General features: G+C 40.1%; 5 protein-coding genes across 15 annotated transcripts; 3 read left to right on the forward strand and 2 right to left on the reverse strand.

Annotated features, from left to right (window-relative positions):
- Positions 1-5,739: 5,739 nt before the first annotated feature.
- POGLUT2 (protein O-glucosyltransferase 2) lies at positions 5,740-18,117 on the reverse strand. Of its 2 annotated transcripts, none has more exons than XM_055335616.1 (10): positions 17,630-18,117; positions 15,663-15,868; positions 15,336-15,541; positions 14,824-14,901; positions 12,436-12,608; positions 12,093-12,330; positions 10,164-10,373; positions 9,373-9,462; positions 8,112-8,219; positions 5,740-5,977 (listed from the first exon to the last, which is right to left on the reverse strand). In XM_055335616.1, the coding sequence occupies exons 1-10, from the start codon at positions 17,809-17,811 to the stop codon at positions 5,960-5,962; spliced, it is 1,509 nt and encodes a 502-aa protein (XP_055191591.1). In that variant the 5' UTR covers positions 17,812-18,117; the 3' UTR covers positions 5,740-5,959. The 2 variants fall into 2 exon arrangements, with proteins under 2 accessions (XP_055191591.1, XP_055191592.1); XM_055335617.1 differs by having other exon boundaries at positions 15,663-15,851; positions 17,630-17,787.
- Positions 18,118-18,202: 85 nt separating this feature from the next.
- BIVM (basic, immunoglobulin-like variable motif containing) lies at positions 18,203-54,981 on the forward strand. 6 transcript variants are annotated; one of them, XM_055335614.1, is made up of 10 exons: positions 18,203-18,281; positions 24,140-24,739; positions 27,986-28,112; positions 35,950-36,045; positions 37,352-37,456; positions 37,676-37,770; positions 47,595-47,727; positions 49,080-49,166; positions 52,209-52,305; positions 53,322-54,981. In XM_055335614.1, exons 2-10 carry the CDS (start codon positions 24,262-24,264, stop codon positions 53,613-53,615), a joined length of 1,512 nt encoding a protein of 503 aa, XP_055191589.1. In that variant the 5' UTR covers positions 18,203-18,281; positions 24,140-24,261; the 3' UTR covers positions 53,616-54,981. The 6 variants fall into 6 exon arrangements, with proteins under 6 accessions (XP_055191589.1, XP_055191587.1, XP_055191584.1 ...); XM_055335612.1 differs by lacking the exon at positions 18,203-18,281 and adding an exon at positions 18,380-18,434; XM_055335609.1 differs by lacking the exon at positions 18,203-18,281 and adding an exon at positions 18,548-18,647.
- A 2,329-nt stretch (positions 54,982-57,310) lies between these two features.
- LOC129516487 (uncharacterized) lies at positions 57,311-58,778 on the reverse strand. The gene is made up of 3 exons (XM_055335882.1): positions 58,489-58,778; positions 58,140-58,428; positions 57,311-57,790 (listed from the first exon to the last, which is right to left on the reverse strand). The coding sequence occupies exons 1-3, from the start codon at positions 58,776-58,778 to the stop codon at positions 57,605-57,607; spliced, it is 765 nt and encodes a 254-aa protein (XP_055191857.1). The 3' UTR covers positions 57,311-57,604.
- On the forward strand, positions 58,460-92,274 carry ERCC5 (ERCC excision repair 5, endonuclease). 2 transcript variants are annotated; one of them, XM_055335608.1, is made up of 15 exons: positions 58,460-58,864; positions 65,414-65,589; positions 67,319-67,434; positions 67,929-68,015; positions 69,483-69,543; positions 71,628-71,771; positions 74,310-74,517; positions 75,237-76,313; positions 79,113-79,357; positions 82,604-82,723; positions 82,890-83,103; positions 84,132-84,276; positions 88,230-88,430; positions 89,544-89,628; positions 91,589-92,274. In XM_055335608.1, the coding sequence occupies exons 1-15, from the start codon at positions 58,777-58,779 to the stop codon at positions 92,177-92,179; spliced, it is 3,558 nt and encodes a 1,185-aa protein (XP_055191583.1). In that variant the 5' UTR covers positions 58,460-58,776; the 3' UTR covers positions 92,180-92,274. The 2 variants fall into 2 exon arrangements, with proteins under 2 accessions (XP_055191583.1, XP_055191582.1); XM_055335607.1 differs by having other exon boundaries at positions 89,554-89,628; positions 91,589-91,725.
- A 3,778-nt stretch (positions 92,275-96,052) lies between these two features.
- LOC129516308 (putative methyltransferase-like protein 21E) lies at positions 96,053-112,271 on the forward strand. 4 transcript variants are annotated; one of them, XM_055335629.1, is made up of 6 exons: positions 96,053-96,673; positions 96,810-97,013; positions 97,601-97,680; positions 107,883-108,046; positions 108,804-108,921; positions 111,639-112,271. In XM_055335629.1, the coding sequence occupies exons 3-6, from the start codon at positions 97,611-97,613 to the stop codon at positions 112,040-112,042; spliced, it is 756 nt and encodes a 251-aa protein (XP_055191604.1). In that variant the 5' UTR covers positions 96,053-96,673; positions 96,810-97,013; positions 97,601-97,610; the 3' UTR covers positions 112,043-112,271. The 4 variants fall into 4 exon arrangements, with proteins under 4 accessions (XP_055191604.1, XP_055191601.1, XP_055191603.1 ...); XM_055335626.1 differs by having other exon boundaries at positions 96,810-96,926; XM_055335628.1 differs by having other exon boundaries at positions 96,053-96,569; positions 96,810-96,926.
- Positions 112,272-143,672: the final 31,401 nt, after the last annotated feature.

The raw sequence follows: 143,672 nt of genomic DNA on the forward strand, positions 1-143,672 counted from the left end.
TATAAGACAAGCAGAGATGTATTATGAATGCCATCCTGTCAGCACCTACTTTTCACCTATATTTACTAGTAGACATGGTGTTCAGAAAAGGAATTCCTGCTATGCTAGCAGGTCATTTGAGGCCCAGGGAACATGCACAGGCCGTCAGTGGCAATGCCATTGTGATAGATTGAAATGGCAACCTTCTCAGGCTGAGGCGAAAAATACTTGTGCAATGAGGGACACATGTTCTGGAAACTTCTAGAGGTTTTGGTAGTAACTCCTAGGACTTTATTTATCAGAGCCACAGAGTAAAGGAAATAATAGTTCTTCAGCCATTTCAGCTGCTGAAGTTTATACTACTAGCATAAGATAGAGACAGCCTCTTTGCTGCTTAAAAATAGTATGTTTTGCGTTTTTGTCTAATCCTCCTGGAATTGATCTTTAGATATACTGTGTACTAGGGATTGAATTGCTTTTCTTCCATATATGGATACCTGTGATATTGTGATTTATAATAAGGAATATATATTTGGTCTTTATCCCCATTTCTGGCACCTATCTCATAAAACCCTTAGAATTCCCTGAGAGTGATAAATGCGTCTTTTGTCATGGCAATGAGATGACTTGTAAAGTAGCTAGGAATGGGAGATGGTTACCAAGGGAACCAACCAGGTGGCTAGTGGGTTACCCTAGGAGGTGAGAGGGGTTTGAGGTTGAGTCAATCACTTATGGCCAATGATTCCATCAGTCATGTCTCTATAATAAAACATCCATAAAACCCCAAAAGGATGGGGCTCAGAGAGTTTCCAGGGTGGTGAGCCAGAACCATGTGCCACTGGGCCCCAAAACAAAAGCTCCTTAGTTGAAGACCTCATTCTGAGTATTTCTTTATCTGGCTCTTGATTCATACCCTTTGATATCCTTTGTAACAAACCAGTAATCTAGCAAGTACACTGATTTCCCGGTTTCTGTGAACCATTGTAGCCAATTAATTGAAACCAAAGAAGGGGTCATAGTAATCTATGATTTACAGCCAGTTGGTCTGAACAACCTGGATTTGGGATTGCAGTCTGAAGTGGATTGCAGTCTGAAGTGGCAGTCTCATGGGGCTCAGCTCATAACCTGTGGAATCTGATGCCATCTCCATGTAGACAGTGTCAGAGTGGAGTTGAATTCTAGGATACGCTGCTGGTGTCTGAGAATTGCTTGGTAGTGTAGGGAACGCCCCCCCCCCCCACACACACAATGATTCTGGAATTGGAACCAGAATCATTAAACCCAACTCCTTGCACCGCACTGTGCAACCTTTCTCCAAACCTTCCTGTAGTTCTGAGTGTAGACTGATTTTCCACATATGCACAGCTCTGCGTCTGTTTATGCAGCACTATTGTTATTGTTTTATATTTTGTATCCCTGCACTAATATCATGGTCTTAAATATTATAGGATTATAAAAAGTCTTGCTTCATAGTAGGGAAACTTCTCCCAATTCATCCTTCCTCTAGAGAGTTTAATTTTTCTCGTACTTTACAGGCCTGTACATTTTTATTTTATTTTAAATTTTATTTATTTATTCGAGAGAGAGAGAGAAAGAGTGCACAAGCCAGAGGAGCAGCAGAGGTAGAGGCAGAAGCAGGCTCCCCGCTGAGCAGGGAGCCCTATGTGGGGCTTGATCCCAGGACCCTGAGATCATGACCTGAGCTGAAGGCAGACAGACACTTATCTAACTGAGCCACCCAGGTGCCCCTGGGCCTGTACTTTTTTAAAGAAGAAGTTCACTAAGTTCCACATAAAAAGAGGCAGGGCATATTTTGGTTGATATTACTTTGACTCTATATACCATGTGGGGAGAAATAACATCTTTCACATCGATTTAGCCAATCCATGAACATGTAATATTTTTCAATTTCATTAGTTCTTTTTAGGTTTTCTTAATTTTCTCTGTGAAGGTCTTGTCCATTTTTGTTAGAGTCAGTTCCTTAAATATGTACTTCAGAGTCTTCAAAGCTATTGTAAGTGCTATCTTAAACATTTTTATTTCATTTTCTGTTACTAATTGGTATGTTGAAATGCAATTGAACTTTTTATGTTGGTCTTATATTTAGCAAATGCAAAATTCTCTTGTAAATTACAACAATTTATCTGTAGATTCTTTTGGGTTTTCTGTATACTGAGGCTGGTTATCTGCTTTTATTTGTTTTAATTTCTTTTTTTTTAAAAGATTTTATTTATTTATTCATGAGAGACATAGAGAGGCAAAGACATAGGCAAAGGGAGAAGCAGGCTCCATGAAAGGAGCCCGATGTGGAACTTGATCCCAGGACTCCAGGATCATGCCCTGAGCCGAAGACAGATACTCAACTGCTGAGGCACCCAGGTGTGCTATCTTTTTTTTTTTTTTTTAAGATTTTATTTATGGGGGATCCCTGGGTGGCGCAGCGGTTTGGCGCCTGCCTTTGACCCGGGGCGCGATCCTGGAGACCCGGGATCGAGTCCCACGTCGGGCTCCCAGTGCATGGAGCCTGCTTCTCCCTCTGCCTGTGTCTCTGCCTCTCTCTCTCTCTCTCTGTGTGTGACTATCATAAATAAATAAAAATTAAAAAAAAAGGATTTTATTTATGTATTCATGACAGAGAGAGAGAAAGAGAGAGGCAGAGACACAGGCAGAGGGAGAAGCAGGCTCCCTTGGGGAGCCCAATCTGGGACTCTATCCCAGGACCCCAGGATCACTCCCTGAGCCAAAGGAAGACTCTCAATCACTGAGTCACCCAGGTACCTGGTTATCTGCTTTTAATGACAATTTTATTGGTTATTTTTCAACCCTACTTTCTACTTTGTTTTTTAGATTTCCTGTGCTAGCTCAGGCTTCCAGCAGTATGTTGAACAGTAAGTAGTGTGTGATGTGGGAATCCTTGTGCTGCTCCTAATTTCAAAAGGAATGTTTTTAGAAGATGTAGTGGGTAGAATGGTGGCCCAAAAAAGATATGTCCAAGTCCTAACATGCCTACCTGTGAAATGTACTTACTTAGAAATAAAGTCTTTGCACATATAATTGAAGCTTTCAACAGAGATCATCTTGGTTTTAGGGTGGGCCCTACGTCTAATGACTAGTGTCTTTATAAGAGACAGAGAAGAAGACAATACAGAGACACACAAAGGGGAAAATCACTGTGAAGACCCAGGAAGAGATTGGAGTGATGTGTCTAAGAGCTAAGAAGCACCAAGAATTGCTAGACGCCACCAGAAGCTAGAAGAGAGGCATGAAAGGAGGAGTTTCTGAAAGGAGCCAATGCTGCCTACACCTTAATTTCAGACTTCTGGCCTCCAGGGCCTTGAGAGAATAAATTTTTACTGTTTTAAGTCACCAAATTGTAATAATTTGCTGAGGCAGCTCTGGAAACTTACACAGAAGGCAACTTACACATAGGAAACTGGCTCAGTGATGGGGGTTGTTGGCAGGGGAAGGATTTCTTAAACAAGTTACAAAAAGCACTAGCCATAAAAGAAAATATTGATGGGGTGCCTGGGTGGCTCTGTTGGTCAAGCATCTGCCTTCCACTCAAGTTATGATCTCAGGGTCCTGGGATAGAGTCCCGCATTGGGTGCCCTGCTCAGCGGGGAGTCTGCTTCTCCCTCTGCCCCTTCCCCCTGCTCCTGTGCTACCATCTTTTGGGGCAGTAGGAGTGGCAGTGGCCAGGCAGCCAGGCTTTGAGAAGACTCTGTGTGCTGACCCTGCTACCCACATGCCCAACAAGAAGGTCAGCTCCACCCAGGACTGGGGGAGGTTGTTGGGCAAACCTGTTCCTGCAAAAGTAGAAACAAAGCCAAAATAGGCAGCAGGAAAGGATAAATCTCCAGACAAAAAAGTGCAAACCAAAGGGAAAAGGAGAACAAAGGGAAACCAGGCTGAAGTGGCTAACCAAGAAATAAAACCTGGAGAAAATGGAGAAACTAGAATGAAGAGAGTTCAGCTTCTGATGAAGCAAGAGAAAGAAGCCAAGTCTAATTAACATCATACCTTAGCAGTGGTCCTTGTCTTCTTTCTTGTACAATCCAGAGTATTTTTATCAACTGTTTTGTAAATGCAGTTTTTTTCTAGTAGCTCTAGAAACAATAGAAGGAATTCCAACTCATCCCATTTCTTAAGTGTAAATACTTTTCTTTCTTTTAAGAAGTGAAATTATTTGCTGGTTTATGTTTTTGTTGCAACCAGAATATAGTGGGATAGTGAATATGAGAGGCTTTGATTGTCTTGGGTGTTAGCTCAGCATTCCATAAATGGGGTAGTTTTTATATCCTATAATACAAAGCATATTAAATGGCAATTGAGAATCAGTCGTGCATTTAATAGTCAGGCATTTAATGCTGTTAATAAAACAGCATATCAACATTGGAAGATATTAGTGCTTGATATACTATTAAGGAAAATTTGCCTCCAAATTTTAAGCTGGAAAGTCACTGGAGTCACTTTTTAAAACGAATCACAACTACATGATTTTTAAATAAAATTTTTGGTATGTACGTTAAGAATTGTGTGCAAATCAAAATGTCTGTACTGATCCTCAGAACAACCCATAAAAATATGAAAGAAAGAAATCATCATCTTTTGAACATTAAAAGACATTGCAATAAGAATCTAAGACATTGCAATAAGAATTGAAGGAGGTATGTGGTGGGTTCAATCAACAAAGTACTAGTTCTAAAATATAATTCTAGGGATCCCTGGGTGGCGCAGCGGTTTGGCGCCTGCCTTTGGCCCAGGGCGCGATCCTGGAGACCCGGGATCGAATCCCACGTCAGGCTCCCGGTGCATGGAGCCTGCTTCTCCCTCTGCCTCTCTCTGCCTCTCCCCCTCTCTGTGTGTGACTATCATAAATAAAAAAAATAAAAGAATTTGTAGGGGGATTCTGGGTGGCTCAGTGGTTGAGCGTCTGCCTTTGGCCCAGGGCCTGATCCTGGAGTCCCTAGGTCGAGTCCCGCATTGGGCTCCCTGCATGGGGCCTGCTTCTCCCTCTGCCTGTGTGTCTGCCTCTCTCTGTGTGTCTCTCATGATTAATAAATAAAATCTTAAAAAAAAAAAAAAAGATTTGTAGGACATTGTTATGGTTTGTGTTAGGCTTTCTAACTTCTTTTTAATTCTCTTAATCCCATTTCAAAGTGGTTTTCAGTATTCACACATTTGATATTCATTGAGCCTTTCTGGTTGCAGGCACCTGCACCCTATTAGATTATATGGAATATCATGGTCTCTACAGTCAAATTGCTTCAGCTTTGGTGATGATGAGATCATTACACACCTCAGGGTAACTACAGTGATACAAGTATGCAGATGAGCAGATTTAGAAGAGGGGTTTCTGAGATGTGCATTGGAGGGTATCCAAGCCAGAAGAAGAGAGTCCTGGCATTCCAGACGAAGAGAAAGCATAACCTTGTAAGAAACAAGGCGTCGACAGAATGGTAAGGGGCTGGTATTATTGGACCACAGGGTACATATTAGGAAGTGGTGAGAAACTGGATTAAGGTTGCAGGCAGGGGCCGGTCATGAAAGGCCTTATAAGGTATAGGTGTTAGAATTATGTTCTATGGCCATGAGACTGAATCTCCAAAATAACAGTGGCATGAAGACCGCAGTTCACTGCTTTGTCATATAAACCATGTGTCCGGGTGGGTGGTGGCTGCTGTGATGCTCCACACCGAGGCCAGACTCCTCTGTGCACCACTCTATGGTCCAAACACGGCCAATAATCAGAACAACATAGGCCTTTAAAATAAAAGCGGTTTTATTATAAAATTTTAAAACTGTGCCTTGAAGGATCGTCATGGGAATACTGTGTAATAAGGAGAAACATGTTTATAATCCAGACAATCACGTAGCAGATTTTATATTGTCCATGGAATTAATATTTTAAAAATATTCTTCTTTTCAGTTAAGAAGAGTCTTCAGAGCACCATTATTTGAAAGGAAGGTATTTTGTATATCAGAGTTCATCTTTGGTCTGCAATTAAGAAGCAAAATATTTAGTGTCATCAAGAAGTCTTACATGAGTCAAGAAAACTTATGTTAACTATTTTCCCCTCAAGATGGGAGGAGGAGGGGTGCCTGGGTGGTTCAGTGGTTGAGTGTCTGCCTTCCGCTCAGGGCATGATCCCAGGGTCCTGGGATCAAGTTCTGTGTGAGGCTCCCTGTGGGAAGCCTGCTTCTCCCTCTGCCTGTGTCTCTGCCTCACTCTGTGTCTCTCATGAATAAGTAAATAAAATCTTAAAAAAAAAAATGGGAAGAGGAAAACAGACAAGTTGGTGCTGGAAGCTCATAGGGTCTAGGACTATGCTTGGAATCACCCCTGGGGAAAGTCACATTGTGTTTTATCAGACTACTGATGGGCAACACAAACATGTGTGTCTGCATTCCTGTAAAGGGTCTTGTGCTGTGAATCACGTCAGTGAAGGGCTAACGCAGACAATGAAGAAGAAATTAACAGAGCCTCTCCGGCCACCAGTCAGTGAAGATACTGATTTGGCACTCCTCAAAATCACTTAGATGAAGAGGAAAAAAAAAAAAAAAAAAAAAAAAGAGGACTGGAGAAAGAAGCTGCCCAGTTTCATCTGGAGGCAAGTGTTATGATACCAAATCACAAATCTTATGAGGGTGTACATTTCAATTCTGGCATTTTGTTTTTAAAGATTTTAAGTAATCTCTACACCCGATGTGGGGCTCAAATTTATGACCCTGAGATCAAGCGTCACATGCTCTACTGACTGAACCAGGTAGGTGCTCCTGATTCTGGCAATTTTTGTTTGGTCAATGGCTTTAACTCATTTTATGAACTTCCAGCACTGACAGGGGTTAAAATGGATTTAGTACCACTTTTGGTGGGAGGGACGGTTAGTTACTTAGTGGCCAGTCAGTACTCCTCCCCCAAAAATAAAAACAAAATAACCAAAACTCTGATGTAGCACCTGCTGTTGTCATGGTGACTCTCCCACCAGGCATATTCCAAGCTACCAGAAATTAACCAGTATGCAAAATTCCTGAATATGTCACAGTCAGTGGCCTTGTATAAACTGGTTCTGTCACACCACTGGGGAGAGTGGCAACTATTTCTTTTATTTTTACTTAAAAATTTATTTATTTATTCATGAGAGGCACAGAGAGGCAGACATAGGCAGAGGGAGAAGCAGGCTCCCTGTGGGGAAGGCCGGTGTCCCCTAACTATGCCTGTTAAAGCTCCTTGTGAGATAGGCATAATAATTGCCAAATCTGCCTTCTTATCTTTGGTCACAATACCACAGTTTTGAGTTTGTCCGTTTAGTGATATGAGGACATTGCTTAGAATACTGTCAAGCTTGTATATGTATCTATATATATCTAAGATATATATGTATGGTCTATACTACAATTTTATACAAAAACTAACTGCAATCAAAACAACTCTCCTCTCCTATGTCATGTCTTTATACACAAGCAGGCACACAATCTGATGATGGAGAATGGTTTTTGGTCCTAGCTTCGCTATCATCCAGCTAGATGATTCTTTTTTTTTAATTTATTTTTTATTTACTTATTTTTTTTCAGCTAGATGATTCTGAACTAAATTCTTCTTCAGGCTCATTTTGTTAACCATAAAATGAAGGCACTTACTGGATGACTCTGAAGGTCCTTTTTAGCCTTACAAGTCTCTGTGAATCTGTCTTTTATAAATGAAATCAGTATGTGCCGGTATCAACAGAGATGGCTCTTACATGAATAATCTGATGAAATGGATGATCACGGTTATATCTTTTTTTCATTTCTAAATTGAGATAATGAACTTTGTCAAACCAATCTCCCATGATACATGTGAAAATAGTTTTCACATGTAAGCATCTATTTGCCACATAATCTGAATTCTCGTGTTCGAAAAAGGCTCTCCTCCACTTTGCTGGGGGCTCCGTGTCTTCTCTCTTATCTGCACGTCAGTGCCCTTTCTTGGGCTTGGCCATTGTCCGTGGCATCCACCTCTCCGGCAGACTGAACTGCATGAGGGCCCCCAGAGGAGCTCAAATACTTGCTGCCTGGCTGAATGATACAGGAATGAGTGAGGACTTAGAACCGCACTATGTCTTACTGTGAGGTTGGCTAACTCTGGTTACCTTTTTCCTATGGCACGTGCAAGGAAAAAGGTCGTCCTCCGTCTGTGGTTCTACCCTCTTCATGCCCTCTCGGATTTGGGGCTCACTCACTTGCAGACTGGCATATTCCTGTGTAAGCAACAATTCAAAAGTGTTCTGTATGTAATTTGAAGTACATTCACCAAATTAGATGCACTGGAATTTGCTAAAATATGGTCCTTTTTAACTCATATCTAACAAACTGTGATACACACAATTCTTCATGCTCCCTTTAAACACCCAACAACAGAGCTTCTGAGAGGTGGCTGCCTTTTGGACACTAGCTGCCTATTGCAAATGGACCTCTCCTTCATTTATACAACTTATAGGGTTTGATTTTGCCACCATTTGCCTTGTAGTGACAATAACTGTGCACAGGATTTCCTCTTGATTAGGAATTTGAGGACAGAGTGTATTCCCAACATGGCTCACAGAGCCTCAGCCACCACCTTTGTTCATAATGCGCTTGCTCTGTGTTAAGCTCTGGGCTGGGTGTTTATGCTCTAGTAGATGCACTAGAATGAAGGAACACAACCCTGTGGATCTTTAGGAATTCAGATGGTAAATCCCCTGATCCTTCAGTTTACACACTTCATCCTCTCCAGCCCTGCACATCCCCCTGGGAAGGTGAAAAAGGCGGAGGAGCCAGTACAGACCAGAAGCAGACCAACTTTGTTCTGCAACAGAGTCTAAGATTTGGGGTTTAAGCCCTGCAATTCTGAGATAAACTACTTATTTACTACTGTATTTTTAAAAAACAGCCTTTTAAATTATCAGATATACTTTGATTATAATCCCTAAATGCTTAGATCTATGAAAATACTTTTCAAGAGATGTCATGGCTCATATGGGGGTCAGTGTTATAGGTCTGAAGATACCATGCACTGTTTAAACAAAGAATTGGTAAAGCAGCATCAAGATTGTACATACAGAAAACACACATCCACACGCAGTAACTTTGCAGGACCAGAGGCCAATTTCCTAACCATATAGCACAGAGTGCCAACATAAATACTTTTCTCATGATACTGTAGCATTCCCCTCCAGCTGATCTTTGGTTTTGTACTATTTTTATCACTATTTGATGTTGGTCTCTGGTTTTTGCCCTCAGAGAAGTATATATACTTCTCTTGTATATATCCTCTTATATTAATATACTTTTAGAAACTATTAAGTGAAATATTATTTGCGGCTAACATGTCCAGTTACAAATAGTATGTCTGTTCTTTTAGAAAATACTGACCTGAAAAAGTTTAAAATAGTAACAGAATATGTCATCACCCATGAGATTATTTCTTGCAAATTCCTGTCCTGCTTTTGCTATTTTCTTTGCCTGTGGGAACAATGACAACAAAGGCCTTTAATGAAACACATTTTTTTCTCTCCCATGCAGACGTATGCACACTGATCTTCAGAGTCCACATATGATAGGACAATGCAGGAAGAGTATTTTTGAGGGTAGTCTTCTGTAGTAAAGGGAACACTTAAGAGGGTATGCTCAAATTAAAGGGAGGTTTTTTAGACTTGCAGGTGTGAAGAATAATACTGGACCTTCTAGAATTAAGCCTTTCTTGCAGAGAGAGGGCACACATTAAATGAAGTAACAATGACTTTGTAAAGTAAATGCAAGACAAAGCTTAATACACTGCCTCGACAATTTTCAGCAATTCGTTTGAAGTTTACTTCATGCAATTCTGCATATTTATCTATAGCAGTTAGTTTTGCTTCCTGCCAGTCTGGCCATCTTAATTTTCATATTGCCTGTAGAGGTAGGCAGTGCTTGGGGCTCTGATCAACCTGACCAAAAGAGAGAGCATACTCAAGGCCAATATTCAGCTTTTTGTTTTGAGTGCAGAGTGGATAGTTAATCCAAGTTCTGAAGCCTGTGTTCACTCTGAGGACTGATGTGCTACCATGGGGAGATGGCTTCCCATTTACAGGTAAGGGTCTATATCTGTGCATCCTAAATGCTTTTCAGGTACAAAACATTTAAAATGAACCTCTGATATTGAGGGTAGAAAAGACTGACCTTACCTCTTTATCGTGATCTTTTGCCCATTTGAGTTTTTCTAGGAGATCACTCAGGTTGCTTTTAACTGGAATGTAGTGTGTCCAGGGCTGCAGCTCATTGTAAAAGTGTTCATAGTAGATGGAGTCCTGCTTTAGCACAACACTGTCACCGACTAGGAGATATGGCAGGCGATATGCTGCGACAGTGCCATCAATATTTATTTGATACTTGTGCTGCAAGTCAGCAGTAAAACAAAAGCCTCATTAAGTTTCCTTTTCCCACTCTTAATTCTCCTCTTCCCACACTTATGGCCTCATCATTGTCAGGTACAAACAGGCCAGATGTTGCCCTCTGCCTCTGCCATGGAGTAAATGCTATCATATAACACCTGACCTAGAGCTAACAACTTATTGCAGTGCTCTCCTAAATTTCACAAAGGGGCCACAAGTCTGACAACGTTAAAGCAGATAATAAAATAATGAGTGCTGTCCTAGGAAAAACAGATTTTTTTAAAGGATTTTATTTATTTATTCATGAGAGACACACAGAGAGAGAGGCAGAGACATAGGCAGAGGGAGAAGCAGACTCCTTGCAGGGAGCCCAATGCGGGACTCGATCCCAGGACCCCAGGATCACAACCTGGGTCAAAGGCAGACATTCAACCACTGAGCCACCCAGGTGCCTGGAAAGACAGATTTATTGTGATTCTCTAATCTCTCTACTACTTTCCTGATCACATGTGAGCACCTAAGGATGGCAGCCTATGCCATACTGGTAACCAATACCTTTTAAACATCAGATGGCTACACACAAATCTTGAAGAAATTAACAAGCTCTGGGGCAAGAGCACCTATGAATAAAAATATCTGTAGATGGGACGTGTAGGTGGCTTAGTTGGTTAAGTGTTTGCCTTCAGCTCAGGTCGTGATCCCGGGGTCCTGAGATGGAGTCCCATGTTGGGCTTCCTGCTCAGCAGGGAGTCTGCTTCTCCCTCTCCTGTTGCTGCTCCTGCTGCTTGTGTTCTCTCTCTTCCTTTCACAAATAAATAAAATCTTAAAAAAAATATTCGTAGAGCTGTGGTAATCAATTAGTCTTTCACTGTAGCAAATTCAACAGGTAGGAATAAAGCCATGGCATGATAGAACTTCTTCTGATGAGGAATGGCTAATAACAGTTCTCTTTGGTTATACAACCATTTCTTTCAAAAGTCTCCATGAAATGCATATGGAGGAAACGCTTGACAATTCAACTTATGGCATTATGTAGGTCTAGCTGTTGCCATGTAACCCATCAAATGAAAACCTGGCCATCTGCAGCGTGGATAGAGCTTGTTAATCACTTGCCTTTCCACATACAGAGGACAGGTGACTACCTTTTGTCCACCTTTAATTCCATGACATGGGTCTTTAAAAACCATTTAGTGGTTTAGAGAACAGGGCAGTGTCCCATTGCCTAGAAAAAGGGGTTAGAAAATTGATCCCTCCCCAGGAAACGTGAGGAATCCACATTTTAGATACAGAAAGTTCTCCTAATCCTCAGACTTCCCAGGCAATCATCTGGATGGGTTTCAAGACATTTCCCCATCAGGAAGTCTGATAAGAGACACCTGGTTTATATCATCTCTGATCTGTTAGAAGTATTTGTAAAATCACATACACATATTTAATAATAGGAAAGGATTTGGACTTGAAATGCACTTAACTTGAGGGTCATTTGGGGAAAAAATTCTAGCTCTACCCAGGCCTCATGCTCCCTTGCTGCATATTTAATGTCAGGTCTGGGTAGTTTGTACAACCCATGTTGCCAAAGCTGTCCCTGGGGCCTCATGCCTTCATGTTCACCAAATTTGGTGCTCACATCTCTCACCCCTATAGTTTATAGGCCTCAGTTTCCCTCCCCCAGATGAAGACATTTAGAAAAACAAAAAGGATTAGACACAATTGATGTCATACCTTGAAGAAATCAAAAAATGAAATGTGTTTCACAATAGGACCATATAGGCTTTCATCGTGTTTAAAGAAGAAGAAGTTTGTGAAGGCAGCATCTATGAGCTCCGGGTGTTTCCTGCTGAGCTTAACCAGCTCCAGTCTCTCTTTGCGGCTGTCTCGCCCTCTCCAGACAGCTGTGGAGTTCTTGCTTTCCCAGGGAGGACCCGTGTTAGCTTGCACAGACATCATATCCAGACTTACTCTGGAAGACAGAAAGTGTGATAGATTTTCCTCCCAAACCATCACAACACAAAGGCTGCTGGGAAAGAACTCAGCAAGGAAAGAAAACTAAGGCTCTGTCTCTCACCGGCCCATGGTTTCTAGAACAGAGTCAGTCAGGTCGTAGGTAGGCATCACGATATCCTTGGAATCTGTGGAGCCACACCAGGAAAAGATTGGATGGATTTGTGAGTTGGATTTCTTTTTTTCCAAAGGCCAGTCTCCCAAATTAACAAAAAACTCCACATCTGGCATCTTCACCTGGAAAAAGAAAATGGCTTATTTTCATTTGTTGCAGTGGATAATCCCTTCTATGTATGGATCAAGGTGTTGGGAAAGGCAGCCTCATGCATGCTGCAGCCTTTCCACCCCTGCTTGGCCACATAAGAATGGGTCTCAGGTCTAGGAAGGCTTCCTTACCGAGAGATAGAGCCCTCGAAGTCTGGGCTGTGCTCCCTCCTTGTGAGTGAATGTACTCTTTTTCTGCTTAAATATTTAGCCGGGTGTCCATTGCCCTTAGGCTGCCCAACTTGCTGTATTTCAGACTCTGCAAGGAGGGGTCAGGGAGCTTCCATCGCAGCAGTGAGATGCTTGCAGCCACAGTGCTGAGTGGGTACAGGGACCACCACACAGCAAGGGCTGGATCTCGCTCCCTGTCCTCTGCTGTAAGTGAATGCTACACACCTTGAGGCTGGTGTGCATGCTGTCTTTTCTCAGCAACCTCAAATCCCACCCAGGTTTCTTCCTTGGGTGGGTGGCATTTATCTGCCTTTCCACTTTGGCCACATTCAGGTTAATATTCTATTCTGCAGTGCAGCCAGACCACCCAGTGAGCAATGAAACACAATAAACAGAAATCATACCAAATGAAAAACCAAATTCACAAGCTTCAGGCGATGACAATTACCCCAATTTGAATGGTGGGTAATTTCTCAGAATACTGTCATACACACTCATACTCATACACACACACACACACACACACACACACACACACAAGATTTCCTTGCTGTGACAACCAAACTGGCCAACAGACTGGCTTCACAAAGAGATTAAATGACAAAGGTAATCTCAGTTCTAATGCTGCCAAGAGACTCTAGGATGATCAGAGAGAGAAAGGGAATTACTGGAAAACAGTTACAGCACAAAGCACTAGGACTCTAACCCTAGTTCCTGGTTAGTGAGCTAGATGTTCCCATTTAAAAAATATACCACCCCCTACCCCCAAGTAATGGGGGGGGGGGGAGGCCAGAATCTGAATTCTGGAAGCCCAACACCAAAGCCAGTACTAGTGATTTCCAAGCTAGACCACCTCTACTGACAGGTGGCACAAATGTGTTTAAAGAACCTGTTTTTTTTTTTTTCTTTAGTCAAACCACAGGTAAATGTTTGAGATATAAAATAAGACATATTTTTTTTAGGTAGGAACAGTTTTGGTCAGTCTGAGAAGCATCTTGAGAAACTGGAGCCCTGAGGAGCAGTCTTATTTTTCCACAGATTAACACAGATGAGCAAGGAAAACTTGCCAGCATCTTAGTTTAGGTAAAGGAAGTGGAATATAGATGCTTTGTATGTTCAGAATAAACTCACTGTAAATGTTCTGCAAGCTGGAGAAGGTACTGTGATTTTCCATGAGTAATTCAATCAAGACATTGACACAGATTATCCAATAAATAGCTACTAGGCACCTGGCAACAGTGTGGGTATACTTTTCCCATCAGCCAGTTTACTATGACTGTTAGATACTCCACTAGAACCCTGCTAAAAGCACATTACACCCAGGAACAGGATTTAGCATACAGTAAGCCTTCTTTGAGCTCAAAGTAGGTTTACTACCAAAACAATTTTATTCTAAGACATTTTCCCTTAAGGTATTGTTCTGGGTTGAATTCTGTCCCCCCCAAAATATAAGCTGAAGTCCCAAACCCCAGTATTTCAGAATGACCTTATTTGGAAGTATGGTTGTTGCAGATATAATTAGTTAAGCTGAGATCATACTGGAGCAGGGCGGGCCCTAATTCAATATGACTAGTGTCCTCACCAGAGGAGAAGGGAGAGACACACGTGGGAAGCCATGTGATGAGGGGCAGAGTCTGGAGTTATGTGGCTGCAAGCCAAGAAGCACCAAGGATGGCCAGTAGGCCATGAGAGACAGAGAGAGGAAGGAACGGTCCTCCCCTACAGGTCTCAGGGGGGTGAGGGGTGGATTTGGGGGTCATGGCCCTACTGACACTTTGCTTTCCCATTTTAGCCTCCAGGACTTTGAGAGAACAAACATTTCTGCCATTTTATGCCACCAAGTTTGCAGTACTTTGTGACAGCAACCCGAAGGAAATTAATACAGGTATCCTATATGACATAAAGCTTCAGAATAGTATTATAATAAAGTTACAGAATAGAACACCACTGATGCTGTGACTACTAAAAATTGTATTGTAAAACCTGGGCTGAAACCTAAGAGATGAGAAATACTTACTTTTCTAGTCAAAGAAAGTAGTATGGCATCCATGAAAATTCGAAAACCTACATGTTCACCATGAGTCTTGATATAGACCTAAAAGAGAATTGAACATTTTATTATGTTAACCCAGAAACTTTATTTTCCATCAACCTTACTTCCATTTTGTTTATTATGTTAATCTAAAAGTACTGACAGATTTCATTGAGGTAAAGCTTATCACAACGATCCTCAGAATGATTTTTTTAAAAAAGATTTTTATTTTTCTGACAGAGCACAAGCACAAGCAGGGGGAGCAGTAGAGGGAGAAGCGGACTCCCTGCTGAGCAAGGAGCCAGATGCGGGATGATCCCAGGACCCCAGGATCATGAACTGAACAGAAGGCAGACGCTTAACCGACTGAACCACTGGGGTGCCTCCACACAGAATGATTTTTAATAAAAATCTGTAGCTTCTTAGAGCCAAATGGTCAAAACAAACAAGCAAAAAATCACTAAGGGAAATAAGCAAACCTTAATCACAAATCATACCTTGTTATCCTTCAAGGTATAATGACATAAGCTTTGTCTTTGTCCAAATCTTTTTGGTATTTCTGCTGCAATCTTTTCTGGATCAACAATAGGGAAATGTGCCAGATCTCTCTGAATCTGAGTAATGTTTTCAGGGCAGTTCATCTCCTGTAACCAGACTGCACTATCTTCCAAAGGGCAGTCACAGTTTTCGTGGTAAACCGGCCCTAATTACACACAAGTAACAAAATATCACAGTAAATATTTCACTCAGCATTCAAAACAGGTAAGAAATTCCATTACATGGCTTTAAAAATACTGTCGTTTTAAAATTATATTACAAATTACCTTTTAAAATATATGGAGATTTGGCAACATGCTGACCTTGGAATTTAACTTCTACCTTCAGGTTTTTGTAGCTCGCATACATTCTATATCTTACTATGAAGGACCCATCCTTTCGATCTAAAACCTGGACTCCAACTCTGGTGAACTGCTCTTCTGGTGCTGAGATTTTAATCTGGAACACCTTTTCACCTGGAGAAGATGTGAAACTGTCATGGGAAGAACAGCAAGTTACAAAGATTATTTCAAGGCACAAACGCACGACGATTATGCTCTCCAGTCTGTGAGTCTTACTATTTTCCTCCATAGTCTTCCCCTAACATATACATGCCTGCTGCTTCTCTCAAACGCTTGTAGTATCAGAATGTGATGGATCAGAGATTGAAAAAAAGCAGCAGAGGATGACAAACGGCCACAATAACAAACATATTAGGAAATTGCAAGGGAGTACGTAAAGACTACATATTTACATAAACATAGAACCCACTTATGCATTCTATATATAAACATATTCTTTTTAAAAAAAATCCTATTGTTTATGAAATAGAACTCAACAACAGAATCTTATTTTTATTTTTTATTAAGGATTTTATTTTATTTTTTATTAAGGATTTTATTCTTAGAGAGAGAGCATAAGTGGCGGGGGCGGGGGCAGCAGACAGAGGTAGAGGGAGAAGCAGGCTTACCACTGAGCAGTGAGCCCATATGGGGGCTCAATCCCAGGACCCCGGAATCACAATCTGAGCTGAAGACAGATGCTTAACTGACTGAACTGCTCAGGCACCCCAATATATAAAAATATTCTTATTAACCCTCTTATTTCATGCACCTGGAAATTTGTGGTCAAATGGTGCCTCGGAAGATAATGAGCTTTTGAAAAGTCTCTCTCAATGATTCTTTAAGAGATCAGTATTATAAATCATGTTTAGCCATGGGCAAAAGCTAGTAGGTCGCGTATAATCTAAGTGACACCGTATAAAAGTCTTGTTCGGGGATCTCTGGGTGGAGCAGCGGTTTGGCGCCTGCCTTTGGCCCAGGGCGCGATCCTGGAGACCCAGGATCGAATCCCACGTCGGGCTCCCGATGCATGGAGCCTGCTTCTCCCTCTGCCTATGTCTCTGCCTGTCTCTCTCTCTCTCTCTATGTGACTATCATAAATAAATAAAAATTTAAAAAAAGTCTTGTTTGTTTGTTTAAGAGAGTGCTCTCTCTCGTAAGATTGTTAAGATGGTATTTAGTTTCCCCAATTGTTATAGCCAAGTGACAAAATTGATAACTTTTTTCCCCCTCTGCTTTGGAAAACTTCTTGAAGATTTTCTTAGAACACCCAAGATTTTTTTTTTTTCTTATAAAATATACACAGTCAGCATCCACCAATAAAAAAAAGACAATCATTTCAGGAGCACGTGAATCCTAAAACTAAGTTCTGAGTTATCATTTTAATTGTTGGAATTCAGTGGACTTAGCCAATGTTTGTTACAAACACGCAGGAGATTCACACTTTGATACTGTCCCTCTCAATTGTAAAGTTTCAAATAGTGCTTCATTTTTCTTTGAGTTTCCAAACATGCTTACCTGCAGAGGTCTACCTGAAACGGAGGGCAGCACCAGAGAAAGCCGAACCAACCAAGTCTTTAACAACCGGGTTTAAATTCCTTGTAACAGCTTATGCAAAAGGAGGTGGAAATAGTACTTCCAGCTAAGGGGCTTTGTCTCTCCAGTCCTGTGGGAGTCCCTATCCAAACAGCCAGGAGACGAGCTAATGCGGAATTATTTCTAAAGCTACAGATTAAAACTGATCGCGAAGGGAAAGACTGTTACAACCAGATGTGGATAGCAGCCAAAAATCCTGGAATTCAAACCGCCGGGGGGGGGGGGGGGAAGAGTTCTTGGGCGGATAAAACATTAAGGGGGAAACAACACATTTTAACTGCATGCCAAAATAGTCAGGGAGCTGTTTGTCGACTTACTTATTTCCTGATGCATCCACCGCCTGAATGTAGAAATAGCGTGCGGGTAGGACGACAGCCGCCTTTAGCCCGGGGCCCCATATTTCGCTCTTCTCCGGACTCAGTGGCCTCTCTCCGCCAGTCTCAGCAAGCGCTGGCACTGTCCCCAGAAAGAAGCAGTAAAGCAGCAAAATGCTAAACATTTACAAGACCGACCCTCAAAATGATCCACGGGTAAATGAAGGGTGAGCGGTGGTCGCAACCAGCCGCGGCTCGGGCAGGGGCGCGCGGCGGGTCCCAGCAGCCCACCAGCCTCGGGAGGGCCGGCTCGCTGTGCCGGCGGGCGCGCGGGGCTCCGCCTTCCCCCCGCGAAATCACGGGCGCAGCGCGGGCTTGTCCAGCTGAAGGACGCCGGTCGTTGGGCTCGAACCAGCAGGAACCACGCTGCTCCTCTCTCTCGGGACAGAGATAAGCTTGTGTCGCTCGTGCAGCTGGAGCATCCCTGGGGGCAAATGGGACTCAGGATCCAGCCGAAGGTGCGGGGCGAGGGGATTGGCCCGCGAGTCTGCGGCGCCGAGTAAGGCCTCCTGCCAGTGGACGGCGCCGCGGCGGCCGTGCTCCAAGGCTCCCTGGGACGTGTAGTTCGCCGCAGGACTAGCGGAGATGCTGCCAGGTCTGACCATCCCTCACCGATTTATTTACTTCGCGGTCACCGCTTTCAGGGAACAGTCGCAGACTAGGCGCGCAGCAGAGTGGCGTGCGGGGACACGGCTATAGGATCTTTAAAAAAAATCGCCAGCATATCCTCCGCACGTGCAGAGGGCAGGTATAAAACCATGAACGGAAGGTGTTGCCAATGAGAGCTGACGACCCGTCGCCGGCACAGCCGTCCAGGGCGCTGTCCCCGCGCGCTCCAATGGGACGAGAGACGCCAGCCCCAGGGTAGCCGGAGGCGCGCCGCGCGCGGGAAGCTGTGATCCGGGTCGCGTGCCCGGTCTGCGGCGGCCGCAGCGACTCGACCCCGCGGGACCGTGCAGAGGTACCCGGGGCTGCGGGCGGGGCGGGGCGGGGCGGGGCGGAGCGGAGGTGGCGGCCGCTGCCGTGCGCCCGGCGCGCGGGGCCCCCCACCCGCACTCGCGCGCCGCGGCCGGGCCCGCTGCCGCCGCCGGTCCGCTCCGGGGGCCCTGGCCTCTGCGGAGGCCGCTGCAGCCGTGCCCGCTCTCCTCCCGGGAAAAAGCGGGCTGAAGAGCTGGGCCGCAAGATGGGGGAAGTGTTCGGGACACAAGGGACGAGTGCTCTCGGGAACAAAGCCTGGTTTGGAGATGCCCGCGTGGGTACCGGCGGCTCCTGCCGGGCGCCGCTCTCCACGCGCCACGCAAGGCAGGGCCTGGCCGGGAGCGAGCGGTGGCCGCCCCGCGGCCAGGGTCCACCGGGAGGGGTGACCCAGAGCCGCCTGCTCTCCCCCCACCCCCCCTCCCCCCCGGATCCTTGCAGCCGCCCAGGAAAAAAAAAAACCCAGATGCGCCGGGTGGCCCCGCCAGCCAAACCCGGCCTGGGTGGAGGCCCAGGCGGGGCTCTTCTGTTTTCTTTTTCTTTTTCTTTCTTTCTTTTTTTTTTTTTTTTTCTTTTGCAACCGTCTTGAGCATTGATACCAACGGGTGCCTTCAAGGCTGGCCTCGGATGCCTCCCGCTGGCCCGGGGGCAGCAAGTGCCGGCGTCCCACCCGCCCTGGGGCCTGGCGCGCCCGGGCCCTCCCGCAGCCCGCGGCTGCTTGGAGGCGGTCGCTGCACCGGCCGCTGGCGGCTCCCTCTGGCGGCCGACTCTGGCTTCCGGCCCGGGAGGGAGGCGGAGGGCGGCGGACGGAGGGGCCTGGAGGCCTCGCAGCGGGGCGGGGGCGGGGGCGGGGCGGGGGCGGGGGCCGGGGCCGGGGCAGCGGCAGCCCTCGTGGGCCGCGGAGGCCGCCTCCGCACACGGCGGCTGGGCGCGGCGAGGACGGCCTGCGACTCTGTCGCCTCGGTGGTGGCGGCGCCGCGGGCTGCGCAGAGCAGGGCGGTGGGAGCCCCGCTCGCCTGCCCCGGGCCTGGGCTGGACGCGGCCGCGGCGCGCGGGGGGACCGCGCATCCTGACCCCGCAGGGCGCCCGCAGCGCGCGGGGCGGACGCCGCGGAGAAGGACGGAGACCCGCCCCGCCGGGGCTTAGGGGGTCCGGCGCAGCCGTCGGGCGCCTGTTTCACCATTAGTAAGTCACTTCCAGGCTCCTGCGTCTCCGTGGCCTTGGATACGGGATATAGATCTCAATAGTTGTCCTGTGGGGGAGGCTTTGCTGAACAGACCTCGTAAGATCTTCGTTCCCTAAGCAGACTGGACATTTAAAAATACGGATAGAAAATATAACCCCAAGGGATCCCTGGGTGGCGCAGCGGTTTGGCGCCTGCCTTTGGCTCAGGGCGCGATCCTGGAGACCCGGGATCGAATCCCACGTCGGGCTCCCGATGCATGGAGCCTGCTTCTCCCTCTGCCTGTGTCTCTGCCTCTCTCTTTCTCTCTCTCTCTGTGTGACTATCATAAATAAATAAATTAAAAAAAAATTAAAAAAAAAAAAAGAAAATATAACCCCAAAAGAAGGTAGCCTAAGCGATGACTGTGGACCTCACAAATGGAACGTCTATTTTACAGAACACTTCGTTCTAGTGATTTTTACAAATCGTTACCCTAGCGGAGCGTTTTATTAAAAAAAAAAATTGTGTTCATTCACAGTTAAATAGTACATCTGTGGCTTGTGCCATGATCGTAAGAATTCAACATTAAATTGAGCCGTAGGTCCTGCTGTCATTCTTTGTAAAATCTTAATAGAGCGATGCCTCTCTGGAAATTCAGTTCTCACAGATGAGAACCAGGGAAGACAAAAAGGGGCCTCTCCGCTGAAAATCCAGCTCCTGATTCCCAAGGCCTCTCCTAGTAAATCCTCCGGGAATTAGGCTCCTCAATCCGGGGTTTAAAATCATGCCTGGCATGATGTAGGCACTTACAAGTGACTCTTTGTTGATGAGACTTTCACAAACGCCCATCCCTGGCAAGCCTGTGAAGGAGAGGTCCTGAGTGTGTACAGAGTGACCTAGTCTCGTTGGGGAGCAGAGTCCCCAGAAAGTGACATCGAAGGATATGTTCACTACAAATGGGGATTAACCAAATACAGGAGGGTGAATAGGAGGAGACCACATCCAGAGAATGGAACATTGGAAGGAGGAAGGGAGAAGAGGATGAGGTGGAGCTAAAGAGAGATTATGGGGCCAGACAAGGAGTCGGCTTTTTCTATGAACAGAACGTTTTAGGAAGGGGAGTTAGATGATCATGTATGTGTCCAAGCTTTACTTTCTAATATCTCTGCACAGGCCAGATTAGAAATTTCAACCCTGGGGTGGTGGTGATGCCAGTGCTGAATGAGGATGGAATTGGGAATGGTTTACAAAAATAGCAACGACAAGAGATACAGACACAAGACAAAACGGGGGGGGGGGGGGGGGAGCTGTAGGCTATTTAGTGGAGGGACAAACTGCTCCTCTGTACCTCAGTATTTCCTGAGACTATAATTACAACATAATTGCTGTCTCTAATCATTCTGTTATCAGTAATAACTTGTGCTCAGTTCACTTGTAGGAAAGCAGGGGACATGATAATAATAACTAGCACTCTTGGCCACATGGGGAGAACAGACTTGGGTCTGACACCTAATAAGGAAAGAAACTCCAGCAGCGTTTGGGTCATGGGATTTGGATAATTTTCATTTTCTGTGTTAATATCTTGGTATTTCACAATGTTTTCCTGTCCTTTGTTTTACGTCTGTGAGAAAAATCTAGAAATAATTACACAGTTTTTCAAATTTCCAAAAACAGCGGTTCAAGTGAGTGTTTTCAGACCACTGGTTTTTATTGACAATCAATACAAACTGTGTCCTTACGTTGATCATCTTCACTTTTTCTTTTTGTAGAAATGCAACCAAAGAGATCATTCTTGTTCAGTGAGCATTGTTTAAAAGCAGACAAACCCAAACACAAACAAAACCAGACTGATAAACATTTTGTTAATCAAGTGCTATGTTCTTTAACTTCCAGAAAGCTTGGCCCTACTTTTTGTGCTCAAAAGGCACTGATTTCCTTTTGCCTATGTTTTGTTAAGTGTCTTCCGTAGCTGGGCTCATAGAAGCTGGGCACAATTCCATTAAATCTGAGGAAGGAAGCTCTGGCAAAGTAGAAGCTAAGCTTGAGATGAAGAGATAAGGAGCTTATCTCAAGATAAGCTTGAGATGAAGAGATAAGATAATGCCTGCAACATTTCTATCTCCCTCCTCTCCCCACCCCGCCCCTACCCCCAGACTGACTCCAACACCCTTGGGTCACCACCCCTTGCTTACCAGGACCCTCTGCTCTCTTTCCTGCCCATCCTACAACCCACCCTTACAATCCCAAGGCCACAAATAATACCTACCACTGCCCACCACGCTGGCTTTTAGAGAAAGGCATGACGGTAGCAGATCAGTAGAAAATGCTCTGTGAGGTCATCTGGTAAGAACCAAAGAAACAGACTCCTCAGAAAAGCCCAGTTTGGTCTATGCAACTGACCTTCTCTTTGCATCTTCCTGTAACATCACCATGATACCAGGAGATGAGGAAGAAGCAAAAGGCATAAAAGCTTCCTGTCTAGAGATCCGTTATAAGCGTCCCTAGGATTTCATGAAAAAAGTTTCCAAAATGATACCATTAGAGGTTCTATCTTTGGTGGTGAAGTTCCAGCCAAACCAACCTTCTTGCAAGGAACTATACATTCTGCACCAATTACTATATATATATCTCGCTACCTGAAGGTTTGAATAGTGGGAAAGCATTCCTGAAAAATAAAGAAAATGGAATCTTTTCTAGATTATGTGGAGTCCTCCTTTTAGTGAGCTCTGTTGCTTTAAATTCCACGAAGGGAAGGAAAAAAAATAATAAATTCCACGAAGGACAGGCATCATCTTTACTATTTTCTCTCCATAGACTTAGAGTGGCCATGGCTCTTGTGGCAATCATTCTTCTGTTATTTCTTATGGCCTTAGAGGTTTTTGGCATTCAGTATTTCTATGATAGGTTTTATGTAATCATTTTTTGTAACTTATGAGAATTATTCTCATTTCTAATATTTTTAAATAAGTGAATAGGCAGAGATATTAACTAGTAAACATCAAACTGGTCACCCCTGGCGGTGGGTTGCATATCTTGAGTGATTACCGCTGTGGGCACACTCAGCCTGGCACCTGCATCGAATACCTCCTCTACCACCTGTGGTCTGACTCATCAAGATCTTGCTTTTGTATAAATCTTCAGATTCCTCAAATGCCCTTGGTTGCAATTTGAACTGTTCTCTGTTTTCTTCCCCAAAGGAATTGGTGTAGATTTGAAAATTGGTTTTTCCTGAGACTGATTAGAAGTTAGTGACCACTAATTATAATTGATTGTGGTGATGAATGCACAGCTTTATTGAGATGAAATTCACACACTATACAATTCACCTGTTTAAAATGTTCAATTCAGTAGCTTGTCGCATATTCACAAAATTGTGAGTTCATCAGCTCAGTCATTTATAGAATATTATTATTACACTAAAAAGAAACGCCATCATCCCCAGCCTCCTCCTCCCTCCCAGCCCAAGGTAACCCACTAATCTAACTTCTGTCACTAGAGACTTGCCTATTTTACGTTTCATATAGGTGGAATCATGTGATTATGCTCTTTCATGACTGGCTTCATTCATTTAGCATAATGCTTTCAAGGCTTATCCATGTTGTAGTATGGGTCAGTGCTTCATTTATTTTTATTGCCCCAAAATATTCCTTTGCATGGATATTACTACATTTTATTTATTTTATTTATCCATTCAGCAGTTGAGGGGCATTTGGGTTGTTTCTCCTTTTTGGCTATTGTCAATAATGCTCCTATGAACATTTGTGTGGACATATGTCTTTATTGCTCTTAGATGTATACCTAGGAGTGAAATTTCTTGATCCTATGGTAACTATAAATGTTTGAGGAACTATTTCCCAAAGTGACTGGACCATTTTGCATTGCTATCAGAATGGTATGAGGGTTCCATTTTCTCCACATCCTCAACAATCCTTATTTTTATCTATCTTTTTGATTAGAGCCTGCTGGGTATGACATATTATCTTGTGGTTTTGATTTGCCTTTCCATGATGACTAATGATGCTGAGCTTCTTTTCATGTGTTTATTGACCATTTCTACACTGTCTTTGGAGAAGTGACTCTTCAGATATTTTGCCCATTTTTTAATTGAATTCCTTTTTTGTTCTTCTAAAGCATTATTGTAAAATAAATTTCTAATAAGACACATGGCCAGTGATTGTGGCTGTAGGTGTATAGTAGTTATAAAATAAATATTTGTTGAATGAAGCCATGTGAAAACACTTGATATATTTTTTTAGTGCTTTCATTGTATCTAGTGGATTGTTGATGTTTCTTTCTCCTCCCTCTTTTCTTAGGAGCCCATCTTGCAGCTCTCAAGTTTCTGTAGAATGCTGTAAACAATTTTCACAGCTGGTTTTCAAGTAATAGAAAGAATTGCACCTTCTTCTTCATAATAGAACTTTGATAGTTGCGTTCAATGCCTAACGTTGCAGAAGCAGAAAGGGAAAATGATTCTGGAAATGGTGAGCACAGATCTGAGAGAAAGTCTCCTGAAGAGAATCTACAAGGTGCTGTCCAGTCTTTCTGTTCTCGTGCCTCGGGGACACCTTTGGGTCCCAAAGGAGATGGTCATTATCCGTGGAGCTGTCCAGTGACCCATACTCGGGAGAAAATTTATGCCATCTGTTCAGACTATGCCTTCCTCAACCAGGCAACCTCAATCTATAAAACTCCAAATTCAACCCGCTCTTCTTGCCTCCCTGATAGTACCTCTTTATCTGCTGGAAATAATCCATCAAGATACATTGGTATCCCAACAAGTACATCGGAAATCATCTACAATGAAGAAAATAGCTTGGAAAACTTATCCAATAGCTTGGGCAAGCTACCTCTCGCATGGGAAATTGATAAATCTGAATTTGATGGAGTGACCACAAATTTGAAACACAAATCAGGTGAGGAAGGAGGCTTGAATTTTACATGTGAAAATAATAAAAAAAACAATATATCTTGTTTAAGCTTGCCATTAAACATGGTTTCCTTTTATAAGGCTGAACAAGGAACATTGCTATCGTGTTGTCCATCATTTTAGTTAAAAAATAACTTTGGGCAGAGGACATTTAGTTCATTAATGGGTTACCACTGGAAACTTTACACATAACCTGAGCATTTTGAGAGCTTTGAAAAACCTAAGAAGGCTGTAAAATACGGGTATTGCAGATAAGTGTACAGAAGCTCAGAAATGGTTAATGGGTTGGCTAGAATAACATAGTACTATTTTGTAGTTTTGCAGAGACATGAATTCATCTTTCCCAATTAAATGCTTACTTTTCTTTTCTACGATATAACATTGTGGCTTTTTCATGTTAAAATTTTTTGAGCACCCAAAAAGGTCTCCGGGTACCACTGAGTAGGTTGTGTACTGCACAATTTAAGAGGGTGCTATTCACCTAGGGTGCAGTACACAGCCTTTGCAATTGTGGTGTGGTGGCCTTCTGGTAGAAACTACTGCTTTTCACTTCTTTCTTTTGAACTCACAGTAATACAGGATTTTTATGTGGTAGGTACTCTTATCCTCATTTTGTAGATAAAGAAACTGAGGCTCAGAGGAGATAAGTTGCTTGTGGAAAGTTGATAGCTAATAAGAGGTAGAACTTGGATTTGTATTTTACTTCTAGGCTTCTTTGACCATTTTGTAAAACCTCCACACTTCTTGTTCATTTGCCAAATCAACTTGTTTCACAGAATATTATGTTAATTTGTAATTCTTGGTGTCTTGGGGGTTTCACTTTGTGTCTATTTTTATGGGTGATTGGTCTATAAATTTTTTGTAATATCTTTTTTCAAATGTTGGCATTAGGGCCATGCGGGTCTCCTAAGACAAGTTTAGAAGTGATCTTTCCTGTTTTCTGAGGGGTTTTCAGAGGGGTATTAAAAATCTCGAATAGTGATTATTAACTTGTCTTGTTTCCCATTAATTCTGTTGAATTTTAGCCTGTCCATTTCATCGAAGTTGTCAATTTTATTGGCGTAAAGTTATCTCTAATAGTCCTTTTTTATCCATCTAATACCTACAGGGTCTTTAGTAATAACTCCTCTTTCATTCCTGATACTGATCATGTTATGTTCTCTCTCTTTTTTTCTGGTTGGGGCTTTATCAGTTTTGTTCATTTTCTTTCTTTTTTTTTTTTAAAGATTTATTTATTTATTTATGATAGACATAGAGAGAGAGAGAGAGAGAGAGAGAGAGAGAGAGAGAGAGAGAGAGAGAGAGAGGCAGAGACACAGGAGGAGGGAGCAGGCTCCATGCTAGGAGCCTGACGTGGGACTCGATCCCAGGACTCCAGGACCGCGCCCTGGGCCAAAGGCAGGCGCCAAACCGCTGAGCCACCCAGGGATCCCAGTTTTGTTCATTTTCAAATAAAGCTTTTAGCTTTGTTAATTTTCTCAATTGTTTGTTTTTCTATTGATTTCTGTTTTTTTATTATTTTTCTTCCTTCCACTCACGTTTAGTTTACTTTGTTTTTCATTTTCCAGCTTTTTGATTCAAGACTTTTCAACTATGAGCATTAGTAGAAGTGCTTTAAGTTGTACTATGAGTACTGTTTTAGCCACAGCCCACAACTGTTGATACACTTTATTTGTATGATCATTTAAAGTGAAGTATTTTCTAATTTCCCTTGTGATTTTTTTTTGATATAGGTATTACTATTTAGAACTGTGCTGCTTAATTTTGAAATATTTTGGGGCTTTTGCTAAAAGTTGATTTCTAATTTAATTCCATTGTGGACAAAGGACATATGATCTCGGTCTTTTATTTTTTTATTTTTATTTTTTTTAAATTTTTATTTATTTATGATAGGCACAGAGAGAGAGAGAGAGAGAGGCAGAGACACAGGCAGAGGGAGAAGCAGGCTCCATGCACCGGGAGCCCGACGTGGGATTCGATCCCGGGTCTCCAGGATCGCGCCCTGGGCCAAAGGCAGGCGCTAAACCGCTGCGCCACCCAGGGATCCCTAAATAAATATTAAAAAAAAAGTTTTTATTTAGATTCCAGTTAATTAACATACAATGTTGTATTAGTTTCAGGTGTACAATATAGTAATTTAGCACTTCCATATATTATCCAGTGCTCATCACAAGTGCACTCCTGAATCCTCATCACCTTTTTCACCCATCCCCCCCACCTACCTCCCCTCTGGTGATCATTAGTTTGTTCTCTAGAGTTAAGATTTTAATTAAATAACTTGCCTGAGTAATCCATTAGCAGCATTCAGAAATAAAAAAGTGTTAAAATTAGACAATGCAAAATCTGATTATTTTTATCGAGCTCCCAATTCCTCTCCCCCTTAGGTAATTACTATTATTTGCCTTATGTGTCTTTCAGAGAAATTGATGTATGTGTTTATGCGTGCATGCACGTTTGTGTGCATTCACCTATAAGCGCAGACTCACCCACAGAAAGGAGACTTTGTTTTCTATTCTAGTTCCTGGTGCTAAAGTTGCATTTTAATAATGTGCATGTGAGAATCATTCTTAATCCATTTTGTGGTCTCTGTAAGGCTTGGAGATATTTTTAAAGATCACATCATTGCATTATTGGATCTAGTGCTTTTACTTTAACAGAGTTAGATTAATGTGATTTCATTGTTTTATAGAAAGGATTCATTTTCTGGAAAGTGGTCTAGTTAAATATTTTCCTGTTGGTAATTTGATTTTCTACACCAAAGATTCTGTGATTGAGTCTCTTACTATCTAAGCAACTTGATCGGGAATTGGAATATAAGAATCTGATAGGAACTAACACTCGTGGTTGCCTAAAGTTGTTTTTATTCTCTCTCTTCAAGCCAGGGGAGTACTTTTGAAAAAAAAAATTTCTTTAATATATTTGCAAGTATTTTGAGAGCTAGTGGTATTGCCTTTTTTGTTTTTAAAAAGACTTTATTTATTTATTCACAAGAGACACAGAGAGGCAGAGACCTAGGCAGAGGGAGAAGCAGGCTCCCCAAGGGGAGCCCAACACCCTGGGATCCTGGATCCCAGGATCAAGACCTGAGCCGAAGGCAGGCACTCTTAACCTTTGAGCCATCCAGGTGTCCCTAGTGGCATGGCTTTTTAATTTTGTTTCATAATTAGTTGTTTTGCCATGGCAGTTTATTTCATCTTGAGCATTTTGCTTATTTTATATTCTTATATTCTAGGCAATGTAAAGAAACAAATTTCCAAGAAAAAAACTTCAGATAAAAAAGGAAGACATCAGAGGGAGTGGCCTCAGTATTCTCCTCTTGAAGATATTAAGCAGCGGAAAGTATTAGATCTCAGAAGATGGTAATCTCTAAAAATTGGCTTTTTTCCTTAACCACACAATGCCATTGTCATACTTAATAAAATTAGCTATTTCCGTAGTATCTGATTCCCAGGCTAAATTTAGATTTCCCGGATTTTTCTGAAGTATCTTCATGCCTGATTGTTCATAGTGGGACCCAACCGTTAACTACACCTTGTGTTTGCTTGTTGTGGTCTATACATCTCTCTTAATCTAGAATGGTCTCTACCTCACTCTCCTCACTGTTTTTAATTCTAGGAGATTGACTTCTTTTTTTTTTTAATTTTTATTTATTTATGATAGTCACACAGAGAGAGAGAGAGAGAGGCAGAGACACAGGCAGAGGGAGAAGCAGACTCCATGCACCGGGAGCCCGATGTGGGATTCCATCCGGGGTCTCCAGGATCGCGCCCTGGGCCAAAGGCAGGCGCCAAACCGCTGTGCCACCCAGGGATCCCCCTAGGAGATTGACTTCTTAAAGAGACTTGGCCAGATGACTTGTAGAATGTTCTACCTTCTGGATTTGTCTAATTTTTTTCCCTTGATAGTTGTCTAAATTATTTCTATAACCTCAGCATTTCCTGAAAGCTGGAAATTAGACGTAAAGAATTGGTTTAGATTCTGGTTGAACATTTTAGGCAAGAATACTGCTTGAGTGTTCCTGTGTCCTTCATATTGGATCACATCAGGAGGTACATAGTATCTGGTCATCCAGTTTTAGATTCTAAGAGTAATTACTGGATTTAGATGCTGAAAGCATAGCCCACCTTGTCAAGGTTTTTTTTGTTCCCATTCTACAGCCATCATGTAATCAGTGGGATGACAGTGGCATCAGGCTAATGTCCTGTCCCCATCAACTTTTTTACCTCGTGGTCTTAGTCAGACCCATTGACAATTGTCCAAATTTTTATTGCAAAATGGTGATATTTCAAATTTCTATCATTTCTTCTCCTCTAATTAGCTGATATTCTTCTGATAAGAGCTTTCACTCATCAGCTGGGGCTGTTTGGTTACCTTAGAATATATTTCCTATTCTAAACAAAAAAATGTTTAATTAATGATAGCTTTTAAATATTACTAGTCTATGATTTGAGGTTTTAAAAATTATTTGTATGAGGTTTAAAAATGTTAGATTTTATCATTTATTTAATAAATATTGGACCCTTTACTATGGGCTGAGAATATGAAGATATACAAAACATGGTCTTTTTTTTCTTAAGGTTTAAAATCTAGGTGAGAAATGGGAACAAAGCAGAAAAATACAAAATACCTCAGGCAGTTTGTCAGATGATGGGTATGAGAGGAAATAATGAGGGGCTCAGTCTTAAGAGAGGATTCATTGAGGAGCTAAGTCTTAAGAGAAGAAATCCGAAGGGATGGATGGTACAAAGGTCTTTGAATGGATGGTAGGAAAATATCTTGCTTGTTGGTGATGAAGATTAGCTAAACTTATCTGAGTGAAGCTCAGAGAAGCTAAGAAACTTGTCCAACATCACATGGTGATGTACTGAAACTGAAGAAAGCCAGACTCCAAGTTCAGATTCTTTCTTTGTAACACCTGTCATGATCTATATCTTGGACACCAGGCTAAGCATTTAGCTTTTTTTTTTTTCTGCTATAGAGAGAAGACATTGATTATTTCTTAATAAAAGATTATTTTTCAAAGATAAACTGGTAGTAATAAGTACGTAGAGTGTGTTGGAGAAAGATACTGGAATCAAAAACAATGTTTTTAAAATGTTTATTAATAATGGGCTTTGCTCATTTTTGCTTTGAATCTCTTAGATTTAAGATATGTTTTAACAACAAATCTGGATAATTGTATTTTAGTAGTTTAACACGTGATGCCATAAAGGCTTGGATGAGGAAGGGTAGACAGGAGAAATAATCTTAGGGGGAAAATTACCAGGATGACAAGCTCATTTCTCACTGAGAATATATTACAAGATTAGGGTTGGGGCGGAAACACCCATAAAAAATAGTAGAAAGTTGGTTAAACTTGTAGGCCCGTCATGAGTAAGATCAGTAAAACAAGTTTGAACTGATGAAAAAATAGGGAAAATCTTAAGGGTACCTAGGATTGATTCTAAGGCTTTGTGAAGAAGTGTTTAAGATGGAAGGTTGAGAGATTTAAACATGACCAGAAAAAGGTCTTTTTACTGCAGTCCTACTCTCTGTTGGTAGGTAGACATTCCTTTGTCCTTCAAGGTTCTTCTAGCTGGACTTAGGATCAAATTGATATGAGACTGATTAACAGGAGAAAATCAAATTTAATAATGTATATAGAGGAAATCCACACAGACATGGAAATTCCAATGACAATGAGGTAACATGAAGCTTATGTGAGCTGAGGAGAGGATAGGAATCAGATTTAAAGGAGAGGAAGGCCATTAGCCAGAAGGTGAAAGGAAATGTTTTGAAAATCAGAGTTTGCCCTGTTAGGCAGATAAATTTCTTAGTAAAGAGGAGTCTCTGTCTGGTAAAGCAGGCAGTAGAGGGGGAAGTGAAGAGTTTTTTCTAAATCTGCTGGGTTTGCATTGCTTTTCACTCAAAATAATGTTCATGAGAAAGTGGTCCATCTTGGGGCAGCCTGCCCTTGGCCCTATATCTCAAACCCGTGGAAATAATAACAAGAAAATTAAAAAAATAAGGAAAAACTCTATCTTCCCTTAAACAAAGAAATAGCAAGATAGGCTATTGAATAGAAACATAAGCTTTAATCCAAGGTTATCAAATCCTGTGCACTCTGGAACAACAGAGAGAGGACACCAAGGGCTGCACAGACTACTGTTGGCCTCGAACAGTGCAGGTTTTCCTGATGTTCGTGTGGCAGTCCTGAAACCATCTGGTGGTCTAAACAGATGGGTTAGACCATCTGGATGGTCTAACCAAAGGGTTAGATTTAGGGGTGTGAGAAGCTGTATGAGTGGAAAAACATCAGAGTTCTTGTTGGAGATCCAGTTCAGCACTACAGGAATGCAGGTAGAGGTTGCAAAAGGAGATATCCTGCTGATCTGATTGCCACTCCATTATCTTATCCTGTAATTTCCAGCCCAGGACAGTGCCTCTAGTGAATTGCTGGGAAAGCAGTGATGGCAAGAGTGGAACATAGGCCACATACTTCCTGATTTCAAAACATTACAGAGCTACATAATCAAAACAGTTGATACTGGCATAAAGACAAATATGTAGACAAATGGGACAGAATAGAAAGCCCAGAAATAGACACTCAAATAAATGGGCAAATGATCTTCAGTAAGGGTGGCAAGACCGCAGAATAGAGGAAGGACTGTCTTCAGCAAATGGTGTTGGGAAAAGTGGATACCATCTGCAAAAAGAATGAACTTAACCCTTACTTTTCATCATACACAAAAATGAACTCAAAATAGATTAAAGACATAAATGCAGAGACCTAATACTATAAAACTCCTAGAAGAAAATAGTATGGAAGTTTCTCAAAAAATTAAAAATGGATTGTATGTTATAGGCTGAATTTTTGTCTCCCTTCAATTCATATATTGAAATCCTAACCCCCAAGGTGATGGTATAAGAAGATGGGGCCTTCAGAGGTGATTGGGTCATGAGGGTGGAGCCCCAGTAAATGAGATTAGTGCCTTATAAGAAGAGACAGGAAGAGGGAGCTTGCTTCCTCCTCTCTTTGTTCTATGATGTGAGGACACAATGAGAGGATGGTCATATGCTAAACAGGAGGCAGTTTCTCACCAGATATTAGATTTGCTGGCACCTTGACCTTGGACTTTTCAGCCTCTAGAACTATGAGAAATAAATGTTTGTTGTTGAAGCTACCAAGTCTGTTGTAATTTGCTATGCAGCCTGAACTGACTAAGACACCATATGATCCAGGAATTCCACTCTGGTTATCCGGATCCAAAAGAACTGAAAGAAGAATCTTAAAGAGATATTTGCATACTATTTTCATTGAAGCATTATTTACAATAGCTGAGAGGGGGAAGCAACCCAAGTGTCCATCATAGATAAAGGAATAAAGAAAATGTGCTATATACATACAAAGGCATGTTTTTAGCCTTAACATAGAAGGAATTCTGACACATGAGGACACTATGCTAGATGAAATAAGCCAGACACAGAGACCAATAATATGTGATTCCACTTATAAGAGGTGATTAATAGTTGTCAAAATCATAGAGACAGAATGTACAATGGTGGTTGCCAGTGACAAAAAGTTAAATATTGTATGATTCCATTTATATGAAGTATAAAGTAGTGAAACTCATAAAAATGGAAAGTAGAATGGTGGTTGTCAGAGGCTGGGTTGTCCAGTGGGCATAAAGTTTCAGTCTTGAAAAATGAAAAATTTCAAGAGATCTCTTTCACCACAATGTGAATATAGCTAACATTACTCAACTGTACCCTTAAAAATGGTTAAGATGGTAAACTTTTTTTTTTACCAGAATTATAAAAAAACTCACCCAAAATTGAAGGCAGATTTGATGATGGGGTGTCAAAGATAGCAAACAGCTCTATTCAAGGATGAGTAAAAGTCATAGAGGAAGCAACTTGATATATGTGTATAAAAGTGGCAAATAAGGAAAAACAGGGACAACTGTAGAAGACATATACATCTTTGGGAGAGTTAGTTGAGGAAGTAAAGTTAAAATTCAGAGTAAGTCCTTTATATTAAAAAAGTTATAATTTATGAAATTTTTCAAAATGAAGTCAAAGAAGAGATTATATGAAAACAGAAGGAAATATTTGACAGGCCCTTGGAAAGAAGTGGAGAACAACAACAACAAAAAGTCATTGCAGAGGTGAAAACCACATTAGAAGCAAGGAGAAAAAAACCCCAACCCAGTGAAAAGCATAATCAAGTCAGTGGTGAGCCAGTGTGAGGAAATCATACAAAACGTACATGGAAAAGAACAGGCATAAAAATGATTAAAGAATAGATAAATGTTGGGGTGCCTGGCTAGCTCATTTGGTGGAGTGTGTGACTCTTGATCTTGGTGTTGTAAGTTTAAGCCCTACATTAGGTGTAAAGATTACTTACAAATAAAATCTTTAAAAAAAAAAAAGAACTGATAAATATGGATAAGAGACAGAGGCTCCAAATAGCACTAACTGGTATACCAGAGGAAGAGATCAGAACAAATAGAAAAAAAAAAAAAGAATTTGAAGACACCCCTGGAAGGAATGTTCCCAAAATAAAGAAAGGCTAGAGTCTGCAGATTTGAAAGGGTAAATTGTGTCCCAGGAAAGGAAACACAATACAGATTGATCATCACCAAGGCATGTTCTAGTGGAGTTACTGAATTACTGAAGTTCAAGCATAAGGGAGTCCTGGGCACCTAGGTGCAAAAACAGTTGTACAAAGGGAAATTATCCCTTTGGTCTCAGTCTTCACCATGGCAGCACTAGCTGCCAGGCTACAGTGGAGTCACGTTTCTCAGGTGAGAACAAGTCACCAAATGTCACATTCACATTGTCATTCAAGTGTGGAAGCAACAGACTCCCAATGATGAGAGAATTCAGTGACTATAACACCCATTAGCCATTTAGCAAGGAATGTAAACCACCCAAGATATTAGGGGGGAAAGAAAGGAATGGAAAGCAGTAGGAAACAAGTCATGTTGACTGCTTAGTCCATTTGTAGGAAATTTAGTTGCAGGACAGAATGTTGGTAGGAGCTGTGAATACTTGACCACTTGAGGAAGTTAGCTTCTGAGTTTGAAGTGAGAGATCTATAATGCCAACAATTTCTCAAGCTAGGATCATTTCTGTGGGTAGGAGTTCTTTTTAAAATAGCCTTGCAGATAGATATAAAGAAAATCATACAAAATGTGTTCATTGTTTTTTTTTTCTTTTGTGGATGTAAACCAATTTTTAGTCTTTCCTGGAGAATGATTAGTGTGTGAGTTTCCTAGAGTTACCATAACAAAGTACCATATATGGAGGGATTAAAGCAACAAAAAATGTCTCATAGTCCTGGAGGTTGGAAGTCTGAAATCAAGCTGTTGGCAAGGCCACATTCCCTCTAAAATCCGTGGGGTAGAATTTTTTGCTTCATCCCAGCTCTTGGTGCTTTGTTGGCAGTCCTTGGCATTCCTAGGCTTGCTGCTGTAACAACTCTGCCTCCTTGGCCATGGCCATGTGTTCCCTTGGCCTTGTGTCTGAGTCTTCACCTGGCAGGCATTCTCTCTGTGTGTCCTTCTTTCCTTTTTATAAGGACATTGGTCATCTTGGATTAAGGATCCACCTCTCCCATGTGACCTCATCATAATTGGATTCCATCTGCAAAGACCCTGTTTCCAAATATGGTCATAGGTACCTGTGGTTAGAACATATCTTTTTAGGGAGGTACAGTTCAATCCATAACAATTCGTGTATTATATGGCCCCATAATAACCATATAGGTTAGTGACTGTAATCATCTTTTGTATCTTAGTCTTAAAGGTCCCAGTTCAGCTGTAGAGACAAGGATTGTTGATTTGCATATGTGCCGTTATGCATATTATATGTACATATACAAACATATATATATCTAATTTTTCTTTTTGTAATTTTAAGTTAAGATTAAAACCGTGTTTAATGATAGTTCTTGTTTCTCCTTTTCATTTTGGCCACTGTTAGCACTTTCATTAGAAGACACTTGGGAGGTTCAGTCAGTAGATGCTGTGACTCTTTATCTCAGGGTTGTGGGTTCGAGCTCCATGTTTGGTTGTAGAGGTTAAAAATAAAGTCTAAAAAAAAAAAAAAAAGGAAAAGAAAGTGATTGGGAGAAGGTAATTTGAAAGCCCATATCATTTCTTTTTTATTGATTGAATAGTCTGCTTCTTTTCTCCTTTGTTTTTTTTTTAATTTTTATTTATTATTTATGATAGTCACACACACACAGAGAGAGAGAGAGGCAGAGACACAGGCAGAGGGAGAAGCAGGCTCCATACACCGGGAGCCCGACGTGGGATTCGATCCTGGGTCTCCAGGATCGTGCCCTGGGCCAAAGGCAGGCGCCAAACCCCTGCGCCACCCAGGGATCCCGTCTCCTTTGTTCACATTAGCTGCAGTCACTTCTCTTGACACGTGACTTTTTTTTTTTTTTTAAGATTTTATTTATTTATTCATAGGAGACACAGAGAGAGAGAGAGAGGCAGAGACACAACAGGCAGAGGGAGAAGCAGGCTCCATGCAGGGAGCCTGACATGGGACTCGATCCTGCGTCCTCAGGATCACACCGTGGGCTGAAGGTGGCGCTAAACCGCTGAGCCACCTGGGCTGCCCAACACACGACTATTTGGAAAATTGTCTGGATTACTCAGTGCAACAAAATTGTGCCATGGGAGGATTTTGTATTAGACTTTAAAGTTCTCTGTGACAATGCAACCACTGCTTCTCACCTAAGGGTTTTAGTTGGACAAAGTGGGTGATAAATGGATGTTTTTCAGTCTGAGTTGAAGAGTCTGAAAAGTTGATACATGGGACAATGCTTTGTTTTGTTTCTCCAGTATTTTTGCATTTGTAAGTAATCATGTATGCAGCTCAACTAGGAGTTTACACTGAAATTTTAGTAGTTGGTGTCTACATATATATTGTTATTTTTTTTCCATTGGTTTAGATAACATTTACTTTACCTAGTGGTTAGTTAACTTAGCTAACTTTATTAAACTGGATGGTTTACTGTTGTTATGCATTTACAATATGTTTAATAAATATAAAAATCTTTTAAGTGAATGGAGATTTTACATTGGCTTGGATGAGTAGCGTTTACATTATGTTAACACATTTCATTGGCATGAGTGTTATATTTCTATATGCTTATTTTGTATTCATTTAAGTGAAGAAAATGGTCTTCTGTTTTCTCAGGTACTGCATAAGTCGACCACAATATAAGACTTCTTGTGGTATCTCCTCATTAATTTCATGTTGGAATTTCTTATATAGCACAATGGGAGCTGGAACGTAAGTATGTTAATTTATTGGTATCTCTAAATTCTAAATCCAGAAGTTATTTGGTGTTGCTTTTTCTGTAATTAAATATTTTTAAGAAGAAGTTTTTCACAAATTGAGAAAAAATTACTACATTTTGTTAAAAGCCTTCAGCTGAAAATAATAAGCATGCATTATTTGTGACAAAATAAAAATTAAAAATATAGTTGACTATTGAACAACACAGGGGTTAGGGCAGTCTAAAACCCACGTAAAGGGATGCCTGGGTGGTTCAGTGGGTGAGTGTCTGCCTTTGCCTTAGATCATGATCACAAGGTCCTGGGATTGAGTTCCACATTGTGCTTCCCGCAGGGAGCCTGCTTCGCCCTCTGCCTGTGTCTCTCATGAATAAATAAATAAAATCTTAAAAAAAAGTAAAATAAAATCCACATAAAAGTTTTGACTGTTCAAAGACTTAACTACTCATAGCCTACTGAAGCCTTACCAATAATATAAACAATAGATGAACACATACATTGTATGTTGTATGTATTATATACTGTATTCCTTTTTTAAAAAAGATTTTATTTATTTATTCATGAGAGAAACGGAGAGAGAGAGAGAGAGAGAGAGAGAGAGAGAGAGAGAGAGAGAGAGAGAGAGGCAGAGACCCAGGCAGAGGGAGAAGCAGGCTCCATGCAGGGAGCCTGACGTGGGACTCAATCCCGGGTCTCCAGGATCACACCCTGGGCTGAAGGCAGAGCTAAACCGCTGAGCCGCCCAGGCTGCCCTATATACTGTATTCTTATAATAAAGTAAGCAAGGGAAAAAAAATGCTTTTAAGAATATTGTAAGGAGGGGTCCCTAGGTGGCTCCTTCAGTTAAATATCCAACTCTAGATTTCAGCTCAGGTCATGATCTGAAAGGGTTATGAGATCAAGCCCTGTGTCAGGCCCTGTGCTGGGTGAGGAGCCTGCTGAGATCCTTTCTCTCTCCCTCTGCCCCGACCCCCCAATCTCTGAAAAACAGAAAAGAAAAAGAATATGGTAAGGAAGAGAAAATGCATTTAAAGTACTGCATAAATAAATAAATAAATAAATAAATAAATAAATAAATAAATAAATAAAATAAAATAAAAATGAAAAAAAAGTACTGCACTGTATTTTTATATAAAAAAAATCTGCGTATAAGTAGATCCCTGCATTCAAACTCATGTTGTTCAAGGATCAACTGTTATTAGTAAAATTGTTTGCAAATCAGAATGACATATGAGTATTGAGACAGATTATATTTGCATATGATTGAAATTGTAAAATGAAAAGCAATGTTTCTTTTGTAGTCTTCCACCTATTACTCAAGAAGAAGCTTTACATATTTTGGGCTTTCAACCCCCATTTGAAGATATTAGGTTCGGCCCTTTCACTGGAAATACAACACTTATGAGGTATGAAGTCCTCACTTAGAGGCAATTACCTTATTTCTAGTTCTGCAAAATAACAATGCAGTAAATGTTTGTTGATAGTAAACCATGTTTCCAGTTGTAGGGCCCCAAACTCTCATAGATATGCCAAACTTGGGTGCTGCCTGAATTTATCTGGAACTGGAATAGTGCCATCTGTGCTATGGAACTGTTGCCATGAACAAATGTTCTTGTTATTTTCAGATGGTTTAGACAAATTAATGACCACTTTCATGTAAAAGGATGTTCGTATGTTCTATATAAGCCACATGGGAAGAATAAAACAGCTGGAGAAACTGGTAAGTAAATATATAGAAGATATTTTTTTCTCTAGTAAAAGAATTTATATCCTACCTTTAGATAGGGAAGGGGAGCGTTGAGAGAGCTTTTTCTACATTTGCAGCTGCTTAATTGCCTTTAGCTCAAAATAATTTTTATGTCAAACAGGCATATTTTGGGTGACAGGCATATTTTGGTGTCCTTCCTTCTCTATCCTGGGCACCCCAGGGTTATTTCTTGCATACCTCCTGTAGCCATCAAAGTAGAAACTTACATTTTATGGGGTTTAGCAGAAACCCTCAGGTCAAATGCCTTCATAGGACTTCTACTTTTATTTCTTTTTTAATCTCTGGAAATTCTTCAGTTATGTATTTTAGCATATCTTTTTAATATTTTATCCAGTACTTTTGTCATGTCACTGGCAGGGTTATTCAGGGTCTATGTATCCCAAGGAAGAAAAAATGATGTGTCAGTTTAAAAACTTTATGTTTTATGGATTTGTGTTTATATTCACATTTATGTTCTGTTGTGTGAAACAGTCCTAAACTTAGAATTCCTTAGACAACTATATACTATGAATATTACCTTACTTCTGTGATTAAATTTCTTTATTATGATCAACATCTACTTCTTTAAACCAGATTTATTTGTAGATAGTCATATAGTAACTAAATCAAGCACAGCTTAACTAGTAGTAGTACCAGTTATGGATACGGATAGAGAGAATTTTCTGTAAACCGTATCATTCAGATTAGTGGCTTGACTTTCATTTGGTATATTAATTATTCTTGCTTAATATTGAATGTTTATACAATTTTGGGGTTTTAAGGTCTTTGGTCGTTTTTGTTTTTTTGTTTTTTTTTAAATCAGCATTGACAAGTAAGGATCATCTTTGGTAATTCTGGTGATTCCTAATGTACTTTTTACTAATATTTAATAATTTCTGCCTATTAGCCAGAGGACATAAATCCTAAGAAGTATATATTTTTTATTCTAGGAATGAAACATCTTACACCTTATTTCTTTAAATTAAAGGAAAATAATGTTAATTATGTTGGTTCTAGATTATTATCCTTGCCTGATCTGTACTGTAGTTTATAGTGATGGTAGCTTATAATATCAGTGTAAAACAAGATGCTCATCATTGCCATGATAAAATTATATAATCACATTGACTGCTGTCATCTTGCTCATATGATATTAACCTTTCAGGGTAATTTTATTTACTTTTTTATTTTGTTAAAGATTATTTATTTGAGAGCGAGAAAGAGGGAGAGTGAGTGCATGGTTGGAGAGGAGCAGAGGGAGAGGGACAGGCTGGTTCTACACTGAGCATGGAGCTGGACATGGTGCTTGATCTCAGGATCCTGAGATCATGACCTGAGCCAAGATCAAGAGTAGGATGCTTAATTGACTGAGCCACTCAGTCACCCTGAGGGTAATTTCATTTAAATGTAAGGGCATTTTGGTACATTTTACTATACATTTCTAGTTCCCAGTTATTTTTTTTAAAGATTTTATTTATTTATTCATGAGACAGAGAGAGAGAGAGAGAGAGAGAGAGAGAGAGAGGCAGAGACACAGGCAGAGGGAGAAGCAGGCTCCGAGCAGGGAGCTGATGTGGGACTTGACCCGGTGTCTCCAGCATCACGCCCTGGGCCGAAGGCAGTGCTAAACCACTGAGTCACCCAGCTGGCCTAGTTTTTTTTTTTTTTTTTTTTAAGATTTTGTTTATTGACACACCGGGGGGGGGGGGGAGAGAGAGAGAGAGAGAGAGAGAGAGAGAGAGAGGAGAGAGAGAGAAGCAGAGAAGCAGAGATACAGGCAGAGGGAGAAGCAGGCTCCATACAGGAAGCCCGACGACGCGGGACTAGATCCCGGGTCTCCAGGATCATGCCCCAGGCTGCAGGCGGTGCTAAACCGCTGCGCCACCGGGGCTGCCCATGGCCTAGTTTTTTAAAGATTAATTTTATAGTAGTAAAATCATCATTTAGAGGGAATTTAGTGTGTGCTAAGCACTGTGTTGACGTACTTGCTTTAATTCTGTAGCAATCCTGTACAGATGTATCATTCTCCCTTTACTGATGAGGAAACATATGGTAAATTCAATAAACTCAACAGGGCTTACACAGCTAGTTGGGTGGTAGATTTAGGTGTCAAACGTGGTCTGCCAGACTTCAGATCGCAAACCTAACCACTTGTTGTTCTGTGGGTTCTGGTGTTGGCTTCTTTTAACCATCCTACTGCATTTTAGAGCTATTAAATAGTTAATTTTTTTTGTAATTAACATGTTATTTTCAGCAACAAAATTATATATTGATAGAAACATTACTAAACATTTTTCCCCTAAATGTTCTATCTCTCCTTAGCTCAGGGATTTTGTTTGATTTTTAGATTGCTGCATATTTTTCTTTTATTTATTTATTTATTTATTTATTTATTTATTTATTTATTTATTTATTTATTTATTTTAAATATCTTATGTATTTATTCATGAGAGACACAGAGAGAAGGCAGAGACATAGGCAGAGGGAGAAGCAGGATCCCCACAGGGAGCCTGATGTGTAGGACTCCATCCCGGAATTCTGGGATCACACCTTGAGCCGAAGGCAGATGCTCAACTGCTGAGCCACCCAGACATCCCATATTTTTCTTTTTAAAAAAATATCTGCCAGGATGACTGTTAATGGTATCAGTATTACTGGAATGATATCACCATGTCCATGGGTTTGGGATACTTTTTGTGAAAGAAAATGGATAATTTGGCTCTATGTTTTATGAGACCTTTATTATAAGATATTCACATTTACTTTCACAAGATAAGTCGAATCTTTTTTCTGGCCCAAAAGATTTAAACATTCTCCAGTTATGACAAAGTATAATAATGATTTTATTCATTAAAGGTCTTCTAAAATTTACACTGGAGACAGAAGTTTGCTGGAGGCAAGTGAATGAGCAAGGGTGTTGCAGCTCAGTAATTAGTGATATGAGCCAGCACCTCCACTGTGGGACTCCATCCCTTCTCTGGGGACTGCACATGTGTGACATGTGATCTTTTGTGACATGCATGCTCAATCCATAGAATAAATATTAGTAAAGCTTAATTTGCTTTAGTATGACAATAAACATCAGTAAATGATCTAATATTTTACTTCTTTGCCCCAAGAGGTCTTGTGTAACCACTTGGATGTGTCCACACTGAGGATCATTAACCGAGAGCAGCAATTGGTAGACCTTTTCTATAAATAATGCAATAATCAATGGAAAGGGGATGCCTGGGTAGCTCAGCGGTTGAGCATCTGCCTTTGGCTTGGGGCATGATCCCGGAGTCCTGGGATTGAGTCCCACATTGGGCTTCCTGCATGGACCCTGCTTCTCCCTCTGCCTGTGTCTCTGCCTCTCTGTCTCTCTCTGTGTCTCTCATGAATAAATAAATGAAATCTTAAAAAAAAAAATCAATGGAGAGGATATCACGTGTATGTGTCAGAGACAGTGGAAAAGTACTGTAACACAGTTCTCAGGATACTGTCTCAAGACTGCATTATGAGTAGGGCCCTGAGGGACACCAACTTAAAACTCATGAGTACTTGCTTATCTCATTGCCTACCAGTCAGAAGAGGATTTCATCAGAGAAGTTCATGGGCTTTTGTTGCATTAATATCAGCAGCATCTAGATAGAGGGGAGGACCTATGTGGAGAAGGTTAGTAAAATGAAATCAGAGGAATCATGAAGACTCAGAGAAATTGTAATATGAAAGAAAATATGATATCAGAAAGAATATGGTATCAAAGAAAATCAGTTTAATTGAATTCTCAAAGTAAGAAAATGTAGTTACTTATTAATGGAATGTAAGAAAATACTGATAGGGCCCTGGAGACAGTTGATTTAGGAACCACTGTTCTGGAATTTTAAACAAATTTTGTTCAACATCTGTCCAACTTCAAGATGTTATGCCCTACTTTTATTAGAAAACTGTCATTTGCAAATCTTTTGAGGGTTTGTATTTTATTTATTTTATTTCTTAATAGACTAGTACCTCTTGAGTCCTTCATGACTTTTTTAACTTAATGATTTGATGTGTAGATTCACCAGTGCCCCTAATAATCTGTGGTACGGGGCACTATGCACTTTTTTTGTCCATATACACCAGGTATTTTTTACTGAGGAATGGAATGAACTACCTATTCACCTATTCCCCTGCCCCAACCCTCTTTTCTTGGCAGGGGGAAGCAGGGTTCCTGCCATTTCTCCAAATGAATTTTAATAATATATTTTCCCAGTTTTCTTTCTGTTTTCATTTTCTCTAGTACAATACTTAACTCCTGACCATGTCTTTTTCTGTGTGTATTTCCTGAAGGATAATTGATCTGCTTGCCGCCTTGGAATTTTCATGTCTTCTTCCTCAATAATGTTGTCATGTGCCAACCCTGCTCTATCACTGAAGCTCTCCTTGCCACATTAGGGGCCAGTTCCTCTTTATTCCTACAGGATGGATTATTTGCATCTGTTATCTGGCATTTGGCTTTACATTTCATCTTTTTTTTTTTTTTAAGATTTTATTTATTTATTTGAGAGAGAACAAGTATGAGCAGGGCAAAAGCTAGAGAGAAAGAGAAAGGGAGAAGCAGACTCTCTCTGGAGCAGGGAACCTGATGCAGGGCTTGATTCCAGGACCCTGGGATCATGACTCTAGCTGAAGGCAGATGCTTAACTGACTGAGCCACCCAGGTGCCCCACATTTCATCTTTTCAATGTTTCTGTCCAGCCCCTTGACCATAGGGACAGCCTTCACTAGCCCTTTGAGTCCATATATGGTGCCCCATGACCTCTCACAGGCTGCCCTAGAACTTCTGGCTGTGTTCAGAGGGAAGGGCGGTACATGTGTCAAGTGAAAGACCTTTCTGTTTTCCCTCTCTGTGGAAGAAAGAGTTGAGAAATAGGCTTTTCTCATTTGTTTCTGGGATATTCAGTAGTGAAAACCATTGTCACTTGTTGCTGTTCACTTGAAAAACACTTTGAAATGTCTATTCTCTTTTTGTTTAAATTATTTTTAAAGAAATATTAGGCCTGTTTTCTTGGGTACTAGGCTTCTTTTACTTGGTAACTCTCCAGTGCTTGTTGACAGGACCATTTCCGGTGGTCCCTCAGTAAATGGAAACCAAGCTCACTCATGGAATAAAAACAAAATTACAGGGATTTTGATGAAAATAACAGATTAACTGTTCATGTAGGTAGAAGTATTTTTTCAGAAATGTAATTACTCATAATAAAAGTTTTTCAGTAAGTTGTCAACAACTGGTTCAAACTATTGATTCATTTATTGTTATTATATTACTATTATTATTCAGGTGACTTAAAAACCTCACTTAGCTACCAACATTTGTGCCAGGGAAGTCTAGATTATTATTTTTTTATTTTTTTTAAGAGTTTATGTATTTATTTGCAACAGAGAGAGAGTGCACCAGTGATGGAGGTGGGGTAGGGAGGGGCAATGGGAGAGAGACAAGCAGACTTCTCAGGGAGCCAGATGTGGGGCTCAATCCCAGGGCCCTGGAATCATGACCTGAGCCAAAGTTGACACCTGACTGAACCACCCAGGTGGTTAGTTTAACCCAGGCCCCTAGTTTAATTTTATTTATTTATTTTTAAATATTTCATTCATTTACGTGAGATTGAGAGAGAGAGAGAGAGAGAGAGAGAGAAAGGGAGAGCATGAGTGAGTAGAGGAGCAGAGGGAGAGGGAGAAGCAGGCTCCATGCAGGGAGCCCCATGTGGGACTCGATCCCGGGACTCCAGGATCCTGCCCTGGGCAGAAGGCGGCGCTAAACCACTGAGCCACTGGGGCTGCCCCATGTCTTTCATTTTAATTCTAGTATATATTTTAACTCATTAGTTTTGCTTAACCAAGATTAGCTACTTCTACCCTATCTCTTTGTGACTCATATACACTCTCACTGTGGCTGCTGCTTTGAGCTTACCACAGTGACTTAGCTCGTCTCGTGGACTATGCATTAATATTCTGTTTTCCTCATCCACTGGTTTCCCCAATTCTTATTTGACACTATGGCACTTTTCAAAGGGCAGTGGTAATAGATCCTTCTGCTTTAGGAGCTCTCTATTGCTTACTTAAAGTATAAAATCCTTAGCATCATTCAAAGCTGGTGCAGATTGTCCTTTCACTGCTGTCCTACATGTACCAGTTATATTTAAAAGATGTCAAGGGAGGAAGAGCCTTGCAGGATGATGTTACATTTCTGGATTAAAGAATCAGGTTCTTGTCTTCGAAGATGTAAAATACATTTTGATAACTTCTTCTAGAGTTCTCCTATAGATGATCAGGCTCTATAGAACAAACTCACACTAGGCAAGCTCAAAGAATACCAGAATGTTTATATATTAACTTAGAGTGAGAAACATCTAACCAATGGGACCAGAATTCTCTTGTTGGCCACTCAGGAATCATGCTCCTCCTCACCGTATAGCAGGCCAACTGATTCTAGTAGTTCTCTTCTCCCTGTATGCCATGCAGATCAGGCTCTGCAGTTGGAAATGGTTGCTTTGTCATGTAGGTTTCAGATTTTTTAGAAATACTCTGGTTGAGGCTGAACATCTTGCTGAATTTAGTTTCCATCAGTAACACATTTCTGTATCTTCTCCTGACTGGAAGTACTTCCCTGGATGACTACCTTAATGTATTAAATACTGTATTTACTGTCTTTTATTTCAGAGGGTGATCTTTTTCTGACCTTCCTGCAATTCTGGGGGTGCCCTACGGTAGGACTTGCTATGCTATCATACTGTATATTCTAAACTAGAGCACTTGCTGCTCCCTAATTATATCCCTGCCCTGCTATGATTTTGTTTTCTCCTCATGGCCTTTCCTCTGTTTGGATTGTTGCAATCCTAACACTTCATTAAAGTCTGTCTTGAATGCCACCCTTCTTGATTCTTCAAACCTGATGTGTTCTTCCTCCTTTGAGTTATATCCCTTTTCTGTGGCACTGTCTTACTCCCATGGAAGTCACTTGTTTTATATTCCCTGTGAGGGCAGGTTAATGTCTTGTGCATTACTTGCTTCTTGTGAGTTAGTAGGTGCTCACAAATTGCTTACTGGATTGAGTTGAATAAAATTTTCCTTTAACTCTAGACCAAGTCTCAAAATGTGATTGTTGGACCAATATCAGCAGCACCCGCTAACTTGTTAGACATGCAGATTCTTAGTCCCCACTCTAGACATACTGAGTCAGACTTCTGGGGTTGGGTACCAGCAATCAGTTGTTTAACAAGCTCCATGTGTGAAGCTTGAGAACTATTGCTGTAGTCTTTCTAAAGAGATGTTATCCAACCTCTTTCTCAAGAGCTGGGTCTTCAGTTCATAGGAAATTCAGTGATTTGCAAATTGCGCTTAGTGGATCCATGGGAATTCTATGGCAATGCCTTTGTGCTGAGAGGGGAGAGGACAGGGCATCTAGATTCTCTACCTCCTTTTTGGCCACAGACACTGTGCTTTTAGCCCTCTTATGTACTAGCCTGCCATGTCAGCTTTCCTTGCAGAAGGGTTATGTCCAAAAAAAGTTTGAAAATTATTGATCTAAATTAGAGGTCATTAAACTACTGTCCTTTTTATAAAAAAAGTTTGGTTGGAACACAGCCATAACCGTTTGCTTACACATTGCCTACAGCTACTTCTATGCTACAATGGCAGAAATGACTAGTATGAGGAGCGCTCATGACCCACAAACCTCCAATATTTACTCTCTGGCCCCTTAAGAAAAAATTTGCTAATTCCTAATCCAAATTAATCAGAATCTTAAAGTAAGGAGCAGAAACATCCATGCCTAGCACTAAGCCCATAATTATTACTCTATAGAAAAACAACACCCAAACATCTCATGTCTTCTAAAAAATGAGGACGTGGTCAGAATGTGGCAGACAAAAAAGATGTAAAGATTGATGAGAGCAAATTTTCTTACTTTATCTCATTTGCTCCAGGACATTAGAGTCATTACTCTTCACACACAAATGAAGTCAGTTGTTTTGTATTATATTTGACTTTAAAGAAGGAAATTGTCAAATATTTAGATATTCATTAAAAAGCTATAACAAGGGCAGCCCAGGTGGCTCAGCGGTTTAGCGCCGCCTTCAGCCCAGGGCGTGATCCTGGAGATCCAGGATCCAGTCCCATGTCAGGCTCCCCGCATGGAGCCTGCTTCTCTCTCTGCCTGTGTCTCTGCCTCTCTCTCTCTCTCTTTCTATCTCTCGTGAATAAATAAATAAAATCTTTTTTTTTTTTTTAAAAGCTATAATAAAAATTCCTTTTATTTTAGTTATTTATTAAAAATTTTAGTTGGGAAGTTTTAATTATTTGGAAAAACTTCCTATTTGACATTTTCTCAATTTTAAAAAAAGAGTTTAAGAGTTTTTTCCTCAACCAATTATATGTATCTTTTGTAATTTTTGAATTTGTTATGAGTCCATATGCATACATTGACATTTGCTCATGATCCTGGAATCAACTACCGTAGTGACATAATGACCCTCTTCAGAATTTTAATTCTGGATGGGCATTCATTTAGAGCTGCCCTTGGATGTTAGTTTTTAAATTGCCAGGGGAAGCAACCAAAAGCTGCAGAAAGATTTATCATTTGTCATTATGCTATAGAAATGTTAGTGGAAAAGATCACCTCATCATGTAGATATGCCCTGCTGGTAGGCCGTGAAGTAAAAATCTATGGGAAAGACCTAGATGAAGCCTTGGAGAAGAAAATGAAGCCTGAAATGTTATTACTCCCAGGCAGCTCACAAACTGTGTGTGGCTGGAGGGGTGGGGTGGCATGTTGCTGTGTTAGCTTTGGTACAGCCTTGACCTGCTGTTCTGAGTGGTCTTTAGCTATGTCAGTGGCCAAAAAGTCACTTGGGGAAACCATAAATTGCCAGCTTTCATCTGCTTCCCTATTTTTAGGATTTCCAGTTTGAATGGGCTATTTGTTCATGCATAATTTAGTTTCTTCCCGGAGATGCAAGTTAATGAAACCTCAGTTAATGGCTTTAAGTATTGAGTGTTGGTAAAAAAACATTGCGTAGGGTAATACTTTTGAAATTACTTCACAACTAATATAGCTGTGGGAACTATAAAAGGAAGAATGGTTATAAGAGGATTCTGTGGTATGGTCAGCCTGTCTGAGAGATGTTCTTGTCTCATCACTTGGCTTATGAAAGCTCTCCCTCTAGCCTGGGTAACTTTTGTAGAAAGAGTAAAGTGTGTGTTAGTGGGGAAATGTTTGCTCTTTGGGGGTTTGTATATTATCTGGAGTTTATATTTACCCATCAACATCAGCGCTCTTCAGATTGGGGACGTACATACTGCTGGAGCTATGCGAGATGACCACCATGGAATGGGAAGGACATATTGGAAATTACAAATTAAAAATTTCTACCTTTTGTATATCTCTTATAAAGCCGTATTAGTAGCATGTTAGTAGTATACATAGTCTATAAACAAAAATGCTTCTATTGAGCATGCCTATTTAGAAACTTCCAGTGACAGATGTGCACAACAAGAAAAGTTGAGACCATTGTTTGGGTATTAGATTTTATGTGGTAATCAAATTTTGTAGGTAAGTATGTGCTATTAGAAGGTTTTGATAAGCAAGGATATAGTTCAGGTCTTTATTTTGCTATTCAGTTTATCTGAATTTCAGTTGAAAGGGTAAAACTGAAAGTAAATTTGTTAATATTTTTTGTATCTATATTTCTGATTTTTCCTCAGCAATTTGAGTGTGTGTATAAAGCATCGACAGTGCTTCAGGGTCCCTCAGTTTGTTTGCTTTTGCTTTTGTTTAGCTTCAGGGGCGTTGTCGAAGTTAACTCATGGATTGAAAGATGAATCACTGGCTTATATCTATCATTGCCAAAATCATTATTTTTGTCCAATTGGATTTGAAGCAACCCCTGTTAAAGCTAATAAAGCATTCAGGTAGGTATTTCTATATTTTATGTGGATAATTCACCAAGAAAATGTGTGGTAGAAAGCATTTAAGAAATATTTAGTTGCTCACAAATTGGAACACTTGGTTATTTGCTCTCTTTACTTCTAGTTAGACTATTCTTTTTCTATTTTTAAAGTTCGACTATTCTTTAAATATTTTAGCTAATTCTTTTGCGGAATTGCATTTGGTTAGTTGTGCTTTTACATTATCCACTTGGGTACTTCAGAGAAAGATGTTTGAAAAATCACTTTTATGTATATTATAAAATGGTTACAAAGGACTTCACATATTATGTCATGGTGTTTTCATCCATTGTCCCACACGGAAAATGAATTATGGAATCTTGTAGCAAAAAATTGTCCCAAATGAATACAGTAAGAAGCATCTTTTCTCATGGTGAAAAATGTGGAATTTACCAGTGTTCCCCCTTTGCTCAAGGAGGAGGTAGGGGTAGCATTGCTCTCTTTCCATGAAACCTGAGGGTCAGGCAGGGAGAGCACGGCTTGGTCATCTGGGGGTAGGATGGGTTCTTTGGGGCTGGAGGCTATGTAGCATGAGTCTCTCTCAAGGCATTGTGGGGCTGGGGCATCCTGGGACAGGATCCTGAGACCTGGGAGAACCAGGAAGCTGTACATTGTGTTTTTGTGAATGGGGAGGAAGAGGGAAACGACTTGATATCTCCAAACCCTGAAATGTTTTATTCATCTCTCTGGAGGTGAGGCATGTGTTTCTCCTATGGTTTCATCCTGCACCTTCACCTTACTCCAGATATCTATCAAATATGAAATGTGAAAAAATAGGTACTCCTACTTTGTACTCATTAGGGGAGAGTTCTCCCACCTTTGCCTGTACCTAAGAATCACCTGAGATGCCTTTACAACTGGGCAAATCCCTCCCTGTGCTCTACTCCAGACTTACTTGAATTAGTTTCTGGAGGTGAGATAAGGGCATTGGTATACTTTAGGTTTTTTTTTTTTCTATTATTATGCCTTTTGAAACTTTTTAAATACACAGTGAAAGGAGAGGAGTAGTTGGGAGAATGCTGGTAGTATGCTAGGATTTTTTTTTTCTTCTTTTAGATGCTGAGCGGTGGTATATTTCTTTTTCTTTTTTTTTTTTTTGTCCTATATTTTATAATAGAGGTCAAGACCTAAGTTGAATTTATGCTTTCTCTTTAATGGCCTTAAGAAATTTCTTCAAGCCTAAACATAATATCTATTCTAGCATTAATGAATGTCCTATTTAAATAAACTTTAGTATATATTTCATTAACATAGTTGAAGCAATATTATCAAAGGAGTGAATGGCCTTTATTAAGCTTGCTATATTTTATATTTAGCAGGGGTCCCCTCTTACCACAAGAAGTAGAATATTGGATCTTAATTGGAGAATCAAGTAGAAAACATCCTGCTATTCACTGTAAAAAGTATGTTAATTTCTCTTTTTCTCTTTAATTTAGGTAAGATTTATATATAATGAAATGCACAGATCTTAATTGCATAATTAGGTGGATTTTGGTAAATGAATACACCTGTGTAACCACCACCCAGATCAAGATATGGAAGATTTTCATTTTTAATTGCATTGAAAGTACCCTCATTCTCTTTTCCTGTCAGTCTCCATAGACAACCTCTGTTCTAACACTGTGGAATTGCTTTGCATGTTCTTGAAATTCATGTATATGGAGTCCTACAATATTCTTTCTTGTCAGGCTTCTATCAGTTAAGTGATCCTGTGAAATTTATCCACAGTGTCATGCATGTCATGCTTCTTTTCTTATTGCTGAGTGATATGAAGTATTATAAGTATACCACAATTTGTTATCCATTTTCCTGTTTGATGACCATTTGGATTGTCTTGAGTTTGGTGTACTCTGGGTAAAGCTGTTAGGAACATTAATGTTCATGTCTTTAAAACTTTTTTAAGTAACAACTTCTTTGAAATAAAATTCACATATCATAAAAGTGCACCCTTTAAAAATGTACAATTCAATGGATTTTAGTGTATTCAGAGTTGAGCATTAGTCACCATTACCTAATTCCAGGACATTTTCATCACTCCCAGGAGAAACCCCATACCCGTTAGCAACCACTTCCCAGTCCCCTCCCCCAGCCCCTGGCAATGCGATCTACTTTCTATCTCTGTGCATTTGCCTAAAATGGACATTTTATATAAATGGAATCATAAAATTTGGGGCCTTTGTATCTGTCATTTTTCACTTAGAATAATCTTTTCAGTGTTCATCTGTGGTGTAACATGGACTAGAACTTCATCTGTTTATATGGCCTAATACTTTTCTGCTGTATGGATATGCCACATTTTCTTGTACAGGTTTTTTGAGGACATGTTTTTATGTTTTGTTTCTCTTGGATAGATATTTAGGAATGGAATTGCTGGTTATAGATGTGTATTTAAGAAACTGGGAGAACGTTCTCCAGTGGGGTTGTACCATTTTACACTCCCAGCAGCAATTTTTTTAAAAAAGATTTTATTTATTTATTCATGAGAGACACAGAGAGAAAGGCAGAGACATACGCAGAGGGAGAAACAGGCTCCCTGCAGGCAGCCTGATGCAAGACTCAATCCCAGGACCCTGAGATCATGACCTGAGCCAAAGGCAGATGCTCAACCACTGAGCCACTCAGCTGCTCCCGAACCAGCAATGTATGGAAAGTCCAGTTGTTCTTCATATCTTCACCAATATTTGATGTTGTTCTTTTTTTTTTTTACTTAATTTTATTTCCCCAGGCTTATTGAGGTATAATGTATAAATACAACTGTATATATTTGAAGTGTGCAATGTGCTGGTTTGATATATATTTTGTGAAATGATTACTACCATCGGTGTTAATTAACATATCCATTAGCTCACATAGTTACCTTTTCGGTGTGTGTGGTGAGACCACTTAAGATCTACTCTCTTAGCAAATTTCAAGTATACAATACAGTATTATTAACTATAGTCACCATGCTATACAGATTCCTAAGTGTTTTAATGGTATTTCAAATTGATTTTTTTAAAGAAAGTATTTTAAAAAAGTATCTATTTTCTAGTTTTATTGAGAAATAACTAGCACATATCACTATATAAGTTAATGGTATACAGCATGATAGTTTGATTTACATATATTGTAAAATGATGACCACAGTAGATTTAGTTAACAAAAAGTCCTCCTTGTGATGGGAACTCTTAGGATCTCCTCTCTTACTGACTTCCTTATATCATATAGTAGTGTTTCCCACAGTCCCCGTATTGTACATTATATCCCTACTTATTTGTCTTATAACTGGAAGTATACACTTCCTTTAAAATGTTTTTAAATATTAAAACATTTCCTTTCCTAATTATTTCCTGGTAGTGTACAAAAATAAAATTTATCTATATAGGCCTTGAATACTGCATCTTTATCAAGCTCACTTATTAATTCCAGTAATAGTTTTATAATACAGAGTAATTTGTAATTACTTTGTATTTTATATATAATCAATCATGTTGTCTGTGAATAAATGGACATTAACTTTTTTTTAAAGATTTATTTATTCATTTGAGAGAGAGAAAATGTGCATGAGTGGGAGGGAGGGGTAGAGGGAGATGGAGATGGGAAGCAGATTTCCCACTGAGCTGAATGTGGAGCTGGAACGGGAGGTGGGGCTCCATCTCCCAACCAGGAGATCATGAGCTGAGCTGAAACCAAGAGTCAACACCCAATGGACCGAGACACTCAGGCACCCTCATATAATGTTTAAATGTTTTGAAAAACAACTTTACTTAAAAGGGAAATATGGACTGTTTCTATTCTAGCCTGCAAGATTTCATGTAACAGGTTGATATGTATGTATTTCATTGTGAAAGTAAGCATTTTAAAACTGAGAATCTTGGCAATAGCTGGTTAAACTGACTTGTCATAAAAAAAAGAATTAGGAAAAAAAAAAAAGAATTAGGGATGCCTGGGTGGCTCAGCAGTTGGGTGCCTGCCTTCGGCTCGGGTCATGATCCTGGGATTCAGGATCGAGTCCCGCATTGGGCTCCCTGTGAGGGGCCAGCTTCTCACTATGCCTATGTCTCTGCCACTCTCTCTGGCTGTGTCTCTCATGAATAAATAAATAAACCTAAAAAAAAAAAAGAATTAAAGCTTAGTAGGTGGAACAGTCTTGATATAAGAAAATTACTGTCATGGTAATATTGTAGCAAGTTGCTCATGTGAAAAGTTCCATTACAAGGGTGTCTGGGGGGCTACAAGGGTGTCTGAGCGTCCAACTCTTGATTTCAGCTTAGATTGTAGTCTTGGGGTCATGAGATCGAGCCTTGCATTGGGCTCTGCACTCAGCACAGTCTGTCCCTCTTCTTCTGCTTCTCCGTTCTCTTATGTGTTCTCTCACATAAATAAATAAAATATTAAAAAATTCCATGACAATGGTATCTTATACTTAAAGAAAACTGTTCTTTATCCTTCCTTTTCCACTATAGGTGGGCAGATATTGTTACTGATCTCAACACTCAAAACCCAGAGTATCTAGATATCCGACACTTGGAGAGGGGGCTGCAGTATCGAAAAACAAAGAAGGTAAGAACACAATAGGATTTGAAGATATTTCCCTACCAGCCCAAATGCAGTCTTTGACTCAGCACTCTTTAGGTTGTAAATAATAGAAATCCAGTTCAGAGTATCTTAGAGAAGTGAAAATTACTTTCAGGACATAGGGCTATCTTTAGAATGAAAAGGGAAAGACGATAGCCTGGATTTGTAAGGGATAGGTATCACCTCAAAGAATGTTAGCAGGGGCCAAGTTGCTAATCTGTTTGATTCTTTTGGGAGTTGTATGTTGGTTTTGTCTGCCAGATTGTTTCTTGAAGATCAGGAACTTCAACTTATATCTCCCTTTCAGATGAGCAGTCTAGACTGAGACTGGCCTGTGTCTGGCCCAGTTTCAGAGCTTTGGCCCAGCTTGGGTCAGGTGTTCATTCCTGAGGCAAATGAACTGTGGCCATAAAGCAGAGCCATGTGTAAAGAAGGCAGCTGTGAGAGGTTCTCAGGGAATGGTAGATTCTGTGGATTGTGTTGACCTCCCACTGATATGATCCTACTAACACTGAGAATGTATAGGAGATAGGAAGAGGAATGATTTTGGTGTTTGATGATTTTATTTATTTGAGAGAGAGTGAACCAAACAAGTGTGAGAGAGTGAGTGAGGGGCAGAGGGGAGAGACAGAGAGAGAGAGAATCCCAAGTAAACTGTACTGAGTGCAGAGCTGGATGGTAGGGCTTGATCTCACAGATCAAGAGTTGGCCACTTGAGGATTGACCACCCAGGTGCCACAGACCTTGGGAGTTTGGATTAGGCAAATGGGGAGGTTACAGTGTGTGTGACTTGTGGGGAGGCATACGGTGGGGGGGGGGAGTGTTTTGGTTCCATTGTTATATTTTTGTAAAGGCAGCTAGTCTAGAAAGATGCAGGTTAAGGTGATCTGATGATGTCTGTTTTGAGGCAGGTAAAAGGGGAAAAATAAGGGAATTCATAGGAACCCACATAATTAGCATAATTCCTTTTATTTTCTTAACCCAGCTTCTTTTCTTCTCAGGTTGGGGGAAATTTGCATTGCATCATCGCATTCCAGAGACTTAATTGGCAAAGATTTGGCCTTTGGAACTTTCCATTTGGAAGCATTAGACGAGAATCACAACCTCCAACACATGCCCAGGGAATTGCTAAATCTGAGAGTGAAGATAATATATCCAAGAAGCAGCATGGGCGTCTGGGCCGGTCTTTCAGTGCTAGTTTCCATCAGGACTCGGCATGGAAAAAGATGTCCAGTATCCATGAGAGAAGGAACAGTGGCTACCAGGGTTACAGTGATTATGATGGGAATGACTGACCACGTTGGATACCGAACATCTTGTGTTAAACACACAACTGGTTCTACACAAGACTGCATTAAGACAGTAGAAGATTTTATTAAGCCTACACTAAATAGAACAGATCTTGTGGTACAAAACATAACCTTGTAGTTCTCCAGTAAATAAGCTTGTGTATGATTATGATGGGTGATTTCAGATAAATAAGCAGATAAGCACAGATTACTGTCCTTTTAAAGTTAAGGTATGAAAACATTATGGATAATTTCACAAAATCCAAATAAATTGCATATAAACAAATTAAACACAAATTCACCTAATAGCATCATGATTTGCAATACTTAAGCATGAAATTATTTCTTATGACTTAATCACCAGGCATTTTTTGCAGATAGTTTTATTGCTAAACTCAAAATGTAAGGCACCATCTACCTTTTTAAACAAAATTAGGGTTGTTGATTTCTAGTTTTTTCTGATGGTTAAAGCTCACTTAAAATTATTTAGGGACTCCAGAATTCTTTTTCTTGTAAGCAGTATCTTGCCTGCCTCATTTGTTTCCTGGCTTTCTCAGGATCCTCAGTAAAGAGGCAAAAGAGAAGACTCAAGAAACTCATCTTTTCTATGTGCATTGATTCAGGATATTCTTGACTTTTTTGACTTGGTATCTTACTATCCAATATTGGCAAGATCTTCAGGTCTTGAAAGATGTCTGTGTACAATGAACCTTGTTTTGGGATACAATAAAAGAACAAGTGGGATCCAAAGTTTCTACATCCAAGGTAATGTGTGAAATGAAATCTTGTGATATTTGATTGGTCCCTCAGTGTGGAGTCTATATCGTGAGCAGCATTAAAGAGGCATTAGGAATGCTATGTCACTCAGAGGGCAAATATCCATATTCCCAACTCCGAGCTGCTTCTTTTTTAAGCCTGTGCAATTAGCTGTTTGAAGTGAGTGTTAAATAGTTCAGAAAGTGTGGATTTCATGTATTTGAGCTCCTCTCCAGTTGATGTCAATTTTTATTCTGCTGCCAACCTGTGACTTGTTCTTTCATTTCAGGGGCTGTTCCATGCTCACATCAGTAACTTGATTATTACAAGGTGCTGAATGTGTTGGTAACCATACTGCAATACACCTCAAGGAAGAGGGTTCAGATTTTTATTTTTAGGATATTTTCATTTTCTTCTCTTTTGAATTTTATATCCATTTATCCACTCAGACATGCCTAGCCTACAGACAGGGATATATATTACAAAAGGGTCATTTTTCTGAAGAGAATATTTTGCGTGAAATGCAAAGGAATGAGGAGATTTGTAGGTTGCTGATTTTGTTACTTCACACTGGAACTTTTAAGAAGTTTTCATCAAATAAAGTTTTGTTTTCTACTTTTAACAGTGTGAATGCTTTGAACCTTTGTTTTAGGTGGGGAGTGCCCTTGGAATTCTGTTGGAAGTTTGTGACAATTGTGCCTAAGTAGTGTGTTAGAAGAAACTTTCTTGTATCAGACTTTTATAATCAGTGGAACGATATAAATTATGACTATAGTTTTAGATTCCTGTAAGACGTCAAAATAGGAAATAGAACATTTAGTTATATGGGCTTGACCTAAACAAAGTTGTCACTTTTGTAGGTCAAACATGGTTGAATATCAGCAGTTTGAGTTCAATGACACATTTCAGAGAAGAGATAGATAGTGAGAACCAAGAGGAAAGGAGACCAATGCAACACTAAGAATACAGTGACACCTAAGAAAGAGGATGAGTTTATATGAATTACCTATTGGCCATAAACAATTTTTATAAAAGTCTTGATATATAGGATTACTTAATAACTTGATATATAAGTTCGGCAGTTATTAAGAGCACATTGAGGTTTATAGAGACTAATTCCCCCAAAATATGTGCAAGTCACTGTGCACTTCTCTTTCAAGATGAGCAACATTCCTGTCACATTTGATTTCTTGGTCAGTGCTTCTTAGGAATCTCCATAGAAGCACTGAAGTTTCAAATACTGGCTCCATGCTCACTAGCTTTGCATCACTACGTGCAAGTTAGGATTAATGTTTCTGTGCTTATTTCCGCATTGGTTGGGGATAATAGCATCTATTTTATAAATTGTTCTGAAGAACAAGTGAATGCATGTCCAGTGTTTAGAAGAGTGCTTTGCAGACAGTGCTTGCTATTATTACTCCAAAAGTGTGTATTACTGCTCAGAATCTTGAGAACTCCTTAAGTAAGTCAAATACACACCCCTTAGTGACTGTTCCCTCAAAAGAATATTTTGTATTCAAGCAATGTTGCTCTGGTTTTAAAAGCACATGTAATATTCAGATGCCTATGTTGCTATTTGTTTTTACCCAGCTTGTAGACATAAAAAATGTTTTAGATGAAATCCTGAAATTGTTCCTATCCCCAGTGCTACACCCCATCATTAGGCCATGCTGGTGCAGTAGCCAAAACATGTCCAAACTTGCCTTGTCCCAGACAACTTGCTCTGGGATTCATCACAGTTTGCATATCAGTTTTACCCATAGCATTTTCTCCCTCGATCATTCACTCAGCAAACTACTTTGATCACTATTACCCACTAGGTGTTTCATATAAAAATCACCGATCTCAGAACCCTAAGAAATAGGTGGCACCACTATTTCCCTCCCAGACCCTCACTGGGAAGAAACTTGCTTAGGATCATCGGGTGTCTCCGTTTACTAGCGCTGCCATAACATACCACAGACTGCAGTGCTTAAACAGCAGAAATGTATTTTTTGCAGTTCTGGAGGCTGCAAGTTTGAGATCAAGGGTTGACAGGTTTGGTTTTACCTGAGCCTTTCTCCTTGTCTTGTGGACGGCCGGCCACCTTCTCGCTGTGTCCTCACAGGCCTCGTCCTCAGTGTGCACATCCTTGGTGTCTGTGTGCCCAAATTCCCTCTCATAAGGACACCAGTCAGAATGGGTTAGGTTCACCCTCACAGTCTCATTTTAACTTAATCACCCTTCAAAGGCCAATCTCCAAGTACAGTCACGTTCTGAGGTGTTGGGGTTTAGGGGTTTGCCATATAAATTTTGGAGGTGCACAGAGAGCTGAGCCCACCAACACAGGGTTATGATGTGGCTTGGGCAGGATTTGGACCACGGGCTGCCTGACTTGTGAGGACATTCTCTTTCAGGAGGATGCAAGATACACCCCACAGCTTTAGAGGCTGAAAGAAGTCCTTCAGGCAATATCTATGGAACACCTGCTAAGTGTATGGAGTCTATGTGGGGTCCTAACAGTCAACAAAATAGCTCTTGGCTCCTGTGGAGGGGAGGGGGACAACAAACATTGAACAGGCAATTATATTAACCAATGTAAAATACAACTAGTAACCATTTCTGGGAATGACTCCACAAATGGAGTCAAGACCAAAAAAAAAAAAAAAAAAAAAAAAAGCCCCCACAAAAAAACCCCCAAAATTGTGCAATGGTTTTCCTAAAAAGTAATTTTTAAAAAAGATTTTATTTATTCGTGAGAGACACAGAGAGGCAGAGACATAGAGGGAGAAGCAGGCTCCCTGCGGGCAGCCCTATGCGGGACTCGATCCCAGGATCTCGGGATCATGACCTGAGTCGGAGGCTGACGCCCAACCACTGGGCCACCCGGGGGCCCTCTAAAAATTAATTTTTGCTAGTTTTGTCATAAAGGGTTTCTTTAACAAAATCACCACCTCATTTAAATCGACCTTTTAAAAAAAGATTTATTTAATCATTGGAACAAAGAGAGAGACAGAGACAGACAGACAGACACAGGCAGAGGGAGAAGCAGGCCCCACGCAGGGAGGCTGATGTGGGACTCGATCCCGGGACTCCAGGATCACACCCGGGGCCGAAGGCGGCGCCAAACCGCTGCGCCACCGGGGCTGCCCTAAATCAACCTTCCCATTGAGCTTCAACCTCGTTTCTATACAAGTCAGAACCAACGCGTATGATGAGCTATCACTTATTGGATGGTAGTGGTGAGCAGTCTTCGTACATCACCTGTGTTCCGAGCTAAAACAGCCTGTAAGACGGATCTTATGCCCCATCTGCAGAGGAAAAGCCAAGCCCTGAACAAGGCCGAACACTCGGACGCGGCGTGGTCGGGATCGGGGTCGGACCCTGGGCCTGCAGCCGCCTTTCCAGCAACCACTCTCACGATCCAGTTTCTCGTCACTTCCGACCTACGGAACATGGAATCCTACATTTAGACACCGGAGAAAAACCTAACTATATTTCAAGGGCTAAGGCTTTTAAAAGGTGGTTAAGAACGCTGCCCTATTATTATCTAGCTACTACAGGGTGTCGGACAAAAAAACGTGTTAATTTAAATTTTTTTTTTTTTTATTTATGATAGTCACAGAGAGAGAAAGAGAGAGAGGCAGAGACATAGGCAGAGGGAGAAGCAGGCTCCATGCACCGGGAGCCCGATGTGGGATTCGATCCCGGGTCTCCAGAATCGCGCCCTGGGCCAAAGGCAGGCGCCAAACCGCTGCGCCACCCAGGGATCCCAAAACGTGTTAATTTAAAAACCTCGGCCAGGCATCCCCCTTTCCGTGGTCGCTCCTCCGGTAAAACAATAGTCGGTATTAAGAGTTCGCAGAACTGGCGGCGGGCGGGGAGAAACTGATCCGCAGAAGCCACGTGGAGAACTGTCGCGTCAGCGAGGAGACACTCCGCCTCGCGGTAACGGTTAGCTGCGACACGCCCGCGAGGAGGCGGTTCGGGAACGGCAAGGACGCAAACACGGCGACGGAACCGACCCCGCTTCCGGGGTGGAGAGGCGCAGCCAATACACGTGGCCAGGAGGCGGGACTTCCGTCTGGAGCCTGCATTAGACGGAAGCCGGGCGCTCGCGTTTTGCGTCGGTTTGCGCACTTACCTCGAGAAGACGCGCTGTGCGGGGGAACCCCCTCTGGCGGTTTGTCTCGCCGACGCCCCCCGCCCCGCTCCTCCTTTTAGAGTGCGTAGGTTTGGGGCGAACCTTGGGCGAGAGGAGGGCTTGCTCTTCCCGACGCCGGCCCTTCTCTGGTCGCGCCTTTCTCCTGTGAGGCGGTGTCGCCGCCGGGAAGTACCGCTGCGGCCGTGGTGTTGTCGGTCTTGCCCGGGTGGGAGAGTTGGAGTAGGAGGCCGACTGCGACCCCGCCGCCCCGCCTGTCGCCGCGGCCTCATGGGGGTCCGCGGGCTCTGGAAGCTGCTGGAGTGCTCCGGGCGGCAGGTCAGCCCGGAGACCCTGGAAGGGAAGATCCTCGCCGTGGGTATCCTTGACGTGTTCTCGGGTGCGGGGTTCTCGCCCGAGTTCCTCTCTGGGGGCTCCCCACGGGGCGCGGGGTGGGGTGGGCCGGATGCCAGGCGCGCTCGGGGGTGCAGTAGAATCTCCTTGATGACCTTTTCTCTCCGCGAGTGTCTGCCCTTGCCTGCCGTGGGGCCAGGCCACCCAGGATTGCAGTCCTCGGGCTTTATCCCGTAGGGCGTGTGTGTGCTCTGGTTCCCTGGTCCGGAAGGTGGCCGCGACGGCAGTATCCACACACAGGGTTGGTGTGAGTCCTAAAGGGGTTACGTAAGTGAAAGGAGCTTAGGGAACGTCGTAGGGCTTAGAAATAGGATCCCTGCCGGGAGATGAGCACGGAGAAAATGCGGCGGACTTCCCCACCGGAGTTGTACTTGCTGTCCTGAGTTCTGCTCCCCTTAGGCTTGTTAGAAGAAGGGTGGTGGTGGTGGGGACAGGGGTTGGGCCTTTTCTTTCTTTTCTAGAAAGTGACTTTTACTATTTTTGATTATGGGTTTTGGAACCGGAAAGCGATGTTGTACAACACTGGGAAGACTTCGAAAGAGAAACAGTGGTTGGTTGGTTGTTTTGTTTTCTCCTCCTAGTCTCTATGATGGACTTTGAAGGGCTGTCGTTGGTGTATCTGTCTGGTTTGGTGTCTCTGGAATTAAACGTTTTAATTTTCTTTTCTTTTTTTTTTTAAATTGTGATCCTGTATTCCTTTTCTTTTTTATTATTTTTAAAAAATTGAATTCAGTTTGCCAACATACAGTATAATGCCCAGTGCTCATCTCATCATGTGCCCTCCCTAATGCCCAGCACCTAGTTATCTCATCTCCCAACGCCTTCCCAAATGTTTGTCTTCTTCATCAAAATATGAATACTCATGCAAGTTTGGTTTTATTTATTTATTTATGATACACACACACACACACACACAGAGAGAGAGAGAGAGAGAGAGAGAGAGAGAGAGAGAGGCAGAGACACAGGCAGAGGGAGAAGCAGGCTCCATGCACCGGGAGCCCGACGTGGGATTCGATCCCGGGTCTCCAGGATCGCGCCCTGGGCCAAAGGCAGGCGTCAAACCGCTGGGCCACCCAGGGATCCCCAAGTTTGGTCTTTTTATTCGTTAAACATTCTCCTCCTTTCCGTCCTCCTTTTTTGTATGGCTGTTCTGTTTTGGAAGCTGGTGGCACCTTACACCAGTTCTTTACATGGGAACTTATGAGCCTAGGAGTTCATTAGAGAGGTGGAGGAGGGAATCATGTAAATAATTCCTGTCGGTGGTAAATGCAGTTTAAGAGAATGGGTAAGAATTCTGCGGAAGGAGCTACAGAGAGGAACCATTATTTAGCCTGGAGACAACTTATACAAAATGGAACACTGAAAATTTTCAAATGAAAGTTAAGATGATGATTATATTTTCTGCAGTGTGAATAATCTTGAAATATGTCTGTAACAAGTTGTGGCTTGCTGAAAAGTTTTTTTTTTTTTTTATAAATTAATTTTTATTGGTGTTCAATTTACCAACATACAGAATAACACCCAGTGCTCATCCCGTCAAGTGCCCACCTCAGTGCCCGTCACCCATTCACCCCCACCCCCCGCCCTCCTCCCCCTCCACCACCCCTAGTTCATTTCCCAGAGTTAGAAGTCTTTATGTTCTGTCTCCCTTTCTGATATTTCTCACACATTTCTTCTCCCTTCCCTTATATTCTCTTTCACTATTATTCATATTCCCCAAATGAATGAGAACATACACTGTCCTTCTCCGGTTACTGTGGCCAAGTTCAAAAAGGGTGTTGCCTGAGTTCTGCTCTGGGATTTTGATGGAATCTTGTCTCACATTTAGATCTTTCATCTATTTTGAGTTTATCTTTGTGTATGGTGCAAGAGAGTGGTCCAGTTTCATTATTCTGCATGTGGATGTCCAATTTTCCCGGCACCATCTATTGAAGAGACTGTCTTTCTCCCAGTGGATCGTCTTTCCTCCTTTATCGTATATTAGTTGAGCATAAAGTTCAGGGTCCACTTCTGGGTTCTCTGTTCTGTTCCATTGATCTATGTGTCTGTTTTTGTGCCAGTACCACACTGTCTTGATGAACACAGCTTTGTAGTACAACCTGAAATCTGGCATTGTGATGCCCCCAGATATGGTTTTCTTTTTTAAAATTCCCCTGGCTGTTTGGGGTCTTTTCTGATTCCACACAAATCTTAAAATAATTTGTTCTAAGTCTCTGAAGAAGGAATTTACACGTATAATGCAACCCCTATCAAAATTGCTGAAAAGTTTTTATGCACGATACCATGCGTAGGGGAAAGGGAAAGGTGCTGGTGGTTGTTTTTTAAGCACATGTGCTATTGTTGCCCTCTAGTGGTTCTTCAAATCACTGCTTCCTAAAGATTTTCATCATAGACCTGTACCTGAAGGAAAGCGCAGTTTTCAGTGACAGGAACCCTTCAAACTTCAGCAAAGACTTAGGCATTTTATGTTGCAGCCCCTATGAAGAATTAACAATTTATAAAATCTTTAAGATGACACATGAAGTTCAGCATTCTAATTTTTTAGGGAGTTGTCCAAAGTAAGGAAGGTAAATCATTTAATTTAGAATTTAGATTATTTTTAGATGGCCCAGGAGCTCTTTTGGGACATGAAATGATTTTCATGAGGTTATTAAGTTTTTCTGAAAGAACAAATCATTTAAAGAGGACTGTCAAAGATCTTTCACTTATAATTACAATCTCATTTATATACATATGTGTATAAAAATATATGTAAAAGAATATTTGATTGCTGTTTTATAATTGATTTTGCTTTGTTTCATTTTCATGGGAATTTGAATTAAAATATCTGACCTATATTCCATTTTTTGGTCTTTTTTGTTAAGAAATTATCTACGACATACTAGGTTCATAAGTTACTCGTGGATCCTTAAAATACATTTTTTAAAACCATCTATAAGTGAGTGTCTTGTTTATTTATCCAATCTAAATGTGCCCAATAACAATTAACAGTTTAACTTTAGTTTCTTATGAATCTTAGCATACAAAATGCATTTGTAAAATGCATTTATGTCTCTTAGCAAAATATCACACTCTCTTTAGGCTATGCATACTAATTGGTATTAAATTGTAAGTCACCTACCAGTAGAACTAAAGTAATTTACCTTTCGTTTCAGAATGTTATTGGTCCTTTGGGTCTTATCTATAAAATGTTTCTGGCTTTGCTGTGGATTTAATTTTTTTTCCAGCTGTTCCTTTTTTTTTTTTATAGACTTACTGAAATTAGACAAGTCTTTTTTTTTTTTATAGACTTACTGAAATTAGACAAGTCTTTTTTTTTAAGATTTTATTTATTCATGGGAGACAGAGAGAGAGAGAGAGAGAGAGAGAGAGAGAGAGAGAGGCAGAGACACAGACAGAGGGAGAAGCAGGCTCCATGCAGGGAGCCTGACATGGGACTTGATCTGGGGTCTCCAGGATCAGGCCCTGGGCTGAAGTCTTATTCATATATTTTCAGAATGCCTAATTTTACATATATTTCAAAAAATAATTTTAAGATGGAACTTTCAACTTTGAGACTATGTATGATTAATTAAAAAAATAGTCTAGGATTTTGAATTTTAAGCATATGAATGCTAGTAATCTCTGTCTTAAAAGCTTTATATCGAGTTTGAAAGGATAGCAGAGTTGAGAGCCACTGATCTGAAAATAGATTTTCTCACTGATTATAGCATTTAAAGTAATGGTTTAAGTGGAAACTTAATCCTGTACAGCACTGTAGCAACCAGAAATACTTATCCAGTACAGTACAAAGTCATCACCAAATCCTACTTCCAAGGTAAATCTTTAACCTGATACTTCTCATTGTCTTCACACTTTACTAGGGCTATTATAACTAGTTTTAAAACTAGTTTCCTTCTATTTTATTGCCCACTTGTCGCTAGGGTGATCTTTAAGTCATGGCCCAGGGGCTGTACACCCCCATCAACTCTCTTGTTCCTGGGGCTGTGCTCTTGCCACATTGCCCTTTGAGGGAATCGTGCTTCTCTTCTAGGACATTAACGTTCGCTGCTCCTGTTCATTCAGCTCTCTGCTAATTCTTCACATAGGCCTTCCCTAATTAGTCACTGACCCCCGCTCATGTCCTTTTACTCTGCTCTATTTACTTTTTTATAATTTTTCTATTACTTTATTTTTTTCCTTTTTTAATTGTTCATCTTCCCCATTAGAGTACAAGCTTGGATTCAGACACCCTATCTGTTACTTTCAGGGCTCTGTTTTTGTTTTTTTTTTTTTTTTAAGATTTTATTATTGAAGAGAGAAAGAACATGAGGAGGGGGTAAAAGCAGAGGGAGAGGGAGAAGCAGACTCTCCACTGAGCAGGGAGCCTGACATGGGGCTCGATCCAAGGACCCTGGGATCATGACCTGAGCCGAAGGCAGACACCTAACTGATTGAGCCACCCAGGCACCCTGTTCAGGGCTATTGTTTGCTATTCTGTCCCAAGAATTTGGGACACTATGCTAGCACATAGTAGCACTCAAATATTGGAATGAGTAGAATAATAGCTTGCTTTCCACTAGTTACTTTGTTACTAGTTAACAAAGTACAAACACTACAGTGTTTATTGAGTTAATTGTTGATGGGTCTAATTTGTTTTATGGTTATAAATTAGGTAATGTACATCTATTTAAATACTATTCAGCTCACTTAATATCAAGTATTTGTTGCCTCCTATATGCTCTCGGAAAGGGAGAGCCTTGCACAGAAGTGTGGTCTAGCTAAACAAGACATGGATCTTACTGATTTTTCCCTCCATTAGATTGTAAACTCCACGAGGGCAAACCCTTTGTTTCGTTCAGGGCTGTATCCCCAGTGGGATTTCTGTCATGTAATAAGTAATATATTTTTGAATAGGAGCCTATAAGTGGAGTTCTTTATCTGGGCTGAGGAAGTGACCATTAGACTGAGACCTGTGAATCAGAGGTAACTAAGCTAAGAGAGGAAGGAGCATGTGAGAAGACCCCGGAGGCAGGAAAAATCTCTCTTCAAGATAGATTAAAAGATGGAATTGATAGAAGCTGGTAGTGTTTGGATGAGGGGAGCATTGGGGATGACAGCATTCTGGCTCTGGTGAATGGGGGTGACATTCTCTGCAATGGGGGCATAAGCAGCCTGGTGGAAAAGATGTGGAGAAGGAGGCAAACCGTAAGAGAGACACTGGTAACTCTAGGAAGCAGACCGAGGGTCCCTGGAGGGGAGGTGGGCAGGAGGGATGGGATAACTGGGCGATGGGCATTAAGGAGGGCATGTGGTGTAATGAGCACTGGGTATTGTATGCAACTGATGAATCACTAAATTCCACCCCTGAAACTAATAATGCAGTATATGGTAATTACCTTGAATTTAAGTAGGTAAATAAATAGGAATAAAAGAAAAAAATAGATGTGGAGTTTAGTTTTGATTATGTCAAGTTGGGAATGTATGCAAAGCACCAGGTAGAGATGTCAACTAGGCCATCTAGTCTAGGAGTCAGGACAGAGTCCTGGGGCAGCCTACCGGATAGAGAGGGCGTGATGTGGAGGTGCTAAGGTAGCCTGGGGAGCCAGTGCAGCAGGAGGAAGGGCTGGGGCCCCAGGAGAGCTCTGCTGAAGTAATGCCTGAGCAGCGAGTTAGAGGAGTGGGTAGAGAGATGGAGAGCAGGAAAACCAACATCACCCTGTCCATCTGATGGACAAATAGGAAATAATTTAGTAAGAAGCATTTTTTACAAAAGTTAAATCCAGGAAAACATAAATTACTTAAAATTGCAAAAGAGCTAACTATGTTCATAATTTGGCATCTGAACTTCTAGTTTTTCATATTTAACAACCATGTATATTATAAAACGTAATTATGCATTCCATAGTCCTGTAAGCTGTTTCATGTCCTTTAATATTTAGTGACTGTCTTTCTTATCACTATACATGCTGCCATAGCTTCCAGTTTTGAGGGCTGTTTGGTATTCCAGCAAATCCGTATATCATAGTTCAGTTTAAGAAAAGACCTGTTGGAAAACTTTTCCATTGTTTTTCATATTTTCATCACTGTAAGCATCCTTAGAAATAACTTTAATTGTGACTATATGATGATTTTCTGAGAATAGAGTGCCTGGAAATAGAAGTAGTAAAATAGAAATGCCAGTTTTTACATTTTTTTGCTAATATTGTCAAATTGTTCCCCAGAAGAGTTGTGCTTAATTTACTAAAATTCTGTAGAGATTATTAGTTTTTTTTGAAGAAGCAACTGTTTACAATTAGATTTTTTTAAATCACACATATATTGATGTACGGTTTTACATACAGTCTGTGAATAGTAGTAATGAGGGTTCAAATAAACTGATTTTAGAGAGATTCTATTAGGGCTCAACATTTTTCAATTTCTCATGAACTGATGGGGCTTAGTTTCAGGGTCTAGATGATATCAGTTACCAGGACTTGAGTTGTGGGGATGAGGGAAGAAATTCCAAAATACTTTCCATTAACAATTTTTCCAGATATTAGCATTTGGTTAAACCAGGCACTAAGAGGGGTCCGGGATTGCCATGGGAACTCAATAGGAAATGCTCATCTTCTCACTTTGTTTCATCGGCTCTGTAAACTCTTATTTTTTCGAATTCGTCCTATTTTTGTATTTGATGGGGATGCTCCACTATTGAAGAAACAGACGTTGGTAAGAATCATTTTTTTCTTTCTGCATTCTTAGAGAAACGTAGAATTTTAGTTTTCTCTGTAGAATTTTGGAAGCCAAGACTTATTTTGACATATATCCAGCTTAATTTCAACTTTTTAAAAAATTTATCTTGAACACATCAACATTTTTTTTTTAAACGATTATTTGTGAGACTATATTCTGGGTGTAGTGATAAAATTCAGCTTTTAATAGAATGACTAGATTCTTACATTTGAGAGTTTTCCTTTTAGAATATCTTCTTAGGTGTTTTACGTGTGTTTCAGCTGTGCTGCCGAGTATGATAGTCTGTTGGGGAGATGCCTCCATGAATTTGAGAGTGTGGGTCCTCAGTGTTTAAAGACTAATTGGATTTTATGTGGTTCCAGGTATGACTAATGTGGATTATTGAGGAAGGAAGTTGGCCAGGATGTAAAAGAATGACACTGAGTTTCTTCATTCTGAAAGTAGTTTGAAACAATATTGGAACAAAGTTGTGAGCTTTGGAGTAATTGTGTAACCCCCGCCTCGCCCCCCACTGCCCATGACAGCACCCATTTGAACATAGGACTTTTTATGTGTTGAAAATGCCAGCTCATCACTTCATAATCACACCAGACAGACATTGTCTAATTTAGTGAGGATGTAGGATAAGAATAAGGATCAGTAAATGTTTGGAGACATTTGTTCCCCCAATAAAAGGTCTATCTAGACTTGCATGTTGCAGTTTTAAATTATCCAAGGCACAGTCTATCAGGAACTCCTCGGAAGGATTAGACAGGAAAAAAGAACTCCAGAATTTATCTACTAGTAAACATCTCCCTAATTCCCCAGCCCCATGATAAAGGTTTTAGCTAACACTACTATAGTAATCATTTTGTAATATATAAGTGTACCAAATCAACACATTGTATATCTTAAACTTTCCACAGTGTTATATGTCTGTTATATTTTAATTAAAAAAAAGAAAGAAAGGAAAATAATGTTTTGGTATTTCCTTCTTATATTCCATCATAAGCATGGAGAGTATTCCATTTTTTCCTGCATGGACATTTCTTACAAGATTCTTCTGTACATTTTAGGATTTCCTATGATACAATCTTGAATGTTGAGGGACAGAATGGCATGTTAGTAATGTACTTTTTATTTTTGATTTTTATTTTCTTTGAGAGAAAGCGAGAGGAAGAGCAGGGGGAGGGGCAGAGGCAGAGGGAGAGAGAATCTCAAGCATACTCCCTGCTGAGCATGGTTCTGACACAGAGCTCATTCCCATGACCCAGAGATCATGACTGGAGTCACGAAGTTAGGAGTTGGAAGCTTAACTGGCTGAGCCACCCGGGAGCCCCAAGTAATGTGTTTTTATAAAGATCAGTATCAGATTGGTTTTGGCAATTTTAAAGAATATGTTAATAACCCCTTTTGAGAGACATTTGCTTAATTATATACTAATAAGTTTTAGGCTTCTGGGGGATGTTAAAGGCTATTTAAAAGAAACTGAAAGTAATACTTTCCCAAACACTATATCCTAGCCAGTCTGTTTAGTCGTAGGGAGATGGAGACTGTCTGTCTTTTGCGTAGCAGGAACATACCCACTGATGTGACGGTTGGGAGGAAATACTAAAGCAGTCATAATCTGAAAACTCAGACAAACTAAATCCTATGGAGAAAAGTCACAGAAATGTTTTTAATATACTAACTCCCTGAAACAGTCCTGTGTCCTTTGTTTTCACAGGCTAAGAGAAGGCATAGAAAGGATTTGGCAGCCACCGACTCCAGAAAAACGACAGAGAAGCTTTTGAAAACATTTTTGAAAAGACAGGCTATCAAAACTGCCTTAAAAAGCAAAAGGCAAGAAGCAAATTACATTACTTTTGAAGATTAAGAGCTTTTAGTTTTTGTGTTGGATTCCTGCGGTTCCCTTTCCCTGATTTTAACTTGCAGATCACAGAGAGTGAAATCAGAGGAATAAGTGGGCTATCCGTTGGACCCAGTAACTGGAAGTTGTGAAAATTCTCTGTTTGGTGAAGATCAGCTCTGATATGAGAATGGAAAGCTGTGGTGGTGGTTGTGGGCACTTTATACTTTGATTAGATGCATCTCTGTGCCTGCAGATGAGGCCCTGCCTGAGGTGCCTGGAGCCAGAGCTCCAGTGAGTTTTCCATTCTCCTGAGGGCATGCTTGCTTTAACAGCAGCAGCCAGGGGCAGCCAGGGCTGCAGGGTGAACCTGCTACAGCCCTGTGTTTTCCCCCCCTCTCAGTGCTTATGTCCTCAGTGGGGGCATCTTACTGACTCAACATCCTATTTCCTGTCACCTCTGCTTAAGTCTGTGTGTGCTTTTCAGAGACGAAGCACTCCCCAGTCTTACTCAAGTTCGAAGAGAAGATGACCTCTATGTTTTGCCACCTTTACAGAAGGAAGAGAAAAATAGGTAAATGTTTAACTGTTTAAAACTAGTAATTGTCTATATATTTATGTTTTTATCTACATGATAAGACATGTAGGAATTAATGCATCTGAAAATGCATTCTCAACACCTTTTAGAATGTTTTTCAAAGACTAAGATTTTTAGTTACTAACTTGTCCTTGTGGTTTGGTAGTTTGTGCTGGTTTGTCTCTTCATTCTGCAGACCCTGTGTTAGCCCCGTTCCTGTGTAATTTATGAAGGTGTGGATTTTCATGTTTCCTATCCTTTGTTTACACTTGCCATCTCTGCCTGTTTCTCAGCTCGAGTCATCTTTCTGTCACCACCACGCTACAAGATGACACACAACATCCTTGCTAAATCTAGTAGATACTTCGCAGGTGTCAGCTTACTGTACTTCTCAGCTGCACGTGACGTGGCATTTGTGTCGTCCTGCTATCTGGGCACCTCTCTGGCCACTTTCTCAGGCTCCTCTGTGGACTGTCCCTCTGGGTCGCTGTTCACTATCAGTGGCTTCTGTGGCTGAAGTGCAGGAGGGGGGCCAGGAAGTGTGTCTCTGCCCTCACCTGCCTGCATTCCTTTCTCAGGGGCTCTGGAGACACCAGGTAGCTTTCGGATCAGGCCAGTTCTGTTTATCTAGAGTTCTCTAGAGTTCTCCTATAGATGATCAGGCTGTATAGAACAAGCTCACATTAAGCAAACTCAAAGAATATCAGAATGTTTATATTAACGTATATAACTTAGAGTGAGAAACTAACCAAACGGACCAGAATTCTCTTGTTGGCCGCTCAAGAAGTATGCTCCTCCTCACTTCTTTCTCTGTCTTTGATCTTCCCTTTTTGCTGGAACCCCTACCCACCAAGTTCAATCTCTGCTTTGTGGTATAGAAGCTCTTAAAACCCAAACCTGATAATTTCATTTCAGAGCTTGAAACGCTTCCCAGCTTCTCATTTCTTTAGGATAAAACTTCATCCTCTTAATCACATGCTTCTCCAACCTCACCAGGTCCTCTCTATCATCTCCAGGCAGGCTTTCTTTCCCTTGTTTCCAGATGTTGATAGGATGTAGTGTTGCTGCATGGAACACTTGTCTCCATGAATGTTCCCCAGACTCTACAACTGTACCTTTCTTATTTGTGGCTGAGTCCAAGCAGTGCAATTGCCAGAGATTCCAGAAAACTTTAGGACACCACCCCCTCCCCCCCGCCACCGCCAATCCACATTGGAGTGAGATAATTCCCCTTATTGCAACTTTAGCAACCTGCTCCTCCCTTGTGATGGACATCGTTAGATCGTATTGTGGTTGCTCTCTGGCATGTGTCCCCTCCTGACTGGCTGTGGGAACAATGACAGCACGTATCGTGCCATCTTAGGTACCATTGTAGCTCCTACAACTAGTGGCCCCTTGCTCAGGAAATATTTTTATAAGTTATCATTAAATCATAGATACTATGAATGTATGCTTGACTTTCAGTTCAGAAGAAGAAGATGAAAGAGAATGGCAAGAAAGAATGAGTCAAAAACAAGCATTACAGGTACTTAATGTAATTTTTGAATTCAGAATATATTCTGTTATTTGCAGTGAATGACACGAAAATGAATAATGAGGTAGTATGAATTTATGGAAGTTCCTGGTAAAAAAAAATAGATGCCTTCTTTATTGTGTGTGTGTATATGTGTATGTGCATGTGTTTGTACAAATACACAGGCACCCATACACGTTTTGCCTATTTATATGGCATTTGCCATTATGCGTACGTGGATATCCAAAATAAGCCATCTTTCTTTTACAACCAACAACTAAACAAACAATAAGTATAAATAGTAATACCTACTTGTGTAAAAATAGAGAAAACGTACCACCCATAAATGACTTCAGGTAACATTTTGGTATGTATCAGCCCATTCTCCCACCCCACTCCTTATGGTTGAGCATCTGTGTGTATTTGGGTGTGTGTACATGTTAGGTATACATGCATGCATATATATGTGAATGTATGTCTGTGCCTATGTTCTAGGTATCCGTTGCTGTGTAACTTGGTGGCATGAAAACAGTTGTCACCCTCCTCTCGCCGTTCCGGGTGCTGCTTAGCTCAGCAAGGCAGTCCTCTCTGCGCGTCTCCCGTGTAAATGCAGGCAGTCCGTAGCTGGGGCTGAAGTCCCCTCCAGGGCTTCCTTACATGTCTGGTGGTTGATGCTGGCTGCCCATCCAAACACCTGCCTATGGCTTCTCCGTGTGGCCTGGGCTCGTTCACAGCATGGCACTTTGTTCCAAAGGCAAGCATCCCAAGAACAAGTGGCTGGCAGAGTGCTGTGGCCTTTCCTAGCCAGCTTCGGATGTAGTGCAGCCTCCCTCCTGTGTGCATTCTGTCTGGGAGAAGTTGGTCAGCGAGGCCAGCCCCTATTTAAGGGGAGAGGAATTAGATGAAAGAGTGTCAGAATCTGTGGTCATGTTTTAAAACCATCACCTCACATATTTTAATGAATGACATTTTTACAAATTAATGTACTGTAATAAGACTTTTGAGGTACAAGCCTCAACTTCTGCATTATTAATACAGCAAATGACAGCAGTCATGGTGAGGACCATGAACATTGTGATTAGAAAGACGTGCATTTAGGTATGGACTGTCCTGTGCCTAGCTATGTGTTCTTAGACAATTTAACTTCTCCAAGGCTTTATTTCCCTTTTCTTTTTTTCTTTTTTCTTTTTTTTTTTTTTTTGGTAAAACAAAAATACTAATGATGCCTACCTCGGAGGGCTGATGGGAACAGAAAGGTGCTCCCTTAGTGTGGGGAAAGCACGGGGTGTTCTGAGCTTGACTGGCCCAAGTGCTGGCTGACTTGCATATACACCTATACAACATACCTACATATAGGACAGCAAATTGTATTATTTTATTTTCTTTACGAATGAAGAGTTTTAAATTATTTTTGGTAATTATTTAAAATTTAGAAAAGTTTTTTTACTTTTTTATGTCTGAATTTCTCACTTATCATTTCATTTTTGATTATAGGTTAAGAACAAAACAAAGTTAATCTAATTAAGGGAGTTACAGATATTGTTCAAATCCAAAAGGCCTGCCTTTTGAATCCCTGCCTTATTGCCCTTGTACATGCTGTTCCTGCGACCTGGGATGTCATTGATCAGTCTCGTTGGTGTCTTTCAAGTCCCTGCTTACATGTCATTTTTTAATGAGGTCTTCTTTAACAAATGTTGTCTCTCTTCCTCTTCTCCTAATCTACTCTCGTATCAGATTAACCTGCTTTATTTTCTTGTTCATTTATTTACTTGTTTGGTTATTATATGTCTTTCTCCATGCCTAAGAGTAGGGACCTTATCTGGCATGTTCTGCCCGGTACCCTAGCACCTAGAACAGTGCCTGGCACATTAGGAGTGTCTGGTAAGTATTTTTTTCTTCTTAGTGAATTGAGTGAGTGAATGGATATATTCCCTAATCTACCTGTTCTCTGATACTTGTTGCAGGTTATGTACAACTGTATTTAGTCTGTTGTAGATTTCGTAGAACTATGTCTACAGTAGGTGCAATAAATATCAGGATAAATAGAATTAAGTGAATGAAATGTAAATTTCATAGTTACATTTTACTCTTTACAGGAAGAGTTATTTCATAATCCTCATGCCATAGATATTGAGTCTGAAGACTTTAGCAGCCTGCCTCTTGAAATAAAGCATGAAATCTTGACTGATATGAAAGAATTTACCAAGCGAAGAAGAACCTTATTTGAAGCAATGCCAGAGGTGAAATACACAACAACATATAATGCTTAGAATTAAGAACTTCAGCAAAATTTTTGATTAGAAAAAGCAAATTGATAAGTATTACTTATATAACATCTATGTTCAGTAAACAGCATTTGTGTCTCAGAGATCCACAAAAATATTTGTAATATATATTTGATCCATTATATAATTTGTAACTTTGGACTTATACATATTTCTTCAAAGAAGTCTTTTGACTCTCTACTTAAGACCACGGACACCTGGGTGACTCAGCTGGTTAAGCTTCTGACTCTTGATTTCAGCTCTAGTTATGATCTCAGGGTCAGGGGGATTGAGCCCTGCATTCGGGTCCACACTTAGCATGGGTCTTCCTGAGATTCTTTGTCTCTCACTCCCCTTGCTTGTGCGTGCTCTCTCTCAAATAAATAAGTCTATAAAAAAAATAAAAGCAGCAGGTCTTTCTCCTGCTCTGTGTTCTCATAACACGCTGTAATGTCTCTTTATAGTTTTTAGCATCCAAATGTGCCTGTTTTTCTCACTTCTATATTTCCAGCACCCAGGTCAGTATCTATCACATACTAAGTGCTCAGCATATGCTTGGTGGTTCAGTTCTTAGGTTAGTTCATAAGTTATTTTAACCCTAGAATACTAATAGTAATATAGAACTGAATGACAATGGAAAAGTATGTTCTAACTTGAAATTCCAGGTGTCTCTTCTTTGGCTGCAGGCCTAGAAATGCAATTGGACCTTCATCTTCCTTCTTCCTCTTTCTAGACAATGATAATAGGGAATTCATTGGTAAATTCTTCAACTTAGAGCATCTGCTGATGGCTCTACAGCCACAGAAACCTGGAGCAGTTGGTGTGTGGAGTTGGGGTCAAGCTTATCTCCTGCTCATGCTACACCATTAATTACTACTGCTTTTAGTGGGTGAATGAGTTTTGTTTTCCTTTCTGCTGCTACCACCTATTATTTCTCACATCATTCTTTAACTCACTGTAGGATAGAGTATACATTTGGCAGCAGCATAGTTCCTAATGAATGGATGTAGTGGTTTATTTTCCATAACTTTTTGAACACCTCTTAAATTGATACCAAAAATATGAAAAAGGCAGACAGGTCCTATTTCTTTCCCTATCAGTCCTTTGTTTTTCCATGAATAGTGTGAACACAGGAAAATACTAAGGTGTGGAGAAATGATATGGAAAGGACAGAAGTAAATTTATTTTCATTTCTAGGAGAAAAATCTGGGCTTAGTCTGTTTATCAGCATTTTATTTCTTGAGTGTGAAAGGATCTCTGGCTGGCCTTTGAGAAAATAGAATTTGGGTTATATAAACAACAGTGGTAAGGCATGGGAAGAAGGGAGATGGTCCCTAATGATTTGTTCCCTTTTGTTCTCTTGTTATTTTGTTATCCAGAGCCTGGATCAGTAGATGGTAGGGTAGAGGGTAGTGTTGCTCAGCAGCCCATGGCATCTGTAATTCTGATAGGGAAGGGAGGGTCTGAGTCATCCAGGTTGGACGTTTGTATCTGTACATTGGGCAAATGCAATATTGAGAATAGTAATAATAGTAAGTATTAACATAATAGCAATAGAAGCAGTGTAGGGTTGACAACCTGTTTTTGATCTCACATCTACCCCTTAGTATCCTTATGACTCTAGGGAGGCTACTTGTTTTGTCTCCGCTTTTTCATTTGTAGATGAGATAATGACACAGGTCTCATGGGGTGGCTGAAAATAAAATGGGATTATACGTATAAAACCTCCTAGAAAATGCCTTCCAGAAAATGCTTTATAATGTTATTTATTATCATAAATTATTTATTAGAGATAGAACCTACACAAGAGGGCATGAGTAAAGGTGGGGCAGAGGGAGAGAATCCTCAAACAGACTCCCCCCCAACCCTAAGCGCAGGCCTGTCTAAATGTCACAGCTCATGAGATCATGACCTGAGCCAAAACCAAAAGTTAGATGCTCAACTGACTGAGCCACCCAGGGGCCCCAGTTTACTTGCATATTTAGCTGCATTCCAGAAGGTTGTCTATTTATTAAGCCGTAATCAAAATGTCATGGTGCTTGGCATGCATTATGTGCTCAATAAATACTTTTTGAGTAAATGATTAAATCATTAACAGTATCCATGATTTCTTTTGCCTGAATCTTTTTGTTTTAAAGATTATATTTTAATAAGGTAGTTATAGTTTTTTCCTAGTATTCAGATTTTACTTTTAAAATAGGAAAATGTATGAGACGCCTGGGTGGCTCAGTGGTTAAGCGTCTGCCTTCGGCTCAGGGCGTGATCCTGAAGTCCTGGGATCGAGTCCCACATTGGGCTTCCTGCATGGAACCTGCTTCTCCCTCTGCCTATGTCTCTGCCTCTCTCTTTCTCTGTGTCTCTCATGAATAAATAAATAAAATCTTTTAAAAAAATATGAAAATGTCATCAGTGGAAAAAATCAATTACTCTTTGTCTCCTGGTGGGGAAAAGAAAGGAAATGGAATAATATCTGTTTTTAATACAAAAAAATAATTTTATTTATTTTTATTTTAGGAGTCTAATGACTTTTCACAGTATCAGCTCAAAGGCTTGCTTAAAAAAAACTATCTAAATCAACACATAGAAAATGTCCAAAAGGAAATGAATCAGCAACAGTCAGGACAAATCCAAAGGCAATATGAAGATGAAGGGGGCTTTTTGAAGGAGGTAGAGTCAAGGAGAGTGGTCTCTGAAGACACGTCGCATTACATCTTGATAAGAGGTATTGGGTAGCATCATTTACCTGATGGTTAAAAACCAAAAATATGTTGTGTCTCTGAATTCTAGGAACTACCACCATACTTGTGTAATAATAAATATATGTAGCCCTTAATGGATTACCTACTATTGTACTAACCTACTCTTTTTATTATGTATTTAAAATTTATTTATTTATTTACTCCCACTATAATTCACATATAGTGTTATATTAGTTTCAGGTGTACAATATCATGATTCAACAATTCTGTACATTACTCAGTGGCCCTGTACAAACCTCTTTAAAATTAAAAAACAAATTAACTATTAGTGCTGTTTTTTAATTTAATTTTAATTCAGTTTGCCACCATATAGTATAATACCCAGTGGTCATCACATCACGTGCCCTCCTTAATGCCTGTCACCCAATTACCCTATCTCTTATTGCTATTTATTTATTTTTAATTTATTCATGCAGAGAGAGAGGCAGAGACATAGGCAGAGGGAAAAGCAGGTTCCCCGCAGGGTGTCCAATGCGGGACTCGATCATAGAACCCTGGGATCATGCCCTGAGCAGAAGACAGATGCTCAACTACGGAGCCACCCAGGCGTTCCTCTTTTAGTGCTATTTAAATGAAAATTTATAACTTCATTTATGAGAACCAGTATTCTTTTATTGATCTTACTAGGAGTATATTATCTCACTGTAAAACTACATAATGAAAAGTTTTAATTTTTCTTAAGGTATTCAATCTAAGAAAGTTGCAGAGGATTCAAAGCCTCTGCCTTCTTCCAGTGAAATGCACAGCAGGTCTTTTGACATGAAGTCATCTTCATGTGAGGAACTGAAGCCGGAGAAAGAACCTGCTGCTACCCCTCCTTCTCCAAGAACTTCCCTGGCAATGCAGGCTGCTATGCTGGGAAGCGACTCGGAAGAGGAGTGGGAGAGTGAGAAGCACAAGCGATCTGATGCAAAGAATGCACCTGTGTCACCACTTACTGTATTAGCTATTCAGAAAGTTCTTGACGATGATGAAGACATGGAAGCACATGCTGGAAATGATGTGCAGACAGGAGGGTCAGGAGTGAAAAAGTTGCTTGAGAACAGTTGCTGTGAAGAAACTGTTGAAGATCTTAAAGAGGGAGATGGTGAGGGAATGCTCTTGCCAACAGGACCCCATCTACCTCTTATGAACTCTGCACATGAAACCAGCTCTGACACTGGCAAGAGGCTGGCAGACCCAGCTCATTTGTCACATCCTGTCTTCTGTCCAGGAAGTGTTCTAAAAGAAGAAATGTCACTTATGCATTTGGTGAGTGAGGCCTTTCAGAAAAGCGATGAGTCTATTGTTAAGGGTAGAAAAGACCCAGTTCCTTCAGAAAGCACAATGGTGATGCCCAGTGATGCACCTGGACTCCAGAGTGGGAGAGAACTGAAACCAACTCCTGCGATGAGTTCAAGTTCTGTGTCAAGGAATGAAACATACACCAAAGAGCCTGAGCTACAAGAGCTTTGTCCATCGGGCAGCAAATATGATTCCTCTGTTCTTTCAAGTGATGATGAAACAGAATGTGAAAAAAATTGTGATTCTGAAATAATTGGCACTCTCCATTTGCAAGAAACGAGTAATACACAAAGTGTCCCTTTGGAGGCGATGAGTAACTTAGAAGATGCAGTATCCTTTAATGGTAAAGAGCCTGAGAATTGCCTGAAAACCATCCAAGAACATGAGACAGTGGAATCCGCAGACCAGGACTTAATTTCAGTTCCTAAGTCCATGGAGCCAATGGAAATGGACTCTGAAGAAAGTGAATCTGATGGTAAGTGCATTTGCGCTTCAGAGATACTGAACTGTAAGTTTCACTTCTACAGGAGCCACAGAGAGATTCTGTGGTTTAGTCTGTTAACCACTAGTTACCACTTTGTTCAGATAATGAACTAGGAGCTCAGAAAGGTGAAACGACTTTCCCAAGGACACACAGCTGATTCTTTTTTTTTTTTTTTTTTTAAAGGAGGGAGTAGCCTGGTTGGAAAAGGTAAAAGTGAGTCTTTTAACTTTATGTTTTGAAATAATTACAAAATTTTCTTTTAAAGATTTTATTTATTTATATGAGAAAGAGAGTACAAGCAGGGGGAGGAGCAAAGGGAGAGGGAAAAACCCTGATGTGGGGCTAAGTCTCATGACCCCAGGATCATGACCTGAGCCAAAGACAGATACTTAACCGAGTCACCCGGGTGCCTCTGAAATAATTAAACTTAATACATTTAAAAGAATGTTACAAAACTTTCTGGTTCCTTCATCCAGTACCTGAATGGCTAGCACTTTACCATGTTTGCTTTATTCTATCCCTGTCTTTTTATATGTATTTATATACATATACATGCTTACTATATATTTATATCTGTACAGACTTCTATATGGTCGATCCTCATTCACAGATTTCTTATTTGCAAAATTGGCTACTTATAAAAATTGATTTGTAACCCCAGAATCAATACGCAGCAGTAGTATCTTTGTGGTCATTCATGGACCTGAGTAAAGTGTCTAGAAATTTGAATTGCCATACCACTCCCAGCTGCAGTTGCACAAGGTGTCAATGTTTCAGCTGTCTCACAGAGGTGACCAGAAGGTAAACATGGGAGAGAGCAGTGCAGTGCAGACCGAGGAGCTCTGGCGTGAGCTAGTTGGATGGGGTTTGAATCCCAATTCTGGCACCTGTTAGTGGGTCAGCCTCAGGCAAGTTTCTACACTCCAAAACCTCATTTTCTCTTTTGTAAGATAAAGAAATTATAGAGTTTACCAAGATTTAGGATTTGTGATTATAAATATATTTACTCGATGAACAGTAACATATTCATGGATTCATTGTTCACAGTGACTATATAGAACATACTGCTGTGAATTACAAGAATTGACTGTACACACACACAAGCTAACTTTTTTCCTGGTATCTGCTGAGCTTCTCCATTCTAAAGTTACTGTTTCCTCTTTGTAATTAGTATTTTATGGAAAGGAATTTTTAAAAAAGGTTTTATTTATTTTTCATGAGTGACACAGAGACAGAGGCAGAGACATAGGCAGAGGGAGAAGCAGGCTCCTCGCAGGGAGCCCAATGTGGGATTTGATCCCAGGACCCTGGGATCATGACCTGAGCTGAAGGCAGATGCTCAACTACTGAGCCACTCAGGTGCCTCTAAAGGAAAGGAATTTTTGAGGCTATGTAAATATGCTGTTCCTGAAAAAAAGCTTTGCCCACTTATTTTAGCATTTATTGATAACTTTTGCCTAAATAAATGATTACTACAATAGTTGCCAAATGGCAGTTTCCTAGTTCCATCGTTCTGTACGTATTTTTCATTTTACATCCTTTTATAAGGAAGATCTCCCCCTCTTCCTCACTTACTGTGTTTTTATATCAGTGTGGACTCAAGAATTTCTACTTTATTTAGTGACTTATGATGCTATCATACTTTATTGTTGGAATTGTCCTGGCTTTGGCCAGTAGGGGCCCCCTTCAGGCTGGCTTCTGTGAGTTTGGACAATTCCCCCGCATATTTTGAGGATTTTTTTTTAACTTTCTGATCAAGATATTACAGATTTATCCTATACTCGCCCTGCCCTGTCCCTAGATTCAGCCAATTCACCAGAGAACCGTAGTTCCCTATAATAGAGCATGATGTTTAGAAACCAAGATCTGGATCCTGAGTGTATTCACTGTTACTGGAGTGTCATTGCTTCAGGCCCTTTCAGGGCAGAGCAGGGAAGTATATTTATGTATACATATGCAAACATGCACACACACCCATCTGTATTTCTCTACAAATAAATATATATTTTCATATATAAAAATTTATAAGTTCATAGTGATACCTGCAGTCCAATCCAACATCTGATTTCATTTTAGCCTCCAGTTTTGTTACAATTTCTCTTTTTAACAGTGAGAAACCTTACTCCGTTATCCTTAATATATTGATTTATTACTTATTCCCTCTTGATTTGTATCCAACTCCTGGTCCCATTGATGTCTTCTTGGCCCCAGCCCCCATTCTGGGATCTCCAGCCCACTCTGTCCTGTTTGCATCCTGAAATCCAGCCTCCTCCACCTGAATAAAAAGAAGGGAATCATTTTTCCTTAAGGAGAAGACACAAGAGAAGAGAAGAGGAAAGGAAGATGGAAGAGAAGGGCTGTTTCTCCTGAGTACTTATTTGGGATTCTTTCCACTAAGTCTCAGCTTTATTCTTTGCTGTGTTCATAGTGAAATAGCATGACAACATATTTAACAACCTACATGATTGTTTACATCCTCTGATCCCTCTCCTTTTTGAACTCTGAAACAATATTAGTTAACTTAGCATATTTGTATAAAGCTTATATGCAAATCTTTTTCTCATTTTAAAAGCAGTGTGTTTATCTAATGGAAAAAGGCTTATTTTGAAGTTACAGGCATTTGTTATTAAATTTATTTAATAGTAATATGCTACCCTTATGTGTTTTCTAGTAAATCCAAGTCTTTTCAGGGTAAAACGTTTTTCACTATACATTGGGAATGCTTTTGATGATCTCAGGATAATTTTAAGTTTCACCTGTAAATAAAGGGACCTTTTTGTTTTGGTATAGGAAGTTTCATCGAAGTACAGAGTATAACTAGTAATTATGAAGTTCCAGCAGAGTTACACGAAGCTCCCAAATCTCCTTCTGGACAAAGTGAAGAACTGATAGGAGCTGAGAAGGAAGACGCCATGGATGACTCTGAGGGCCTCCTAAAACAGAACTCTGGAAGTGAGGCTTTGGATAGTGAGCCACATGAAGAAGCTGGAAAAGATGCAGACAATTCACTCAATGAATGGCAAGATATTAATTTGGTAATAATATGACATTGAGTTTTCACTTATTGCTAAGAAAGAGCCAAGTTAAATCGCTTTTGAACTTTAAGAAGTTACTGGATCAACGTTTATTAGCTATTTGCATGCTTTTTTCTTCTTAAATAACAATTTATTTTTTCATAGTTCTAGGGATTGGGAAATCTAAGATCAAGGCACAGGCTAATTTGGTTCCTAGTGAGAGCTGTCTGGCTTGCAGATGGATGTCTTCTTGCCACATCCTCATGTGGTAGGGGCAGGGGGTTGGGGGAAGGGGAGAGAGTAGGAAGGGAGGGAAGGAGATACCTTTCTTTTATAAGGCTACAGTCCTATCAGATTAGGGCCCCACCCTTATGACTTCTTTGAACCTTAATTATCTCCTAACGAACTATCTCCAGATGCAATCACATTTGGGCTTAGGGCTTTAACATATGAATTTTGGGGGAACACAGTTCATTCCACAGCAAGGACCACATTTTAGAATCAGCTTGTAATACCTAAAAACATAAAATACATATAAAGCTTTCAACATATGTGAGAGATCTGTATTTCAAAACTACAAAACACTGATAATAGAAATCAGGGAAAACCTAAATAGATGTGGTTTTGGATGGGAAGACCCAGTATTATTAAGATATTTCTTCTCGGGATCCCTGGGTGGCGCAGCGGTTTGGCGCCTGCCTTTGGCCCAGGGCACGATCCTGGAGACCCAGGATCGAATCCCACATCGGGCTCCTGGTGCATGGAGCCTGCTTCTCCCTCTGCCTGTGTCTCTGCCTCTCTCTCTCTCTCTCTCTCTCTCTCTGTGTGTGTGTGTAACTATCATAAATAAATAAAAAAAAAATTTAAAAAAAAAAAGATATTTCTTCTCAAGCTGATCCATAGATTAATGAATTCTAGTAAAAACCCAGTGATGGATATTAATAAGCTGATTCTAAAATTGACATGGAAAAGCAAAGAAACTAGAATAGTCAAAACAATTTTGAAAAAAAAAATTTGGAGGACTTACACACTACCTGATATCAAGATTTACCATTAAGCTACAGTAATCAGGAGAGTATGATATTGGCCAAGGGATAGATACATAGATCAGTAGAACAAAATAGAGTTCTACAACAGAACCAAACAATGGTAATGAACAGTTTGCCCCTGGCAAAGAGACAAATAGATCAATACAACATAATAGAAAGTACAGAACTGGATCCACGCTTATATGGAGAACAAATTTTCAGCAATGCTACAGAGGAGTTGGATGGAGAAAGGAGAGTGCTAGAAAAAAACCAACTTTGGTGTCTTGTATGATATAACAAAATTAACTCAAAACACATCACAAATTGTCGTTTTACAGTAACTCTTGAAATGAGGCAATGCGAATCTGAGTCTTCCAACTTTGTTTTTTTCAAAGTTGTTTGTGCATTTCCAAATGAATTTTAGAATTAGCTTCTCAATATGTGTGAAAAATGCCTACGGTTTGGATGAAATTGCATTGAATATACTGATCAATATGGAGAGAATTAACATCTTAGCAATACTATTTTCTGATCTGTGAAAATAGGATATATCTTGATTTATTCAGGTCTTTTAAAATTTTTTCAGCAATGTTTTGCAGTTTTCAGTGTACAGATCTTGCATATCCTTTTTTCAGATTTATCTCCAAGTATTTCATGTTTTTGAGGTTATAATAATTGACATTTTATTTCTCATAGTTTGTAACTTTTAGTATAATTCACAGAATTATACAGCCATCACAATTTTAGAACATTTTCACCACCCCAAAAAGAAGCCCTGTACCCAATTAGCAGTCCCTTCCTGTCCCTTCTCCATCTGGGACCACTCATCTACTTTATGGACTTGTCCTTTCTTGACATATTACATAAATGGGATCCTATAGCTTGTGGCCTTTTGTTTCTGGCTCCTTTCACTTAGCAGAATGTTTTCGAGGTCTATCCATGTTGTAGCATGTGTGAGTAATTATTTCTTTTTATTGCCAAATGGTATTCCATTGTACGGATGTGTACCACATTTTCTTCATCATTTGATGTACATTTGGGCTGTTGATACTTTTTGGCTATTATGAATAATGCTGCTTTTAACATTCATGTACAAGTTTTTGTGGGGACCTAGGTTTTTATTTATCTTTGGTGTACACTTAGGAATAGAACTGCTGGGTCACAGGGGAGCTATGTTAACCTTTTTGAGGCCCTGTCAAACTGTTTTCCAAAGTCTGCACCATTTCCACTAACCGTGTATGAGGGTTCCATTTTTTCCACATTCTACTTACTAACATCTGTCCTTTTTATTACAGTCGCCCTAGTGGGTGGGAAGTGGTATCTCACTCTGGTTTTTTTTTTTTTTTTTTTTTTTTAAGATTTTATTTATTTGAGAGAGAGAGAGAGAGAGAGAGAGAGAGATTGAGCAAGGGGAGGGGCAGAGAGAGAGAGAGAAGCAGGCCCCTGGCTGAGCAGGGAGCCCCAGATGAGGCTTGATTCCAGGACCCCAGGATCACGACCTGAGCTGAAGGCAGACTTTTAACTGACTGAGCCACCCAGATGCCCCTCACTCTGTGTTTTTTAAATTCAATTTGTTTAAACCCAAAACTCAACAATTTACCCATTATCTCCCCCTCTCCAGTAACCACCAGTTTATGCTTTGTATCGACGAACTTCTTAAAAATTTTTAATTAAAAAGTTTTTTTAGATTCTACCTGTAGGAGTGATTGTATGGTATTTGTCTTTCTCTGACTTTTTTTTATTAGCACAATGCCCTTGAGGTCCATCCATGTTGTCACAAAAGGCTAGATTTCATTTTTTTTTTTTTATGGCTGAATAGTATTTTCATTGTATATATGTATACCATAGTTTTCTTCCTTTTTTTTTTTTTTTAAGATTTATTTTTCAGTAATCTCTACATCCAATGTGGGGCTTAAAGCCACAGCCCTGAGATCAAGAGTTGTGTGCTGTACTGAATAAGCCAGCCTGGCGCCCCTCTCCAGTTTCTCTTCGTGCAATTTCTATTTGCATGCATTGTGTTCTTGCTGATGGCTCCTCTTTCGAGTAGGTTGCTGTCTGGAGATGGCCTCCACATCTGTGTGAGTTAGTGAGGAAACTCTAAAGATATCACAGACTTCCTCAGAAATCCAAGTGGGAAAGCTTGCTTGGTAATTTAGTCAGATGAAATGCAGGCTTTTTGTAACAAATGAGCTTAATTGGATCATTAATATAATTATCTACAGATGAAATTATTTTGTAGGAGGAACTGGAGACTCTGGAGAACGACCTGTTAGCACAGCAGCATTCATTGAAAGCGCAACAGCAGCAGCAAGAACGAACGGCTGCTACTGTGACGGGGCAGATGTTCCTAGAAAGCCAGGTGGGTGTACAACCCGGGGTTCCTTTAGCAATACCTACTGCTGTTGTCACTTAATCGAATTCCCCGAGGGAATGCCTTAAATAAAATGTGTATGCACTGCTCCCATCTCTGGTCAAGGCCAGGTCCTGCATTTCACAGGGGTCATGGCGTGTCTCTGGCTCTCTAGGAACTTCTTCGCCTCTTTGGCATTCCCTACATCGAGGCTCCCATGGAAGCAGAGGCTCAGTGTGCCATCCTGGACCTGACTGATCAAACTTCTGGGACAATCACTGATGATAGTGATATTTGGCTGTTTGGAGCACGGCATGTCTATAAAAACTTTTTTAATAAAAACAAGTTTGTAGAATATTACCAGTACGTGGACTTTCACAATCAACTTGGTAAGACTTCAGAGTATGATTATTTTTTGAGATTTACCTTTAGAAATTGTATTATGAATTTTTTCCTTTCCAAGGAACTAATTTGATGTTATTAATTAAAAAAGGTAGGTCTACACAAGTTTCCATATAAGTGATCATTTGCTTCTATAGAGGAATAGGATTTTTAAATTAAAATTAAGAAATTAAAACCCTGGGATCCCTGGATGGCTCAGCGGTTTAGTGTCTGCCTTTGGCCCAGGGCACGATCCTGGAGTCCCGGGATCGAGTCCCACATCGGGCTCCCGGCATGGAGCCTGCTTCTCCCTCCTCCTGTGTCTCTGCCTCTCTCTCTCTAGAGAGAGAGAGAGAGAGAGAGAGAGATATCAGGATATATATATATATATGTCTATCATGAATAAATAAATAAATAAATCTTAAAAAAAAAAAAGAAATGAAAACCCTAGTCATGTTTAGGCATTTTCTGCAGTTTCAACTACCTGACCGGCTTAGATTTTGACTGGTTCCCTGAGATCTCTGAAGTAAACCAGACGTGGTAGAGAGGGGAGGCAGGTGGAGTCACTCCTGCTGGAGTCATTAACTTCATGACCCCGTGCTGGTGCTTCTGGCAGTGATTCTTCACTTTCCCATTCATCTAACAAATATATATCAAGTAATTCCTGTATGCCAGCTCTTGTTCATGGCAGTGGGGGAAACAGTGGAGAATACAAGGCTAGGAGGAGAAACAGAAAATAAACATAAATCATAATTTGACATAATTACCATGTAGAAAAATAAAACTGTAGAAGAGATTAGGGTGACCTATAGTCACAGGAAGTGCATGTGCTATTGTATATAGAGTTGTGGTCAGGAAAGGCTTTATTAATAGGTAACTTTTGGGCTAGGGCCTAAAAAGAGGTAGTGTTGTACATACCTTAGGGATGAGCATGTTGGAAAAAGGGCTTAGATACTGCAGAGGCCCAGAGGCAGAATCTTGTTTGGTGTGTTGTAATAAAAATTTTAAAGATATTAAATGATTTTTACTTTTATAGGATTAGACCGGAACAAATTAATAAATTTGGCCTATTTGCTTGGAAGTGATTATACAGAAGGAATACCAACTGTTGGTTGTGTTACAGCCATGGAAATTCTGAATGAATTCCCTGGACATGGCCTGGAACCTCTCCTAAAATTCTCGTAAGTTCTTTCTTAATTTCTTTAATTCAAATGTTTATGTAAATATCCAATTTAGAGCACCTGAGTGGCGCAATTGGTTAAGTGTCCGACTCTTGGTTTTAGCTTAGTCATGGTTTCCGGATTGTGGGATCAAGCCCACATTGGGCTCTGTGTTCTGTGCTCGGCATGGAGTTTGTTTTGAGATTTTCTCCCTTTGCTTCTCCCCTCCCTGCACACACACGTGCATTCTCTTGCACTCTCTCTCGCTTTCTCTCAAATAAATAAATCTCTAAAAAAATATCCAATTTAACAAATAGAACTATTATTTACATCATGAACTGCCACAAATCACTGGAACTGATTGGGTTACCAAATTTGTTTTCCCTTTTCTAGACTTAAGTGAAAGCAGAGATAATTTTTAAAGAGACACAAGGCTTATCTTGGTTTAAGGTTACATAGCCAGGCCTGAGGGATTTCACAGGCAAGTAGAAATCCCTATTTCGTTCATTCACATACTTATTGAGTAGCTGCTATGTGTCAGACACCTGCTAGGCTCGGGTAGGAAAGTTGATTAAGCTATAGGCTGCGCTCTCAAGGAGCTCCACACTGTTGCGGAGACAGAAGCGAACACATCCCTGTACCTCCATGTGTTAAGTGTCCTGAAAGAGGGGGCCAGAGGGAGCATGGAAATACAGTACTAAGAACTTTACCCTGAGCCCTGTTGTCCTGTTTCTTGCTCTATGTACCCCACTGTGTTCAGTGGTGGTGCTGCATTCTATCCAGAACCTACCGTTGTGCCATCCTTGGCCTACACTTTAAAATTATGGAGGTTCTGGGATGGTGGTGTTTAGCAGGATGTCTGGGAAAGAGTTCTTTCTTAAGGTTGGTCCTTGATGGCATTTAAAAACATTGGAAAGTAAGCCATATACCTTAAATTTCACAGTTCCGTGGATTTTAGTCTATTCTAGAAGTTGTGATGGCATTTTCTAACCACCAGCTTGTCATAAGGTACTATTTGGTGGTAGCTGATTTAATGATTCTTTGGAGTTCTTCCAATTGTATCTTCTTTGTCTGAAAAATTCTCAGGTGTTCTAAAGAATCAGTGATTGGAATTAAAACTTAAATGCAGAAGTGGTTGTAATGTTTGCTGTCCTCCACCCATAGCACATGTACCAATGTATGCTTTCTCTCTCTGTCTTGTCATGATTTTCATTTTATTAAGGAGAAAATATACTGGAAGTAAATTATGAGATAGGTTGTAGGTCATGGTACAGAAATAACTTGAAAAACTACAAATAACTTTATTATACAAATAATAATAGAAAAATTATGAAATATGAATTTAAAGGATGGTTACAGTTAACACTTTGGTTTATATAATTTTAGACTTTTCTATGCATGTATACTCATATATATACAAACATATGTATACATGTGTACTCATACAAGTGTGTATTGTTTCTTTTTATAGGAATGGGATGATACCATATACTTTTATGTTACCTGTAAATTTGGTGATAGAACAGGCATACTATCAACAACGTATAGATGAATAACGTTTTTAATGACTCCATTGTAGTCTTTTGATAGATCATGATTGATTAATCACACGCCTATTGTTCCTATATTTTTAAAGTCTAAACAAACATGATTTGAGTGTCTTCATAGACATATCTTTGGGTTCTTAACTGATTATTTCAGGATAAGTAAAAATGGTGTTTAGCTTTTCAATTTGATGTCCTAAATTTTTTTATTTGTTGAAAATTTGAACTTCTGGTATAGTAAATGCCTGCTTATGCCATATTTCTTTTCTTTCAACAGTTTTTGCTCATTTGTTGTTAGTTGAGTGGTTTACGTTTTTAGAGTCCGCTTTAGCCATTTCTGCTCTGGTTGTCTGGCTGGTCAGTGGCAGAGAGGAGCAGTTGAGCTGGACCTGGCTCAGGAACATTTAAGATAGATGCAGAGTTAGAGAGCAGGAAGAGATGGAAGAGCAGAAAGATTGAGAATGTCGTCTTGCTTTCTTTTCTGCTTTTCCTTCTGCTGACCAGACCCCAGCTTGTCACCCCTTCTGGTGGAGCTACTAGGGGCCTGCCCACTGTATTCAGCCCAGCTGTGTTTGGTTAAGGTACACATGCTGTGCTCTTCTATGGAGCCTTCATTCAGAATTGGCTACCAACATTTAAATTAGGGGCGCTTTCATGGAACATTTTGGGTTGTCCGGGGGGAAAATGGGATCTGAAAACACTAGGTATAAATGCCCAGAGATTGCTGGCCAGGGCACAAATCCTTCTCTCTTATCACAGTCACTCCCACCCCCTGTTTTGTGTCCCCCCACAGCTCGGCTGATTTGCAGAGGCTATCTTTCATCTTGATGGTAGTGTTGGGCACGCCTGCTTTAAGGAGGGGATTTCTTCCGTGTCATGAGTGCTCCACATGTTGTGCTGACCCACGTAGCGGACAGTCGTGATTACTAACTTGTCTCAAAGATGAAAATTCTAAAGAGAGTAGGCAAGAATTATAGGTATTCTCTTAGCGCACTTTTGGAAACAGTATTGTAAAGGTGAAGGGGATAGATCTTACTTTTTGCCTTTTGATCCTGCAGTGAAGACTGCAGTTAGACTTTTGTACTGCTAGGTGGCACTCCTGCGTTGAAGTGAGACTGGCTGAGAACAGCTCTGAGTCCGCTTTCTAATACCACTAAGTATGTGAAGCAGTGGAACATGAGATAGAGGGTTTTGTTTTTTGTAACGTTTCATTGAATGCATAGATTGGTGAGGGTTTTCTTTGTTTTTAACTTTATGCCATTTATTCTTCCTAATTGTGTACATTTTTCTGGTTATCTCTGTGGCATTATAAAATACTTTAAACCTCAGTGGCTTCAAACAGCAATGGTCATTGATTTTGCCATGAACCTGCAGTTTGGTGAGGCTGCAGGGGCAGGTCTTGCCAGATTCTGTGTGTGTTGGGGGTTGGCTCAGCGGGGCTAGAGGATCCACTGGTGATAGAGCCACGTTTCTGGCCAGTGATGCTGACTGTCAGCCAGGAACTCAGCCAAAACAGTGGGCCGGGGCCTCGGACCCCCTCCATCTGGACCTCTTCACCAGCTGGAGCTTCCTCAGACCATGTCAGCTGCATCTGAGGTAGATATTCCAAGGGTCAGGATATGGAAACGACAGTCTCGTAAGACCTGGCACAGTGTCACTTCCTCAGTCATAGAGCTCACCTGGCTCAAGGGAAGGGGACATGGACGCCACTTCTGGATTGGGAGGAGAATCAAAGAATATGCGGCTAGCTGTCTTTAACTTGCCAGAGTAATTTATGCTCACAATGGGAAAACTGAAAAAGGAATAAAATACAAAGAAGAAAACGAACAGCTGTATCCTTGCTTAAAACATTGCCTGATACAGTGAAATAATAGCGATCATTGCTTTTATTATTTTAAATTGCCTTGTTTATTTTTTTTCTTCACATATATGCATTTTCTCCAAAATTGAGGTTATACCTGATGTAGAGTCGTGTTCTGCCTTTTTAAGATGTAACACGTTCTTGGTATTTTTACATACTGTTAAATATTCTTGGGTCTATTATTGTAGTTGATTTGAGGTAAATGATACAGATATATCACTTCATTTTCCTGCTGAGGAAGAGCCCCGGAGAAGTTGTGAGATCTGGAGGGTGATTCTCAGGGTCTGACTGCATTAGTCCCAGCTGTGGAATCTTGAGCAGGTAGTGACTTCTGCTTGTGGTCAGTTTCGTCCGTTGTGAGGTAAGGATGGTGGTGGGACTGTGCTCAGGTGATGATCGGGCATGTACAACAGCTGACACAGTGCCAGGGGCAAAGTGAGCTTGTAGTCTGTGTTTGCTCTGGTTATTCTGTGGGTCATAGGATTTGTTCTGGCACTTGAGTTTACATTTACCTTTATCTGTGGTGCATCCACTATACGTCATGAAGCCTTCTCTCCTTTCCCTTATAGAGAGTGGTGGCATGAAGCTCAAAAAAATAAGAAGATAAGACCTAACCCTTATGATACCAAAGTGAAAAAAAAATTACGCAAGCTGCAGCTCACACCTGGCTTCCCCAATCCAGCTGTTGCGGATGCTTACCTCAAACCTGTGGTGGATGATTCCAGGGGATCGTTTCTGTGGGGGAAACCAGATCTGGACAAAATTAGAGAGTATCCTTTTACTCCTTAAAAGGTAAAGGACTACTGAGCCAAATATGTGTTTTCTTTTGAGTCGTAGGGAACATCAACTTGGATCAGCTTTTTCTTCATACTCTGTTTATCTAAGATGTTCTTTTTTTTTTTTGTTTTTTGGGGGTGGTAAAGTAACAGAATTTGTCATCTTAACATTTTAAGCATACCATTCAGTGGCATTAAATACATTCACATTATTGTGCAACAATCACTAGTCACCAAATCCATCCCCGTTCTTTTCATCTGAAAAGAGTTGAAGCTTGAGATCCATTAACAACTCCCCCTCCCATCCCTTTCCCTCCCCTCGGCCCCTAGCAACTACAAGTCTACCTCCTGTCTCCATGGTTTTGACTAGTGAGTGCCTTCTATGAGTGGAATCATTCAGTATTGGTCCTTTTGTATCTGGCTTATTTCACTGAGCACTAAGTCCTCAAGGCTCGTCCATGCCAAAGTATAGGTCAGAATGTCCTTCCTCTTTAAGGCTGAATAATATTCCATTGTGTGGATATGCTATATTTTGCTTATCTGTTCATCTCTTGGTGGATACTTGGGTTGCTTCCATGTTTTAGCTATTATGAATAATTCCTTTAAAGAGGATCTTTATTTGAAATAGGTAGTGATGAGCATTCATAGATACAACCATATAATTATTCATCCTGAAAGAATAGAAAAGAGTATTAGTTTTGTTCTTTATTCTTATTTATATGTTCCTTTCTGCATATTTAGTTAACTATCTGGATAGATAATTAAATGTTTGCTGTAGTATTAGCCTAACTATCAAAGAAATATGTATCATATCTGTAAACCTGTTTTTGTTTTAGGTTAACCTTTTTTCCTAGTAATGAGCCTCTGATATCTTAAAATGAGAGTTGGGTATGTTTTATCTTAGAGGACACTGAACAGGAGACAGGGCCATGTGATTATGTTGCAGTAATTGTTTTGTCATTCTGTTCTCTTACTACTTTATTCTTTATAAATATGAAAATCTTTAGAGATACAGGGAATGAAATTATGGGTGAGTTCTTTGCAACTTTTTATTTATCACTTGTTTAAATATCTTTAAAAACATGTAGAAGCCTTAACTGCCTGCATATTTTGTCAGCGTTATTTTGGCTGGAATAGGACGAAGACAGATGAGTCTCTGTTTCCAGTATTAAAGCAACTGAACGCCCAGCAGGTAATCATGGCAGCTCTTTCCCCAAGTTCAGGGTAAGGAGTGAATGTAGAAAAGCTGTCAGTGTCAGCTCTTAAAGACTGGTTGGTTACTCTTTTATTTTAGGGCTCATAACATACATTTAAAGATTTTTACACTTTAGATAAGGGAATGGAGGAAAACAGAAAAAGGGGAAACTGCACCTTATCTTCATTTCTCAATTTCACTCTTACGGCTGGACTTTGGGGACTGTGAGTGTTCATTTTGACTTTGAAAAAACCAGGCTAATAATGGATTGCTCACTGAGGTGTTTACAGTTGACTATTTTAATTTTTCAGAGCTATTTGCATTTCAAAAAAAGTCTAGGAAGTATTTAGTCCAAAGCAATCCTGATCATTAAATTCTATCCAAGTACAAATGTTCTTGTTCTATAAATGAATCATCACTGTGGCACATTGGCAGGAGAGATTTTTGGGGGAGAGATGAGGCCTTTGTATGGCCCTCAGTTCTGTGGGTGGGTAGGTAATCATGTCTTGCTTTACCTGTGAGTATGTTTCTACCCATGCAGAAAACTGTTCCTGCCCCAGGGACAGCCTCCAAAATATATGTACAGGTTAACCACTTAGTAGAAATGAGACCATATTCTATAGGATACCTATATTTAAACCTATTGTCATTAGGTTTGTTTAATTTTGAAAACACTGAGCTGGACGGCCTTTTCTTTTCTTTTTTTTTTTTTTTTTAAAGATTTTATTTATTTACTCATGAGAGACACACAGAGAGAGAGAGAGAGAGAGAGAGGCAGAGACACAGGCAGAGGGAGAAGCAGGCTTCATGCAGGGAGCCTGATGTGGGACTCGATCCTGGGTCTCCAGGATCACGCCCTAGACTGAAGGCAGCGCTAAACCGCTGACCACCCAGGCTGCCCTGGACAGCCTTTCTGAAAAAAGACGGCCTTTCTGAAGAAAGTCTCTTGTTGCTTAATTGATGACTTTCTATAATGCAGACATTTATGCCAAAGGCAAGGAAAGCTTATTGGCTTTGTGACTAACTACTCCTTAATTTCAAATAAATTTTGTTGGAATATGTTTCTTCCTTTACATTATAGAAGTTAACATATATATAAAAAAAGAAGTTAATATAAATTTATTTCCCCAAAATTAGAAAATGAAAAAAAGTGAATTGAAATGATCCATTATTTATTTTCTCTCACACAAATATTAACATTTAGGTTTATTCTCTTTTATTCCCCACCCCTCGCTTCTCACATATATTTGTTATCATACATAAATACAATTTGATATTTCTAACCCCCCCTCATACTTATTAACCAAAGACTTTTTTTTCTGTATATTGCATGGTTTTTGTCATTTCAAATGACCAGATGACATTGCCTCAAAGAAATTTCACTTATTGGTTCAGTTCAGATTATCAGGTTTTCATAAATAATGCTGTGATCAACATTAGGCATAAAACTTCTCCCACAGGTAACTATTATTTTAATAATGTCTTCCTAAAATTGGATTCCTAAACAAAGGGCATGACCATTTCCCATGGTCCCCAGTAGGTAGTACTATGTGGTTGCCTCCTCAACATACTGAATGATGGCGATGTTTTTAAGAGAAGGGAAGAGTGGAATTTAGAAACAGACTCCTGAGGCTGTGCTATTCCAAAAGAAGATGGCATCTTTGGCTACTGAAAAACACACGACTGTCTTTGAGTACCTGGGAAGGGGCTACTTAGTTAGCTATGGACAGAGGGCTCAGATAGAGGTGATGCAATATTGCTTCAAGTGTGATCTAGAAAATAAAATTTTGCTGCCGTAAATCCTGTGGGAGAGATTTGGCTTTTGAGAGATAAGGAATTCACATTCTCTGAAAGAGTCCTCCAAAGCTAGTGACCAAGGTGAAGCTCTTTGGTTTGCTTCAGAAAGTTGACTGACTCGCCTGATTTTTTTTTTTTTATTATTTCATTTCATTTTTAGACGCAGCTCCGAATTGATTCTTTCTTTAGATTAGCTCAACAGGAGAGACAAGATGCTAAGGGTATTAGGAGCCAGAGACTTAACAGAGCTGTGACATGTATGCTGAGAAAAGAGCGAGAAGCAGCAGCCAGCGAAATAGAAGCAGTGTCTGTTGCCATGGAGAATGATTTTGAGTTCCCTGATAAGGCAAAAGGAAAAACCCAGAAGAGAAGCATCGTAAATAAATGGAAAGAGTCATCAAGCCCGAAAAAAAAGAGGCTTTCAGATTCCAAGCAAGAGAGAAGTTGTGGTGGGTTTTTTGTGGGGGCCTGCCTCTCGCCATCATCTGGGACCTCTTCAGGCGAGGACACGGAGTGTGGGTCTTCGGTGAACATGCGCTGCAGGGGAGCAGCCCTGGAGTCACCTGCCAGTCACCCAGGTTTGCAGAGTGCAGTGACGCCTGCTCCTGTCAGGGACCAAGGTGCAACCACCAGCAGCTCCAGTGACGATGATGGTGGGGGGCCAGTGCCAGTACTGGTGACTGCCAGATCTGTGTTTGGGAAGAGAAAGAGGAAACTGAGAGGTATAAGAGGAAAAAAGAGAAAAAGCTAATTTAAGTCCATGTGTTCCCCATCATCAGGTACAACTAACATTTTGTAATGAATTTGTTGTGAGGAAATAATACAATTAAAAGTATTTGCAAACTTTTTGTATTGTGTGGTTTTTAAAAATATGGATGCAAAACTGGACATTTATTTTTCCGACATGTTACATCTTTCTAGCATTTACATGTCATTGAATATTTCCCTGTATTCAGTCTTTGCTCATGTTTCTATTATCCTACAACGTCTGATGCTTTCTGACAGCATTAACAAAAAGGAAGTGTTTCTGTTAATCAGTAGTCACTGTCAGTCTGCATTCCCTCTGACTTTCTGACCCAGACGAGAAGAAATACACCCTTATTTCTTATTCCATAACAGTGACCATTTCCCACAACTACATGAAGTCCTGCCCCCTGCTGCGTCCCATTTTTCCTGGGGGTCCACTTAAAAGAATAGCAGGAGGGAACCTCACTGCTGCAACACACTTTGAAGAGTATGTTTGCTGTAGTGAGATAATTAGGGAACCTAAATGGGGTACATGATACCCCCCTTGAGTATTAACCAAATACAGGAACCTCTGTTCCAGAATATTTGCCTTTTAAAATACTTGGGTTGTGTTGAGCTGACTTCTGCCTGAATGGCTGTGGGGGCTCAGGGCCATGGCTGGACTGGTGTAGGTGGGCCATTGTTAGGAGAGGCTTTCGGAGGATGGTCATTGTTGACAGAAATGGTCCTTCTGAGTGGCTTAGCCTAGATTAGTTTATTATTGCTCCGGCCGCTGCTCACCCCACAGCGACTCCCAAAGTTCTGATTGCCTACAGTTACATCAGTCTGAGGAGAGTATTGCCAATTACCTTGAGCTTTGGTTCTGTGGCCTTCGGAGGTACCATCTCCCCAAGTCTGTGTCTTTCCTCAAATCTTTGATGTTTTCCATCTTGACTGATTTTCTTCCCTCCACTTTCAAATAATTGAAAGTCTTCACCCCAGTGAATACTAAGTACAGATACCTTTCAGCAACCTCTTACTGACTGCTGGATGCTTTTTTTTTTCTTTTTTTATTTTTTTTTCTCTTTTTTAAAAGATTTCATTTATTTACTTGACAGCACAAGCAGGGGGCATGGCAGAAGGAGAAGCACACTCCCCACTGAGCAGGGAGTCCTATGCGGGACTTGATCCCAAGACTCTGGGTCATGACCTGAGCCAAAGGCAGACACTTAATCCACTGAGCCACCCAGACCCCTTGGATGCTTTTTTTTAAGACTTTAATTTATATTGAGTTTTTAGCCCAACTTCTCAGATACTTGGTCTATAGCTGTACTTTTCCTTGCTTATCATTGGTTCTTTCCTAATTTGAAGTATCTCCTCTGCTTCTGATCAGTCTTCTCTAGCAGCTTTTTCTAGAGTTGACAAGGACATCCATGTAAATAAACTCAGATCTTTTTTTAGTGCTTCTTTTCTCTGGAGGTATTTGAAGCAGAACACTTATTTGGGGGGATGAGGTAGGGAGACATTACCTTTTTCATATTCTCATTTCTCAAAGCTACTTGAGAAGAGTTTTCTGCATATATGTTTGTAGGTAGTACTTTTGTTTAATTTTGTTGTCTTTAATAGATAATTTACATTTGTTTTGTACTATAGTAGTTGGGGTGAAGGCTAAGCTGCTATAGCAAAGAGGGTTCATATATAGTGGCATACATAAGCTGGACCGTTATTTATCTCCTACTCAACAGGCTGGCTAGTCTGAGCTGGTGAGGCAGCTGCCCACCATGAGGTCATTCAGGGTCCCAGGTTCAGTCATCCCCTAGGTTGTTGTCTTGTTTGAATGGTCTAGGTGCCTGCTATATCTGCATTTCGACCTGTGGAAGAGGAAAGAGCAAAAGCCCTGGCAAGCAGAATGTCTTTTGCTGAGGACATTCTGAATGTCCTTTGTCCTCCACTGTTGAGCTGAACTGAGCAAATTCTTCAGAATATACTAGAAATACTCAGAAATGTAAGCTCTACCAGGAAGAGGAATAATGGATATACAGCTTATGTTGTAAATATGCTATTTATAGACATTTTATATTCTTTTTTTTCCTCCTAACCTTCTGACCAAGACATGTCCTTTTGCAAGTGAAGAAACAAGCTTGGAGATACTGCCTTTACCAAATTCAACCATCTAGTAGGAAAGTGTAACCTGAACCCAAATCTTTTTTCCCCCAAATCTCCTAATTTGAAATTTAGGGTGATAGTTTACCTCTGAAATAGGTTGCCTGTTTAAAACCATCAGCAGCAAAACAAATTTATTACTATTCAAAGTGAGTTGGTATATACAGGTATGTTGTAGGATAACCATCATATACTTTTTCTATAAAATTATTTTCAGCTTACTAATCCTTTCTTCAACTTTCTCTACATTTGCTGTTAAACTCATCTATTGAGTTTTTTATTTTGTGTATTATATTTTCAGTTCTGTTCTTTTGACTAATTTTTATAGATTCTTGTTCTTTGGTGTAATTCTTGTCATCTATTCTTTGAATATCGTCATCGCGGTTACTTTAAAGTCTATATTAAACAGCTCCAATACCTGGGTTACCTGTAGGTTTCTTTCTGTTGTCTGTTTCTTGGTATGATTAGTAAACTTTGAGTGAATGCTTGGACGTTGTGTATAAAAAATTATAGATGATGTGGATCTTTCTCTGCAGAGGATTCCAGAAGGTATTCTGGCTGGCAGCACAGGGAAGATCTGACTATAATCAGGACCGGGTGGATTCAAGGCTGTTTTGCTGTCTTTGTAAGATTCCATCTTCTAGTTTCTCTCCATTACTAAAAAAGTAGTTTTCCAGGGGTTACCAACTGACAGCTGGGGTGTTTCTTATTGTGATCTTTGATCTGTGTTCAGCTACTCTTGCTTGGAAAATTAGCCTCTTACCCTAACATCTTGTTGAGCAAATGCCTTGAGTGAAGAATTAGTGCTGAGTGTGGGGTTTATTTCTCTGTGCTTTCTGGGATCTTGGGCTCCCAGTTCCTGGCTGCCTTGCCAGCTCCAAACACTGTTCTTTGTTTCCCCACTTCTGTGTGATCACCTGAAGTTCTGCTGGCATCCTGCCTTGTCTTCCTTTTGGCTTCTCAGTCTCTTTATTACAAATAATCAGCAAAAACGGAATTCTCAGCTGCCTTGGCAGCTCTCTCTTCACCTGTAGAGAGTGTGTGTGTAATCTGCTTTTCTAGTTCTCAGATGCAGATGTGTGCTATAAGCAACTTAGAGGTGGAGGCAGAGGTCTCTATGTACTTTTCAAACAGTTCAGTGGAACTGAAATAATCATTATCACTATGCCAGTTTAAATGCTCGATTTAGGGATTTGGCCTAAGAAATCTAGCACTGAGGTTTCATGATCTTCTAAATAGCTCCCTGAAAAAGGTAATTTTTATTCACTAAATGGTTCTTTATTCTTGTTTAAAAGAAAGCCAAAAAGAGAATGTCCTCTGCCCAGAATTAAGTATGAATAATAATTTTCATTGTTTAAGATTTTGTAGTTTGCAGAATGTTTTTTTTTTTACCTACTATATTCCTCCTGCAAATATATATTAAGTACCTTTTACCTCCCTGTTTTATAGGTGAGGAAGCCAAGAAACACATTGAGTACATGCCTGAAATCACAAGCAAATTATTGACAGTACTCATTAAAATTAGGCTCCCAGACTTCTAGTCCTGTCCAGTATATTAATGTGACTTCAAGTCAACAATGTTTTAGAAAGTATTTTTTAGAAGTTGTACCGACGCTCCTCTAAGTTTATTTAACTTCACACTATTGCTTGATTTTGTTACCTGTAAAAATTTCTTATTAAGGATATTTTCAGTGTCCAGGAAAATTTATACATACTCTGAGATGCAGCCATGCATGTGCAGGTGTACAGGTAACAGACACTCTCAGCCTTTCTCTTCAGTCCTAGGAGGAAGGAATTGTAATCTGATGCCTGTGCCCAGAGCACTACTGGACACATCCTCTAACATCTTGCTGTGGTTGTCTGATTCTAAAAATGATGTTCACACCCAGACAGGTAACATAAAACGTATGCTGCCTCCGCCTCACTGAACGTCATAGCTGTGGAGTCCTAAATAGCTCTTCGCATCAAAGTTAAAAAAATGGATCACTTTGTTTAAACAGTCTTCACTCACTTGTAGGAGTGGTTTATATTCACTTCCTGGCTCTAGCTCTCTTCATAAGACAGTCACGTGGACTATCCCTACTCTTCAGCCCCCTTATTTACAGGCATTCCAGCCTAATCTCTGCCACAGCTGTCGGGATCCTAATCCTTCCTGCAAACGCTGCCAGTGTGTACAGTACTAAACTGAATGCATGCTTTGGGGCTAGCCTTTCCAGCACCCTCAGAGGTCTCTCCAGAAAAAGTTGTGGATGGTACTTTTTAAACTTCTAGAAACTTAGCCAACCCATTTAGAATATGTCTGGACCTAACATTTAATAAACATTGATCTTCAGGCAGACGTGTAATAAAGACTGTGGTGGGTTTTTTTTTTGTGGGGGTGCCGGGGATGGAGGAGGAACTAAGTTGGGAGCAAAACGCGTGACCACTTTTGCTGTTGTTTAGCCGGTGACCTCAGGGACATTATTTAACTGTGTGCTTTCTTCATTTGTAAGCTGCAGGGGAAAATAATTTGTCTTCTAACTTATTGAGACATACTGCAAAGAAAAATGTGGTGGCTGTGAAAAGTGTCCTGGGATCCTTGGAAGAAAGGAGTACTATATAAATTCACGGTAGTATGGTGATTATTTATAATATGAGCCGAAACTGAGATGTCAAACATCAAAATGTCTTTTCCCAAAGTTGGAATAACAGCTCGTGTAAGCTTATTCACTTGGTGTGCTCTATTTGAGAGGCACAAAATACTTTAATTTCTTTAATTTTAAATATATTTGTGAGATGGTATGGTTCTTTAAAGTAAAAGCTACTCAAAGACCGTAAAATGGTTGGGCTTTTAGATGTTGGGTACTTACTAATGATGTACTGATAGAAACAAATGAACTTTGCATCTATTTATACTGCGGTTTTCACTACACTGAATGGAATTTCATTTTCTCCCAGTGTTTAAATCACGTCTTAAATGTGAAGATTGATACCTGACTAGTACATATAAAGATGATGCCTTTCTTTGTGATAGCTGAGGGAGTCTCTAGTGAGGGATGTCTTTTCTTCTTCCAGGGGCTTCTAAAATTTCTGACTCTGAAGCCTGTGTCCAAATTTTGATTTGTACTGCATAGATTGTGTTTTTCTGGGGGTCTATCTTAAATCAAAGTTTATTAGTATACGAAATTTTAATAGAATTTTCTGTGATATATTTGATGTTACTTAAGCTTTATTAGGTAAATATAAAAGCGCTTAACACATTTGAATTATTACTATTTGATATTTTAATGTATTATTTGCCTAGTTTTCAAGAAATGATCAAGAAAACATCAATATACAGCCATCCATTAGTTCATCGCTTAATGGATCCAGGAGCTCAAAAAGGTACATTATTTTGTTTCTTTGTATAATTTGACTGATTCTAAGAAGAGAAACAACTAACTAGAATACAAGTGCTTACCTCCTCAGTGTTCCCTAATGTCTTAAAGACAGCGAAGACTTTTCAGTTGCATATTGTATCTTGGCTTGTGTTTGCTAACCTGAAAATATCTATAATAATGCGTAATGTCTACTGCTATATGTATGGTCCTGATGATATGTTAGAAATAGTTTTGACAGACAAATTAAATATACAAACTTGCTGAGTACTTAGATGTTTTGTGTGTGTGTGTGTGTGAAAAAGAATAAATTTTTTTCCAGTCACATAATTGTGATTTCTAAGGTATTTCTTTTTTTTTTTTTTTTTTTTTTGGTATTTCTTTTTATATAGGAAGAGAGATAAAAAATAGTTTTGTGTAAGGCTACAAGTTTTTATGAATGCCTGCCTGAAAGATGATTTTAGACTATAAACACATTTCTAGCTTGTGTTTATGGTTCCTCTGATATACTAATTGGAGACAAATACATAATATGATTTGACCTTTCAGCATAAGGAGAATTTAAGTTTGAATTCTGCTATAATTGTAGTTATTTGAAATTGATCTCTCATTTTGACATCATTTTAAGTATCAAGAGTGACTTTGCATGGATTATGTAATGTAACTATCCCCATTGTCTTGAGATAAAAAGTGCAGACAGACACTCTAGATGTAGACCTGAACAGCAGGTACTATGTTTTGGTAGAACATTTGTTGTATAAATTTAATTATCTTGGCTTCTTTATTCTTCTCTCTCCTTTATCTACACACAGATGTTTTCTAAGAAATGTAGTCCTGTTTTTATTTATTTATTTATTTTTATTTTTTTATTTTTTATTTTTATTTTTTTCCTTTTTTTTAGGCATACCAGGTGGCCTCTACCTAGGTGAGCATATCTTTAGGCCAAGAGAGCTGGGAGTATGCCCAGTCTTGGCAGCCTACATGACTTAAACACAATGGTTTTACTGTAGTGATTTTTGCAAACCTAAATATTTAAAGTCACAATCAATTAGAGAATCCAGTTATTTAGACGATTTGAATGAAGATGCAATTTCTGTGCAGTTTATGAATAAAATTTCATCATCATCATTATCATTAGTAACAATGCTTGGTTTCAACTCTGAATATAATAATTTGGCAAATTACAAAGGAAATGGGAGAACTTCAGGGTAAGGTTGAGACAGAACAAGTATTAAAATATTTTATAACATGAGAAAACACACCCCATAGTCATCTGTATAGCCAATTAAAGCTTTAAAAATATGTTTGCAGGCAGATTAAGTGTGTGCTGTTGGGGCAGAGTCAGATGGCATTTTGTTGGAAAGACTTCTACTAACCAGAGGAACACTCAGTTCTTTAGTGCTGCAGGATAGTGACTTTTCCTGTCCCAACTCTTATACTTCGTATCTTGTGCTTGGAAAAGATGGAACAAACCTATAGCCCAGTTCTTCTATTCAGCGCTGGCCTGAAGGTCCAAGAATTATAGGATGTCACTAAGTTTTACACAGATTAAAGTTAGGACTGTGGTATGTATCAATAGTCCTCCTCTCTCTCTGGTTTCTAAAGCTACATGAAGGGTCTCAGCTCTCTAAAACCTTATTCATATTAACTATTCTAAATACCTTGTATTGCCTACCTGTTGCCAATAGCTACTCTGTAGCTGCTTAGCCCACATAACAGTGCATTATAAAATAGCTCCACAGGGTCTGTGGCCTTGGAGCAAATTTATCTTAAACCGCGGCTCAGTAATTTCTGTGCATGACTCCCAAATCTACCCCTCTAACCACTTACGTGATGTCCTTCTTACCACCTTGTGTCAGGTCAGAGCCTTCCAGAAGCAGATGCTAACATGGGATTAAATGTGTAGGAGATTCACTGGGGGAAATGTTTGTGGACAATAAAGAAAGAAGGGATGGAAATGGGTGGGGAGAGCCATCGGACCGGGAGGTGCAGGTCTGACATAGGTGAGAGGTGAGAGGAGAGGGAGCCAGTGGCCCACTAGATGTGTGTTGTCTGTGGAACAGGAGGGAGGTGACTAGCCAGCAGCCCCAGGGGAAGGCATGGCGTCTGAGGAGCCAAAGGGGCAGAACTGGAGCTGGCGGGCAGCAGTGCTCCAAGTGGCATCCCTTAATCTGAACAGCACACTCTGTGGCCAGTGTGTCGTACCACAGAGTAATACGCATTAAGAAAATAGTTTCCCTTTGCAGATTTACATCCCAGCCCAACGTATGTTTTCTATCTCAGTTTATACCAATTTCATTTCCGTGGCTGCTCAGAAATCTAGAATCATCCTAGTTCCTCCTCCTTGTACTGTTCATCATTACGTCCCATCAGTTTTACCAAAACATGTTTCCTGACTCCACTAGCCCTCTGGCAGCACCAGTTGCCTTGGTTCAGGTCTTTATCAATTCTTCTTGTGACTCTTGTAAGTGCCTTCTACTTACCTGGCTGCCCCCACTCTAGGGCAGCTCTTTCTTTATCCTATTGTCTTTCTCTAGAGCTGCATGATCTTTTCAAAAATTCATACCCATCACAATTGCTTTCAGCCTAAAATTCTTTGGTGCTTCATTATTTCCAATAGGACAAAATTAAGACTTTTTAGCATGCCTAAGTATTTTGTCTCATGTTACAACCCCCACTCATCCTACATTTTAGTTCTCAGAGTTTCCCAAACTGGAAAATTGGTCAGGAGTCTTTTTGCCCGTGGGCTTTTGCACATGCTGTTTTCTCTGCATGATGTGTCTTGTCCTCTCTCGTTTGACTCCCAGACTCATCATCGTCAGGGCGCAGGTCATTCTTTTCTGAGCTATCCAACATGTGGAGCTTTTTCTTTCTGTTTTTGAGTTAACTAGTTAAATCTCTATTACACTTACATGTTGCTCTATCTTTAAGTTTATAGTGCTCCGTCAGGTACTCCATAAAAAGAGTGAATGAATGAATGAATTAGCTATAACTGAGGCTTGTTGGCTGGACTTGCTGTTTGCTCATTGGTAATGATCTTGTGTTTCTGGTCTCCAGTGAGCTCGCTCTACTCAGAACTCAGTATAATGTGTTATTTAGGGATATCAGGTGAAAACCTTTCATGAACACCTTTATAAATCTTTAAGAGTTGGGGCAGCCCGGGTGGCTCAATGGTTTAGCGCCTCCTTCAGCCCAGGACTTGATCCTGGAAACCCAGGATCAAATCCTGTGTCGGGCTCCCTGCATGGAGCCTGCTTCTTCCTCTGCCTGTGTCTCTGCCTCTCTCTCTCTCTCTCTCTCTCTCTGTTCTCATAAATAAATAAATAAAATCTTTAAAAAAAATCTTTAGAGTTTGATTATGAAGAAGAAGGTTTATCTGAGTAATTCTTTTGCTGTTTAAGGGACATTATCAAACTATAGTCTGTCTGAGGCAGTAATTTTAATGCAGTAGTTGGAGTACCACAGCACATATAATTACTAATATGAGAATTGTTCATCAACACATGTTATGTGTTTAAAAAGTGATAGGAGCAACTATCTGCTAACTAAGACTAATACATTCCTTACATATTGAATGAAAATCACTCTTGAATTATCAGTCTGCCTCAAATGTCTTCAGAACACAAGTCTGAGTGTCACGTTTGCGTGTCAATTCTTACCCTCCAGGGGAGGTCCACCACCACTTCAAAGGCTCAAGGTTTCCTGCTTGGCTCCTAGAGCCAGTGCTCCTGCCTTAGTTTAGTTCTGGCATCTTTTGCCTGGATTATTATAAGGGGTTTAATGAGCTTCTAATGTAGTCTTCAGCTGTTGCTGCCAGAGGTGAGTGCTTCAATGACAAGTTTGCTCATGTCAGTTCCTGCTCCCAATGCCTCACCTTCGAGAACAAAGGTCAACATTTGTTCTATTTGTTCCTGCGAGTGCAATCCCAACCTGCCTCCTTAGGCTTATTTTCTATAACACTCCAACACTTACCTTGTACACCAGCTCCAGGGGTCTTCTGACTGCCCCGTCTCCTCTTGACCTTGCTTCCCCCTTGTCAGCCTGCTCCCCTTCTTTTTCCCTCCAAATACTCAAATGTCTCCCCCTTGAGAATGCTTCTCCCGATTCACCAACCACTGGTACTTCCCAAAGCACTTTAGAAATACTTCTTTTATTGTGCTTCCTTCATTCACATGTTTTCACAATAGTCCCAGCAGCAGACTTTGAGTACAACTAATTTTGGTTCTTTTTTTCTTTCCCACTTGCATCCTGAACAGCCCGGTAAAAGGTGCATTGTCTTTCTTCTGTAAATGTAGTGTCACTTGATCCACTTGATCAAAGTGACAGCTTCTGTGTATTCTTGAAACTAAGCAGACCTCCAGACAAAAAATGTTTGTGAACTCATCTCAGGAATTCATTTTAACATCAGGCCCAGGACCTTGACATTGCAGACACGTTCAGAATTCTTTCAGGTTAGCCTGTGACCATTTACTAATCAGAAAATATTTTTAACATCTTTCTCTTTTTCAAATCTCTAGCTATTTCTAAAAAGCACATGACATTGATCTTTGAATGGAAGATTCAGCTGAATGACAAGTCTCTTTCATTTAGTAGAGGAGATTTTACTTTAAATTTTGCTGACAGGTTTTCATGACAGCCCTCAAGTGGAAGGTTAAATTCACCTGTCATAGCTATTAAAGACATTTTTTTTTTGGTGTATTTCTGTGATCTGACCCTTCCATTTATTATTGTTGTTATTGACCTTAAATGTATAAAAGAGAAGAATATAGACAGAGCTTCTGTTTTTGAAGGCTTGCTGCAATCCAACCTCTGAAGTGAATTCACTGTTAGATTTTCCTCTTAAGAAAAGCATCACCATAATGTAGCAGAATCCTGCTAATTTTCACTTCATACTTGAAACTCCTTTAATTCTTAGGAGAACAAGAGCACCTGGTAGATTTTATTCATGATCAGCAAAGATTTAATAGCAGGAAAATGGTGTTAAGTCTTATTTGTATCAAAGAGCATTAAAATAGGCCCAAAATAGCAATATAATTATAATATTGTCTTGATGTTTTATTTACAGTTTGTTTTGATATTTATATTTTAACATTAAACTCATTAATAAAATAATACTTTATAGTAGATAGCTTTTTTTTAATTTTTTTTATTTATGATAGTCACACACACAGAGAGAGAGAGAGAGAGAGAGGCAGAGACACAGGCAGAGGGAGAAGCAGGCTCCATGCACCGGGAGCCCGACGTGGGATTCGATCCTGGGTCTCCAGGATCGCGCCCTGGGCCAAAGGCAGGCGCCAAACCGCTGCACTACCCAGGGATCCCCAGTAGATAGCTTTTATCTACAGGTACAGGTATTCGGTTTTCTGCTTTTCATATAGGGAAGTCAAGATTCAACATTTTGTGTAACATTACTTGGTTTTAGTTACTTGCCTCAGGGCCTAAATGCTAGATGACAAGGAGAGAATATTTGTGGAGAAAAATATTCTTCAAAAATGTAGATTAGAATTCCATTGTATGATAATGATATTAATTTTTGGAGGAAATTGCTCTTGAAATCTTAACTAAAAGCCAGAGAATATCTACTCATTCATTAATCTTCTCAAGATTTCAATCCCATATTCAACAAATAACTAAGCATGCATTTTAAGGAAAATATTCTTTGAATATTATGTTTGGGTCTAGATTTCTCTTTATTACAAGGCCCATGTGAGGATGTATATTGCAGCTCTTTCTACTATATTTTAGTTTAGAGAATTTCATCATGTAGTGATTTGCTAAAACTTAATATTAAACATGTTTTTTGATTTAAATAAATGACTGTTTAAAATCTTTAAATAACTACTGCTAAAATTAATTGTAGCCCAAAATCTTTAAATCAAAGTTAATGCCGAAAAACAGCAAAGTTTGAAGGTAGAAATAACTGCATGTTGTATTTGCTTTTAAAATCCTAAATATTACATCTAGACAAATTATTTTAAGCAGCCAACTTTGGTACATTTTGGTTTCCTGTTATAAATTATACTAATTTTTTATGAGACTGATATCTTAAGGATTGTCTGTAGTGTTTACATAGTATTTAAATGCAAATGAGAATATTAATATAAAACATTATCAGTTAAATTTTATTCAACGTGATATTTTCTGTATGATACAAAGTCATCTTAGTATATAATTAATTTTGAATGACCACATATGGATTGATAGAGTTGTGCTTTTTTAAGTATATATGCAATTAATAGTGATTATTGTTGTTTCATTAAATCTCTTTGAAGATCCTTTTTATTGGGAGGTGTAAGTAATTTTTGATTATAATAATATATTCATTTGTATGGTTTTCAATCTCACTTCCTTCGAAAGATAAATATGCAGCCATTCTAAAAAAATGGCCGATTTTGTTTACTTAGAAAGACAGTAAAAAAAAAAAAATCATTTGTTATTTCACTGTTGTTGTGAGGACAACAGCACTAATCTGGTCCATTAACCTTTAAAAGAAACTGCAAAGTCAGACTGTAGCAGTAAATATTCAGTGGCAAAGTTTTTATATCAAAGATTGGAACTTTAGGAGATACTCCTGGGATTTAGTGTACTCTAACATCTATTAATCCCTGATACCCTGGGTGACTTGTCAAAAAGTGCTCCACTTACAGAGAGTATGCAAGGAGGCCCAAGAGGACACATTCGCAAAAAGGTCAAGGAAGCAATTACTGTTTCCTGCTTTTCCCTCAAGAACTGCCATAGCAAATGCTGTGCCCCTCCCCCACCTCATCTTAGCAAAGCCTGTGAAGATCATGAAAGTTCAAGTTCCAGTGAAACATAGTACCAATATTATTTGGTTCTTAGAGCTCTTCTTTCACGTCAGTGCATGCCATAGTTGAAGAAGTACAGTGAAATGGATTAGAAGAGGTGACTCTTGCTGAAGAAAATCAGTTTTGTGTTCCTGTATCTCTCTGTCAAGGGTCAATATTTGTGCTGGTGGTAGAGTGGATGTAGACTGGGCCCTTCCTGTGGCATGCAGTTAAGTTGGAGTTTTTTTGGGAATGCCGGGTTCTGTGTGGGTCCTTAGAAGGGCTCTATTAAAGGATTGCAGAATTTAGGGCAGGAAGTAATGTTGATAGGAAGTCCCTCCTGGGACCGTGGCCTCTGAGGGAAGTTTTCAATGATGTTAAACTTGATCTACCTCTGTCTAGTCATTCTGTTCCCCGAATATTAGGGAATGATGTTATCGGAGCTCATTGGGCAGAGTTGGAAATAACATCTTCTCTTAGGACTTAGGGACTCAACACTGTCACTTCTACTTATTCTTGCCTCAATGCAGTGGAGAAGTTTGAAAGTCTCTTGAGGCTTTCATGTACTCTGTAGTCCAGAATTTTTTAGACTGGCAATGGAGATATATATCTATATATCTATATCTATATCTATATTTATATCTATCTATATATGTGCATATTTTCCCCCTTCACTAAAATTTTGGAACATGTTTTAAAAATAAAAGTTTGCTTATCTTGGAGCTTACTTTTAGGAGTTAATAGACAACAAAATTGGTGGTGTTAGATTTTGGCTTAGTATTGAGAAGAATTTTCAATAATCCTATTTTCTTTTTTTCTCTTAAAGATTTTATTTATTTGAGAGAGAGAGAGCACACGAGCAGTGGGGAGCAGTAGAGGGAGAGGGAGAAGTAGGCTCCCTACTGAGCGGGGAGCCTGCTGCATGGCTTGATCCCAGAACCCTGGGATCATGACCTAGCCAAAGACAGATGTGTAACCTACTGAGCCACCCAAGCACCCCAACAATAATCACATTTTCTAAATGTATCTCATGAAGTAGCACATTTACCCTCATTGGAATATTTAAGGAAGCTGAACAAGCTGGATATGTAGTTTACATCAAACATGAGGTTCAAGATTAGACTGGAAGGTATCTAAAGTGTTTTCCATCATGACATTCTAGAGGATTCTATGACATTTTTTAAGTGGTCTGTTTTAAAATTTTGAATAATTGCATTGTTGGAAATTTTTAAAGTTTTTAACTTTTGAGATTTGGGAAATTCTCTAGGAGGAGCTTGTCTTCTATGAAGACTAGGTTGAAAAATTTTTGTACTGCCCCCAAATTTCTTGGAAATACTTGTATTTGTTACTTATTTACTTGCTAATTTTTGGATCTCAGGACTGAGGTGTGAATTAATCACCCCCATCAGGTTATGGTGCACTCCCATCAGGCAAGACTCCAATGTTGTATGTAGATCTGTCTGTATATTCCTCCCTTCTTCCCCCTCTCCCCTCCTCTCTCCCCCCTCCTTTTCTGTCCTCTTCCCTTCCTGACTTCCTCTTTTACAATTAAGAACTAGGTTGAAGAGAACTAGGCCTGCTGAGGTGGGAGAACTAGCCAGTAGGACTCTAGTCAGACTCAGAGAACAGAAACAAGACTTGAAAAGTCAATGGGTTTTAAGGATTGGAATAAGAAATAAATAGCTTCTCTGTTAGTGCAAGTCATAGGTCAAAGGCTAAATTTAAGACACATTTCCTTTGTGAAGCCATGTCTTAGTGACCTTCACCAGTGCATTCTTCCTTCCTTATTTACTGCTAGAATTTTCTTTTGTTCCCCAGCTTTATTGAGGCATAATCAACAAATAGGAATTATGTATATTTAATATGTGTGAATTATGTTTTGATATATATATGGATAGATGTATAGAAATGAACATGGCAGTCAAGTTAATTAACATACCCATCACTTCACATAGTTGCTGTTTTCTTTTGTGTGTGATGAGAACATTTAAGATCTACTCTCTTAGCAAATTTCAGATCTACGTTATTATTATTTTTAAAGATTTTATTTATTCATGAGACACACAGAGGCAGAGACATAGGGAGAGGGGAAGTGGGCTCCCTTTGGGGAGCCTGATACAGGACTTAATCCCAGGATCCCAGGATCCCACCCTGAGCCAAAGGCAGACATTCAGCCACTGAGCCATCCAGGCATCCTCAGGTCTACATTATTATTAACTGTTGCCACCATGCTATGCATTGGACTTCTAGAACTTATTCATCTTGTGTAAAAGACCACTGTATCTCCCCATTTCCCCCACCCTTGTCCCTGGCAACCACCATTCTATTCTCTGCTTCTATGAGTAAGTATGGAATTTTCAATTGTACCTCACAATCCAGTATTTTTGTTTCTATGGTGATCTTGTTATATAATTTAGTTTCATGACCAAGATGTAATAACAGTTGTAATAATGATAATAATAGCCAAGGTGGTAAGCACTTTACATATAGCATCTTATTTAATCTCCCAGATGGAGGTTCTTTTATCTTTCACATTTTACAAAGGAGGAAACAGACTTGGAGAAAGATGTGTATCTTGCTCCATAACTAGTTTGTAAATTTTTAGAGACAACTAGTTTTTAAAAATTATATTCTAGCTTTTTAGGAGTAGAGAGGGAGGATTTGGAACAATAATAAAAAAAAAACACCACATTTTGGCTCCTTCATTTACAAGTTGTGTGAGCTTGGGCAAGTTAATAAGGCTCCCTGAATCTTAGTTTGTATCTGTAAAATCACAAATAAGAATGACTAAATTATTTGTAAAAATTATCTGAAATAAAAATAAATTACATAAAATATCATATACTAACATGTCTAGCATGTTAAATATGTGCTCAGTAATTGGTGAATTGCTTATGTATGTTGCAGATGTTAAGATGCCATGAGTTGCCCCAAAGTGATGGTATAAAAATAAGTAATAATAAAATATCACAGGGGTATATTGTTGGATGGTATTAAATATTTTTTGCCTGGGTAAAGGCGGATCATAAAGGATATACTACTATATATTCTTGATGTAGCTAGTTACACTGTGTAGCCTATGTGAATAGTCAAGATCTTATGTTCCATCACCAATCTTTCTCTTGTTCTAGATGAATAGATTGGTAGTCCTTAAAACATACTGCTTTTTAAAAAGTATATCAATTATTATTTGTTTCACGTGACTTTGCAGAAACGAATAATGGTGATTTTCACTTTGGTGGATGTATGAACTGTTAGCTTCTAGCATCAGTTATTTTAAAATAGTTACTATTACACTGCACTTAAAGTAAGTGAATATTCAAAAGTAGCTTAGAATAAGTAGAAATGCTACATTTCCATCAGGTTCTTTTTCTTGGTTTTTACTAACACAATCACAACTGTTGACTTTTTCTTTTCCTTTCAGAGAAGACAGATGATGACAACAAGAAAGTGGTTGCAGAGATCATGGCAAGATGTTTTGTTCCAAGGTTAATAACAACCACCTCCTGGGAGGGATTTCACTTTGTTGGTCAGGAGATTCGGATTACTGAAGGCATGGATTGTTATGGTGCTGTTGTTTGGCCATCGGTATAATTTCACACAAAATTTGCTATATCTCAATGATTTTCTAGCCAGTTTTGTTCCTTATTTTGTACTATTTGGAAGGAAAAAAAAAAGGTTCCCTGTTCTATTTTGTGACCTCAAACAACACTAAAACATAGAAATCATGAAATTGGGAAAATGCTTCCACCAATTAAATCTATTTCTGACTTATAGGGTTAATAGAGTGCTGTTTACATCTGCAGTGTTTTGTGACCATGGGAGTTTAGCAAACATTTTTATTTCCCATTCAACTGGCTCCATTTGAGTTAAATAATCATAATGAAATCTGTCAGTCTCAACATGCAGAATGTTCTACAAGGTCACCAATCCTTTACCAGTTTTCCATGAAGGGTGTAGACCACCCCCTTTCCTCCACTGTCTGTCCCAATCCCACACACTTCTTTGAAATGACTATTATTATTAGAAGTTGCTTTCTTTAAAGATAATCAAACGTAAGAAACTGAATTCCATAGTTTCAGTTTTCTTATCTCCCCAGCAATCCCCAGGGACTTTTTGTAGTCTAAATGTTGACATCCTCCAATAGTGAAGGATATCCTCCAATAGTGGCAGATGTACTTCTGTTGATAATTTTCTGTGGTGGTCTGTACATTTGCACACATATATTCACATGTGTACACGTCATAGCATTAGTATATATTGTATATTTATCTAATAGACTTTAATTTTACTTACTGTTATTACTTGCCAAGCACTACTTTTTTCTTTTTTAAAACTTTCATAGGCCCTTGTTCTATGCTATTTTCTGGAAACAAATGTAAAGCACTATAATATGGTTGATAAAAATGTGATTGAAATTGGAGCTGGAACAGGACTAGTCTCCATCGTGGCAAGTTTACTTGGTAAGTAGGTATTTTTGATTGAATGGGATCAAAGAATTTAATGATCAGATGTCATTAGCTGCTTTTAGTATTCATTTTACTCTGACCTAGGCCTAATTGAATGGGCTTCACCGAGAAACACTACCAATTTTAAAGTCACCTTACTGGTGTGTTTCAGAATTTTCTGTGAAGTTCTATTAATTCAGCTCATGGAGCAGCAAGTCACAAGTGTATTCTAATGGGAGGTGTGCTCAGGCCTCCAGGCTGCCAGAGGAGGCATGTGGGACACAAGGTCCAGGCAGAGTCTACTGCTGCTGACTCTGCTGGTCTTGATTGAGACGTTTGTTCCCAGGTAGCTGTACATTCCTTGTAGGTTTTAAAGTCCTATGCTTTCATGAAAAAGCACCTGTTGGGAGAGAGGAAGAATATTATCAATCTCATCTGCTTCTAATTTTAGGCATTGATGCTTGAATTTCTTTTCTCAGTTCATCTTCATTCTTTGGGGACTCTCTTCTTGTCTCACCAGCATTTCCTTTTCTCATGACATTTGTGACAGTCTCTACAAATGCCTAAGCCTGCTTCACTTCAGTCTCTTTGTTGTTGTTGTTACCTACTTCACTGCCTTAATTTAGCTGGCTTCTCTGATGTGTGCTCCCCAAATCTGTCTTGATTTCCCTGGTCTTTAGAAGTGCACACCTGCCACTCTAAAATCTTGAGAGGAATTCAAGATTTAGCAATTTACAACTTTCTCAACACTGGGGAAATACAGGATCCTTGAAATCCTCCCCTAATTTTAACACTGGGGAAAGACAGGATCCTTGAAATCCTCCCCTAATTTTTTTTATATTGTTCCTTCCTGATATGGCTTTCTAAAGTCACCATTCCATTTAATATGGGTAGTCAGTGGCACCACTGGGTTTATACTTAAAGGCTTCCTGATCAAGAACACTTTTGTGCTTTTGGGAAGTCATTTGTTTCATTAAAAAGAATTGATCCTTTAAGGCTGCTTATATAACTTGACACAAATAATCAAAGATGGAAGCTTTGTTTAGTTAACATTCTAAGACTAGTGGTATTTACCTCTCGACCCAAAGATCTTAATAGTCAGATAGTTTACATTCACTGTGGATGGAGTGGGTGGGGGGGATCTTCCATATCTTGGGACTTTAAAAGATTTGTTGAAAATAAAAGGGAGACAGAACACGAAGACTCCTAACTCTGGGAAACGAACTAGGGGTGGTGGAAGGGGAGGAGGGTGGGGGGTGGGGGTGAATGGGTGACGGGCACTGAGGGGGGCACTTGACGGGATGAGCACTGGGTGTTATTCTGTATGTTGGCAAATTGAACACCAATAAAATATAAATCTATTATTAAAAAAAAAGAAAATGATAGACCCACTTACACTAGAATGTGACAACATATTTCTGTGATTCTACCAATGATACACATATTGCCCTCTCACTTTAATATCTCCCACAAAATATAGTTGATGGCTAGAGAAACTTGTCATGGTGACTAAGGAGTGGGTTCTTAAGTGGTCTGAGCTGCACTAGACTTCTCTCACAGTTTTGCTTTCCTATTTCTTACCCCAGTCTGTTCTTGTCCAATGATGTGGAATTGATCAAGCCTAGATTTATTGACACATTTTCAGGCTCTGCTACAGCTCACAGAGCCAAATTTTATTGGCTGTTGGTTTCTACAATTTTGCTTCTTCCAGTTTCTTTCTTTCTTCTTCCTTCCTTCTTCCTTCTTCTTCCTTCTTCTCCTTCCTTCTTTCTTTCTTTCTTTCTTTCTTTCTTTCTTTCTTTCTTCTTTCTTTTCTTTCTTACTCACTTTTAACTCGGAGATTGTGCACATCTTCATCTGAATATTCTAAGTCCTGCATCTGTGGTCTTTGGCTGTAGGAATACTATGCACATGTTGTGGCTAGGTTTTAAACATCTTTTGATGGGAAGATTCATATTTGTAAGGGGGTCAAGCTAAAAATTTGGGCATAAACATGGATGTCATGATACTTCCAACATAATTCCATTGATAAGCCTCTTTCCACACCTGAGCCCCTCCTGTTCAACAGCAGGATCCCTGATGCAGTATACACCCATTTGGCCTCACATGACTTGGGCTCAGAATTGTTTTGGTGAAAAACCAGTGCATTTTTCAACAGTGACTTCTGATTGTTCCAGTAAAGATTCCAAATGTTTTAATTTTTCTCTTTCTCTAGCTTATTTGTCTCCTAGCATGTCATAGATAAATAGCAAAGAACTATTGGGACGATAGTAACAAAAAAAATCGCAGGAGAACAGAAAATTGTAAGGGAGTGCAAAGGTGACACAGGAATATACATTTTTTTTTACATTTTTTTATTTATTTATGATAGTCACAGAGAGAGAGAGAGAGAGAGAGAGAGAGAGAGGCAGAGACACAGGCAGAGGGAGAAGCAGGCTCCATGCACCGGAAGCCTGATGTGGGATTCGATCCCGGGTCTCCAGGATTGCGCCCTGGGCCAAAGGCAGGCGCCAAACCACTGCGCCACCCAGGGATCCCTATAAATTTTTTTTAAGGGAGGTGTAAAGCTGCCTTAGCATCTGTTTTGAAGGGATTTCCTTCCTGTGTGTACCGACCAGTCTTTTCCTTGGGGTTAGCGATTATGCAGAATTGCAAATGCATGTTGGTTTGAAACCTGATTGCTTTACCTTATCCCTCCAGAGTTACTTTTCCTACTGTTCTTTGCTTCATAGGTGCTCATGTGATTGCCACAGATTTACCTGAATTACTTGGAAACCTGCAATATAATATTTCTCGAAACACCAAAATGAAATGTAAGCATTTGCCTCAGGTTAAAGAACTCTCCTGGGGCGTAGCTTTAGATGAGAACTTCCCCAGGTCTTCTAACAATTTTGACTACATCCTGGCAGCTGATGTTGTCTACGCTCACCCTTTCCTGGAAGAACTCCTCATTACCTTTGACCATCTGTGCAAAGAAACTACTGTCATTCTCTGGGTCATGAAATTCAGGTTGGAGAAAGAAAATAATTTTGTAGATAGATTTAAAGAGTTGTTTGACCTGGAGGAGATTTCCAGTTTCCCTAGCCTGAATATTAAGTTGTATAAAGCTATGAAAAAAAGTCGGAGGAGTGCATGATACCTTCAGAGGAGCACTTCGAAAGCAAAGGTAGTTTCTAGCAGTGTGTTCCTTTAAAGAAGACCATGGACTATCTGATGTAACACTGACTTTCCCAAGGGGACCCCCTCCCTACCCCCCACCCCCATAAACTTGCCTCACACCCCACAGGGAGTTTCCCAGATAGAGTACCTGGGTCGGGAGGGCTGGCCCAGCCATACTCTGTGGTTATTGGTTAGGACAAGTTCTACTTTCCTCATCCCTCTATAGAACTGTTTATTATTATCATTTCATTTTAATAAATGGTACTATTATTTTTAATGTATAACTATAGAATAATTTTTAATAATATGTATAAAATGAACATTCTTACTGTTTTAAACATAAGCTCATCTGAATCTCCCTTCAGGAATAAATACATGGTGTATATTGGGATCTGCAAGTAAATCTGAAAAGGCAGATGCATAATGTAATGGTAATGTGAGATTATATTTTGTGGTTTTCATTAGTGCCAGTTTATAGGTGGTCTGTTGTCTCTGCCTGGCAGGCCTCAAGTGCAACCTCTGAAATCAATCACACTTGTGGATTTGAGGTTATGGGCAAGGACATTTCACTCTAGTAAATGAAAAATGAATGGAAGCAAACAAACACAGCTGAAATTTGGGAGCACTTCTTGTTTTATTTTTAAGCTAAGTACAGTTATGTTTTATCACAGGAACAGAAAGTATAAAAACTTTGGGTTGAAAATACACATGGAAAGATTTAGGTCTCTAATCTTAAATAACCAGACTTAGGACTGGTTTTAAAATTTAAAGCTTTTGTGTTGCACATGTATAGACCTAGATATTTGAAATCCTATGGGTTTTCCTCACATGGGCCTTAGAGATTAGAACAAAGAGTGAAGTAATTAGAGTCAGGGCAAGGAGGGCAAAAAACAAGGATTGTGTCCCAGTGGTTCACACTCCATTGGTGGGTGGCTACTCTTGCAGTGTTCCTTATGTTGTCACAGTGCCCTCGGCGTGGTGCTTATTCTCCTAAGCCCAGCCCTGTGCTTTGCTGGAACTTCTCAGCCACTCAGGGCCCAGCAGAGCTTGTAAAATGACTTCCTAGGGTCCTGATGTTAAGGAGGTTGCAGATGTACTCCTAGTGGGTTTTTGGCTGTGCAGCCCATAGGGCTGTCTCCCACAGACTCCAGCAATTACATGATCTCTTTGACTTTTCATAGCCGGTTACTACATAAAGTCATGTGATCCTTACAATCTTTCTCAGAAGTCTAGGGAATATCATTATCCCTACTTCACAACCAGCATTGCTTGGGCTGAAAGAGTGGTCACTTGCCCCAGGCACATGGCTGCAGAACGCTTGTCTGAGATTGGGGCCTGTGTTTTTACCCCTGCACTGCTTCATGTATTTAAAGCAGCAGTTCTCAAGCTCTTTTGTAAATGAGTGAAGTCATCTCTTCAAAGTGGGATCGTTACCCAGAAAGGTAAGCAAATACATTAGAAGAAGTGAGACTTGCCCTTCCTTATATTTTCCCTCTTTTTTTCTGGCCTTATCTGAGTTGTCAAAGCAGGTGCATTTGGAAGGTGACATTTAAGCAGAGCAGGAAGGAGATGAGGGAAGAAGCAATGCATATATCTAGGGAAGTCTGTTCCAAACAAAAGGGGCAGCTATGCCCCAGAGGCATGCCAGTCTTCTAGCAGAAACAGTGAAGGCCAGTGTGCTTTGGAGCAGGGCAAGCAGGGGACACTGGTTAGTCAGGGAGATCACAAGGGGCCAGGTCATGTCTAATCTTCATTGCAGTCTGGCTTCTTCAGAAGCAGACTCTGAGGTGGAGTTTGGTTTGCCAGTCATTTATCAGGGAGGGCCATTGGTATTGAGACCTGTGGGAAGGAGAGGGACAGGGACAGAGACAGAGGACGAGCTGCAGTGTGGGTCCAACCACCAGCAGCTCTGAACCCCAAGTGGCCTTTCTGAGTGGTCCTGTGTTGGGGCAAGCCTTCTGGGCCTTGATGACCTCATGTCATGCAGTCACTGGATGCAAGTTACCCTGTGACCTTGCAGGAGGTGACTCTTCACCTGAGGCCATCCCTGAATATGCTCACAGCTGAGGGCCATTTTGCAGCAGCCAGGTAATAAATTTTTTCTGAGGGGGATCTGGGCACCACATCACAGAGTACCACTGCCTCTAAGGCCATTGGAAGTACTGGCTTTTTCTCTAGTGAAGGGGAGAATCACTGGATGATTTGGAGTAGACTGAAACAGTATCACTCCATGTGAGGACCACTCTGGCTGCTATTTTGAGAATACTATGAAGGGGCAAAAGGACCAGTTAGGAGGTTGTGGCAGCCATCCAGGTAGGCAAGGAGGGCAGCCTGCGGTAGGGAATGAGTGCTAGAGATGATGAGAAGAGTGGTTGTTTCTAGACATGTTTGGAAGCTAGAGCCAACAGACCTTCCCACCATGTTGAGGAGTCAAGGCTGACTCTAAAGTTTTTGATCCTAGCTACTGGATGTCAAGTTAGAGTCATTAGTTTAGAGATGGTTTGTAAAGCTCATTCAGGGAGCAAGAAGACACAATAAGACAAGAATGGAGCCCTAGGGCTGGCCAGCATTAAGGTCAGACATAGGTATATATGAGATTTCTTTGAGGTTCTGTCCCTTACCCACAAGTTATCTGTTGACTTTGGAAAGATCTGAATTTACTACCACAAAGGGTTTTGAACTTGTCAGTAGAGTTCTAAATTTCCTCACAGCTGACTCGGGGGCTTCTAGCAGTGTTTTAGGTGTGGCAACAGGAATCTAGGGGTAACAAGTGAATACAATGGCTCCTATGCTAAATGTTTGAATATTACTACTAAGCTGTTTTTAGGTAGAATAGATAAAGTGTCCTTCTTTTCAAAGACTGTGTTAGGACCAAACCAACCATATGGTTCCTCTTTCTTTAAGTGTCAATCTGTCAAACACAACGTTCTATAACCATTGTTTTATTCTGTTTATAGCATTCACTTGCAAATTTTAACACCCACACCCACACACTGTGTGTGTCTACTTTTATCTTTTTGCTGTAGGTTCTCCACACTTGTCTAGATTCAATTTCATAATAATTTAATCTCAAAAGATGTAATTTAAGTAGGCTTTTTCTATCCTAAAAGTTTATTTTATAGCTAGTTGATTTGTTAACTTCAGTCCAAGGGAGTTTACTGTGAGTTTTGCCTTTACTTCGCTTTTCTCTGTGTACGTTGTGTCTGTGTGTATTTGTATGTGTCTGTGTTCTTTTTTTGACAAGTTAAACTGCTATTGAGAACCTGGTTCAATTCTTTCAGTAACTTTCCAGATTTCTAATAGAATAAACACTGATTGTCAAGGCTTTAGAGAAGTTTTTGCTTCACAGTAGACATACCAGCTTTCTGGTGAGACTCTGCCCCGTAAGTGTACATGTGACACACATGTAACCATAAAAGTCGTCATGCCCCAGACTATCAATTACCTTTAGGAAACTAAATACTGCATGAAAACTTCTATCTTAGAGTTTACTAATATATCCTATTTCACTTGTGCCAATTTTTGTCAACCAATATTTTTCAAAAATTGGTTTTTATTCCATATTTATATTTCTTTTTTTGGGTAAAGAATTGTGACATTGGGTAACTTCCTTTTTTTGTATATTTTATTTCACTGGAGTTCGATTTGCCAACATATAACACCCAATGCTCATGCTGTCAAGTGCCCCCCTCAGTGCCCATCACACAATCACCCTCCATCCTCTCACCCACCTCCCCTCCCACTACCCCTGGTTCCTTTGCCAGAGTTAGGAGTCTCTCATGCTTTGTTTCCCTCTCTGATTTTTCTCACTAATTTTCTCTCCTTTCCCCTATAATCCCTTTCACTATTTTTTATATTCTCCATGTGAGTGAGACCATTGTCTCACTCTCCAATTGACTTACTTCACTCAGCATAATACCCTTCAGTTCCATCCACTCGAAGCAAATGGTGGGTATTTGTTGTTTCTAATGGCTGAGTAATATTCTATTGTATATATAGACCACATCTTCTGTATCCATTCATCTGTTGATGGACACCGAGGCTCCTTCCAGTTTTGCTATTGTGGACATTGCTGCTATAAACACTGGGGTGCAGGTATCTCGGCTTTTCACTGCATCTGTATCTTTGGGGTAAATCCCCAACAGTGCAATTGCTGGGTCGTAGGGTAGCTCTATTTTTAACTCTTTGAGGAACCTCCACACAGTTTTCTAGAGTGGCTGTGCCATATCACATTCCCACCAACAGTGCAAGAGGGTTTCAGGTAACTTCCTAACGGATTTGGAGCCAATAGTATAAATTCATTGTTGTGAAAGAAAACGTAACAGAATGTTCTTTTATTTTTTTGAATCCCTGGGTTCCAGGAGCATGGTGTCCTCTGTAAATGCCTGGTCTCTAGAAACAGAGACTATCTCCCACTTGTTTTACACAGTGCCATTGGTATATGTCAGATAAATCATTTCTGAATATCCTTTGGAAGTATGTCCACTGGGTAGGATTTTCATACAGGAAAAGATTTATATGTGCTAATTTTGAAAGCAAACTGGGAAACTTGGGTTCTAGAAATAAAAGATTGAAAGTCAGCATTAGGTAGAACAGATAAGGAAGCTTATTGATAAGCTTAGATAAAATATACTGTGCTTCCTTTTTCGACTCCATTTTATTTATTTATTTTTTAATTTTTTTTAACTTTTTATTTATTTATGATAGAGAGAGAGAGAGAGAGAGAGAGAGAGGGCAGAGACACAGGCAGAGGGAGAAGCAGGCTCCATGCACCAGGAGCCTGATGTGGGATTCGATCCCGGGTCTCCAGGATCGCGCCCTGGGCCAAAGGCAGGCGCTAAACCGCTGCGCCACCCAGGGATCTCTCGACTCCATTTTAACTCAGTTTTCAATGAGGTCTGCATGTAGAGGAGAAAAAATTGTCAAATATGTGCATTTCTTTCTCCACCAAATTATAAGGCAATAATAAGAAACAAAGTTGGAACAGATAAATAATTTCACAAAATGTGGGGATTGGGGCAAAGCAAAATTTAAAAACCATAGATACTTATGAGCATGTTTGTGGGTGAATCTAATTCTTTAGGTCTTCTTTATGAAGCCTGGAAATAATTCACAAATGATTTCCACATCCAGGTTTTGGTATATTTGAGTTGTGATGTGAAATTAAGTCTAGAATATTTATGTGCAAGCCTAATTTCAATGTCTGCTCTGCTTCTAAGTTCTGTACAGAATCAAAGACAGTGTTCTATATTCTTATGTAGCTGTAATAATGGGGGCACTTGTGTCCTCAGTGGCTTTAGTTAGCATCGCTTAGTTCTGTTGTCCCATTAATTCCTTTGTAAAGAGTGCCAAGGCTGGACACTCAGTGTGTATAGCCATGTAGTACTTATATTGCTGAGCCTATACCACTGGCTGTCAATTCTACCCAACTAACCTTTGGCCTTTGTTAGGAACAGTGCTTTTATTGGAACAGCTTAGATGCAGGATTTTTTCCTCTCAATTCTCCCAGTTTCCTTGATTCTAAAGCAGTTGTCTTGCCCTGAAATCCAATCAAGTTTTAGAATTGGCACTTGAACACCAAGGAATTTAAAAGCATCATGAAAAATGAAAACAGGTGTCCAGGTCAATTTTGTGATAAATGGCATTAATAGAAAAACAGAGGAATATGGGGTATCTGCTGCCAACCACTAATACTTTACCATATCAAAAAATATTGTTTGGTTTTCCAAACAAAAGCATAGCCAAATGAAATTAAAATAGTCCCTTAAAAATGTTTTAATAGCCAGATGTTACTTCATAATGCCACCACAAATACAGGACATAAGGTTTCTGAAAATCACTTATTTGATAAATGCTAGATTTTGTAGTTTAGGGTTTGAAAATTTTCATGTTTTCATTGTCCACAGTCTATCTATACTCATGTTTATTTTAATTTAAAATTATGAGTCAGCCCCTTACCTTCACTGGATTTATTTTTTATTTTTATTTTTTTTAGTGTCATGTTTTAATTTGAGTTTTCTTATTTGGTGCCATGATTTAATTTGGGTTTCTTATCTCTTTCTGTGTTTCCTTTGTTGGAAGAGTATAAATCATGATAGCAAAGGTTGTCTCTTTGTCACAAACCATTATAAATAAGCCCAAAGAACAAGCCATAAAAATGTAAGAAATTCTTAGATTAAAAAAACATGAGTAATGCTTTCTACCCACCTGGTATTCAGAGGTAAAAGTACACTTTGCTTCTAGTAAATTATTAACAGTTTTCTAACCAATGATTTCCTCCTTCCTTAGGATCTCTGTGATTTATAGTCAATTTAAGAATTAGATGTCAAACATGATAAACACATTTCATAAGCATGTATGAAAAAGGGGAATTGAGGAATAATTATAATATAATTGTAATTAGTCATAGTAATTATAAATTATTATTAATTTTAAAAGATTTATTTATTTTAGAGAGAGTGAGTGTGCAAATGGGGGGAGGAGCAGAGAGAGAATCTCAAGCAGACTGCCTACTGAATGTGTAGCCTGATGAGGGGCTCGAGCCCAGAACCCATGAGACCATGACCTGAGCTGAAACCAAGAGTCAGATGCTTAACTGATTGAGCCACCCAGTTGCCCCTAATTATACTATTATTATAATAAATATATATAATAAAATGTACAACATTCTTAGAGTGGAGAGGTGCTATTGCTGTTGGGAACAGATTCTATATTTTTGAAAGAATACATAGAGGCTTAGAGGCAATTATAAGAAGTCAAAATAGCTAATGCAACTACTTTTACTTTTTTTGGATTTTATTCTTCTCCAGGAAGCTATCTGATGGCTTTCATTCATTTATCAATTCAGTATTTTTTGGAAACCCATAATGTGCCACAAGGGGGCTGTAGACACACGGTGATTAAGGTAGATGGGCCATTCCTCCTGGAGACCTAAGGTTAGGTGTGAATGGGCAGACGGAGAAATCAGTGCATCTCCTGGGGGCTGGGGCGGGGACCCGACCATCCTGATTAGAGGGAACCTAATCCACAACCAGAGAGTCAGTGAGGGCTTCCCAGAGAAGATTGCTGAACGCTGGACAAAGGAGATGGAGAGAAGGAAGAGGGGACACATTACGGGCAGAAGCAGCATCATGTGGGAAGCTTTAAAGACAGCCAACAATGCCTCTTTGAAATACTCCCTGGAAAAATTGTAGCTTCTCTTGCCCCTTACTGAAATAACTCCATTTATAGAATACTCACAGTTTTTGGTTCTGTTTTAGATATTTTACATATGGCATCTCACTGAATATCTTTAATACCCTAGAGGTATTAGTCCAATTTACATATGAAGAAACGGAGTCTCAGTGTGGGTGAGCAGCTTCTCTGAGGTTGTAGCTGTGTCTCTGTGGCACCAAAGCTTGTGCTCTTTTCAGGGTGCTGCTTTGCACCCCTTTTCCACTCTGAGCACTGCAAGAAAATCCTGATTTGAATTTTATTCTAGCTAATTCAGAGCAATCCAATCTGCTGAATATTGTCTTTATTTGCCTCCTGAACACAAATTAGCTTCAGTGGAACAGTAGCGAGATGAACCCCTTTCACAATATATCAAGAAGCGTATGACTTTATAAATGTATGTATATACCCAGCATATGCTTAACTTTTCTTTGCAAGGAAACTGAACAAATATTACATGAATGAAAGATACATAGTGATCTTCAAACAGCCAGTGTGGGTGTCAAAAAAAGACCCTCTTGTATAAAAGGTGGCGTGGAGGTAGAAGCAAAAGCTGTTCTTCAAAGATGGCATAGGCAGAATGAAGGCAACTGTAGGATGCCCTCGGCTGACCTCTCAGCAGAAAAGGCCAAGGGGGTGGGGCTGAACTTTAAAACATCATCCGATCTGTCTGTCCACGATGCTGGTGTTTACAGGCCTGTTACTAGGTGGTGACGCTCACTGCATCAGCACAGAGGTAAGCCCTGGGGTGACATGAGCACACCAGTTACCAGAAACCGCCTCTCAGCAATCTTTCAAGGTGAGGGCAATCTTGACTCAGGCAGTTGTAGCCTTTTGAAGCCAAATAGGGGGCAAAGGGAGTTCTGACAGGGAGACTGGAAGTTCACCAGCATCTCCAAGGCAAAGTGCTTGTCTCAGTGGAAATGGCCCGAGGTTCCTCCGATGACAGGCACCTCATCTCTGGGAGGTTGACATTGCTGACTAAGCCTCAAACCCTGGCTGGGGGCCTCAACAGGTGGCAGGACATAAACCGATGTGTTACAGCGTGTGCTTCCATGATGCCAGAGGAGGTCACATTCCCAGAGGCAGTCATGTGAGTGTGAAGCTCAGAGGACGGTGCTGATTGCCACTGAAGAGTGATGTGAGACAATGTAGCCACAGAATGTTCCAGAGTCAGAGGAGGGAAAACGATGTAGCTAAAACTTCTGGTGGGAGATGGCTTCCCTGGGCAGTCATGGCTTCAAAGGCAGGATGGTAGGAATGGAAACTCTAGGGAGCAAACCTCAAGGTTAGTGAGGAAGAGAAGTCACAGCATACTTTTGTCTCTAATAGCCTTCTGTTGGATGTACTCCTGGTTCACGTGTTTGCACTGGCCAGTACTAACTGACACCTACTGACTGACACCTCTACCAAGCAAGTAGCTGAACAAGGAGTCTGAGAGGTGCAAGAAACTGAGGCCAACATCTGAGGACGTTTCAGCTTGGCTGCCAATATAATCTACTTCAGATAAATAGCTTGCGTTGATTCCATCTTATTCTTCTAACAAGTAGGTGAAAAGCTAAGGATTTGGAGACCATTCCTCCAAAGCTTCCACAATAAAAAAGAGTCTGAAATTACCTAAGATTGCCACTGGGAGGCCCCAGTACTCTGCAAAATGAGCGTCCTTTCCAAATAGAGAAGTGAAAATAAAAGAAATGATTTAAACAAGTGAATTGAATTATGAAAGATTATATGCAAATGCATCAAGAGCGGCAAGGGGTAAATACACAACAGTGTAATGTGATAAATATGTGGTGCCATCCTCCTTAATTATGGATTGTTTAAATTCCACCCTTTGCCTCAGCACTGTGCAGTTACAAAATAAACTCTCTGAGAAAAAGAAAGTGAGGGCTGGTTTCCAGGTCTTTGAATGCTGTACAGGTGTTCACCTGGCTGCGTTTGCATGTGCACATTTGTGTACTGGCATGAGGGGAGAGTGGGGAGAGAGTGGAGAAGAGTAATGGGGATGGGTAGCTGAAAGAGACTGCACTGTAGTTGGAAGACAGGTTACGATTCTTGCTACTTGAGGAGAGAAAATCTCTGGCCAGACTTGCCAGATTTTGACTTCTTGTAACATACTGGTTCTCAAACTTGAGCATGCATCAGACTCAGCTGGTGAGCTTATCAAACACAACTATCTGGGCTTAGAGTTTCTGATTCAGTGGATCTGGAATGGGGTCTGATGTCTTTTCTTTTCTTTTCTTTTCTTTTCTTTCTTTTCTTTTCTTTTCTTTTCTTTTCTTTTCTTTCTTTCTTCTTTCTTTTCTTCTTTTCTTTTCTTTCCTTTCTTTTCTTTCTTTTCTTTCTTTCTTTCTTTCAAGATTTGAGAAAGAGAGAGAGTGTGGGGGAATGGGGGTCAAGGGAGAGAATCTCAAGCAGACTCCACTTAGTGAGGAGCCCGATGCAGGGCTGGATCTCATGATCCTGGGATCATGATCTAAGCTGAAATCATGAATTGGATACTTAACCGCCTGAGCCACGCAGGCACCCCCTGATGACCTGCATTTCAAACAGGTTTCCAGGTGATGCTGATGCTCCTGGTCCGGGACCCCACTTTAAGAAGCACATTTGTATACATACACTCCAACATTTGGCGTTCATGTGAGACTAAGGTCTTTTGACATATAAAGGAGATGCCTCCATCAGATTGTTCTGTGGATCCTCTATTCAATTCATTTTCTGTATCTGATGATTCATATCTTAGAATGCACCTTCTTCCTGGGATGAGTGCTGTTCTCTTCCCCATGAAACCTTTCTTGAACCCCCTAGGTAAATCCCTGTAGACTCTATCCTTTCTAAGTTGTTGGGAGGACACCTCTATTCAACATTGCAACCTACAGACTAAGCTTTTTTGCTTGCACTTAATGTTCTTCTATGTGTATGCACCATTTATGTCCATTTTGAGTAACATTTAAGCATAGTTATAAATAGACTGAAATAAAGAGAATGAGAAAAATGGCACAGAGATTATTTCACAAAGACTAAAGGGATATTCCTTGAAATTCTAGCTTGGGAACTCTGAATATAAAATGCTTGTAAGCTATTAAAGAACAGATAGTGACAGTGTTTAATTTTATTGCTACAGCATGTAATAGCTCCGTATTCAGATGGGCTTTTAATTAAACAATGTGTTGATGCTCCCATACCAGAGATTTGACTCCCAACCCTTATAATGTCTTTATAGGGAATGTTCCAGTATTCACAAATAGTGATAGCACTTGGGGCAGGATCTGTGGTGGTGCTAAGGAGTTTGTCCTTAGGGGGCAGAGTCCTATGGGGCAGGGTTCAGGCAGCTCATCCAAGAAGGGCTCTTGATCTCCTCATTGTAGAAGTGTACCTGGAACCCCTTTGGTCACAAATCTATCACCACCTGCTGGGTAAGGTAGATGTTGGCATTGGTCAGATTTTTTACTGCAAGTGAGTTAATTCTGGCAGTAAGTTACAGTATTTTTTCTTTTATCAAATTAGTGATCAATTAGAGTTCTACTCTTCCACAAAATTGGCATATTAATACTTCCAACTAGATAATGTCCAAGAAGTAACTTGAAAAACAAATTCATCACCTACGTTGTAAAAAAAAAATAATTTTAAAGTGAATGCAATCAGGAAATTCTGGAGTTGGAGGTGGAAAGAAGTGTATTTTCTCTTTCCTAATATGAGCACACACTCACCATCTTGAAATATGCCTGCTCAGAATGGTAGTGCTCAACCTTGGCTGTCAGAATCCCTGTGAAGCTTTTAGAGAAATGTTTCCCTGGCCCTGCCTCAGCTCCCTGGATAAGAACCCTCACTCAGGGGTTGGGATGGGTGCATTTTGGTGTAGAAATCTATATATTTTTGAAAGCTTCCCATGAGATTCTGTTGATTGGCCATTTGGGGAACTTTTGGTTTGGTGTATTGCCTAATTATGCCCAGATTGTCCCTCCTTGGCTCTTACTGTACTCTTCATGGCTTTTGAGTTACTAAATCTCTTATGAATTTCAAGTTTTCTCATTGCCTGTAATTGATAAATACAGAATTTTACACATGAAAGCCTCCAACTGTATTGAAAGCAACCCCAGACATATCCTAAGATACATTTCCCCTGGAGCTCAGGCAGTATAGATTAATTAATTGTTTTTGGACAAATGAAAACATACTACCTCACCTCAGCACTGGAATATCAATTGATCTAATCAATAGAAATTGGAATATTGCCATGTTAAACACAAACTACATCCTTTGCTCAATGAGCCACAGCACCACCATTTTCTAAGATCCCAAGTTCAATCTCCCAGAACAGGGGTTCTGCTTTTTACAAAGCTGTGGACAGGTATTACGTAGAAAAGAATCCACAGCAGGGAGTGAAGTGTGTCAAGCTAAAGGGAAAAATCGAGAGTGACTGCACAGGTCCCAAGGGTGGGAGCTTTCCCAGGTTCTCCGTGCTTTCAGCAACATTTATTATTTCTACTCTGTGTCAGTAAGTTGGAAGGAGACAAAACCTGACACAATGCCTAATTTTATAAAACAAGCATTACATAAAAGGGCATGTAATGTGTAAAGAGCACGTGAGATTATTTCTTATTATTTCTGGATTATTTCTTACAACTGTGAATTCATAGTTATCTCAAAGTAAAAAAAGACATGTATGTTAAGATTATTTATACATGGCTAATACAAAAGTTTTTGTCCTTTCCTTCCCCCATCCACCTTCTTCTATATGTGGATGTCTACGATGCATGTGGAAAGTCTTCAAACACTGCAATGCTCAGGCATAGGGGTATGGGGCATATGAGTTATCTAATAATAACAGCTGCCCTATATTGAGTTTCCTTGAGCCGGGGACTTTGCTAAGCTTTTTATATTCATTATCCCATTTAATCCTTACAACAATCTTGTAGCTAAATAGTATTATCCTATTTTACAGATGAGGAAATTAAAGTTTAGTGAGCTTAAGATACTTGCTTAGGTCACAATAATCTACAAATGGTGGAGCAGGGATTGGAACTTAAGTCAAATATTGAAGCCTATGCTTTCATAGTTTTATCTACTACCCCTTCGGTAAGGTAATGGGAATCATACCTACTGGCATCAAATCAAGTGTTTCTGGCTTATTGAGCTGCTTTAGAATAAACTATTGGTTCCAGAAATACTTCAGAATTCTCATGCAAAAAAGTATTTTTGTAAGTATATTATGAACTAACCAAGTGTATAAATGATTAGAAACCTGGAATTTCAAGCTACCTTGGAGGTTAGGAGTCTGACCTCTTATTTAGTGCAAAATAGTCTTCTAAAGTATTGCTAACAGATGGTGAATGGAAATTTTTTCAGGGACGGGACCCCAATCTCTGACATGGCAGTATATTCTAATTATAAGAGAGTACTTCCTTATATGGAGCTGAAATCTGCTTGCCTCTTATATCCAACCAAAAATATATAAGACTTTCCTACACAAAAACAAACCGTTTATTACAAAATTGTAATGACAAGAGTATAAAACAGTCCGTCTTTATCAGGCTAAACATCTCTACTCCTTTTTCAGTCATTTGTCATTGGACATTACTTTGGGAATTTTGATTATATCCCTTGGGCATATTCTAGTCACTCAACACCTCTTTTAAATTGTGGTCCCCAAAACTTGAAGCAGTGCCACAGAGGTGGCCTAGCCAAGACAGAGAGCATTTTTCCAGACATACTTAATATTTTACCAATGGAATACAGGCAGTGGCTGTCATTCACAGATATGGGATGGATCGAGAGCTGTTGCTTCTAGGAATCTGACGTTGGTCTGTAGGAAATAACAGTCCTGGAATGCACTGGTCCTGGGTCCACCCAGGGGAGTAAGCTACATGGGATTTCCTGTGGAAATTCCTACCCTCTATAAACTCAAAGAATCACTTGCTCTGCAAGATCAGAGTCCAATGTTTGCCTTTGGGTTACTGATGACATTACCCAAACCTGTGCAGGAGTTGAGTAACAGGTAAGAGGGAGTGGTCACTATCGTGGAGGAGCTGGGAAATTTCAAGTACTTGCCTGAACTTGGCTCCTAATGGAAGGGTCAGGAAGGGATATGATCTTTATATTTGACAGGAGGCTTTTATCCTCTCTAGGTAGATACACTTAGGGAGTTTGAAGGCCACATTCAATATTTTCTCAAAACTTAAAACCAAGTCAGTCATAAATCTGCTCTGGAACTTTCCATTTAAAAACAAGTCCTACTTACCATTCTACACAGACCGATCATTTCAAAACAGCATAGAGGCCAGGACAGTTGACCACTAGAGTTGGCATGTTCATGTCAACTTTTTATGAGTTGAATTTTCTTTTTTTTTAAATATATTTCTTTTTTTTTATTTATTTATGATAGTCATACAGAGAGAGAGAGAGAGAGAGAGAGGCAGAGACATAGGCAGAGGGAGAAGCAGGCTCCATGCACCAGGAGCCTGACGTGGGATTCGATCCTGGGTCTCCAGGATCGCGCCCTGGGCCAAAGGCAGGCGCCAAACCGCTGTGCCACCCAGGGATCCCTGAGTTGAATTTTCTAGGTCTGTTTCTATTTTACTATTGAACAGATATGAACCATAATATTGATGTTAAAAAATGTCATGCTTCTCACTTAAAAAAAAAAAGATTAAGAACAAATTGTTACTTTCCAATCTCCAGGGTTAGTAGAAGAATATCAGCCTTATTATGCCTCTTCTCTTTGGATTGCTCAAGAACTCCAGAGGCTTGCTTGGTCTTGAAAAACTGGGGGAGGTTTCTGATTCTTTTGATGGGCCACAGAAGTGACCGGCTCTCCCAGGAGTCATGGAGGCCCTCGCCAGGGCTCCGAGGAGTCTGTGGTCTGTGTCAGTTGCTGCAGATGCGTCTCATAGCTATATTGCTATTGACAATATAGCTTCCAAGCAGAGCATAGGTCCCCATGATGCCATTGGAGAGAAACTTTTATTTTTTAAAGATTTTATTTATTCATGAAACACACAGAGAGAGAGGCAGAGACATAGGCAGAAGGAGAAGCAGGCTCCCTGAGGGGAGCCTGATGTGGGACTCAACCCCAGGATCCGGGGATCACAACCTGAGCTAAGGGCAGATGCTCAACCACTGAGCCACCCAGGTGTCCCAAAACTTTTATTTTCTAACCTCAGCTCTTTCTAGAGAAATGATTTGTCTCGATAGATCATCTTACCACATCGTCTTGTTTTAAACTATTTGAAGTCTTTCATGGAAATAGGCACATACGGGTGTGAAGCTTTGAATCTACTTGATTTTCTCACAATGCTCAGGATCAAATGAAAATGGCTGCTTGGGTGAAAAATCTTTAATAGACATAAGTTTCTTCCTTTGTCTTGGTCAGTTTCTGCAAGCATGGCATTTTGTTTTTTTACTAGGAGAGAGGTTGTTGCTCTGTCTAATGATCTCCACATTTTTTGTTTTCACTTCCTTTGATAGCAACTTAAAATGAATTCTCCAGGTTTTTGTGCCTTATTGTTTTGATGGTTTCCAGCTTTGCTATTGACTTAAAGAGACAGTGCTGGTAGGATTCTTGTTTTTGTTCACTGAAGAAATATGTAAAGACAGTAATAAGCTGATTTGGAATTTTAATAGACCAGCAGCAATACAACCAGGTAGCTGTGATTCGATGCCAGGTAATTTGTTGTCTTGGGAGCTAGATCCTTAAAATGTTTCATGCAGGGCTCACAAAGAGTAAATTGTTTGCTACTAACAAATCCTGTCCAGGCAGAACTGAGTTGGGAAGACGGCATGTAGGGTCTTCTGTTAGAGTGGCTCTCTGCAGGCTGCTCAGTTTGGTACCTGTCGTTTCTGTTTTCTTCAAAGTCTCTGTAAGAGAGTTCATCAGAAAAGCTCCTCGTGAAAATGAAGGCAAAATACAAATGCCAGGCACAATTCATATGGGATTAAAATTCGCTCATATTTCAGATCATCTTTGGTATATTTCAGAGAGTAAATTGGAAAGAAAAGAAGAACATAGCTTTGCGGAGGCCAGAGTATATTATGAATAGTGTATTTGATCAATTGTCCTGATAGGTGTTACCAAGACATACAATCAGAAAGGTTATGCTCTTCACTGTGAGTAGAGGTAAAACAATTTAGTAGTTCGGTTTATTTGAATTACAAATTTAAGTCAACAAAAGTAAAACTAAAGATTTCCTTTGCAAACAGGGATTTACCCGCACTTATGCATTCCTCAGTAAGCTATATATTTAGAAAACAGGACAAGGATATATGATTTTGGATGAGAGCAGCATGGATGAATTATAATGACTTTTGGAACCTTATTAAAATGTTTTCTGACTTCCCTGTGTGTACATTTGTAACATGAACATTGTTAACACTCATTTTATCCTTAACTTCCTGGGATTGTGAAGAAAAGAAAGAGTAGGAATAGAATGTAAAAACATGTAGTTTTTTTTTTCTTTTAAGATTTTATTTATTCATGAGAGACATAGAGAGAGAGGCAGAGGGAGAAGCAGGTTCCATACAGGAAACCCGATGCGGGATTCAATTCCGGAACTCTGGGATCACGCTCAGAGCCGAAGACAGACGCTCAACCACTGAGCCACCGAGGCATTCCCAAACTGTAATTTTGATAAAGATTAAAAACAAAACAAAATAACTTATTGTGCAAAACCTTACTTAAGTGGCTAATAACTTTAAAAAAATACTTTTTCCTTTGGGGATTGAGTAAAACTCCTGCACAGTGGAGTACTTGTTAACTTCAGAGGCAATTGAAAAATTTACCTGGTTTTTGAGTATTTAAAATGCCTGAGGGGCAGCTTGGGAAAATGTGATTTTCAGGTACATTTTTCAACGAGGAGGGGACTATTTGCATAGCTGTGTTCATCCATGGCTCCGAGTATTTGCAAGTGAGTGCTCTGGGTGCCAAAGGCAAAATGAATAATGGGCAAGCTTGGATCCCCGAAGGTGGGGGTGCAGAGGAGTGCCCAGACCTGCTGCCTCTGTAGTCTGTCTCCTATGCACATCAAATGTGGTTCACTTCTCCATCCTTGTTCATTGTTTCTGGGCCTTGGGCGGCTGCCTGGGTTTCTGAGCTCCAGCTGTAATAGGAAAACTAATGCACTCTTCTCAGATGAGATAAAATTGAGATTGCATTTAAAATAAGGAGGTTAGGAGTGAACAAACATGGGGTCTTATCACAGAAACACGTTTTTGTCCTTAACTCCAAATGTCGCATTTGCTTTCTTATAAACCGTAGGTACAGAAAGTACAAACTATACCTTTCCTAAACTATATTTCAAGATAATACTTCCCTTGATCTGTATGCGGCTCATCTGGGTTAAAAGTTATTTTTTTTTTTCTGTTTTCTGGCACTGATAGGAAACATGCCATTTGCTCATGCCTTTAAACAAAGTAGTTCAACATAGTGATGGAAATTTTGTGATTATTTTGAGGGCCAAGTGCCTCTTTTTTGGAGTTAAAAACAGAGGTTCTGGTCTTCTTCTGGTAAGCATTTCTTCAACCACCCCATTATCCTTCTAGAAACCTTAGGATTCTCTTCTACTCCATTTTCTCTCTTAACTTATGGGGCATTTAATCATCAAGGCTTATCGACTTTACCTCCTAAATATTGCCTTTAAAATAGCCAGTATTCTCTCTGACTTTATTTTTCTTCTGCGAATAATTTCCTCCACTGTGTTGTTTTTAAAAAACAGAATCTTACTACAGGGGCGCCTGGCCAGCTCAGTAGATGAGTATCTGACCCTTGATTTTGGCTCAGGTCATGATCTCAGGGTCATGAGATAGAGCCCTGCATCAGGCTCCATGCTCAGCAGAGAGTTGGCTTTAGGATTATCTCTCTCTCTCCATCTTCCCCCTCACTCCTGCTCAGGCTCAAGCACGGGCTCTCTCTCTCTCAATAAATAAATCTCTCTGCAGTAGAGAGTATCTCTACAGTATCTCTCTGCAAACATTTATTTATTCAGAGCATCCAGAAGGACACGGAGGGAATGAATGGACACAAAAGGAACACTGATCAAACTGGGTGAATTGTCTCCCAGCTGATACGATCAGGTCTCTTCCCTACCTCGCTCTTTCGCGCACCTGCTGCTTGTGGTCAGTGCAGACTTGTTTCTAGGTAGCGCACAGGCCCCGGCCAGACTTTCCCATGCACACTCTCTTAGCTCTACCACATTCCTTTCCTTCTTCCTCCTCTTCTGCCTCCTTCCTTCTCTGCCCTGTTCCTTTTCCCTCAGGGACCTGACACCCACCCAGCTACTTGCTCTTCTTAGGGTCACCATGATCTCTCTCAGTCTGTTCCTTGCTCGTCTGCCTGCTCTTGGCCCAGAACACTGTTCTCTTTCCCATCTTGATTTCCTGCTCCCTCTCTAAAGGCCCAGCTCAAATATCCCTCCTGTATCAACTCCTCAGAGCTGGCAGCCCTTTCTCTCTAACTGGTGATGCAGCCAAGGATAGCTACGCCACCTGCTTTGTCACTATTTCCATCTCTACTCTCTCAACTGGACTGAATGCAAAAGGAAGGCAGAGCTGCTGCTTTTCATCTTTGTGCTCAAGTGCCTAGCTCAGGGTCTGCCACACCATAAGTGCTAACAAATGTTTGTTGATTGAATAAATGAAAGCATGTCACCTCTGTAGCTAGTGTTACACACTTTTCATTTTGCTCCAGGCACTTTAATTCTGGACTTTGGCCAAGAGCATCAGTTTGGCCAAATGGAACGAAGTCAAGGAGTTGCTGTAAAATTTACTCCTTTACTAGATTTTTAAGTGACCATCCAGTTACATACCCACTCTTTCATTGTTTGTCCATACAAACAGTATTGGACACTTCTATTGTCTGCTGTTTTGTAAGCCTTTAAGAATAGAAAGATGTCTAGACCAGGTACCTCATTAACTTCATTTTGGATTGTTTCTAGGAAGGGAAAAGAAGGCTAAGTGGAACAAATTTGTCTCCTTGCATGTTTCTTCTGGCAGTTTCATTTTTGGACTACTCTTTCAATTCCAGCAAACTTGACTGAGTTGAGGGTAGGGCTGGTTGACATACTGATCTAGTTATAAATGATCCTGATAGGTTCCTCTTGGGTTTGGCTAACGTATGGGCTCAGGCATCTGTGCAGGGATGAATTATTTCTAGGTCAACCATTGCTTGGTTCTTTTATCCAAGTGAACGCTTAAAAATTCAGATAAGTATTTTCTAGGTAATGTAAAAGTGGAAAGTGCATAGTTTTTATTGAATTTCAGATTCATTCTTAGGAAGACAGAAGGGCACTGACTTATATGCTGATATTCAAGTTTACTTGTTGTGATTTTCTTAATCAAATGCTCACTCCTTTCTCTATATTCCTGTCTGCTCAGCCTTCAGAATAGCACTGGCATCTGAGCTAAGCAAACGGGAGGAGCCAGTTTTACAAGGTGGCAAAATGCCAACATTCCTTTGCCTTCTGTTGTCTTGTAAGTGATGCCAAGTCATATGGTGGCCTCTTGTAGCAGAGGAAAAGATTATTAATTGTTCCCTGACAGTGCTCTCAAGGGTTTCTCAAACTGCTGACTTAACGTAGCTGTGGTAAAGAGACTCGAATGACAAACACAAAGGCACTTAGTAGAATTAATATTCTTTAGACAGAAAGTTTTGCCCTGCCCTTGTTTTACTTATTTTCACCTCATCTCCCTCATCTCTCATGAAGTAGGTAGGATGAATATATTGAAAAGCAAGGCTACGACAAATGACGGCATCTCTTCCCAGCCACCCAGTGACCTGGGTGCACAGTAATGAGCATAAACAGCGTGGCTCTGTGGCGAGGGCGAGGAAAATGCTGACAGAGCACTTGCTTTGATTGGATTTATAATATTATAGGAAGAAACTGAAAGCAAGAGGGAGAGATAGGAAGGGGTGAAGTAATATGGGGTGGAGAAGGGAGACCTATTTATGGCTGTTCAGTGGTCATAACTCAGCAGCTTTATTTTGCCCACTCAGTGAACTGACCTTCCCCAATACTCTGGTTTGACGACCTTGGAGAATAAATTCCTCCTTAATCCACCTCCTAGGCCCGGAAAGGTAGCAGGAACTGAGCAGCTCCACACAGAACCAATAAGTTCAATTCCAGAGGTGAAAGGGTAATTCGTTCTGCTTGCTCACTCCATCACTGACCTTTCCATTCGACTGCTGCTCAGGGTACCAATTAGTGCTAATTGCTGCCGATGGTGGTGAAAGATTCTGCGACAAGTCTCTGCTAAGAAGAGGGCTAAGACCCCTAACTCATTTCGTATAGACTATGCCCAGGAGAGGAGGTACTTTGGGATAATACGGCAATAAGGCCGGGCTGGGGGAAAGAAGATCATTACTGAGAGCACAGAGGTTTTCAACAGGCCTGTCTCATTATAGTACACTAACAGCTACTGAAATCACACTTTAATTAATTTTCCCAGAAAGAGGAATTTTGCAACTTCTTATCCAGAACTGACTTTGATGTGGAAGGACCCGAAAGTATCCCCAAAGTAAGAGTCAATCTAATTATGTCTGGGGTAAAAATTCAAGGCTTCAACTCCACCTAGAAAAGCAGCAGGAGATCTTTCTGCCCAGCGAAATGAATGTTTAACAGACTTGCTATAATGTGTCAAAGTTTCCCGGAATAAAGTTGAGCGAGTAAGCATTGCTTTTAAGATCTTTCAATTTGATGGATAAGAAAATATCAGTGTAGTGAAGTAGGTTTCATATCATTGCAATTAGCTACATTATTGCAAGTGGAAAAATCCTCTCAAAGGGGATTGGTGGCCTTCGTGTCATATTTAAATTAATATAAGAAAAGCTGCTTTGTATTAGCCAAGAAAAAGTTGAGAATTTTCAGATTTGACCATTATACTGCTGAAAAAGGCCGTTTGTTTCATATATATACATATGTATATATATATATACATATATATATATATATATATAAAGCAAGCTTCAACAATTGCCAACTGCCAGTTATAAATAGCTTTCCCATTTGAAACAAAGCCTCATCTTTCAAATTGCTACTTTCTTAAGGAAAGAAAAAAGATGGTGAACTTCTTTCAGCACATACCAGCTGTTCCAGATGTTATGATTACACATCTAGGACCACATTCTGAACTAAAAATATATACGGGAGGCTGACTTCCAATCTCTTGAGTAAGGTAACATCACAAATGATATTTGCCCCATGGTCATGTTATAGAGGTGTTTGTTAGTTGTTTGTAAGGTGAAGGGTAACTTGATGCTCACATTTTCCGTGAAACCAATTACAATTAATAATAAATTTCACTAATAAGATTATAACCTAATCTCTTAATCTGGTTCAGACTTGGTTTTACTTACAATGAAAAATAATAAGAGATCTTACTGATATTTTATTTGTAAAAACAAAAAAGGACCAAATTGAATAACAGATGCTATTAAAAGTGGGACTGGAAAGAATTTGATTAGAGACTGAGAAGCTAGAAGACTGGGGGGTTTTCTGGGAAGATGAGGGTACCTTCAGAGGCCATAGGCTCGGACAGTCCCTAGCATGGCCACCAGATGGCGGTATGAGACCAGAGCTTTTCGCGTAGACACAGGGATGCTACTGTGGTCAGTGCTGCTGGCAGCAACAGCAGTTTTAGGCAGGTTGGGCATCAGGCAGAGAGTATGCAAGTGCATCTCCTTAAACAGTTTCCCATTTCAAACATTGATCAGCCAGTGTGTTATTTTAGAAATGGAAATCAGATGAGGACATTTTCTTGCTCAGAACTCTCCAGGGGCTTCCCAGTACCAGTAGCATCAACCCCAGACTCCTTACCCTGGCCACAAGATATGACCCCGACCTTATCCATCCCCTAATCGGACTAAATTCTAGACACACCAGCTTCTGCGCTTTCTGAAGGAACAGACTTGCTCCCTAAAAACCTTTGTATCCATTGCCCTATTTGTCTTATTTATATCTTTGAATAACAGTTTCCTCCTCTCCTTCAAACCTCAGCTCAGTGGCAGTGTAGAATATGTCCATTCAATCTAAAATCTTAACCCAACCACTTTCCAAAATGTATCAATTTAGTTTGATTCTCTGACTAAGCCTTAATCATAATCTATTTCCTCTCTTCCTCCCTCTCTCTTCCTTATTTCCTTCTTTGTTTGGTAGATGATCTATATATTGTCAGTTCCTCCTCACTGGAATGCAAACCCTGTAAGAGCAGGAACTTTGTATCATTCATTGCTATTTGTCTCATCTTTAGAGCAGTGGCTGTTCTTGTATAGAGAATGAATGAATGGATGGATGCTTGAGATATTTATAAGTTAGGCATTTATAGCCCAGAAAGAACTAGCACTTGGAGTAAAATTTACCACAACTGACTTAGCTTTCAGTTTTTCTCATCTACATTTTTGTTTTTAAGTTCTAAAGTTTTTTTAATCTACATTTTTTTTTTTTTTACATCAAACATTTACCGAGCAGACCATGTGATAGGTAGTGGGGGAAATCTAGAGCTGGGTGCTAGTAACAAAAGTTGTGTTTTTGGAGCGTAGAGCTTTATACATATTATCTCATATGCTCCTTGCAGGACTACTGTGGGACAGGTGTTTTATCTCATTTTACAGATTAGGAAACTGAATTTAGTTAAGGACAAAATTATGGCATGGAACTAGGACTCACACCTGTTAGAAAACAGTATGATATGTCCTGATGAGTGAACAAAAAAGACAAGCAGTGGGCTTAGACTCCATGCCCATCATGGAGTACCCAATGGCAGCTATGCCAAAATTACAGGCATAAAACACATGATCAGAATGAGAACAATACTATCAAAATGGTCTAGAAATATCTGACAAAGAACCGAATAGAATTTCTTGGAATGAAAGAATATAGTTATCAAAATAAAAATCTCAGCAGGTAAGATAAAGTCCAGTAGAGCTAAAGAAAGATAGGGATCAGATGAAGAGAGAATTAGTGAACTAGAAGTTTGATCTAAGGAAATGATCAAGTGCAGCACAGAAAGAGTAAGAGGTGGCATTATATGAAAAGGAAGTTGAGAAGTGTGGAGGACAGAATTGGAAGGTGCAGTGTATTTCTAGTAGAAGTTCCAGAGTGAAAGAAGAGAAACATGGGGGAAGGAGATATTTGAAGATTTGAGACTGAAACTTTGGAAAAATTGACTAAAAGACATGTATCTTCAGATAAGGAAATTCAATGTGTGCACTGGGCTGAATAAATAAATAAAATAAATCCACCCCAAAACACATCCTGATGAAATTTCAAAACACAAATGGCTAACAGATCTTAAAAGCAACCAGAAGAAAACTGTAGCTCATCTGCAAAAGAGGAACTGTTAAACTGACAGAACTTAGCAGCAACAGAAACAGACACTAGGATATAATGGAACAGTATTTTCAAAGTGCTGAGGGAAAATAATAGTTAGCAACAACTCTGTACCCAGATAACTATACTCAAGGGGCAGAGAAAAATAAAGACATTCACAGGCAAAGAAAGACTGAGTAGTTCACTACCCATAAAACTCTAGATTAAAAACATTGGCATAGGGCAACCTGGGTGGCGCAGCGGTTTAGCGTGATCTTGGAGACCCGGGATCTAATCCCACGACGGGCTCCCTGAATGGAGCTTGCTTCTCCCTCTGCTTGTCTCTCTCTCTCTCTCTCTCTCTCTCTCTGTCTCTCATGAATAAACAAATACAATCTTAAAAAAAATGGGCATAAATTTACTACAGGAAGAAGGAAGTGGAACCGAGAAGGAAGGAGTGAAGAGTGAAAGAGAATGGTGAGCAGAGGCACCTGGGTGGTGCAGTGAGATGAGCTTCCAACTCTTGGTTTCAGCTCAGTTCATGATCTCAGGGTTATGAGATCGAGCCCCCACATCAGGCTCAGCTGACTGGGGAGTCTGCTGGATCCTCTCTTTTTCTCTCTCTCTCTCTCTCCCCACTGCTCCTCCCCACTCACTCGTGCACTGTCTCTCTAAAATAAACAAATCTTAAAAAAATCCTTTACAGTCAAAAGGCAAAATAAAACATCTAGCTAGCTGTATATAATTTACAAGGCGCATATATCACTATAAGGACACAACAATAGAAATTAAAGGATACAGAGACATATACTAGCTAAATACTCACCAAAAGAAAGCTAGTTTAACTATATTAATAGCAAGCAACATGGGCTTACGGCAAAAAGCATTGTTAAGGCTAAAGAGGATTATTACATTTTGACGAAAGGAACAATTCAGGAGGAAAATACAAGAATTTAACAACTCTCAAGTTGTAAATCACCTAATAATGCAGCTTATATTTCGACAGCGAAAACTGACATAATTACAAGGCAAGAGTGACAAATCCAGCATCATGGTGGGAGATTTGCAGCACACTCCTCTCCGTAACTGCTGGATCATACAATATAAACACTGGTGTGGTCATAGCAGATTTGAGCAACAAGCTAAAAAGCTGACTCTAATGTGCCTGCTCCCAATATAAAGAACTCGCATCAGGGAAGATGCTGGCATCATTTCTCCAAGAGATGAATGTGGTCGAGACAGAAACAGTGTCGCTGGATTGAGAGGACAGAACCAGGAGTTGAAGTAATAGCATTTGCTACTTGCTGAGCCTGTGCGCTGGAGGAGAGGGAGTAGAGGTGGAAACCAACCAGCTGGACATGACACTGGGAGTGGTGACAACACAAAGAGGCAAGGGGGACATTTGGGCAGAGGGGAGGATGTGAGTTCTGGTGGGATCTCTCGAGTTTACGGTGCATTTCTAGTAGGAAAGCTGAATGTGAGCTTCCATGTTTGTTTCCTTTGAGTGATATTTCTGGCCCATCTGGCATTCCCTATATACCTGTTCGATATGATAATAACAGTGCTGACTCACCTGGGTTTGATGGATCTTTTTTAGTGGAACTGCTACTTGATCAATCAGATGGTATTTAGGGAGCTTATATTGAAGCAGCTGATTTCATTCGGCACAGTTTATTATTAATTGATTAGAGCACTTCAGTAGGTAAGAGCTTTTCCTTTTAAGGAAGTCATAGAAGTTAACTATCAATCCTTAAGGCTGATCTCTATATTGAATCAGATAATAATAATAATAATAATAATAATAATAGTAGCCATCATTTATAAGCACTGAGAGCATATGGATTTTTCCACATATGCTATCTATTCTGATTTTCACAGCAATACTAGGATAGGATTTTGTTTTTATACCCATTTTGCAGATGAGGAAATTGAAGATCAAGTCACACGACTGTATCCTCTAAACTTGAAGTCTCCTGCCAGTTTTACAATTCAGCCTTTGCAGGGTGGCCTGTAAATTGGAAAGATTAAATGAGAAAATAGGCACATTCTGTTTTTTCTTTGGCACTCAGTGCACAGTACTACCCATCTTCTCTCTTGTGCTTGGCTTGATGTTTTATGGGCTCTATTTCCATGGGGAAGTTTTGAGCCTGGAACCCATGAGTACATTCACATGTGTGCTTGCTTCCTATCCACCGATTTTCTATTCTTTTTTGCCTCCTCCTCTCCTTCTACTACGTCTTCTCATGCTGTGTTGGGTGTAGAGATAACAACTATAATTCCTGAGTGGATTCTGTTCTTTGCTTGGAACTCTGACCGATAGTACATATGTACAATTTTCTGAGAGACTGTCTACAACTTTTGTTGATTCTCAGAAGAATCTAGAACCTACCAAAATTGAGAACTAATGTAGAGGAAGGGAATAGTAGGAAAAAATGGGACTAAGTTTCTCCATGGTCAACCAAAGGGAAAATACCTCTAATATCCTACTTATTTTTTTTTATATCTCTGGAATGAAATACATATTGTACAAATCAAGCTTCCAAAGAATAAAAGTAACTATAATATTCCTTACGTTTGTTCATTTCTTTAGAGTTTTTGAAAGTCATTTACTTCCATTGAAAAAAAACATAGGTGGCTAAGAAAACTTCAACATAGATTTCTGCCTCTTTATGCCTCTAAGGCCTTAATGCTTTCTCTTTCCTCTGAAATTTTCTCCTCTCATATTCCACTTGCCGAGCTCCTTCTCATGCTCAAGACTGAGACTGAATGTTCCTTCTCTGGGAAGATGGCCCTTTGCTCACTCCTCGTCAGATGTAATCACTTTCCGGTCTTCCGTGCACCCAGGCTGGGTTTTCCCTGAGCACCAGAACCAGATCTTTTCATCTTCAGAAAGCCCTCTATAGCGCCCAGCATGGTCCCTAGCACAAAAGGAAGTTAATGTGTTTTATTTTTTCAAGTTGTGTGTGAGTAAATATCAACAGTAAAGTGTGTAATACTTAAAAGTCTTTTTTATTCCAAGACTTCTGAAAATGCATGCATGAGAAATGAATGAATGGTTGAAAGGAAGAATGGGAGGTAGTTCTCGAGATCTGCTATGTGGTCGTGGATGAGGACCCTGCTATGCACTATTGGTGCTTAGTTTAGGAAAACAACCCCTTAGCCTGCCTACCCACTCTTACTGTGATCTTAAATTTTTCTTTCTGGATGAGACCTGAACACAGAAAACTCTTGCTGACAATTACGAATCCACTTACTATGCATCACATTCATTCAATGAATATTTATTGAGAGCTTATGCGGTGCCAGGCATGGTTCCAGGCACCAGAACCAAACACCAAAACACGGAAGAAAAAGCCCTTTTCTCACTGACTTTATATTCTAGTGTGAGGAGACAAACAATCAGCAAATACAATAACTCAGTAAATGAGTGTTATGAAAAATAGAGCAGTGTCGGGGGCTTTGGGATTTCAGGGCAAGAGTGGTACATACCTCTGTTATAAATAGTGGGCAGGGGAGATTCCACTGAGATGGTGACAGTCATGGGGAGATGTAGGGTGAGCCCTAAGTGTGTCTGCATTCCTGGCAGAGAGAACAGCCAGGGCAAAGGTCCTAGGGAAGCCGTGTCCCAGGAGTTTTGAATGAAGAGCAGTCAGAGGGACCAGAGTGGAGTGAGCAGTGGAGTGAGAGTGGAGTGACATGACAGGTCATGTCATAGGGTGTGAAGGTGAAGGAGCTAGGAAGGAATGTCTGTAGGGCACTGTAGGCCATTGAGGACTTTGGCTTTTCTCTGGATGAAAGAGGGAGCCATTGGAGGGTTTTGAGCAAAGGATGAGTATAATTCAGTTCAGTGATTTTAGAGGCTCTCCTGGCTGCTATGTTGATAGTAGATGAGTGAGTGCTGGTGGCTGAGGGGCTGAGGGGAGATGCTGCGGTGAGCCAAGGGAGGTTGCGGGGGGGGGGTGTGGTGTGTGGGGTGCCGCGAGCAGTAGCCATGCGAGACATGGCTTGGTAGACATTACCCCAGGCTTGGAGCAGAGCTCTGCGGGGAATGGTGCTTTTCTAATCCCAGTCAAATGTGACCTGAAACTTAAGACGCAGGAAGGTTCTGGAAATGCTTCTGTGAAAATATTAATATGGGAAATAATTTGGGAAGCTTTGGATAATGACAATGAATAAGCTCCATTTAGACTAAAATCTCACTTTGTTTTACACAAGCTTCCTTCCTATAAAAGAACTACTACTGAGTCACTGTATGTACTAGAAATTTAGTCACATTGGCTGCATTTCAGAGGCTCTGTGGAAGGAATCCTTGGATTTGGTCAGGAAGCATTCTATCTGAATAATTTATTAGAGGACTTTGAGGGAGCTTAGATGCTAGGGGACAATATTTGGACATTTCAAAAAGCTGTGGATAATGTTTTGTGATAAAAGCTATTAAAAATAGGTATATCTCAAGTAGGAAATTGTTTATGAAATAGAAGAAGAGTAGGAGAAATTATGTTTTTTTTTCCTGGACTGAGAAATTGAAACATTAAGATTCTCAATAATTTCCAGAAGTTTGTGGGAAGGGCTGCCACCCCACTCTACCCTCAGTTCCGAAGCCAACATGAGTGGTTCTCAGAGCACGTCCAATAATGTCAGTTCTCTCTAAAATCCCTTCATGGTTTTGCATTGCCTTCCTGATAAAATTCAAATCCTTAACGCAGTGAGCAAAGTCTTCTGTGGCCCAGTTCTTGTCTACTTTGTCCTCTATCCCTCTTTTACTATTTCCTTCCTCGAGCTCTGTGCCCCCATGAGATGGAATATCTCCAGTTCCCCGTGTGTCTCAAGCACCATCACAGCGCTGTGCCTTTGCACCTGTGGCTGCCTTCTCTTGCAGGGTCTACTGACCTGCCCTGTCAATTCCCACTCAACCTCAGCATCACAGCATGGGAGTCACTGCTTCCAGGAAGTCTGCCCTGACTCTGCTTTTGAATTAAGTGCTATATCTGTGTGTTTTTATAACATTTTGTGTTTATTGCACTTATCACAAGAGATTGTCTTGTTACTAGTGAAGAAAATATTTTTTAAAAATTCCCTCTATATTATTACACTTTTTTTAAAAATTTTTTTATTTATTTATGATAGTCACACAGAATGAGAGAGAGAGGCAGAGACATAGGCAGAGGGAGAAGCAGGCTCCACGCACCGGGAGCCCGACGTGGGATTCGATCCCGGGTCACCAGGATCGCGCCCTGGGCCAAAGGCAGGCGCCAAACCGCTGCGCCACCCAGGGATCCCTATATTATTACACTTTAATAAGTCCCTGGTATATAGGACATACTTAATACCTGTTTTTTTTTTAAGATTTTATTTATTTATTCATGAGAGACACACAGAGAGAGAGGCGGAGACATAGGCAGAGGGAGAAGCAGGCTCCATGCAGGAAGCCTGATGTGGGACTTGATCCCAGGACCTCAGGATCACGCCCTGGGCTGAAGGCAGGTGCTAAACTCCTGAGCCACCCAGGGATCCCCCAGAAGGCTGTTTATATATTGTAGTATTTTGTATAGGTGGTTGCCCATAGCAAAGTCCCTCTGTAACTGTGTTATCTTGTATTGCATTTTGTTAACAATTCCATTTCTCTATTTTTTTTAACCATCTCTCATTTTCATTTAGAATGTAAATATTTTACAAAACAGATGATGACAAAAAAATTTAAGTATGTATTATAGGAAAGAAATGAAATTGACCTGGGTTTTGTCATAAAGAATTCTTGAGAGCCGGTATCCTAAGTTTTTCTTCAGTGACTCCATTTAAATCACTTCGAAAAGCAGTCTCTTTTTCATTGTGTCTCTTTGTAGATAATTACTGAGAGCCAAGGCCTCAGGACTCAGTATCACTGCCATAAAGAGATTGAGATTTGAGATTTAATTTCATTGACATGTTTCTGAGCACTACAAATGTATGGAAATGATCTGTACATTGTGGAGTCAATTGGCCTACAGCCCTCTCTCTATGACTTGATAGGAGAAATCAGGCGTGCTTTATCTGATGGCTTTCTATTTTCTTGCCCTGTTCTCGATGTGTTTCAGACCCTCACCACCTTATGACTGGCTGGCTGCAACCCCTCTCTGGCTTCTTTAGGTGACAGCATCCCTATGGGAAGGTGGGTCAGGGTCATGATGGCAGCTAGACACCAGCAGTGCTGGAGAGACTAAGGTCAAGCAAGCTGAAGTCAGCATAGGTCTAGGTGGAGAGAGGGTTAGGTCAGCCATGCAGGGAATGAGACTGGCAGGTCTGATCTGGCATTAGGCAGCATTATGGACCTAGCCCTGCATAGGCAGGTGTCAGAAAACAGGACTGGAATCAAATGAAGAATACACAGGAAGATCAGTAGCTTCAATAAGGAGCCCCTATAGACTGAGGCCTTTCACCCAGGGCAATTCAGATCTATTCAGTTGGCCCTGTCCCAGGTGGAGACTTACTGATCTTAAAGCTCCCTTATCTGCCGAGAATCCAGTTCCCTTCAAAGGAAAGGCCTCTCCTTATCTAGCCTGTGTGTCTTCAGTAAGTGAATAAGAGGGGAGGAGTGTAGAGCTTGACTTGGGATTCTCCCAGGGGTGCTGTTCTAGCAGATGTCGCTGCACCGGCCCTGGGGACTGCAGAGATAGCGAGATTGGATGAGGGAAGCCATTCATTTTTCCTCTTTTGGGCTTCTCCTTTTGAGATCAAATCACCTATATGGAACTAAAGGCAGAGTTTGGCCTACAACATATTGATACTTCCCATTTTCTAGTTTTCTACAACTCATCCTGTATTGCCAAATCTCTCCTGCATGTCATCAGATACACCTTCCCGGAGTGTGGTTTTCATGATCTCAATGAAACTTTCATGACTTTTCATTGCTGTGGAAAGATTCCAACCCACTTAGGCTAATATTTAAGAACCTTTCCTATCTGACCCCAACTGAGCTCATTATCCCCAACATAGATCTGGGACCCAGTGAAACTGTTCCTTGAGTACCCCACAGCAATTCCTGTCTTTATGAATTGTTCATTTTGCTATTATCCACTAAGAATGCCTTCCTTCACCCCTCCTCCACCTACATGAAATTCTAAAATAAATGCTTCTATGGAACCCTACCTGTTCCATACAGTCTCCTCTGATCACTCTTCAACTCTCTCAGACCAGTCTGGTTCTTGGATTTCTTTCCATAATATTTAACTGGATTTGGTGATTTCTGATGAGTGAGAGTGAGTGAAAAGAAAGCAAAATATAAAAGAACAATGTGGAAGAACTGTAGTTCCCTGAAGTAAGTGATCGGATCTTCCTCCAAGAAATGAGTACTTTTGAACATTATCCTTTGCTTTGGCCTATTGAGTATCAAATGGCTCTGTTTATCAACATGGAAGTTGTTCAAGATTCACTGGGGATATTTTTGCACCATTGACTTTGAACAGATTTCAGGGGCTCATGTGGTAGAGCATTCTCAGGGCATGCTCATGGTCTTGAGTCCAGGACATTCTCAGTGATTTGTGGCTGGCTATCAGTTTTCTTTCTATGTATGCAGTCACAACTTACATAATTCTGGTCTCAAAGGTGTTTCCAGGACACTTGACCATCAGTGGGATGGCACATATTAGGAGCAGGATAACTAGAGAAAAATTTGGATAGTCCATACTTTAAGCTCTGAAATTACTATCTTGAGAAAGACACAAGATAGAAGGCCTTGGGGGTGTGGTCTAGGACAGTGAGTTGGCTCTGTGGTATAAAGTCCTCATGAGGGATCCCTGGGTGGCGCAGCAGTTTGGCGCCTGCCTTTGGCCCAGGGCGCGATTCTGGAGACCCCGGATCGAATCCCACGTTGGGCTCCCGGTGCATGGAGCCTGCTTCTCCCTCTGCCTATGTCTCTGCCTCTTTCTCTCTCTCTGTGTGTGACTATCATAAAATAAATAAAAAAAAAATTAAAGTCCTCATGAAAACACAAAGATAAAATTTAGATCTTTAGACATGTTTGCAATGCCATACTCTATAAATGCAGATCTCATATAGGAATAATGGGAATTGACTAACTTTCCACAATCTTGAGAAAGATGGACTTTATTTGGAGGAGTCAGAAGCATCCAAATATAAAAGGCATTATATAAATGGTTTCCTTAATGCAGCAAATGTTCCACGAGTAACATCTTCCTGCAGAGTTACATCAAATGGGAATTGAGCTGCATACTTTCTTAGCATCTTAGGCCTCGATACCCTGTGTATTTAACTCAGAACTCTTTAAGCTATAATGGAACATCCTTAATGGATCATTTGGCATATGCAGTGATGCTTACATGAAACAAACTTCTAAAAAATTTAGACTAAACCTTTTAGAAGTCCCCACTAGGGAGCATAGTTGTATTGAAAGGTAATAAAATTTGTGACATCAGAAGCCTTTTGTTAGTCTCTTTTAGAAAGCATTCTTTTTTTTTTTAATTTCCCTGACTTCATTTTCTTTTTTTTTAAAAGAAAATTTATTATTTAATTAAATGAAACATTTTCAGATGCATTTATTTTTCCAGAAATCCCATAGAAAGCTCTAACAGACTCTCATGGTTCTCATCCAGCTCAAGTTACATACAAACGATATTTTATCTAGATTTCCTCACCCCTTATTTTTATACATAAAGATATTTGTAATGGTGGGGTGGGGGTGACATATGCTGCACATTCAAATTAGTTTGCATTTTAAAGAAATGTTCCGTGGCTGAGTTGTAACAATTGGAAATAGATTTCTATTCCAACACCATTAGCTACAATAATTAGTTTTTAATAAACTCTGGTCCTGACATATCATTAATTAGTGTAACTGAATTTAAAAGTCAGCATTTCATGTTACATATGTGTATATATGCATTTATTTTATTATGATGAAACTGGAATATTCTCTTTTTCATTATTTTGAGTAGAGGCCAATAGTATGCAATACAAATCTAAAAGAATTTAGCAAGCAAATTATTCCACATAACTCTGTATTTCTATTTGTATGAAGAAAGTTTGATGACCCTTATGCCACACAGGCTTAAGTTGAAGACAAAGTGCAACCAGAGTGTTCCTATAAAAATTTTAATGATCCAT

Source organism: Nyctereutes procyonoides, unplaced genomic scaffold (assembly GCF_905146905.1).
Source record: "Nyctereutes procyonoides isolate TBG_1078 unplaced genomic scaffold, NYPRO_anot_genome, whole genome shotgun sequence".
NCBI lineage: Eukaryota > Metazoa > Chordata > Mammalia > Carnivora > Canidae > Nyctereutes > Nyctereutes procyonoides.

Coding starts and splice junctions, on each gene's coding strand:
- ERCC5 (XM_055335608.1), top strand. CDS start 58,777: ATGGGGGTCCGCGGGCTCTGGAAGCTGCTGGAGTGCTCCGGGCGGCAG. Junction 65,590..67,318: donor TATTGAAGAAACAGACGTTG/GTAAGAATCATT, acceptor TTGTTTTCACAG/GCTAAGAGAAGGCATAGAAA. Junction 89,629..91,588: donor AGCAACTGAACGCCCAGCAG/GTAATCATGGCA, acceptor TTTCATTTTTAG/ACGCAGCTCCGAATTGATTC.
- BIVM (XM_055335614.1), top strand. CDS start 24,262: ATGCCTAACGTTGCAGAAGCAGAAAGGGAAAATGATTCTGGAAATGGT. Junction 37,457..37,675: donor GGAAATACAACACTTATGAG/GTATGAAGTCCT, acceptor TGTTATTTTCAG/ATGGTTTAGACAAATTAATG. Junction 49,167..52,208: donor CCTGCTATTCACTGTAAAAA/GTATGTTAATTT, acceptor TTTCCACTATAG/GTGGGCAGATATTGTTACTG.
- LOC129516308 (XM_055335629.1), top strand. CDS start 97,611: ATGATCAAGAAAACATCAATATACAGCCATCCATTAGTTCATCGCTTA. Junction 97,681..107,882: donor GGATCCAGGAGCTCAAAAAG/GTACATTATTTT, acceptor TTTTCCTTTCAG/AGAAGACAGATGATGACAAC. Junction 108,922..111,638: donor CATCGTGGCAAGTTTACTTG/GTAAGTAGGTAT, acceptor TTTGCTTCATAG/GTGCTCATGTGATTGCCACA.
- LOC129516487 (XM_055335882.1), bottom strand. CDS start 58,778: ATGAGGCCGCGGCGACAGGCGGGGCGGCGGGGTCGCAGTCGGCCTCCT. Junction 58,429..58,488: donor GCACAGCGCGTCTTCTCGAG/GTAAGTGCGCAA, acceptor TGCAGGCTCCAG/ACGGAAGTCCCGCCTCCTGG. Junction 57,791..58,139: donor AAGGGGGATGCCTGGCCGAG/GTTTTTAAATTA, acceptor CATGTTCCGTAG/GTCGGAAGTGACGAGAAACT.
- POGLUT2 (XM_055335616.1), bottom strand. CDS start 17,811: ATGTTTAGCATTTTGCTGCTTTACTGCTTCTTTCTGGGGACAGTGCCA. Junction 15,869..17,629: donor GTGGATGCATCAGGAAATAA/GTAAGTCGACAA, acceptor TTCCCATGACAG/TTTCACATCTTCTCCAGGTG. Junction 15,542..15,662: donor ATCTCCATATATTTTAAAAG/GTAATTTGTAAT, acceptor GTGTGTAATTAG/GGCCGGTTTACCACGAAAAC.